Source organism: Schistocerca americana, chromosome 2, assembly GCF_021461395.2.
Source record: "Schistocerca americana isolate TAMUIC-IGC-003095 chromosome 2, iqSchAmer2.1, whole genome shotgun sequence".
Classification (NCBI taxonomy): domain Eukaryota; kingdom Metazoa; phylum Arthropoda; class Insecta; order Orthoptera; family Acrididae; genus Schistocerca; species Schistocerca americana.
Window position 1 is genome coordinate 916,277,823 of NC_060120.1, and position 144,179 is coordinate 916,422,001.

Here is a 144,179-nt window from a genome sequence, read left to right on the forward strand (position 1 = left end):
ACCTGCTTACCGCCAGCTCACTATGTAGCGAAGCTTCCGAAGATACAACGCCGAAGATCGAGAGGCTTAAGAAACAACACGTACCCTTATAGTAAATTATTAGAAGCTGAAAATAGTAAGATCCCCGAAACTTCATCTCGTTGTAACAAGGTGTTGGTAAAATTACTGCATTGTTGTAATGAGGGATCATTAACACGGTACGTACAGAAAATAGCCGGTACCGTATTAAAAAATTATCTCTGTAGCCTGGTTTATCATTATATCAGTAATCATTGTATATGGATTTGACCATGCTACATATTCACTATTCGCAGCTTACAAAAGCAAATCTGATTTGGATATTAACAGTTCTACAACCCAGGAATGCCTAGGAAACCGTTGTGTGTAGGGTCACGTACGGAAAAAATCGTAAATTCCACCGTCCCGCTCAGCCACATTGAATTACGGAAAATGCTAGGCTGTTCGAGCATACCAGTGGCCTATGCTTAAACAGTATCCGTCTGACACTAAACTTTCGTTTAGTAATCGCGAAAGGGTTACGAAGATGATAGATAAACTCCAGTGGAAGACTCTGCAGGAGAGACGCTCAGTAGCTCGGTACGGGCTTTTGTTGAAGTTTCGAGAACATACCTTCACCGAAGAGTCAAGCAGTATATTGCTTCCTCCTACGAATATCTGGCGAAGAGACCATGAGGATAAAATCAGAGAAATTAGAGCCCACACAGAGGCATACCGACAATCGTTCTTTCCACGAACAATACGAGACTGAAATAGAATGGAGAACCGATAGAGGTACTCAAGGTACCCTCCGCCACACACCGTCAGGTGGCTTGCGGAGCATGGATGTAGATGTAGATGTAAACAACCAACAACCCCGGTTCATCACTCTCATATTACGATTTAAACAATTTAACACCCCACAGATCAGCTATCGTAAGTTACAAAATCAAGATCTCAGATCTCCTAAGATTAAAATGACGGAGAAATTCACAAAATTCTCTTCTCCTAAGGTTAAAAAGGAGAGAAATTCAAAGTCTTCGTCCCGTAAGTTCAAACAGATAGGAAGCCCACTGATTGTTACACAGCAGCACTTGAGGAGAACCCTACTGGATGTCAGAACTGTGTATAACTCACTTATACAGCCCGTATGGTTGTCAGCCACATGCCACCGTCCTGTGTAGTAGAGGGGAGGTATTAACTTGCGTCTTTATTCAAATCCGGCAGCCCCCACACCGTGCAGCATCGTGCTGCATGATCGCGGACGCTGGTCGCTACAACACTGCTGCCACAGCCACATTGCCATTGCCGCGTCACGCCTCTTTCCGTAAGCCTTTTACAGTTACACTACACACCCCGTACTCGCAACTGACCTACTAGGCGCTCCAGCGGGCCGTTTGGTCTGGTGCAACCAGCTGCTTTCGCCTGCCTTGTATGAGTCTGTACTGGCCGGTGCCACAATATTTCGGAGTGCGCCCCGCTATTTGCCCGACTCCTACTGTTCGATACGGGCTGCATACATCAACACAGTGTTCATCATTATTTCTTACTTAAGAGCTGTTCGACGCTCTTTTGTGCTTCACGGCCATTAAGAGCCACACGCTACGATTGTGACTGCCTTTAGTTCTTTGTGCTCTCGTCTCTTTCCGTATTCACAAGTAACAGTACCGTCTCGTCGCATTTATTTCTTACATGTTGGGCCCTGCAGTACATTCCAACAAAGTGCGTCACTGAGGAGAAATCAAACAGAGGATTTCGTAATGTCTTAAAAATGCATCGATTTTGAAGTTTCACACTATGTTGAAGAACTTCCAGAGCACTGAGACAGGAGCCAACAGAAGAATAAGCACCTCTCCAGATGTAGTCTTTTCCTTTTCACAGCGAACAATATATGATACCGAAGTCTATTGAACTGATACCCTCTGTTAAGGACGAAGTGCTGCTTGCTAGGAATTCTTCAATCCAGTCATAAATACGACATAATATTTCTTATTTTGCTCCTGTGGTTACATCTCGGAGCTGAACTGATCACCAGAAGCCGGGAAGACGAACTTCATGTTCCAACACACACTTGACGTCATCATCGAAGAATGTTTCTAGAGGGTATCTGCATTATACAGGATGGTCCAATGATCGTGACCGGGCCAAACATCTCACGAAATAAGCGTCAGCGAGAAAACTGAAAATGAACGAAACTTCTCCAGCTTGAAGGGGGAAAGCAGACAGCGCTATGGTTGGCCCGCTAGATGGCGCTGCCATAGGTCAAGCGGGTATCAACTGCGTTTTTTAAAATAAGAACCCCCATTTTTATTACATATTCGTGTATTACGTAAAGAAATATGAATGTTTTAGTTGCACCACTTTTTTCGATTTGTGACAGATGGCGCTGTAATAGTCACAAACATCTGGCTCACAATTTTAGACGAACAGTTGTGTAACAGGTAGCTTATTAAATTAAAATACAGAACGTAGGTACGTTTGAACGTTTTATTTCGGTTGTTCGAATATGATACACATACCTTTGAAAACCTATCATTTCTGAGAACGCATGCTGTTACAGCGTGATTACCTGTAAATACCACATTAATGGAATAAATGCTCAAAATGATGTCCGTCAACCTCAATGCATTTGGCAATAGGTGTAACGACATTCCTCTCAACAGCGAGTAGTTCGCCTTCCGTAATGTTCGCACATGCATTTACAATGCGCTGACGCATGTTGTAGGGCGTTGTCGGTGGATCACGATAGCAAATTTCCTTCAAATTTCCTCACAGAAAGAAATCCGGGGACGTCAGATCCGGTGAACGTGCGGGCCATGGTATTATGCTTCGACTACCAATCCACCTGTCATGAAATATGCTATTCAGTACCACTTCAACCGCACTCGACCTATGTGCCGGACATCCATCATTTTGGAAGTACATCGCCTTTCTGTCATGCAGTGAAACAGCTTGTAATAACATCGGTAGAACATTACGTAGGAAATCAGCATACATTGCACCATTTAGATTGCCACCGATTAAATGGGGGCCAATTATACTTCCTCCCATAATTCCCCACCATACATTAACCCGTCAAGGTCGCTGATGTTCCACTTCTCGCAGCCATCGTGGATTTTCCGTTGTCCGACAGTGCATATTATGCCGGTTTACGTTACCGCTGTTGGTGAAAGACGCTTCGTCGCTAAATACAAGGCGTGCAAAGAATATGTCATCGTCGCGTAATTTCTCTTGTGCCCAGTGGCAGAACTGTACACGACGTTCAAAGTCGTCGCCATGCAACTTTTGGTGCACAGAAATATGGTACGGGTGCAATTGATGTTGATGTAGCATTCTCAAGACCAACGTTTTTGAGATTCCCGATTCTCGCGCAATTTGTCTGCTACTGATGTGCGGATTAGCCGCGACAGCAGCTAAAACACCTACTATGGCATCTTTGACGCAGGTCGTGGTTGACGTTTCACATGTGCCTGAACACTTCCTGTTGCCTTAAATAACTTAACTACACGGCGAACGGTGCGGACACTTGGATGATGCCGTCTAGGATACCGAGCAACGTACATAGCACACTCCCGTTGGGCATTTTGATCACAATAGCCATACATCAACACGATATCGACCTTTTCCGCAGTTGGTAAGCGGTCCATTTTAACGTGGGTAGTGCATCACGAAGCAAATACCGTCCCCACTGGCGGAATGTTACGTGATACCACGTACTCATACGTTTGTGACTATTACAGCGCCATATATCACAAATCGAAAAAGTGGTCCAACTAAAACATTCATATTTCTTTACGTACTACACGAATATGCAATAAAAATGGGGGTTCCTATTTGAAAAACCGTGGTTGATATCCGATTGACCTATTGCAGAGCCATCTAGCAGGGCAACAATAGCGCCATCAGGTTTCCCCCTCAAGCTAGACGAGTTTCGAACTTTGTAGTTTTTTTCGTTTGAAGTTTATTTCGTGAGGTACTTTGCCCGGTCACTATCTATAGTGATCAATATTCCAGCGCTAGTTCAACGCGCTAGTATACTTTAAAGTAACTTGCCAGAGAACACCAACATTTAATATACAAGGACACTTGATCTTTCTCCAGTTGCTACATATGTGAGTGGAATAGGAAGGGAAATAACTGACTGTGATGTAAGATGTACTCCACAATGTGTTGTATGATGGCTTGCAGAGCCTGCATTATCGCTTTTTTAAGTTTTGTATCCTGGCAGACACACTAATTAGGCCGTGTCCTGTCGGAAGCGACCGACAATTAGCGACGTCTGGATACGCGACACTCTATCAACAAGCAGCAGCAGCATCGGGCGAAAAGTTCGGGTGCTCTGCGTGGGAGCGACCATGTCGCGCTACAAAATGGCAAAAGAACCTCCCAGCTGCTTCTATAATTCTATAAAACGGCGCCCCTAAACTGTAAAATGCTGTAGCTGGAGAGTAAAGCTACAAAATTAGCTTGCCTCAGAAAATGAAACGAAAAGGAATGCTTTGCACGAAACTTAAAAACGGTGAGGGGGGGGAAGGGGAACTTCATGGAGAAATTCATAATTTAGATCATCAGCTACGAAGACTAGCAGACAAATTCTTCGAATACACATGAATGAGCAGAAGAGCATTCGACTATCTCATCAATAAATTAAAGACGAATGTTTTTTACATGATCAAACACTTTTGACAGCCGATAAATGCGGAAGATGGCTATCTCAAATACAAAAGAATGAGCGTATCCTCCGAGAACTAGTTTTGTGCAATGATAGCACTCCCTCTTTAAAATTGGAGATCATGCAAGGGACTGAGTTCGGTCCTGGCTGCTTCTTATATTTTAACTGACTCATCTACAATTCTGTATACTAAGTTTATGTACGCCGTTCACACTTCATCGCTAAGAATGCTTTTAAGGTCTTGGCAACGTATTTGATCTTTAAATGTATACACACGCATCCCAGTATATCACACACATTAAATTTCTAATAAAATGCTATGAACAACCATGAAATTTTACTGATATTTCGTGTTGGGAACGTATTCATCAGCAGTCAGTGTTAATCCCTGTTAATATAACTAATCTGTAAAATTACTGCATAAAATTTTTTGAAAAGTTCGTCAATCTTTTTGTGAAATGGTTTGTCTAAACGTATGAAATAAAAAATGTTACAGAAACATTTGATGCACCTCATTTTCTGTTCATGATTTCCAGCATCAGTCAAAGGCACGTAGAATGTTTCTCTGATCTATTTCTTTCTTTTACACAAACCGTTTCACAAAATATTTGATCGATTTCTTTAATTTTTTATTTTCAAATTTCATTCAGAAAGCATCATCTCACTGACACCTCTTTTTCCTTCGTAAAGTCTTCTAGTCTCTAAAATCGTAACTTTGTTACTTGATTCTAAGGAAGCCTTTTTGACATTTGAATACCGCACCCATGTATCTTTTTATGTGTAAAATAGCTAGGTCTAGAACAGCTGAATTTTTTGACACTTCATTTACATAGCTTTGCAGAAGATTTTAGTGAAATATTTCAATTTTTCCTTAACTCTGTAATTAAGTTTTCTTTTATTACCCTGATTACTTTCAAGCATAAAAATATTTTCATGCCAAACTACACCTCACTCTGGTCACTTTGATGCCCCATGTTTCTGTCTCATTGTTTGGCTATGAAACCTCAGACAAACCTCATGGTGTAATTTATAGGGAGTCTTGTTTCCGCTCTGCTCACACGTTTGACAAAAACGTATCAAGAGTTAATTATACGATAAGATAGTCCATTTTACGTGCCACCATTTCCAAAAAAACGTCGTTTCAATATCTTGAATCGTTTGACAGATACGACGATTTTTACGACCACTTGATTGCCGAAACGCAGGATAGGATTCGGACCCGCCGCCAGCGACCAGTCCGCGCATATTACAACCAACATCTCAAGAATGAAAAGATATATCATTCCGTTCTCAACTTAAACGCGATTTAGATACATTTGTTACGTTTCATACACAATTATGTATGGTCGAAAATGAACTATACGGAAAGTCTAGGCAATGTGATTTTACCTCAGCAATCTGTTAAACATTTCGTGTAGATATGTCCTCAGTATCGTACAGCACAGAATCTATGACGAATAGCGAAAGTAAATTTAGATCTTTATCGAGCAGAGATATCAGGCTATAAGATGCGGAAGAATCTAATTTTTTCACTGAAGGCCGGCCGGAGTGGCCGAGCGGTTAAAGGCGCTACAGTCTGGAACCGCACGACCGCTACGGTCGCAGGTTCGAATCCTGCCTCGGGCATGGATGTGTGTGATGTCCTTAGGTTAGTTAGGTTTAAGTAGTTCTAAGTTCTAGGGGACTTATGACCACAACAGTTGAGTCCCATAGTGCTCAGAGCCATTTTTTTTTTCACTGAATAGTTTTCTTCAAAATGGACAATAAGTATGTCATAACTGCCGGCGCTCTCGCTCCCTTCCTTTGCCGAGAAGACGCGTGCTTTCACTGTTGCGCATGCTGCAGCGACAACATTCAAACAGGTTTGAATTCAAACGCCGGTAGTAGTAGCAGAGGACAGGCAGCGCCATGGACGTCGCCCACGTAAGACACTTCCGTAACCATACGTGCAGTGGTATTTCGTCTTCTGAAGCTGTCGCGTGCTGTCGGTCGCTTACGTACGACGTGGCGTAACACAGCATCTGTGATTACGTTCGATATCTGTCAGGCACTCTACAACTAATTGTTCTACGTTCCTATGTACCATTTCTCCTTCACACGACATGTCATTTCCAGCACATCTAAGTCCTCCATCCATTTGTCTTATACTTTACGAAGTCAAACAACGATTCAAGTTTGTCACTATAAACCAAATGAACTATCGTTAAATGTTGTTATTCCACCAGGTATAAAAGCAACGCAATGAAAGCGAGTGCTTTCACAGAAATAGACGTGTGCAGCACAGCAACGCCTGACAACTGAACTTAAACAGACGCCCGCACCAATGTCTTGACAAGAACAGAACATAACACTAGATCATTACAGTTTCTTTCTCAGACGTTAACTCTTAAGCAATTTGTTAGAGTTGCGTAGTTCTATCTTGTGGCGGTACTATCCACTGAATTATCACGATAAAAATTTCTGCTTCAGACTCAAAACCACAAACGCAAGATAACTGAGAGTTCCACACATATTTTCGAATATACTGGTGCTAGTGATACAATAGCTTGTTAATGTTTACAAGAAATCTGAGTCGCAAATCACCTTCTCCTACACTTTATGATCCAAAGGATAACTCAACTCTAACTGTTACAGGTTTTCATGATATATTTCACATAATTTCGCACATTTAGCGCTACTAAATCTCTCGAGCACACTATGTTTACGTATTGCTGGTACACCTTCTCTGGCAGCCCCAAGAATGACACTATACTCAGTGTTCACGGATTTCATACTTAGTACATTACAGTACATTTTTCCTATAACTTCGACTCGCGGAACATGTGGAAATTTGTAAGTGTAGTCCTGGCATGTGGTAGTACTATCCATTAAATTATCACGTTAAGTACACTCTCTTATCACAGGCTCAAAACCGCTATAACTCTGAAACTGAATGTTTCATATATATTTTTGACGAGCATTGGCGTTAACTGTACACCCATTTGTGAGTGCTGTACAGATATCTGACGTTTTCCTCGCAACGTAGACGGAGCTACTTGACAGTAGACTTGGAATGTAATTCAATATACGAATACTTGCACTCGACGTTATAAATGTTCTAGACGTTGTGGGTGCAATAATTTGCCACCACTGCACAGTTTGTTACATTAAAAAAAAAAAAAAACACACACACACACACACACACACACACACACACACACACACACACACACACTGTTCGTTCTCAGTACCTATAACCAATGAAAAATTTGAAAGGACGACAGTAATTTAATGACTTGTCACTATATTTTTACAATGACAGTTTTCGGAAAATGTGACGTCAAGTATGATAGTTTCACCATCACCTATGATATAAATACAGCGTTAGTTTCTAACGATACAGTAGGACGAACGGAAGGCAGCGAAACAATTCAGAGACGTGTGAACTTCCTTTTCACAAAACATTAATGTGAAAGTGGTACGCTATCATCTTATGCTTGTGTTACAGTCCATTGCCAGTTGCTCTTATAAAAACTGCTGTTATGAATAAGCATCTGCCGGCCGGTGTAGCCGAGCGGTTCTAGGCGCTTCAGTCTGGAACCACGCGAACACTACTGTCGCAGGTTCGAATCCTGCCTCGGGCATGGATGTTGTGATGTCCTTAGGTTAGTTAGGTTTAAGTAGTTCTAAGTTTTAAGGGACTAATAATCTTAGATGTTAAGTCCAATAGTGCTCAGAGCCATTTGAACCATTTGAATAAGCATCTCACTGACCACTGAAATGAAGAGAAATCCCTGACAGATGTAGACATACACGGGAGAAAAACGTTTGTGGTTTGACCTTAACAGTATGCTACCGATGTCCTAGTAACATCACGAACGGAAGAAGATGCTAGCTGACCTCAATTTCTTTCTCATAATAACTGTCAAGCACATGGGTAGAGAAATGTGTTCATTCTGCCGTCAGAGTCTCACCAGTTCCTGACACTCACTTAGAATCGCTGTTTAAAAGTTTGATATGGTCTTTCACAGTACGGCACCCCATTCAGTTCATCTCCATGTAACTGAAACTTCACCAAATATCACACAGTTAACGTAGCAGGTGATAGAAATGTCACGGCTGTACGCATTATACTACCATCGCAGTGAAGTACACTATGTGGTCAAAAGTATCCGAACACCTGGCTACAAATGACTCACAATTTACTGGCGCCCTCCATCAGTAATGATGGAATTTAATGTGATGTTAGCCAATCCTTAGCCTTAATGAAAGCTTACACTCTCGCAGGCATACGTTCAATCAGGTGCTGGAAGGTTTCTGAGCGAGTGCTGCACTGAGGAGAGGTATCGATGTCAGTTGGTGAGGCCTGGCACGAAGTCGGCGTTCCAAAACACCACAGAGGTGTTCTATAGGATTCTGGTCAGGACTCTGTGGAGGCCATTCCATTACAGGGATGTTACTGTCGTGTGACCAAAAAAAATAGTTCAAATGGCTCTGAGCACTATGGGACTTAACAGCTGTGGTCATCAGTCCCCTATGTCCGCCCCAGTAGCTGAGTGGTCAGCGTGACGGATTGCCGTCCTCTGGGCCCGGGTTCGATTCCCGGCTGGGTCGGAGATTTTCTCCACTCAGGGACTGGGTGTTGTGTTGTGTTCATCATCATTTCATCCCCATCCGGCGTGCAGGTCGCCCAATGAGGCGCCGAATGTAATAAGACCTGCGATATGGCGGCCGGACCTGCCCCGCGAGGGGCCTCCCGGCCAATGACGCCAAACGCTCATTTCCATTTCCATCAGTCCCCTATAACTTAGAACTACTTAAACCTAACCAACCTAAGGACATCACACACATCCATGCCCGAGGCAGGATTCGAACCTGCGACCGTAGCAGTCGCGCGGGTCCGGACTGCGCGCCTAGAACCGCGAGACCACCGCGGCCGGCGTCGTGTGACCACTCCTCCACATTATGAACAGGTGCTCGATCGTGTTGAAAGAAGCAATCTTCATTGCCGAATTGCTCTTCAACAGTGGGAAGCAAGAAGGTCACTGTTCTGAATTCCTGTGTGATGGTCTGGATAGATGTCTGCCTATTACACATTGCGACTCTCTTCAACTATCGGCGGTCTCTGTAAGTCAACAGACGAGGTCAGCGTGTACGCGTTTGTACTGTACGTGTCCCTTCACGTTTCCACTTCAGTATCATATAGGAAACAGCGGACCTAGGGATGTTTAGGAGTGTGGAAATCTCGCGTACACGAGTGACACCCAGTCACCTGACCACGTTCGAAGTCCGTGAGTTCCGCGGAGCGCCCCATTCTGCTCTCTCACGATGTCTAATAACTGCTGAGGTCGCCGATATGGACTACCTAGTAGTAGGAGGCAGCACAATGCACCTAATATGAAAAACCTATGTTTTTGGGGGTGCCCGGACACTTTTGATCACATAGTGTATATACAGCCTCAATCCAACGCGGCATGATTCCTGCTCTTGTACAACAGATACATGCCCTGCTGAAAGATGTAACAAAGTACATTACAACGCACTGCGAATGTAACGTAGTACAATAAGCTGTAGATTGCATGACAGATATCGAACGAAATCGCAGACGCCGTGTTAGGAGCATATCTCTCAAGCTACGAACCTTAAAAAAAGCGCTTATGTAGGTTCTGCAAACCATCATACAACCCATTGTGGAGTATATCTTACATCACTGTTAGTCGTTTCCTTTCCTTTTCCACTGACAAATGGAACAATGGGAGGACGATTAGGAGCCCTTGTGCATTAGGTGTTGGTGTTCTCTGTCAAGAGCGTCGAACCTGCGCTGCAATATGAATTGCTATGGAGAGACGCAGTCTATGGCAGATATCTCTTAAAACACTCTTCGATGATTAAGTCAAGAACAACAGCCCGACTTCTGGCTGTTGTTCAACATAGCTCCGAGATCTCACCACATGAGCAACATAAGGAATATAATGTCGGGTTTATGACTGGATTGAGGAGTTTCTAGCAAGCAGTACATTGTTCTTAACAGTAACTATTAATTCAATTGACTTCGGTACCATATTCGTTGTTTTCAACCGAAATACAGTGTTGTTATTACATTATACGTTGTAAAAAGCATAAGACTACACCTGGAGAGGAGCTTATTCTTCTTTTGGCTCTTGTCTCAGCATTTTGGATGTTCTTCGACGTCGTAAGCTACTGTGAACTTTCTAAATTGAGGCGTGTTTATGACCTTACAGAAGCCTCTGTTTAAGTTCCTGCTTCGTGGTCTACTGTATTGGAATGTACTGAATCCTCTACCACATAAAAGATAAATAGATTGTGAATGTACTGTTCGTTTCTGAATAGCGGAAGAGGCGGGTGCACAAAGCACTCACCTCAGTCATCGTCGTAGCCTGTGGCTCTTAATGGTCGTGAAGCACAGTAGGACTCCATACAGTTCTTAAGTGCGAAATAATGAAGATAACATGTTGAGGTATCCAGACTGTATTGAAAAATAGTGGACGGGCAAATATCTTCCTCCATTCCGAAATGACCTGGCGCCGGCCACTTCAGACTCATACTGGGTAGGTGAAAGCAGCTGGTTACAGGAGACAAAACGGGCGCTGGAGCGTCTAACGGATCGGTTACGAGTACGGCGTGTGCGGTGGAACTATCCAAGGCCTACGGCGTGACGCGGCACTGCCAGTGTGGCTGGGTTGGTGCTGCCTGTGTCCGCGATCATCGGTCACAGTGCTGCACGGCGTGGGGCTGCGGTGTTTGAATAAAGACCCAAGTGAATACTGTGGTGTCACCTCCAGACATCACACTTGCTAGGTGGTAGCCTTTAAATCGGCCGCGGTCCGTTAGTATACGTCGGACCCGCTTCTCGCCACTATCAGTGATTGCAGACCGAGCGCCGCCACACGGCAGGTCTAGTCTAGAGAGACTCCCTAGCACTCGCCCCAGTTGTACAGCTGACTAGCGATGGTTCACTGTCTACATACGCTCTCATTTGCAGAGACGACAGTTTAGCATAGCCTTCAGCTAAGTCATTTGCTACGACCTAGCGAGGCGCCATATTCAGTTACTATTCTGAACAGATAATGTTGTGAATCATGTACCGTCAAGAGCGACGATCATCATCAATGGATTAAAGGTAAGTATCAAACTAATTTTGTCCGCTTTCTGAATTCTAATTCCTTGTCATGTTCCAGACCTCACGTCAGTATAGTTCTTCCCTACTCACGCCAGCCTGCGTGAGCTAAAACGCGTGCATTCCGGCCTCCATTAGTAACACGGCGTTGGCTCTTCTGCCAACACAATAACTACCTCCCCTGTTCCTTTTCCTCCACTACACACGATAATCACTTGTGTTTGACAACCATACAGGCTGCATGAATGAGATACATACTTCTGACATCCAGTAAGGTTTCCCTCAAATGCTGCTATGTAATAATCAGTGGGCTTCCCATCTCTCTGACATTACAGGGCAAAGATTTTGAATTTGTCTCCCTTTTAACCATACAAGACGTCGATGTTGTGAATTTTTCCGTCATTTTTAAATTAGGAGATGTGAGATCTTTATTTTGTAACTTAAGGTAGCTGGCGTGTGGGGGATTCAATTCTTTAAACTGTAATATCAGAGTGATGAACTGAGTTTGTGGGTTGTTTAAAGTTTAATATCAGACGGGTACCGTTTAGCAGAAGGACACTGTTATGCTCTAACAGCCGCTGCACTTCACGAATTCGAATGAGGGTGAGCGTGTCGGTGGAGTTTACAATTTTTTCTGCACGTGGCGCTACACACAGACGGTTTACTAGGCGTTCCACTGTTGTGGAATTGTTAATGTCAAAATCAGATTCGCTTTTGTAGGATGCGAATGGTAGTGTATGGTCAAAACCATATACAACTGATTCCGATGCAGTGATAAACCAGACTACAGAGATAATTTCATACGGTCTCGGCTATTTCCTGCTTTGCCGTGTTAATTACCTCTCATTTTAAAAATGAAGTATTTTTACCAACACCTCGTTATAACGAGTCGAAGTTTCTGGGATCTTACTATTTCCGGCTTCTAAGAATTTTCTCTAAGGTCAGGTATTTTTTCTTAAACGTCTCGACCTTCGGCGCTGTATTTTCGGAAGCTTCGCTAACGGTAAGCAGGTAGTGAACAGCGTATAGCCGCTGGCGAGCTGTGCTGAGCTTCAAATACAAAGAGTCATACAGCTGCTGTATCTGATGCACTGGTAAAGGTTTAGATCTGTACATTCCTGAGCTTGAGTTACAGTCGTGAATGTTGTGTGGAGCTCACATGCAGTTTATTTCGGTGACTTTTGCAATGTGTGAATGTTTTTAAGTTGTTGCAGATACGCTTTTGGTTTGGCTAATAAGGCTTGGACACTGGCTGGGACTCGGACACACATAAGATTAGAGACTGAAATACAGGTTTTCAAAGCCATCGCCAAACTAACAAAATACCTAGACGTGTCGAGGAAGGTGTGGAATAGCACATTCAACGTTAGCTTCATTCCTTAAAAAGAAAAGAAATTGAAGAAAATTTTCTAGGTGGCAATTGTAACGTTTCAAGAAAATTAAGCGGATGATGTTGACGATGTGTACACTGCTTTACTGGTAAAGGTTTAATGAGTTGTATGCAGAGAACTACGAATTAATGGCCAGTTGATAAGTCAAAGAGCCTTAGATTTCGGTAAGTTACTTGCCGATTCTAATTTTAAGGCAAGTGACGCAACGTTGCAGAGATCTGACCAGAGATATGCTGTCGTTTTTAAAGTGACCTCAGGTAAAGAAAAATCGGCACCTTTAGGTGACGCAGAGTGCTGGCGCAATAACAACGTGAGTAAACAGGTGGAACAATATAATCTTGAATACATGTACAACGCAGAAGAGATTTGTTTTTAACCAGCTGGTGCCAGATTAGACGATGGCCTTTTGAGGTGCAGCAACTCGTCAGCGACACGTAAGTTGATACCACTAGGTACCAGACGATCGACAAATTGCTTGTGCTTAAAATTCGTAGGAAGCTTATCAGGCAAGAGTACATACATTTTAATTTACCTTTCTTTAATTTATAAGTAGATTCAATACCTTCACTTCTAATACCGTGCGTATGCATGCAGATTATAAACAGTACACTATTTTAGCGTAGTAATTTTATATTTTTTCGTTGTTATAAATATCATTTATTTTATTGCAGTCAATTAAAAGGCACATCGAAAAGCATGGATGATGTTTGCTTCCTTTAGTGAGTAGCTGGTTTCGCTTGATAACGAGATGTAAAGAAAAATAAGAAAATTTAATTACTTGTGGATAACTGTACTTTCATCCTTCAGCCGCTGGGCATGGGGACACTTAAGAACTTCAAGACGTAATACCGTTCACGTCTAGTTCAAATGGTTCAAATGGCTCTGAGCACTATGGGACTTAACATCTGTGGTCATCAGTCCCCTAGAACTACTTAAACCTAACTAACCTAAGGACATCACACACATACATGACCGAGGCAGGATTCGAACCTGCGACCGTAGCAGCCGCGCGGTTCCGGACTGCGCGCCTAGAACCGCTAGACCACCGCGGCCGGCACGTCTAGTTCAAGACGTGATGGCAGAAAGTGAAAGAAAAGTGGACAATCGCTACAGTTTAATGTGAAGCAGGTCTGTGATGTGATTGCTAGTTCCTGGAACAGGCAGTAACTGATAAAACCATGATGGCTGTATCAGTAGTTGAGTAACGTTGGACGATGAGGCTTTGGTGTTTGTAGCATACACCGACGAATCTAACATCGAAGAATTAAAGGGTAATTTTTCTGTTAAAGGTTCTGATGATATACAGTGATGTGATAAGTGTGAATCCATCTCCCCTGACGCGGCTGATTGGTCAATTGGAAAATATTCAGCAAGTAGCATCTTCAATCCCGTGTTGCAGTGGAACATTGCTTGCCTTAGAGGAGATAAACCCAATATTTTCAAGAGAATTGATAATGAAAGGAAACCCATGGAATAAGTGAATTTTTCTGTTTGCAGAAGTAAGGTATTGCACTGATAAATGGAGTGAACTGAATATATTCCATTATTTTTATTTTCACATCATTTCTCATCAGATAGGTGCTTCTTTACTGAATATAGCGATTTTTAAGCTACAGTGCTGTAGTAGTCACTATTAACAAAACCATTATTATAACAATAACCCTGTTATAACAATATCGTTTTCATGGTCCCATAAATATTTGTCTGTCGAATTTTTACTGTATACGATTTGCTGGATTTGTTATGTTTCAAGACTTTCCTCAATCTGCAGTCATCTTTTAACCAAGGTAAGCAATAGAGACACCATATCAAGGTGAAAATATTGTTGTAGTCCTTGAATTCGTACTGCGGTTGTGTGTTGCAGATAATGCTGAATATTTGCACTTAAATTACGTTGATACTACGTTTCTGCGGTACATAGCGCCGGTCCCTTACTGCTGTGTGACGATCTGTAAGAATGAAAATGAAAAAGCTAGTTGACATACGTCACCACGGATTTCTGGTTGATAATGACCTTAGACGAACATCGCTACGAGTAATTTCTCGACAAAACTTCACACCAAATACGTTATCAAACTCATCAGTAATTTTTTCTCAAGATTTTAGCTAGGCAGGCTGTACATGTCGTTCGAAAAGAAAGAATCAAGACAGATAGCATTCCCAGATAAATTATCCTCTCCATAAAAACGTGCAGTAACAATACCCAGACAAAAAAATTGAAAATAATCTGGTGTGTTTTAAACACAAAACAAGTGCAAGCCCTGTGCAAGAAAGCCACATAAATGAATAGAAATACAAAAACTACCAATAGAGACAATATTGGTGGAGACACGGAAAAAAAGGCAGTTTTAACACAGAAGATTTCATATACAGATACATCGCCACCTCACAGTGATGCGGAAAGCAGTGAGAAACTATTACCCAACCAAGATACTATCGCACTTAAACGTTATCGAAACATCATGGGATTGTTACAGTATACAAGTACCGTGCTGACTGAAAAAACTATGTCACACTGTCTGTGCTTTCGTGACTTCCGTCACATTTTATCTAAAAAAAAAAACAGTGAAATCGGCGAACTAAAAAGAACTGTAGTCGTATTGGAGAAATACCTGCAACGTCTTGGTTGTAAAACCCAACAAACGGAGCATCGACTCAGCCTGAAAGAAACATCGGCTTCCAGTAATATAAACAAAGGAAGAACGACAGTGTAAAAATGCTTCAAATGGCTCTGAGCACTATGGGACCCAACATCTTAGGTCATAAGTCCCCTAGAACTTAGAACTACTTTAACCTAACTAACCTAAGGACATAACACACACCCATGCCCGAGGCAGGATTCGAACCTGCGACCGCAGCAGTACCGCGGTTCCGGACTGCAGCGCCAGAACCGCACGGCCACCGTGGTCGGCTACGACAGTGTAATCCAGCGCAAAACTTGGAAATATAAAAGTAAGTGCATCAAGTAGCTATAATGACAAACGTTCATCCACAGACGACGTCAGTCAGAAAAGTTACAAGCAACAGCTGCCGTGCACTGTAAATTTTTTGCGCGTGTCGCATCGTAAACAACATAATGTGATTAAAAAATCAGTCGACTGGCCTCAAGTGTGCAAGAAATTACGAAAAATCTTAATTTTTGCCGATAACCGTGGACGTCACATAGTAGAAAAAGTGGCAAATACACAAACCAAAACAATCGTCAACGCCTTTGTCAAACCAGGAGCAGGCATTGCAGAAGTGACAAAAACAGAGCTGAAATCGTGTGAAAAGCTTCACTCAAAAATAGTGTCGTAATTTGTGCAGGTGCAAATGATATTGCCAGAGACAAAGGTTGTGAACTCATAAATGTTCTTGAAAGTGTGCTAGGCAAACTAGCCAACACAAATGTAGTTGTAAACCAACCACACTGATAAGACCTACCTCCTTGGTCATGTGTAAATAAATTAATAGGAAGAGTAAACAAAGAGATATATGAAGTATGTAAAAAATTTCTATTTGTGACATTAATAAATGTAAGCATGTCAGACAGATCCATATATACCAGCCATGGCCTTCATTTAAATCGCAGTGGGAAACAATTTTTAGTTGAAGAAATCTGTCGTTAAGCAAATTTGAGTGACAACAGGCATAGTATAAAAGCAGTCCAAAGTACTTTGGACAAATGGACCACAAAGAAAAATGCGATAGCTTACAAAAAGAGCGAAACACATATTATAGGGAAACAAACTGTATCAGAAAAAAATGTGATGCAGAGTTAAATTGCAAATGCACACTGAAGATTGTACATCAGAATGTACAGTCATTAACAAACAAAGTTGATAAAATAAATATAATCCTCAATAGTGAATAGAAAGATGTTTCAGTTTTACGTTTTTCCGAGCATTGGTTCCAAATTAGTTTTTTCAATCCTTAAAAATATTGCATTTTAACCTTGGAAACTGCTATTGTAGAATGGAATCAAACCATGGGGGAACTTGTATTTATGTAAAATAAAATGTAGGGTATAAGAGCATAGCCTCTGTTTGCATACTAGGGTGTGAAAGAGACTTTGAAACCTAAGCTGTTGAGTTAATGTCTGAAAAAATTATTAATTTATGTGTGCATAGATCTCCTGTTAGCAACATAAGTGTTTTCTTTTTAAAAAAACTGGACCTTGCTTTAGGCAAACTCAAGACAACTGGGAAAACAGTGGTACTGTGTGGAGATTTTAATATTGACTTTCTGAGCCATAACCTACACAGGGAAAACGTCTTAAATGTTATAAAAGCCTACAATCTTTGTTTGACTGTTAGATCTTCAACACATGTAACAAAAACTAGTGTCACTGTCCTTGATCAGGTATGTATCAGAAAACTTTGATACCGGCTATAGTGACCACTTTTCGCAATTACTAACCATACCTGTAAATCACCACACCTGTAAATCACATTTCGACCAGTGCACAAAATATTATCCATAAAAGGACTTAGAGTCAGAAAAATATTGAGTACTTCCAGCGTCTAATCAGCGGACAATCCTGGAGAGAAGTATATGATACCACTAGTACCAATGAATAGACGGAAAATTTGTTCAAGATTTTCAACCATAACTTTGATGTAGCTTTTCCATAAAGGAAAGTGATTTCCAGAAGCACAAAGAGATTAAAAACCTGGATTACATCAGGCATTAGACTATCTTGTAAAATGATGCAAGAACTTTCTCTGCAGTCAAAAGCTGCCAGAAGTCCAGAATTTCTTGGTTATATCAAAAAATGCAAGCTAGTTTCGAAATGTGTCATAAAAGAGGCAAAAATTCAAGGAAAACGACAAATATATCATGAAGTCATCCAATAAAACTAAGTCCCTGTGGAAAGCTGTGCAGGCTCTTACAGGGAAAAGACACCTCACAAAAAGATTGTGATATTGCATTACGGCAAGAATGTCACTGGCCCTAGAGCAGTTGCAAATGGCTTCAATTCTTATTATGCCACGGTTGCTGGAAAACTAGTGAAGGAAAAATTTGGAAATCCACATAATATGACATCTAAAGAACTTTCATCTATTTAAATATATAATATATCCATGTTTCCGAGTCCAATATGCCCAACGGAGCTCCTAAAGACCATTAATTCGCTGAAAAGTAATTATTCAACTAGTGTTGGTGATATTCCAGATTATATTATAAAAATAACAGCAAGACAAATACTTTCCCCTTTACTAAACATATGCAATTTCTTCTTCATCAGGTGGTGTCTCTCCACAGCACCTGAAAATGACAGAAGTAGTACCACTATACAAAAAAGGTGATCAGAAATGTATGGGTAACTGCAGGCCTGTGTGTCTACTGTCTTCGAAAATTATCGTTAAAAGCATTCCATTCGCAACTAACTACATTCTTCGACAAGAACAATATAATTTCTGGATGTCAACATGGCGTCAGACCACCAAGCGAGGTGGCACAGTGGTTATCACACTGGACATTCAGGAGGACGACACTTCAATCCTATGTTTGGCCATCCTGATTTCGGTTTTCCGTGATTTCCCTAAATCTCTCCAGATAAATGTCAGGACGGTTCCTCTGAAACGGCACGGCTGACTTCCTTCCTCATCCTTCCCTAATCCGATGAGACTGATGACCTCGCTGTTTTATCTTTTCTCCCAAAAAACCCAACCCTACACTCCAGATTGCAGCGATCAACAGAAACAGCCACTTTCAACCTGATAAACCATGTCTTAAATGCAGTGGACTACCACAAAAATATCTCAGGTTTATTCTTGGATCTAACAAAAGCTTTTCATGTGATTGATCGTTCTGTACTCCTGAGGAAGATTGAATGGTATGGTGTAACAGGTGCGCCAAATCAGCGGATTAAATCATATTTGGAATATCGTTCTTAGGTAACTGAAATTAAGCACATGGGGGGAAATGAACTCCAGGGACACCTTTCAGAACCATATGTACTAAGACGTGGTGTTCCACGTGGCTCTATTTTAGGTCCCTTTTTTTTGGTATACATTAATGATTTCCCATCACATGTTAAGGATTCTTAACCTGTACTGTTTGCATATGACACCAGTATATTGATTGAAGGAAGTAAAGAAAAAAAAATACCACTGCGTCTGCAACAGATATTACAAAAGAAGTGTCTGAATGGTTTACCAGTAACAGGCTAATAGTTAATCTCTAAGAAACGGTACTCATGCATTTCCACACAGGTGAAAATAAAAATGAGGCACAACCCATAATATGTATAGATAACCAGATCTTTAGTGCTGTCAATGAAACTAAATTTCTTTAGATTTATATCCAGGAAAACCTTAAATGTAGCACACGTTTCACATCCCTAAATTCAAAACTAGCAAAAGTGAACTATGTAGTTACAATTCTTTAGAACAATACTAGTGCAGAAACGTTTAGGGCTCAGGTACATTCAGTACTGAAGTACGGTATTACTTTCTGAGGAAATGTACACCAGACCATAACAATTTTCAGGAAACAAAAGGCAATTACAAGAAAAATGAAACAAGTGAGCAGCAGAAAACCATGCAAACCTTTCATTAAAGATCAAAAGTTCTTACCCCTTCCCTGAATTTATATACTGGAAGTTGTGACACATGTCAAAAAAGTATACTGAGAAAAGAAAACCTTCTTCCTCAAAACAAAATTGTCCATGATTACAATTCCAGATCTGACAGTGACATACATGTTAACCATTGTAACACCACACTATGCTAGAAAGCTGTATATCACGCAGTAACAAAACTAGACAGGAGATTACCAAGAGGTATAAAATCTCTTCGTGAATTACAGAGCTTTAAAAATTCTGCGACAGCACACCTTCTAAAAAACAGCTATTATTCAGTCTCACAGTATCTCACGAAAGAAAAAATTTAATTTCTTAAAAGTATACAGTACTTAAAGAAGTTGTAATTATTATCTGCATAGATCCAATTTGTCATAAAAATTTGAATAATGTATGTTTGATGTTAGAAAAACCATTAGATAAGAAGGTTTTTGTCCAATATCCTGTGTTCGATACATGTACTGAAAAACAGATTTATATGGACAAATAAATAAATCAGTTGTGCATATTCTGTCAACCCTAATGAAGCGCTCACTCAAGATAAGCCGACCGAAGCGTCCTGACCACAATGTGCATTGATATTGGGGTCGATTAATACAGCTATGTGTTCTTATCGTCAATGTACGACATGCTACAGGCGAAGTACAGCATAAGTCTTTGTGCTTATAGTAATTGTTGACAAACTTCTGCTGGTATTAAACTAATCTAAGATTACATTCTTATCAAAGGGAATATTGTATTTTCTCCAAATAACCACTTTTTAAATAACAACTGAGATAACAATCAACTGCCAAAATTGAAATCTAGGAGCGCTCATGAACAATTTTGGTAGTTTGTTCGGGGTACACGTCCTGTGCTCATTAAAGAAGTAAAAGAAATTTCTCGTTCACCCTATCAAAATATGATTTCAACAACTCGCTTTAATAGATTTGGTACATTTCCATGACATCACAGGAACTAGCAAGTGTTATCCACCATTGCCATTCGTAAATTTGCTAAATGCGGTGGCGGGTTTTGTGGGAAGCGCTCCTTGTACTTGAAAGCTTTTGGTGTCCGAAAACATTGTAAATATGTATAGTGTAGAAAAATAAAATAAAGTGGAATGGTTTAGTTGCAACAGAGTCGAAAACTATCCTCCATCTTTAGTGGTTTTATGTGTAAATATTTATTACCAGTTGTGCTTAACCAGATACCTGCCTATGCTACAGAAGCTTAAGAAAAACCAAAGTTTTTCATGTCCAAACTACTGAATCGAATGGTGCTGCGTGTTCAACACCGTAGAATCTCCACTCAGTAATAGTTTGAAACAGTCCGCAGTCAGCAGTTTTCGGCAATAGGCTGTACTACAGACCCTGAGAAGCACCAGTAAGAATTGTCCAGGCTGTATGGAAACCCACCCTTAGAAAAAAGTGACCAGCCTTGCAGTTTCAATTTTTCCTATCATCTTAGATTCTGACATCATAAATATTGCACCAGTATCCCAGAGGGTTCTATACTTAGGACAAAAGACCTTAATCCACAGTGACATCAGAGGAAAACCCAGTGCCCATCTCGAAGTCTACATTTAGTACTAGAGACCTACTTCCACTAGTATGACAATGTACCATATCTTATTTTTGAAAATCCTGCCAATTTAAGGTGGACAATAACCCTGCTTTCACCATGACATCATAGGAGTGAGGGGAACATCTATTTCTTTTTAAATTTCCTGCTAATTTTATAAGCGTCCTATGAAATGTAGCTGTAAATGAAAATGTTGAACATTGTTTTTTCAAAAACTTTCTCCTGGTGTAAAGTGTGAATCACATTTTGTTTTTCTGCTGCTGGGAAATACTTGCTGTTGGTTGGCTCTCTGTTGTGCATTTGAACAGTGTTTGAAAAAAACTTTGAACTTAGTGAAATACTGAATTTGAAATAATAAAAAGTAATCTAATTAAATGCCAAAAGCAACTAAGAGTGTATTCAGTGCAATGTTTTTAGCTAAAACTCAATATTACTGTATTCAGAAGAAAAATAACTGTTTTAATTTACCTGCACAGTGCACTGTAAATTAATCTGTGTGCTTAGCTCAAAACCTGATAATTCTGACTATGAACACTTTCCTCATGTTGTTGTTGTGGTCTTCAGCCCTGAGACTGGTTTGATGCAGCTCTCCATGCTACTCTTCCTGTGCAAGCTTCTTCATCTCCCAGTACCTACTGCAACCGACATTCTTTTGAATCTGCTTAGTGTATTCATCTCTTGGTCTCTCTCTACGATTTTTACCCTTCACGCTGCCCTCCAATACGAAATTGGTGACCCCGTGATGCCTCAGAACATGTCCTACCAACCGATCCCTTCTTCTAGTCAAGTTGTGCCACAAACTTCTCTTCTCCCCAATTCTGTTCAATACCTCCTCATTAATTATGTGATCTACCCATCTAATCTTGAGCATTCTTCTGTAGCACCACATTTCGAATGCTTCTATTCTCTTCTTGTCCAAACTACTTATCGTCCATGTTTCACTTCCACACATGGCTACACATTTTATAAGCGTCCTATGAAATGTAGCTGTAAATGAAAATGTTGAAGCAACTAAGAGTGTATTCAGTGCAACGTTTTTAGCTAAAACTCAATATTACTTGGCTCTCCCAAGGCTGTCAGTAGTTGTAATGGAATTTTGTCTGCAACCGGGGCCTTGTTTCGACTCAGGTCTTTCAGTGCTCTGTCAGACTCTTCACCCAGTATCATATCTCCCATTTCAGAAATGACTTCCTAACAGTTAAATCAAGACTCGATGTTAACAAGTTTCTCTTCTTCAGAAACACTTTCCTTGCCTTTGCCAGTCTACATTTTATATCCTCTCTTCTTCGACCATCATCAGTTATTTTGCTTCCCAAATAGCAGAACTCCTTTACTACTTTAAGTGTCTCATTTCCTAATCTAATTCCCTCAGCATCACCCGAATTAATTCGACTACATTCCATTATCCTCGATTTGCTTTTGTTGATGTTCATCTTATATCCTTCTTTCAAGACATATCCATTCCGTTCAACTGCTCTTCTAAGTCATTTGCTGTCTCTGACAGAATTACAATGTCATCGGCGAACCTCAAAGTTTCTATTTCTCTCCATAAATTTTAATACCTACTCCGAGTTTTTCTTTTGTTTCCTTCACTGCTTGCTCAATATACACATTTAATAAGATCGGGGAGAGGCTACAAACATGTCTCACTCCCTTCCCAACCAGTGCTTCCCTTTCATGTCCCTCGACTCCTATAACTGCCATCTGGTTCCTGTACGAATTGTAAATAGCCTTTCGCTCTCTGTACTTACCCCTGCCACCTTCAGAATTTGAAGGAGAATATTCCAGTCAACCTTGTCAAAAGGTTTTTCTAAGTCTACAAATGGTAGAAACGTAGGTTTGCCTTTCCTTAATCTAGCTTCTAAGATAAGTCGTAGGGTCAGTATTGCCTCACGTGTTCCAATATTTCTGAGGAATCCAAACTGATCTACCCCGAGGTTAACTTCTACTAGTTTTTCCACTCGTCTGTAAGGAATTCGCGTTAGTATTTTGCAGCCGCGCTAATTAAACTGATAGTTCGGTAATTTTCACATCTGTCAACACTTGTATTCTTTGGGGTTGGAGCTATTATATTCTTCTTGAAGTCTGAGGGTATTTCGCCTGTCTCATACATCTTGCTCACAAAATGGTGAAGTTTTGTCAGGACTGGCTCTCCCAAGGCTGTCAGTAGTTGTAATGGAATTTTGTCTGCAACCGGGGCCTTGTTTCGACTCAGGTCTTTCAGTGCTCTGTCAGACTCTTCACCCAGTATCATATCTCCCATTTCATCTTCATGTACATCCTCTTCCATTTTCATAATGTTGTCCTCAAGTACATTGCCCTTGTATAGACCCTGTATATACTGCTTCCACCTTTCTGCTTTCCCTTCTTTGCTTAGAGCTGGGTTTCAATCTGAGCTCTTGATATTCATACAAGTGGTTCTGTTTTCTCCAAAGGTCTCTTTAATTTTCCTGTAGGCAGTATCTATCTGACCCCTAGTGAGATAAGCCTCTACATCCCGACATTTGTCCTCTAGCCATCGTTGCTTAGCCATTTTGCACTTCCTGTCGATCTCATTTTTGAGACGTTTGGGCCGGCCGGAGTGGCCATGCGGTTAAAGGCGCTGCAGTCTGGAACCGCAAGCTCGCTACGGTCGCAGGTTCGAATCCTGCCTCGGGCATGGATGTTTGTGATGTCCTTAGGTTAGTTAGGTTTAACTAGTTCTAAGTTCTAGGGGACTAATGACCTCAGCAGTTGAGTCCCATAGCGCTCAGAGCCATTTGAACCATTTGAGACGTTTGAATTCCTTTTTGCCTGCTTCATTTACTGCATTTTTATATTTTCTCCTATCATTAATTAAATTCAATATTTCTTCTGTTACCCAAGGATTTCTACTAGTCCTCGTCTTTTTACCTACTTGATCCTCTGCTTCCTTCACTTCTTCATCCCTCAAAGCTACCCATTCTTCGTCTACTGTATTTCTTTGCCCCATTCTTGTCAATTGTTCCCTTATGCTCTCCTTAAAACTCTGTACAACATCTGGTTGAATCAGATTATCCAGGTCCCATCTCCTTTAATTCCCACCTTTTTGCAGTTTCTTCAGTTTTAATCTACAGTTCATAACCAATAGATTGTGGTCAGAGTCCACATCTGCCCCTGGAAATGTCTTACAGCTTAAAACCTGGTTCCTAAATCTCTGTCTTACCATTATATAATCTATCTGAAACCTGTCTGTATCTCCAGGCTTCTTCCATGTATACAACCTTCTTTTATGATTGTTGAACCAAGTGTTAGCTATGATTAAGTTGTGCTCTGTGGAAAATTCTACCAGGCAGCTTCCTCTTTCATTTCTTATCCCCAATCGATATGCACCTACAACGTTTCCTTCTCTCCCTTTTCCTACTACCGAAATCCAGTCACCCATGAGTATTAAATTTTCGTCTCCATTTACTATCTATAGTTTCTTTTGTTTCATCATACATTTCTTCAATTTCGTCGTCATCTGCAGAGCTAGTTGGCATATAAACTTGTACTACTGTAGTGGGGGTGGGCTTCGTGTCTATCTTGGTCACAATAATGCGTTCAATAAGCTGTTTGTAGTAGCTTACCCACGCTCCTATTTTTTTATTCATTATTAAACCTACTCCCGCATTACCACTATTTGATTTTGTATTTATAACCCTGTATTCACCTGACCAAAAGTCTTGGTCCTCCTGCCACCGAACTACACTAATTCTCACTACATCTAACTTTAACCTATCTATTTCCTGTTTTAAATTTTCTAACCTACCTGCCCGATGAATGGGTCTGACATTCCTCGCTCCGACCCGTAGAACGCCAGTTTTCTTTCTCCTGATAACGACGTCCTCTTGAGTAGTCCCCGCCCGGAGATGCAAATGGGGGACTATTTTACCTCAGGAATATTTCACCCAAGAAGACACCGTCATCATTTAACCATACAGTAAAGCTGCATAAGAATGTGAAATGAGATGTGGCCTGAAAGGAAAGTAAATTCCCTCTTGCTTAGCATGCTATTTTATGTCTGATATGGTGACGTTCTGGAAATTAAACTCAAATCAGCAGATGTAGCAGCTAAAGAACAAAGAAACTACTCACTATAAAATTTAGTTTTTGCTTTTCAGAAACCATCTTTGGCTTCATGTGATGTAAGGTGCAATGCGCACACAACACAACATTCAACAACTCTACCGAGAAAGATGGAGGTGGGTGTTGCATTAAAGAAAATCGTTCATGGAAAAATTAAACTCGATTATTGACAAAAATAGACTGTATAAAATAAGGAGACTCTAATACCTACGTAATTCTCTCCTTGCAAAAATTATAACATTTAAACCAATTGCGTTATTTATGACATAATGAAAACAAAGAGATCAAATTACATTAATCACGAATGTTATTAATTACCTAAGGGACAAAAATTTCCTTGAATCAATAGTTCTGACAAACAAGATTTTCATTCCTGTGCATCCATTGGTTACCTTGAAAAATTTGTCCCAAAATCTTTTCTTTGAGTACAGTCAATAACAAGTTTTCATCTTCATAACAGAGTATCCCAGATCATTTCTCTCAGATTCTCAAATATCAAGCCACCTTCTCTACAAAACTCAATTGCTCGCTACTATGCTTCAAATAAGAAAGCCTCGGCGCTACACAATTGACAGATCATCAAGCGGACAACAGATGAACGTAAACACAAAGTCAAGAATGTTATTCACTGCTCGTGCGGTGCGATCGAACATCTTTGTCAATGTACAGCATAGGTGAATTATTTACAAATGCAGAAAACATATGGCAAAAGTACAATTTTTTAATATCTTGCCATTTTATACATAGGACAATCAACTTGGTCAGGTAGGTGGAGGGAGAGGGTTCGGGAAATCCGATAACGCTATCAGTGACATCAGGAAATTACTTTGTCCAAGAACCAGCACTGCCTGCAGGTTCATGTTTCTAGTTTCAGGCGGAAATGAAGTCATTTGGAAGAGGTTCTAAGACAATTATCTGTCGCGTATGGTTGTGGTAACCTGTATCTCCATGCTTTTCTAAGTGAACGAAAGCTTAATGACGAAACACTGTGACAAGGTAGGTGTACCACTCTGATATACACTATACACCGACGCAAGTGTCGCTGTCGACGTCTATGGCCAAAGCCTGCATCCAGTGCAGTTAACAAAACGTGTATCTCTCTTGTTTAATGTAACCCCTACCTCATTTTCCTTCACACAACAGATTTCGTTCAACGCAACATGTTTCCAGACAAAAACTAGCTGCCCTTTATTGTAAGGAGATATATTTGATGACTGGATTGCATCTGAAATACCTTCATGTAAGAGTATACTAATCTTATATGCACAATTAGCGATAACTTCATACGAAATAAGTTTTGAGTTTTTATATGTATGTAAATGTTTAATTTTTGTGTTCGTTCTACAGTGCATAAAAATCGTTCTTCGACTGTTGTGGATACATAGGCAAACAGCGTAGATAAGCATCCAGCTCTTAACTGGACTGAGAGTTATAGCAGCAGCCCTGGGTAAGAAACGATCCTGATAATATTTCTGTATTTATCAGGAAATAATATGTCAATATCTCCAACTTTATTGCTTGTAATAGCTCCGATAGCATTTTTATAAATCTTGCGACATTGTTGTAAGTGGGACAGTAGATGTGTGTTATGGGATTTGTAGCTAGGTTCTGGCGAAGAAGAGTCGCATTGTGGCAACTCGCTGCAGATGTTGCTTTTTAGAACGGCACTGACCTGTTTGTGGAGTGGGACAAAAAGAAGCGAAGACATTACCCTCGATAGTGGAGGGATTGCTTTTAAATGACTCTGATATTTTAGTCAGTTTTGATGTGGTTTCTCTTTTCACTCACGTTCCTCTCTCTGATTCGTGCAGCTAATTGAGGTTAAGTTTGGTGGCGAGTTAACAAATCTGTTTCGACATGTGCCGACTTCCACTTACTTTTTATTCAATGGTCAGCACTATGAACAGACTGATGGAGTTGCAATGGGAAGCCCGTTGTCACCTATTGTGGCCAATTTGTTATGGAGGACTTTGAGGAACGAGCATTGGAGTCAGCGACCTTGAAACCTGCGTGTATTTTTCAGATATGTAGACAATACTTTTGTTGTTTGGCCTCATGGTAGTGAGAATTCAAACCAGTTTTTGGAACACCTGAATTCAATCCACCCGAATATTTAGTTTACTAGGGAGGTGGAAGAGAATGGATGCCTTCACTTCCTAGATGTGTTGGTCAAAAGGAAGACTGATGGTAGGTTGAGACACTCTGTTTATAGGAAGCCTACTCAGCCTGAATTGTATCTGCGAGCTGATAGCTGTCACCATCCAGCTCCGCGTGAAGGAGAACTTCGTATCTTGGCGCACGGGGCCCACGTTATCTCAGACCCTGAGAGTTTGGCAGCTGAGCTGTCACATCTCGAAGTCACCTTTCGTCAGAATGGTTACAGTGAGAGGCAGATCAAACGTGCTTTGCGCTATCAGCCTTCTGTGCAACGGGTGAGTGACGATAGCAACGAAGTGGCACCTAAGTCTACCGCCTTTTTGCCTTACGCAGGAAGCATTTCCAACAGGATTGGCCGTATTTTGCGGAAATATGATGTGAAATGTGTTTCTCGGCCACCTTCTAAGATTAAGGCCCTGTTGGCGTCCGTAAAAGATGATCTTGGCTTGCGTAAGGCGGGGGTCTATCGTATTCCTTGCAGTTGTGGCAGGTCATATATCGGTCAGACAATCAGGTCTGTGGAAGACCGGTTTATTGAACATAAGCGTCACACACGCTTACAACAGCCGAGCAAATCCGCTATTGCAGAACATTGCCTTGACACCGGTCATCTTATGGAAAACAAAAACACGGAGATTCTGGCTTGCACGTCCAGCTATTGGGATAATGTTATTAAGGAAGCTGTTGAAATAAAACTATCAAGCAACCTTATTAACAGAGATGGTGGGTTTTGTTTAAATGCTGCTTGGAATCCGGCTCTGTCTCTCAACAAAAAACAGAGGGACAGTATTAGTGCTACCTCACCTGTTGATTAATAGTCACTATCGATATTTCTGATGTTGGTTATCTTTGTTTGTGTTAACACTTTTCCTGTGTGTGGTATCTTCCTTGTTTCTCCTCTGTGAACCGAGGTAATAAATTTTCCTGCACATTTCTTCCTTCTTGCATTTTTGCCTTGAGAATGGGAGTGCGTGCTCCTGCCGAAATATCGGCGGTGATCGACGACGTCACCCGGCAGCAAACCCGTAAGTTATTTGAGAAAGATACTACCCGTTTTATTTGTGACACCACCACTACCGAAATGAAACAATAATAGTGTAACTAGGCGATTTGTAGTCAACAAAAGCCACTTCTCTCTCTTCCTTTTTTTACAAGGGAATAAGAAAATTAAGTTAGTGAAAAAGTCCCTCGGTACTGACTTCTGTTGCTTCAGTCACTGCGAACTTTTACAACCAAACTCCCTATGTTTTTGAGGAATAAATGGCAACATAGTCAGCAGGTATTTTTATTGTGCAACTGATAAACTTGGCTGGTCTTTCAGAGAAAGTATGGCATAGCATTGATCTGTTATTTTCCTTCTTCGTTTGAAATCAGTGACACTTTTCCATTCTTCGTTTGAAATCAGTGACACTTTTCCATTCTTCGTTTGAAATCAGTGACACTTTTCCATCCTTCTGTGTCAGAGTACGAAATTTTAATAGAGCTTCATATACGAGAGTGTGAGTCACCTCGATGAGACTGTATTTGGTATCTTACTGCCTCCAATGACAACAACGCTTCAACAGCGTCTTCAAATTCAGAGAATGGAGTTGTGTTAATATGAATCGTATGAAACGGGTTCGAGAGCTTTAGCTGATGGAACCGCTGACGTAAGTACTGCTACGCACAAAGACCATGTACCTTCTAGCAATGAATGTTTCAAAGATTTTCTCTATGATGTGACACTTGTAATAGTCTACGGTCATGCGACAGAGTACTAAGATCACAAGAACACTGAAAACACGTTTTTGAAAAACAGAATGGGCTTAGAACGTAGACCATTTCCACTCTGTGTATATATTTCTTTGTCTGGTATTGAATACAACTGAAATTGTTAACCCCATTCACTCACATCTTAATTTTTAATCTCTCACTGTGACACGGGAACCTTACGACCATCCACTCCATAACAGAATACTTGTGTTAATAAAGTTTGTTGACACACAACTGAGTACTTAGCCCATGAACCTCAGAAAATTCACTGGATTGCTTCACACGAATAGACTGACTCTGTTTCTCTGTGATACGTTGTTTGCCAAATTTATTTCTCATTGTTTATTCTTTTACTGTGGTAATGGTAATACAACAGATGCAGTTTTCCGCTCTTAGGCTAGCTGAGCTTTTTCCAACTTGACCATACCTACTGATGGAGGATTAACGTTTAAAAACAAGCTACAATCTATAGAATTCCATTACCAAAGACTACACCGATAAATTATTTTCATGGTTGTTTACACTTGTATTTGGATTTTCTATTACGTTTAGCGTCGCATATGCAAGTACGCCTACTTTAAGAGAATCGTAGTTTCCTTCGCAAACTTTATGAAGCACTTTAATTTTTCATCAGTTCAACAAATCTCCGGTTGGACGAAGGATAATATCGCAGACCTGCAACAGAAAATGGTTAATTATTCGCAACAATACAAGCAGGCAGACGAGAATAAACACACCTAAATCACTGAGATATCAAGGGCGTCAAAGTAAAGATGTAAATCGACATTTTATTAAAATCATTTTGGTGTGTTATGCTCACCAAGTGTACCAGCAGTGTGTACATTAAAGTCATTGCGTCCATTTGCAAATAAATACTGTCTAATCTCACTACAGGTATTTTACTAACTCGCAATGTATTTCGGATACTGTGAGTCCGTAATCAGTAGCCTCCTGTTTCTTCAACTTAAGCGCCTGGTTCTGTATTTGATCATTCTACCCTGTTGTCTGCCAGTTATATTGAGTGTGTGGAAAGTTAAAATCTTAGTATAAGATTACTTCTAATTAGGTAATGACCTGGTCTGTTATAGCATGGCAGGTTATGTTATGTCATACCGCATGTTAATAAGTTAATATCGTTGCAGCAGTACAGTATGTAGTAATTTCTTTAATGTGTGACAGTAATAAAATGCATTCATTGCGCTGGTTGGTACAACTGTACACTGCACGAAAAATCTGTTGACAGTATGGGAATGTTTATTGTCATTTACAGATTTTAATTTTGTTTATATTTGTGGAGTATACATCAGCAAGCTAATAAATACGTAGATATAGCAAATACTGTAACTATAAAATACATGTTACAGACAGTAAACAATCAACAAACAATGATTTAAAATGCTGTGTTGGTAGTAAGTACAGGGTGTTACAAAAAGGTACGGCCAAACTTTCAGGAAACATTCCTCACACACAAAGAAAGAAAATATGTTATGTGGACATGTGTCCGGAAACGCTTACTTTCCATGTTAGAGCTCATTTTATTACTGCTCTTCAAATCACATTGCTCATGGAATGGAAACACACAGCAACAGAACGTACCACCGTGACTTCAAACACTTTGTTACAGGAAATGTTCAACATGTCCTCCGTTAGCGAGGATACATGCATCCACCCTCCGTCGCATGGAATCCCTGATCCAGCCCCGGAGAATGGCGTATTGCATCACAGCCGTCCACAATACGAGCACGAAGAGTCTCTACATTTGGTACCGGGATTGCGTAGACAAGAGCTTTAAAATGCCCCCATAAATGAAAGTCAAGGGGGTTGAGGTCAGGGGAGCGTGGAGGCCATGGAATTGGTCCGCCTCTACCAATCCATCGGTCACCGAATCTGTTGTTGAGAAGCGTACGAACACTTCGACTGAAATGTGCAGGAGCTCCATCGTGCATGAAACACATGTTGTGTCGTACTTGTAAAGTCACATATTCTAGCAGCACAGGGAGAGTATCCCGTTTGAAATCATGGCGGTGAATCGAGGAAGTACATTACATACTGACGAAACTAAAATGAACTCTAACATGGAAATTAAGCGTTTCCGGACACATGTCCACATAACATCTTTTCTTTATTTGTGTGTGAGGAATGTTTCCTCATAGTTTGGCCGTACCTTTTTGTAACACCCTATATATGTTATAGTACGAACACAGGTACCTAAATACATTTTAAATTTTGTGAACACATCTGCTTTAAGACCGTATCTGTTGTCAGTTGACGTATATATTTTCAAGGTATAAAGGCGCTTATTGTTGTAAACTGTCACTAGATGACTAAACCCGATGTTTCCCCCACTGCTGCAGTATACCCAGGGGAAGGTTGCTTCAGCCTCGGCCAAAACATCGGTTTTATTCTCCAGCAATCCCTCCCGCAGAAGACATGATGAGTCTCGCCCATATCGGGTAACGCTTCCTACGACCTTAATAACAGCCTCACTTCCCCTGTCATGGATGCGTTCACAGTTTCGCATAGGAAGTGCATCATAAAAATGTATCCTCCCCTGATGCAAGCAAGCCAACACCTGTTGCAACGCGTCCGCGATACCATAGAAACTCGCATTGAGACAGAGTTTACGACTGAGCTGGTCCAACACATGTTCTGTCCGGGAGAGATCTAGCGATCTTGCAGGCCACAAGACTAACTCTGTATATCCAGACACTTCACGGACACGTGTCATGTGTGGAAGTGCAGTGTCACATTGAAAAATGGCATAACGATCCTGTTGCATGAGAGGAAACCCTTCCAGGCATGCGTCATCTCTTACGTGTCGCTCTGCAGTCATAGGATCCTCAATGATTTGACCTGAACTCAAATCTGATGGCTTGTCACACCAAGAGGTCAGATGTAAAAGAACTATTCCTCTCTGAATCGCTGAAAGAACAGGACCTCTCCCCAGGTCGCCGCCAAATTCGCTGACGATTGTCATCCGGGGTCGTGCACAGATACGTTTCGCCGCGCAGCGCAGTGTAACACCATTCATCAACAATCCGCGCTCTCTAGTCACGGCGCCAGTCGAAACGCACGTATCTCCGTCGTGCTGGTGACGTCATGCTACGCAGGGGACGGTAATTCCTTAGTCTACCTGCTGGAGGTCTCTGACCAATGGCGCGGTGTTAGACAGATTGTTGAATAAATTTTCTCGGATGAGAGGCGCAGGTATGAAGAGGTAATATGCACTTTGGTGCACAATTGAGTGATTCTCCCTCTTGCGGTCAGATGTAGAGAACCGGAATCTTGAATACAAGTATGCTTGCCCACAGATTCCCATGCAGTCTAGAATAAGGCCACGTCGCAAATCTGGATATTGCACGATTCGACCTAGCGGGCAGATGAAGAACTCACGTATTTTTGGCAAGTGAAGGTAATGCTGTTTCACTCGAGGACTTGGTATCTACGTGTCCTTCATAGTTGTCAGTCAACACCTGACACAGTTCATGCCCCTCGTATACCCTGTGAGGACTGGTTATGACACTGGACATGACCGACACTAATGCACTCCGATACCCATTCTACCACTTAAAGGAAATTACAAGTCTGAGCATACACATACCCAACGATGAAGTGTACATTTACGAAATTAAGTTGAAATCCGACAGTATATTCTGGATGTTTCACATATTATGTCAAGCAATGTAACTGACTATGGAAGAAGGAGGAAAGTAATAATGCTTACGAAGAAGTGACTGATAGACATGTATGGTTTGGCCGTGAAAGTGGTTCCTGTTTATGTAACCCAATAGATTGTGAACAGTGTGTGCCTTTGAAGAAACAGCTTTCAGAATAGGACAGATATTACAACTAAACTTAAACTGAAATAGTAATAGTAACCATTACCTGGCAGTCCACAAGTGGGAATACGATTTAACATTGTTACATTGTTATTATCACGTTGCTGAGGATTATATGGGTAGATCACGTAACTAATGAGGAGGTGCTGAATAGAGTTGGGGAGAAGAGGAATTTGTGGCACAACTTGACTAGAAGGAGGGATCGGTTGTTAGGACATGTTCTGAGGCATCAAGGGATCACCAATTTAGTACTGGAGGTCAGCGTGGAGGGTAAAAATAGTAGAGCGAGACCAAGAGATGAATACACTAAGCAGATTCAGAAGGATGTAGGGTGCAGTAGTTACTTGTAGATGGAGAAGGTTGCACAGGACACGGTAGCATGGAGAGCTGCGTCAAGCCAGCCTCAGGACTGAAGACCACAACAACAACAATAAGAACACTATCATATTCCTTCATGATTATTTAATTAAGAACAAGAGATCACCAGCACGTGTATCAAAAGATTTGTTATACAGCCATCCTCTTACGCAGTGTACTTTTGATATTATCTTTCAGTATATGCTACTGTTAAATTCCTCTTTTATTTTTCCAGTGAACCTCTATCTCAAGCTATCATTTCTTGCCATCTTTAAAATGCTGCTGTATGACTAAGTACCTGTGTCTATTTGCTGGGCCAGTATTTGGCGCACACTCGGGGCTAGTCATCCATAGAGCACCGTTGTGTGTTCCTGCGGTTCGCGAACTACCATCCTCGCCCACCTTCTGGCCTCCAGCCAGGCAGCTGCTGAGAATATGTGATGTGGTTCTGATGTGACAGAAGTACTGCACGCTTTCAACTACACCCCTGCCCTGCTCAGACTCACTTCAATGCACAGAATCCAAATCTCAAGAACTTTATTTTAATACCTACTAACAAAGAAGTACAACGACTGCAGTAAATCTGCAGCTAGTGGTGCACCTATATGACGCAGCCCTTTTCTTTTTTAATACTGAGAATGAAATGCATCTCCATCTGTTCTCTTCACGCAGCACTTTCTAAGACTTGAAGGCTTGTGGAAGAGAGAACGAGAATAATCAAGAATGGACTGAGAGGAACCCAAAGATTTATGTAATTACCGTAAAACCCCAACAGCGTACACAGAAATACCTACACTGAAGAGACATAACACCAGAACCAGCTGCTTAACTGCGTATTGGTCTACCTTTGAAGCAAAATACAGCAGCCATTTTGCGTGGTATGGAATGGTGAAGTTCTTGGTAGGTTTCCTGAGGTATGTGGCGTCAGACTAGAACGAGAAGATACCACAAATCACGAACTTGCGGTTTCTGGGAACGGAGCTGGCACCCGGTAGCATTCCAGATATGTTCTATCTGGTTCACACCAGACGATACTGGTGATCAAGACAGTTAGGTGAATTCATTGTAACGCCCGCCAGATAACTTCCCAACTTGTGACACGGACCGTTATCCTACTGGAAGGTGTCAGAGCTGCAAGAAGAGATGTAGGAGGTCCACGGTGACATAATAATGTTCACGTACTTCACAGCAGTGAAGGTGACTTCGATTACTTCCACAGTTCCTGTGTAAGCCTAGATAAATGTCCGTCATAGCACAACACTCAGCCAACCGGCCTCAATCCATGGCGAACAATTCGTCACAATCAATAACCTGGTAACGCAAAAAATGCGATTCGTCCGACCAGGTCACACTTTTCCACTGATCCGCCGTCCAATCTCGATTATCCAGTACCCACAGCAATCGTAATTATTCGGTCGGCGTGGGACCACGTTGGAGTCGTCTGCTTTTGAGGCTCGTGCTTTGCATTCTGCAACATTTGTGCGTGCACCAGCACTGTACTCTGTCGTCACATCTACCACAAATCACCGCCTAGCCCGCTTCACAGTGTGGGCAAGCCTCTCTGATTTCACGTTCTATGAGGAGGGGTGGAGGTCCACAAGGTTGTGACCCACGTGAACCCGCCGTCCTTCAACCACTTTCTACATCCACGTCCGAACTCCGGAAGCCCCCGTACCGTGCATGGCGAAGGGTACGAAGTATCGCAACCAATCATTTCCTTTCCTGTTCTAGTCGCATACAGAGCGTGGGATCAACGACAGCCTATAAGCCTCTTTGTGACCCCTAACTCCTCTCATTTTATCTTCGTGGTCCTGACGCAAAATGTAGTTTGGCGGCAGTAGAATCCATCTGCAGACGGCGGAAAGGGCGTCGTCTTCCCTCCAGGGATTCCAGTTTTAGTTCCGTAACAATTGCGTGCTGATCGAAGCTACGGGTAACAAATCTAGCGGCACGCTTTGAACTTTACTGACCTACAGAATTCTTTTTGTATAAGCGCCACACCCTACTGTAACAGGGGAAGGAAGGGAACCAGCTTAGAAATGCTCCTGTCACAGCACAATAAAAGACGATTACGTTACTCTGTAAAAATCCAGAGAAAAGTGGGTAAGCAGCTCCCTGAATACCCATTCAACATCCCTCACTATAAATTTTTGGTATGCGAACATACTATAGCCTTTTCGTGCTGTAATAGAGTAGCTGAGAGACAGTGACGGTAGAAGAGAGACACAGAGGGAATGAGGGAAGGAGAGAGAGAGAGAGAGAGAGAGAGAGAGAGAGAGGGAGGGATGGAGACAGACATTGGAAGAGAGAGGGAGAGAGGGAAGAAGTGGCAGTGAAAGAGAAAGTGATGGATGAAGGCAATAACAGTTGGAACCAAAGAGACAAGAGACAGTGCCAAGGAAAGAGAGAGATGAGTGGAACTGTACATAAGCTCGGGGTCTGGAAGCCACTCTCCTTCTCTCCGCCCCTACCCCCCCCCCCCCCCTCAGCCTAAGACATGAAAAAGTTTGGCTGCTTCCCCCCAACCCACGCACGTGCTAAAGCTTCCTAGCCTAGGCGTCAAAGCCCCAAGGCAACCATCCCAAAGGACAAGTGTGGAGAGGAGAAAATGATGGCTGAAGAAAAGAATAGCATATTCTAAGCTAGAAAGAAAGAGATATTGACGTGGGAGAGAAAAAGAGTGGGAAGACGTCAGTGGATGTGGGGCAAAGAGAGACAGTAAAAGTGACAGGAGGAGACAGAAATAAGGAAGAGCAAGAGAAAGGCATGAGGACAATGACAGTGGGAGAGACAGACAGGAGAAAGTCCAGTGAGATACGAAGTAGATATTGGGAAAGAGATATACATATACAGAGAGTAACAGTGAGAATGGGATAAAGGGTATAATCACCTCGGTACAATGAGAGATTGAGAAAAAGGGAAATAGAATGTTCAGTATTAAAAGAGTACGAATAGTTCACAAGGTGTCAAAATTTTAGAGGTAGTTGGTTCCTCACTTTTCTGTTAAAGTCTCTTAAAGAAGAGCATATTCGCCTTTTGTGCTCGAACAGCGATATATATTGATCGTGGTAATGTCAAAATAATGCCTAAATTATATTTTTCACAGTTACACAGAAGAGAATTCTCATATCTTTCTGTTCTCACACTTGCTATAACCTCCGTTGTTTCTTTTGAATTAACTGAACTAAATTTGCTAGTTTTATTTCTTATCCAATCACTTCTTTCCGATAACCTCAGCTTCGTCTGTGTCGCATAAATTCTACATGACCACTGCTAAACTGCCAATATTGTAAATCTTACTATCGTACCTCAAAGTTGTAATTCAGTTATCACTATTATTATTATTATTATTAGTCCTTAATATAGATTTAATGGTTCTCTAAGATGGACTGTGTACGTTTGTAACCACCAATGTTTTATTTATTAACATTAATAATAGTGAAAAAATTTAGACTTTTAATACCTATCGTTTTAATGTAGACTGTGCAAGATACAGAATTACCTGTCATAGAATACACGTCCGTAATTTTTCTAGGAAGAAGAATTGTCTAGTTAAATGACCATTATGAGTACGTACTTGAACACGTGGAGGTTGCGATAACATATAGATAACTGCATCCGCTATGTCCTCAGATTCCATGATAGGCATACGCATATTTTCGAGTACTTCAAGCGTATTCTTTTTTAAAGCATGGAATAATTCTGTTTTCACAAGTCCTGGTGATATTTCCTAAAACAAAGATGAAACGTGAGAAAACAGAAGATTGTGTTAGATTTTCCAATTTTTTTTTTTTTTTGCCCATTCATATTAACTATTTATCTACGGATATTTGTGTGATTCTTGAACTTATTACACTAGTTCAAGTATATTACATATAAGAAGGTTATTTGGCAAGTGAGGAACAATCGATCACTAAACGGAAACAACTGTGAAAACAAAAAGTGTTACATTTGTAACAGTTAGCTACCTATTCCAGCTACTTTTCTACATAGCACAGCTCCGAGTTACTAATCTGTCGTAATGTTGTAGCAACTCTACAATACCCTCTTCAAGGAAGGCCGCCTCCTAAGATTTCCGTATTTTTCCATGCTGGACTGCAGCTCGTTGTCTGTGCTAAAATCTTGTCTTCATAACCGGCGGTTCATTTGCGCATAGATGATAAACAGAGGAAGCAAAGACCAAGCTATATGGTGGGTGATCAAACACTTCCCATCGAAAACCCTGCAGGAGCGCCTTCGCCACCCCTGCAATGTGTGACCGAGAGTTGTCATGAAGAGGGAAATGCGTGGCAGTTACTTTATGTGGAATTGCATTAAATCAGGCGAAAGCTCCAGACAGGCACTCACATAATGCGAAAGACACTATTTTCTAGGCATTTTGCACCCTCTGTGCACGCTCAGAACTGAAAGGAGCGACGTGACACTATCTACGGGCGGACAAGATAAACTGCGCAACACATCTGAGCCAAGTTTCATCGGATTCTCACTGCGGTTTCCATTTTACGACCAATTGTTCCTTTCTTTCTTAATAGTCCTCATACAATGAGCAGTATGGGTTTTACAGCTAAGTTACATGACTTGTACAGTCTAGAAGATATAGCGTAAAGTTCTTAATAATTTTCACTGTTCAAATAATATTAAACTCGTAAATCAAGTACAATTTCTGTGATGTAATTCATTTAGAGTTCCTTAAACGTCTTACGTTAGACGCCGTCGAATGTATGCTGTTGACTTCACTAAATGTCTTCATGTGGGTGATGGTTTCAGTCTAGAGAATTCCTTGGATGAATTTGATTGGCATATCGTGTGAATACTTCTTTGACCGTCCTAAGAGTCACGTATGTTTGTCACATGAACTCTACAGTTGAAGCCTAGTCTCACTCAGCCATATTAACGAGTCTACTATTTGTCTAATCGTACGTCAGTGTTATGAGACAGATGCTTCCCGGTAACTGTGTAATGTATCCATAGAATGGCGTGTTGTCCTAGTTAGTGGAACAACTTATACATATATTTCTCAGTCAAAAGTCTTCAGAAATCCGTATCCAGTAGTTGTGTTACGTAAGTAAAACTACATAAAGCCTTATTTTGCTACTTTTTGGCAGTTAAACTTTCACGGTCAGTTTTCCATTAAGTTCTGTTAAATTGAAGGTAACGATTTGATTTATCTCCCCCTGAAACATAAAGAAAATTTGTACGTGCGTCTTATGGGATAGTTGATCTGGCAAAAACGTGAGATGGACACGAAGGACCAGAGCTTCATATACCCGTGTACCACACACACACACACACACACACACACACACACACACACACACACACACACAAGCAAAACACAGTGTCCCACGAATAATGCGACCAACTTCAGAGGGTTGCAGAATGTGTGTTGAGGAACAGCTCTAGCATAGGAACCTGTGCCCTGAAACATCAACAGTGGTAGAATGGAGTTGAATAGAAAGTAAGTCAGTACTTTTCAAAATATTAATGAGGAATACAAGAGGCTTGAAAAAATCAGAAGTTTTCATATATTATGAAATTACAAGCTTCATCTCTCTCTGTTTCCTTTACTGTTCAAAATTATACGGGATAGGCACTGCAAAATTTGTATGAAATTCTGCTTGCTGACAATGAATCAAATCTGGCAGACCACCTAGTTGGGCACAGTTTCTTTAGCGTCTAACACGTCTTTCAGTTCAATATTTTCTTTTATTTGTTGCCACTGAACCACAGCATCACTGATGAACGCTTAAATGCATGGTTTTTGTGTAAAACTGTTGCAGTTCCAATATATTCACTATGGAATCATTTAGTAGCAAATTTTTTTGTGTAATAATCAATGTATAATTTCATATTTGGGATCCATGGTTTATTTGTTGACTGCAAACCTTAGTGTTTGCCTCTTACAGATACAGCATGGTCGTATCTTTGACCACTGCATCTATCCAGCTGTATTTTCATCTTCTCTAACTAATTTTATCATTTACTTTTTAAAACTCTCACAATCATAGCCCCTTACCTCACGAAATCCTAAGAAACCATTTCTTCATTTCAAATTAATTTCTATTTGGGTTCTTAAATCCAAGTTCAAAAATCTTACAACACTAAATTGGTCTTTCCTGGAAGTAGTAGGGCAAGGAGAGAAGAGAGACCTATGATTCCAACGTAGAGATCATTCAGGAAAATCTCATGCGATTGTGCATGTCTTATTTTGCTGATGTCATCATCAGCATTTCCTTATCTCCACTCATTTGAGGATTTATGTCATGCGACTGCAGTTCGCACGCATGCCATATTTCGCAGACAACAGAACATCCACCCACCCCTCAACAGCTCTGCAAATTTTTAATTAAGAACACGCCACCCCAGCCACAGCCCCTTGCTACCGCGCACCTCGTGCTTCCACTCTGCAGCTATTTTTGCGTGACTTCCTTCCAAAATTTCTTTTAAGGACTGATTCACCAGTCCTCAGAGAGGTAACTTTGATTTGAACGTCTAAATTATCCGCCGTTGAATATGGAAACGGGTAAATTGCATATTTCTCTATAAACGATTAAAGACCAACATTTGCCATAAAGTATAAGTAACAAAATTGGAATTATTATTCACTGAATAGCCGTTTTTTATCATAAACACTTTCCCAGAAACTCTAAAAATGTAAATATAAGCAAGTCCACTTTGGCATCCTACTTGCTCGTGTCACTCGCAGATGGCTGCACTGTAAAATCAAGCCCATTGTTCGATCATTGTACTACACAACAGATGGCTCAAATAGCAATCTGAACCTCCAACTGATTGCAAATCAATTATTTTTGCATTTAAGGTTTGGCATACATTCTGAAGTGTCTGTAAGCAGCTAAGCAGGCAGACTGAGTGTAACTATCCACAACATACAGTCTAACGAAATATTTCTGGGAAAGTGCAAGAAGCACAATGTTAATATTACTATCTGAGGTTAATACATAATAAACGCTGTCACAATATTGCTAAAAAAAGAAAAGATCTGTAGGGTAGAAGAAAGCATAGGTTAATTTCCAAAGGTACAGACAGTCCTTAAATTAGTGGCCAAATTTCTGAAGTATGTGGGCCAGTGGTAGAGTTCACCAATTAACGGTCTTAGAAATTGGGACTTAAATCCGATGCCGTAAAACTATCCTGACCAGGCTTGGGCCAAAAAATTCAGCATCGTAAACTTACCCTGACTAGGTTTATAACTGCAGAAAAATTTGTGTTAGCTAAGCATTCAAATAGACAGACTTAATCTAACTACTCACAACACAGCCTCAACGTATATATTTCATCATTTGTAAACAGTTTTCAAGCATAGATTTAATAGGGGACAGCGATAATGCATCGTGTTATTCAATAGAAAAAATATAAACCATGCTTTCCACTGGCCGTTATTGCTGTTATTACAATTAGCCCTGACCTGCTAAATTATATGTAAGTAACTGCAGTTTGCAGTTATAAGGATCTATAAAAGCTTTGTTAAAAACTACATCAGCAGTGTTGTTCACTTTGTTGAATACTTACTGTAAGTATTCTATCCGTGCAGTTGCATTCTGCAAAACATGTCTTGGGAAAATAGGAACCAGTAGCCAACTACAACACCACAAACACGTGCATAACACAACTGTCTTACTAAAAAAGGAAGGAAAGAATAAGGTATTTTTTTATTACCAAAGATATTTCTTAGAGAATAGAAGAAAATGTACAGCTTGTACACATACAATGATAGAACGTAGCACTGGCATATGCGACATCTCCAAGGACAACATCAGAGTTGATATCTCGAGAAACAGCTGTGGACCATAATTTACTGCGAGACGTCTCACACTTTGCAAGCACAAATTAAATATCGCGCACCTAAATTTTCTTTAATGTGCATGGATATCGTAATACAAACAAAAGCGCCACGAAAATTTCTCATTGTCTTAGCGTTGTTGCATATAATCGAGGCACTCTGTGTAGCACTTTTAAATAGACGTATGTAAATACGTCTTTTAATTCGTGGATATGGTTATGATAGCATACGTCAACTTCTTTAAAAAAAATTAAAAAAAAGACGTTTATTGTGCTTCACAACAGTTACATATTAATTTGGTGAAAAAAACACTTTCTGCTTGTGCTGTCTTGTTTACGTTGAATGAATTGAATACTAAATGAATAACTATAGATAGTATAGGCACGTAACGTGCAACACATGAGAAAATGGAGATTGCACATTTAACACAGGTTGTCATGTGTTCACGTGAGTGGAACAACGCGCCCACCTCGTCTTGGAAGAAGATATTACACAGACGAGTATCCTTGCTTTGTTCAGGATACCTCCTTGAAGTTTAATACTTAACACTTCGTTTGCAGTAGTTGTCTCATTTTTCGTTCGACAGTTAGCAGCCACGGAGTCAGTGTCCTTCACACGAATTAGAAACATACATTTGGAGAACCACACAGTGTCTGTTGTCCAAGGAGGATCCTTTTCATGCCAATGATTCCAAACACCGCCACTATGAAAACACACAATTTCATCGCCACAACCAGTGTAAATTTGTTCCTCTTCACTTAGCTCATCCAGCTGCTATTTAGCAACAAGAGGCAACTCGTCGTATGTTGCTAATTTAGCGTCCTATGTCCTGTATTTAAGCAACAATGTTACCTGCATTATTTCAGCAGAACTGTATTGAGGCGTTGGTTCTGGAAAGGAATTTGGGCGTACTTCCATTCTGCACATATTACCTCCTACACGCATATAAATTCCCTTATGGTTTAATGACCATTATCGATCTGCAGCTACCGTGAACTGTAATCACAATCCCAACTGCTACACCACGTGCGGCTGTAGAGGAACTGGAGAACTGATGACTGAACACAGCAATGCCATACACGCTGCGACCTGCTGATGCAACCTGAGAGACAGGTCAGGTCCAAAAGACTTTTCTCGGTATCAACAAAGGCTGAGAAACAAAGAACCGATGGCTAGGCACCATGGCTGCTGCGACCTGCTGGTGTAACAAGACAACAGGCAGATATCCCACTTGACAGCAACAGCTGTGCCGTTCTTAATGGAGACATGAATGCCAGGAAGCGAGTTCATTTACCGGACCCTGGACCCTGCGTACACATTAATTTACGCACTGGACGAATGGGATTTTACCATATACACAGAGGCTCTGAAGGAACAGTGGATGCAGGTGCCCATCGACCACTTGTGCTTTGATCGTCGTACTGACGAAGTCTCCAGAATTATTTATCCAATTCTTCAAGAGAAGGACACATGATGTGACATGTGTTCAATACTTAACTGAATTCTGTGAATGAGAAGGTGGAAGATAGGAAGCGACCAAATAAATAATTGTCGTGTACACAAAAAAATATTTATTCATGAATGTGATTTTATACTGCCGATATCAGTAATAAGATTGTCCATGTTTTCCAGTAATAACCACAAACCAAAACGTTCATCAGTTGGTCTCTTCCCCTCACTAATAGGTGAGGGATGTGTAGAACATTAGAAGAAGACTTTCCACTACCACACAATCCTCGTTTTACACTCTAAAGATCAAAGAGAGCTGTACTCCTTATCACATTATTTTCCACTCATTCATTCTAAATTTGCTTGTACTTGCAGTCCAATTGCAAACTCATAGCTGAACTGTACTATCGTGTGTATACGTGTGTCAGTTTCTTGTAGGGCTGTCTGGCGTTAGGCATTGGTCGTGATGCATCAGGAATCAGGTGAGAGGTGTCACTCATCAGGCGTTAGGTTCGAATCTACATTCTGTTAATGGTAGACAGCAAGGAAACTCCTCATTCCGGCTTGCAGGTACAATACGTTATAACCAATCGTAGAGCAACATAGATGTAAAACAAGTAGAGAGGCAAGGCATCCTTGTCACTCCAGGGAGGCAGAGCCACCTCAGTAATGTCGATTTAATGATGATATGGTCTGTAGTTTGTAAGACTCTATCTGTGACATATTTTATTACCACGATACCCATGCGGTTTGGGGTTTGATTGACGAGTAAAGAGGTGGGGCTGCTTTAGATAAAGCACATCATTTTTCAATATTTATCCAGTTCATATGCTAATATGCAATAATAAATATGCTCATATTGCTTACATAACCAGTTGTAGTTTGCTATTTCTTTCTGTACCATCCAACACTAATACAGAGTCTCTATCCAAGTAGGGTATCCATTTATTCATCCAAGTGGCAATGCTAATGGCCAAAATCAAGAATGAAACGCGCACACACACACACACACACACACACACACACACACATGTACACACACACACACGTACACATAGATCCCTATTTCAGGCATTTTGTTGACGTTATCCTGCTGTAAATACATGAGTATCATCCTACCCCGCGCTGCACAGCCAAACCATCACGCTCGGATGCAGCATTACACTGTTCTGTCCATTCGCTAGAGGTAGTCTCCCTCCCCTCTACGGACACCTTTCCACAAAATAGAGCAGTTTCACTAGCCGTTTACAATTGGATTGCCAAGTACAACCTAACTAAGAATGAATGACCGACAGATTACGTGACCAAAAATGCGTCATTTTTGATTATAACAAGTGTAAGAGGAGCCTTGACAGCCATAACCAATCATTCTTCTGTGGTAGTCGAAGTGTCAACATGGATTCCTCAAAGCACTCAACATGCCTCAGCTATTGGGGAAGAGGACTAGACCAACGGACGAACGCTTCGGCCTATGGTTATTAATCGTGAACCTCGACAGTCATGTTTCTGACACTGGAAAGAAAAACTGCACCGAAATGGTATGCTCGTTAGCAAGAAGAATTTAAATGTCCTTACTACCTTCAGAGCCAACGGCCTTCAGGCAGTGGTAGCACCGGTTCCCGTCATATCAACGAAGTTAAGCGCTGTCGGGCTGGGCTGACCATCCGGTCTGCCGAGCACTGTTGGCAAGTGGGGTGCGATCAGCCCTTGTGGAGCAAACTGAGGAGCTACTTTATTGAGAAGCAGCGGCTCCGGTATCGTAAACTAACATACGGCCGGGAGAGCGGCGTGCTGACCATCTGAACCTCCCTATCCGTATCCAGTGGGCTGAGGTGGACACAGCGGTCAGTCGGTACCGTTGGGCGTCCATGGCCCGTTCGGGTGGAGTTTAGTTTTTTTTTTTTTTTTAGATACCATGTTAAAGAAAGATAACATGTCAAAGAAAGGGGCGTGTGTCTAATTTAACTATTATCTACGTAGTAAATTCTCCACTTTCGTCATTCCAAGACGGTTCAAGGGGAAGCCACCATTGCTCCTGGTCGACAATGACAGTACAAACGCAAGAGGAATATTGGATAAAACCTGTAGGAAAACAATGTAAAACCTTTCGAAGAACTATAAAACTCCTGTAGCTATATTATATAAATTGGAATTAGCTGCCATAAAAATGGCTGTTCGAATGTGGGGGCTGTCTGGAATATTGCAGCAGCTACGTGTTGAATACTATTACCTTTTGGTTTACGACATAACGTAAGATTTCGCCGGAAGTTTTAATAAAATGGAGATGAGTCACTCCTTAATGTAAATCCACGACTATGTCATGGGCGAATACTATAGGGAAACATCGGTGTGATTGTGGACAGCTCTAAGGCAGTTGTAATAGACTGTTTAACGTGGATGACTTCCAGTGGTAGGGTATATTTAAATGTCAAATCACAAACCCTATTGTGAACAAATTTATCAGTGACCACCACTTTAATTTTCTGAGTCACCAGTCTTCTGACAGGTTTGATGTGGACCGCCTTTGCCAACCTCTTCATCACACAGAAGCACTTGCAACGTACGTCCGCAATTAATTGCTGGGTAAACTCCTCTGTCTTCCTCTACAGTTTTTGCCCTCTACAGCTGCCTGTAGTACCATGGAAGTCATTCCCTGAACTCTCAACAGATGTTCTATCATACTGTCGCTTCCCCTTGTCAATGTTTTCCACGTACTCCTTTCCTCTCCAATTCTGTCCAGAACGTCCTCATTCCTTACCTTATCACTCCACCTAATTTTAAACGTTTGTCTGTAGTACCATATCCGAAAAGCTTCGAATCTCTTCTGTTTTGGTTTTCCCACACTCCATTTTTCACTACCATAGAATGCTGTGCTCCAAACGTACACTCTGACATTTATTCCTTAAATTAAGGGCTACTACCTCCTTAGTCTTGCTTCCAATATCAACCACAATGTTAGAACTGCCTCTCCGGTTCCTTTACCTTTCCTAATATGAAACTGATCGCCCTCTGACTCATCCTCAATTTTCGTTTCCATTCTTTCATATATTATTTTTGTCAATAACTTGGACGCATGAGCTGTTAAGCTGATTTAGCGATAGTTATCGCTCCTGTCAGCTCTTGCAATCTTCGGAATTGTGTGGACGATATTTTTCCAAAATTCAGATGGTACGTCGCCAGACCCATGCATTTTTACACACCAATGTGAATAGTCGTTTTCTTTGCACTTCGCCCAGTGATTTTAGAAATTCTGATCGAATTTTATCTATCTGTTCTCTCTTATTTGATCTTGCGTTCTCCAGTCTTTGATATTCTAATACTGGATTCGCTGTCTCTTCTGAATCGACCCCTGTTTCTTCTTCTATTACATCAGACAACTCATCCCCCCTCTGAGAGGCCTTCGAAGTACTCTCTCCACCTATCCCCTCTCTCCTCTGCCCTTGGCACTGGAATTGGCGTTGCTCTCTTAACGTTATCACCATTGCTTTTAATTCCACCGATGGTTGTTTCAACTTTCCTATATGCTGAGCCTGTACGTCCGACAATCATTTCTTTTCGATTTCTTAACATTTTTCACATCTTAGCTTCGCTACACTTCCTGTTTATTTCATTCCTAAGTGACTCGTATTTGTGTATTTCTGAATTTCCCTGAACATTTTTGCAATTCCTTCTTTCATCGATTAACTGCAGTACTTCATCTATTACCCATGTTTTCTTTGCAGTTACCATCTTAGTTCCTATGTTTTTTCTTTCCATCTTCTGCAATTACCCTTTTAGAGATGTCCATTCCTCTTCAACTATACAGCCTACTGAGCTATTTCTAAAGCCCTAGAAAACTTCAAGCATATCTCGTCCTTCCTTAGTAATTCTATATCACAATTCCTTGCGTATTGATCCTTCCTAACTAATCTCTTAAACATGAGCCTACTCTTCATCACTACTACATTGTGATCTGAGTCTATATCTGCTCCAGGTATGTCTTACAATCCAGAATCTGATTTTGGAATCATTGTCTAACAATTATGAAATCTAACTGAAATCTTCCCGTACCACCCGTCCTTTTCCAAGTATACCTCTTTCTCTTGTGATTCTTGAACAGAGTATCCGCTATTACTAGCTGAAATTTACTGCAGAACTCAATTAGACATTCTCCTCTCTCGTTCCTTGTCCCAAGCCCATATTCCCCTGTAAATATTTATTCTACTTCTTCTCCTACAGCAGCATTCGTCCCCCATAATGATTAGATTTTCATCTCCCTTTACATACAGTATTACCTTTGAATACCCTCATATGCTTTCTTTCTCTCTTCATCTTCAGCTTGCGACGTCGGCACGTACGTATATGTGAACTGTCGTTGTCGGTGTTGGTTTGCTGTCGATTCTGATATGAACAACCCTACCACTAACCTGTTCACAGTAACGCACTCTCTGTCCTACCTTCCTATTCATAAAGAATTCTTCTCCTGTTACAACATTTTCTGTTGCTGTTGCTATTACCCTATACTCGTCTGACCAGAAATCCTCTTCTTATTTCTATTTCACTTCACTGACCCCTATTATATCTAGACTGAACTTTTGCATTTCACTTCCCAGTTCTTCCAGCTTCCATACCATGTTCGAGTTTCTGGCATTTCACGCCTCAACCCATAGAATGTTATCCTTTCGTTTGTTATTCAACCTTTTCTCATGGTCACATTCTCATTAGCAGTCACCTCTCCAGATCGGAATGGGAACTATTCCGGAATGTTTTGCAAGTGGAGAGATCATCATGACACTTTTCCCATTACAGGCCACATATCCTGTGGTTACACGTCACGTGTCTTTAATGTAATGGCTTACGTTGCCTTCTGCATCTTCATGCCGTTGACCACTACTGATTCCTCTGCTTTATGGGCAGTTTCCCACCCCTACGACAAGAGAGTGCCCTGAACCTCTGTCCGGTCGTCATCCCTCTTTGCCAAGACCGCTGGCAGAATGAGGGTGACTTCGTACGCTGGACTTGTTCGCCGCCAATGCCGATCATTAATCAAAACATAAGCGGTAGCCGGTTTCTAAGCCAGGACTGAGGACGTTTTGTTCAGTAATCAGAGACACTACCTTACATATTTTGTGAAGCGTTGAGACATGTGACTACAGGAAAGTTTTACGTCTTCAAAAATGGTTCAAATGGCTGAGCACTATGGGACTCAACTGCTGTGGTCATCAGTCCCCTAGAACTTAAAACTACTTAAACCTAACTAACCTAAGGACATCACACACTTCCATGCCCGAGGCAGGATTCGAACCTGCGACCGTAGCAGTCGCACGGTTCCGGACTGCGCGCCTAGAACCGCGAGACCACCGCGGCCGGCTTACGTCTTCCTTGGCTAAGGAACAAGGTATTGCCAGACTGGAAGGAACAATTTATTAGTACAGAATGGATAGTGTATTTGACTCTGTGTAAAACCGTTAAATACACTCCTGGAAATAGAAATAAGAACACCGTGAATTCATTGTCCCAGGAAGGGGAAACTTTATTGACACATTCCTGGGGTCAGATACATCACATGATCACACTGACAGAACCACAGGCACATAGACACAGCCAACAGAGCATGCACAATGTCGGCACTAGTACAGTGTATATCCACCTTTCGCAGCAATGCAGGCTGCTATTCTCCCATGGAGACGATCGTAGAGATGCTGGATGTAGTCCTGTGGAACGGCTTGCCATGCCATTTCCACCTGGCGCCTCAGTTGGACCAGCGTTCGTGCTGGACGTGCAGACCGCGTGAGACGACGCTTCATCCAGTCCCAAACACGCTCAATGGGGGACAGATCCGGAGATCTTGCTGGCCAGGGTAGTTGACTTACACCTTCTAGAGCACGTTGGGTGGCACTGGATACATGCGGACGTGCATTGTCCTGTTGGAACAGCAAGTTCCCTTGCCGGTCTAGGAATGGTAGAACGATGGGTTCGATGACGGTTTGGAGGTGCCGTGCACTATTCAGTGTCCCCTCGACGATCACCAGTGGTGTACGGCCAGTGTAGGAGATCGCTCCCCACACCATGATGCCGGGTGTTGGCCCTGTGTGCCTCGGTCGTTTGCAGCCCTGATTGTGGCGCTCACCTGCACGGCGCCAAACACGCATACGACCATCATTGGCACCAAGGCAGAAGCGACTCTCATCGCTGAAGACGACACGTCTCCATTCGTCCCTCCATTCACGCCTGTCGCGACACCACTGGAGGCGGACTGCACGATGTTGGGGCGTGAGCGGAAGACGGCCTAACGGTGTGCGGGACCGTAGCCCAGCTTCATGGAGACGGTTGCGAATGGTCCTCGCCGATACCCCAGGAGCAACAGTGTCCCTAATTTGCTGGGAAGTGGCGGTGCGGTCCCCTACGGCACTGCGTAGGATCCTACGTTCTTGGCGTGCATCCGTGCGTCGCTGCGGTCCGGTCCCAGGTCGACGGGCACGTGCACCTTCCGCCGACCACTGGCGACAACATCGATGTACTGTGGAGACCTCGCGCCCCACGTGTTGAGCAATTTGGCGGTACGTCCACCCGGCCTCCCGCATGCCCACTATACGCCCTCGCTCAAAGTCCGTCAACTGCACATACGGTTCACGTCCACGCTGTCGCGGCATGCTACCAGTGTTAAAGACTGCGATGGAGCTCCGTATGCCACGGCAAACTGGCTGACACTGACGGCGGCGGTGCACAAATGCTGCGCAGCTAGCGCCATTCGACGGCCAACACCGTGGTTCCTTGTGTGTCCGCTGTGCCGTGCGTGTGATCATTGCTTGTACAGCCCTCTCGCAGTGTCCGGAGCAAGTATGGTGGGTCTGACACACCGGTGTCAATGTGTTCTTTTTTCCATTACCAGGAGTGTACAACAAACACTATTTACAATGTGGTCCACTGTCTTCTGTGCCCACCGAGCGAAGTGGCGCGGTGGTTAGCCACTGGACTTGCATTCGGGAGGACGACGGTTCAATCCCGCGTCCGGCCATCCTGATTTAGGTTTTCCGTGATTTCCCTAAATCACTCCAGGCAAATGCCGGGATGGTTCCTCTGAAAGGGCACGGCCGACTTCCTTCCCTAATCTGATGAGACCGATGACCTCGCTGTCTGGTCTCCTTCCCCAAACCAACCAACCAACCAACCAATCTTCTGTGCCAATTACACCCATGTCTTGTCAGGTAACTAATAATTTACATATTATCTTCTGTGTGGTATATAACAACATTCTTTAGTTTGTCCACTGTGGTAATAAAAATAACCGAAAACTGACTGGTGTTCAGGTAAGTTTATTTTCTCAAGACCGAGAAAAGCTTATACTTATGCTCTGTCTGCATATGGCCTTAATTATGTATGTATAAACCGTGCGGATATTCTGAACATTGACCCCAACACAGACAACATTAGTACAACGCAGAAATGCTACATTAAAGGAAGAGAAACGTAATTCCCTCAATCTAGGACACTGTCCTCCACCACATCGTTGGGTATAGAGATCACCGAATTAGGACTGGTACCCAGAAATAATGTTATTCGACAAGTCGTAAGAAAAAGAGTAAAAGTCTTACACACTCTCAAACCACCCCAATTAACGAAATTTCCAGTTTTATTGCACTTACTATGTTGTGTGTACGAAAACAAAACTGGAAATGGGAGACATTTAAAACAAAAATCGAAAACTGGAGTGTATGTCGAATGCAACTGCCGTAAAGCAACAATAAGAACTGCAATTGCAAAAAGTAGAAGCTACTGTAAATGTGCAGGAAGGCTGACACATAGCTTTAAACACAATGTGTGGCGAGATCTGGCTACCACTGGGTAAAGTAAAACATCTTCATTTACTGTTAATAGCACTGTAAATGTAGCCATATGTTGGAGTCCTGGCCGAAAATGATGGTTTGGAGCACTTTACTACCTTAAAGTACACACGAAAAACATATTTATAACGCTCCATTCTATCTGGATCTGCTTAAAAATGATGGTTACATGGTATCTAAGGTTGTCCTGGACTGGTTGTTGTGCATCTAGCACCACAACAACCATTTATAGAGCTTAAGACCATAGACATAACAATTTTTAATGAACACTCATATGCCAAAGTCATAAACATGAATTGTTGAATGTGAAGTCCGCCAGTTATGCGAAACACCGTTTTTTCTCAGTACCTAAACATGTTACGGCACCACTGTGCCATCATCAGTGGGTTTTCGTTTTCATTTATTCTGCAATGTGAACATTTTTGTTAAATAATTATAAACTATGTGCATCTTTAGTTCAACCAACAGATCGTTTCTTTTTGTAAATACCTTTACATTTGGTGTGCATGAATTTTCTGGATCCCTTGTGTGTTAATTACTACAGGTAGCTTGTCATCTGCAACCAAATCATGTTGAAGAGAAAGTTTTTTGCTAGGAGTTTACCTATCTTCTACAATGTAATTTAGTTTGTCGCGATCTTTTGGCGCCCATATTCGTTTTTACTTAGGTTTTCGTGTGGTAAGAACTTCCATTCTCCGCGTCATGCTGAAGTGTTATGCACACGTTACTATAACAAGTATTATCGACAAATAACGTAGTAAAACACTTTGCACTTCACCAAAATACAGTGTGATTGTGGTTTGTTGTGTGTTCCAGCCCAGTCAGTGTTCATTTGTTCAGCAGAGAGCTCGGCGCCAAATTTGAATTTTGTTTAGATTTTATCTTTGTGTGTGTGTGTGTGTGTGTGTGTGTGTGTGTGTGTGAGTGAGTGCGTGTGTGTGGCGGAGTGTGTGTGTGTGTGTGTGTGTGTGTGTATGTGTGTAGACTTTATCTGTTTGTGCTGTTTTTATTTGTAAAATTCCTTTAATGTGTTAAATAGTGTTCCCTTGCAAAGTGTATTGTATTCGTTGAAGACCTGTCTTCCTTCTGCTATTGCCTCCTGTATATGGAAGTTTTCCTCAAAGGTCAGTTTTCTGTATGGGCTATGGCTGGGTTTTAGTATTCTTAAGTCTGTTTCTATTGTGGTTGGGTGGTGATTGTTGGCTACAAGGTGATCAGCAAATGTGCTATGGGAGCTGTTGCTTTTTAAAGCTCTGAGAGGTTCTGAATGTCTGGTTTTGAAGTTTTTGCATGTTTGTCTTATGTACACTGGTTCAAATGGCTCTGAGCACTTGAGACTTAACAGCTGAGGTCATCAGTCCCCTAGAACTTGGAACTACTTAAACCTAACTAACCTAAGGACGTCACACACATCCATGCCCGAGGCAGGATTGGAACCTGCGACCGTAGCGGTCGCGTGGTTCCAGACTGTAGCTCCTAGAACCGCTCGGCCACACCGGCCGGCTATGTACACTGACTGGCAAGTGTTGCATGTGAGTTCATATATTCCTGATCTGTCAGATTTATCAATGGGTGTTTCTTGAGTTCTGATCTTTTTCTGTGTTATGTTCTCTGTCCTGTATCCTATTTGGAGTCCCTGTTTCTTCAATATGTTGCCTATTCTATGAACAACCTTTTAATTATAGGTGAGTATGTGGCATTTCGTTTTGTGTGTGTGTTGTTGCTCTTCTGTGTCTTGTGTGTGTCGTCATTGTTTGTGTTTTGTGTCGTTCTGAGCTGGGTGAGGATTTGTGTGTGTGTGATATGTTCGTTTTTGTATTGTTTTCATATTTTTTATTTAACTTGTGTACCATATGGGTAGTATAACCATTTTCTACTGCTACTTGTTTTATTGTGTTTAGTTATTGTGTGTAGGTCTGTTTGTTCTTGGGTGTTCTGTTTAATCTGTATAGTATGAATCTGAAGTTTGGATGCTTATGTGTCAGTGGGTGGTTTGATAGGTTCTGAATGATGGTGCTTGTGGTTGTCGGTTTCCTGAATATTGTGACGTACTGTGTGTTGTTTGTATGTACTGTGAGATCTAGAAAGTGTAGTGTGTTGTTAGTTTCTGTTTGTAATGTGTAGTTCATTTTTGGGCGTAATTTTTTTTATTTCATTGTGTAGCTGTTCTATGCGTGTATGTGATTCATCAATCAGGCATATTATGTCATCAACATAGCGGTACCAGTATATAACTTTGTAATTTTTTGGCTTCATTATGTGTCTGAAGATCATGTTTTCCCGGTTGTTCATGAATATGCTAGCTAGGAGGCCACTGATTTCGTGATCCCATTGGCAGTCCTTCGTGTTGAGAATAAAATTCTTTGTTGAATACAAAATAATTTTGTGATGCTATTGTCATGAGTATGGTAGTTACTTCATTGATGTGTGTGTCTGGTGTGTTCCCTTGTTGTTTCAATCTTTGTGTGATGATGTTGGTTGTTTCATTTATTGGAATAAATGTGTACGTTGATGTGACGTCGAATGATATGAGGGTTGCTGTGTCCGGTATGTGTATGTTCTTGATTCTGTCGATTAACTCTTTTGCGTTTTCCAGATTCCTGTTGTTATCAATTGTGTACAGTTTTTTCAGTAGTGTGTATGTTTGTTGGGCTAGGTGGTAGGATGGATCATTTCGGAAGTTAATGATGGGTCTTAATGGGATATTATCCTTGCAAACTTTTGGTAGGGAAATTATGGTGGGTGCAGACAGTGAGAGGTGCCTTGTGTGAGACTGCCTCGGGAGCACAGTTTGCATTCTTATAGCCACACTGGTCGCTGCAGGGGGATTCTCCAAAAGGGGTGGAAGCCTGCAACCTCGATTGACACAGTGGGGATACGTAATTTCGACTGTTCGTTGTGGTACATTGGAAACTGAGCACACCAATGACAAGATGATACTATGGGAAAGTCAACACCATTTAGAACAGGATTGGGGGGAAGGATATGGAAACTCCTGAACACCGGCCTTCCAGAGGTTGGGTTTGGTTGATATGAGGGCATTGTCAGTGATGAGGTGATTCTGTTTTGGGGTGGGAATCCTGATTTGGCATTCTTCAGGCATTTCAGTCTGTCTTCTGTTCAGTTGAGCCCTGTATTCATCCCAAGGTCTACTGTCATTTTCTGACAGTGTCAGATTCCATTCCATGTCCGATGGTTTCTCTTTCAGGCCAATGTTCCGATTTTGTTCCTGCTACCTGACCTACACTTGAAAATATAACATAGATTCCACCTTTGCAGTTAAGTTACTGCGGGTAAAAGACACCATATGAGCCATGGGTGACAGCAGATGGCCAATGTGGATGAAACAACAGATCTGGGGTAGCTGTCAAGTTACGGTTTTACCTGCAGGAAGATTATGGAGGGAACAGCGTCAGAACGCAGGTTAAGCTGTTCTGAGTGATTTCATCATGGGAGATAAAATGGTCAGTTCCTCGCTACAAGTGTAATTGCTGAACAATGTATACGTCATACCAGTCTTGAGAATTTCTATTGTGTGTGGAATACTACCGAGAATAAAGAATTACTGTTACACATGTTTACTGTTTGATAATTTTATTTACTAAATATTGTCTCCCGACTGGAGGTTATTTCATTACATTTCTTGGGAATATTCATTCTTTCAGGGAGGTCAATGAAGCAAGGTACCTCTAGGGACCTGTTAAGAATTTTGGAATGCAAGAGGGAGTTGGAACACAGGAGGGAGTTAATGGTAGGATGGAAATAAGAAGACGGACTTTGTGTGGGTAACTCAGCCAGTATGAGTTCTGTTGCCGAAGTCAGGGTTTCAGGTTCGAGACGAAACTCTGAGCATTGCATCAGACAGACAGAAAGTCTTAGTTGGCCATACAGTCTGCTACAAAGTAGAATTGTCTTCTGTGAGATTGTGTTAGTAATGATTCTATTAATTATCCTCTTACATTTGTCTTGAAGCCTGAATTCCTATAATATCTTTTTTAACGCTGTGTTATCTACAGAGTAATATGCCGTCTGGATATAAATCAGATTTTTGGAGTTTCCATGACTATTTCCATTATTTAACAGCACTAATATTCCTTTTCTGCAGTTTCCATACACATTTACTTGCTTAGAAAAATCTGCATAATTGAGAAGTATATTTACGTAACCACAGAATCAACAGCTCAGTTTCTGCTCAGAGTCTTTCAAATGTAATAACATAATGCATCTGAAACTTACCCCACATCGTATCTTGCTCTTCCTGGCAACCAGGTCTTTCCTCAGCCCTTCAAGCAGGGTCTTGACAGCGTGCTTACTGGCATGGTACATAGAGTACAATGGATCAAGTGGCATAATGTGACCAAATATACTGTAAACAAGAGAAAGAAGCAAATTTCTACTGTCTGCACTATATAGATACAGATTTTATACTGTGTAAGTCGACAAAATTTAGCCATCATACGAGAATAATTTTGACAATTCATACTTCACTTACTTAGTAAGGGATAGCACTTTTTAGCTGAGGTTTTCGAATTATTAAGCATTTATTGGTTGATACTGAGTATCCTTGTACTAAGATTTCTGTAGAGGTGCATGCTTTGAGTGTAATTTCGCGCTGGCTCTGACAGCGGGGCGAACGTGGGGCATAGAACACATGCTGCACGTAGGTAAGTTTTGCAGCTCTGAAAAGAGGATGCCGAGCGTTTACGGCCTAATAATGCCGCCCCGTCGTGAGGCTGGTAGAAAGGGGCTTCTCGTTATGGACTTGTGATCGCTATGGAGCTGAGGGTGAGATGATGGTGAAACCGTAAGTCCGTAGTGATAGGGTGTTACAAGTACTGCGACTTGCCTTTCTTAACACGAGGATTGCACGTGGAATGCCTGCCTCAAATGCGGGTTAATGATCGCAGAAAGTTCTGAAGCCGGGTATCTGGGTGTATTCTTGACAAAAGACAAAAGAAGGAGAAACGCATCTGGTTGGCTGAATTATAAATGGAGGAGGTATCACAGTTTGTTTTAGAAGTTTCTACTGAACTGAGTATGAGCTGCACGAGGTTCTCTGATAGCTTCTTGATCTCTGGAATGGTAGGTGTTCCATTTGTAATTGGGCTGGTGATTGGCTGTATGGAGAGTGCGAGCTACTACGGACGAGAAATACTCATTTGCGAGTTTCGCTGGGTCGAGAAAACAATCTGCGACGGGTTGCACCGGGTGATCACAATAATTTTAGTTCAAAGCCTAGTAAAACTAGATGGCTCGAGCCCTCACGTGCTTCTGCATGAAAAACAAAAGACAGATATCACCGAAGCACCTACATACCATCCCCTTGGGGTTCCGTAAAATGTGGTTGGACTTACTAACTGAATTGGCTACGTTAGGTCTTAGGGGTGCCAACCACATCCGCTGCACTTTCCCCAGTAATTTTAAATTAATATCAAGTTTATAAAAACCGATTTTAGCAGACAGGAATAATTTTTGGTGAACACAACACAATTTTAAATAATTGGAGTTTATTGTAACTTGTTCAGGACAGATTTGACTGAAATATTGCTTAGTGTTCTCGATTTGACCTCACATATTTACCGAGTTAGTTCAACAGCGCCACTCAAATATTAATCACAATTTTTCAGCAATTATTCACTTAATGTATCTTTTAAAATATCTGAAATCCCAAGATGAACAATGTTCCGAGCGGAGAATACTTCTCCGGCCGGTGTGGCCGAGCGGTTCTGGGCGCTTCAGTCTGGAACCGCGCGACCGCTAGGATCGCACGCTCGGATCCTGCCTCGGGCATTGACGTGTGTGATGTCCTTAGGTTAATTAGGTTTAAGTAGTTCTAAGTTCTAGGGGACTGATGATCTCAGATAGTCAAGTCCCATGGTGCTCAGAGCCATTTGAACCATTTGAGAATACTTCTCGAAAAATAATAATAAACCAAACACAATTCGAAGTCCAACTGCAAGCTGAAATCACTATGTCCCACAGCGGTTTTTCGGAGTTGAAGTTCGACACGACTTCGCGGTACGAAGTTCAACTCTTGCGCGAAATTTTCACAAGTCTCACAAACGCACCACAGAAGTCCAGCAGCACCCAACTGCTGAAAATCACAAGTTCAGGCGACGCCGCGGTCCGAAAATATTGTAAGTCCAATTCGTGCACGGATTTTTGCGAGTCACATGTGCTACCCCTTTCAACTCAACTGCACGTTACCACAGAAACTGGTTGTCCTTAAAAGCCCTCTGTTTGAACACTCTGAAGTCAAGTCAGGTTTGTTTGCACATAAAATTTACTCTTACACTTAATATAGATACAATAGATTGCATGTAACACTTCTATTCAGACGGAAATTTTCAGCTGCATTCAGATTCTTCATCAGAATTTGTGTACGAGATCTTATTTTCATATTATTAAAATTCAGGTCATCTTCATATAGAACTTTTCATTGTTTAAAATACTTTAAATGCATAAATAACTGATCTTATTATTGTATTACCTATTTCCTTATGTCTACTTTTCCGTACTGCCGCTATCATTATAGTTCCTATTTTTATTTATCAAAACTCTGCATTTATAATAACGAAAACAGCATTCCAGCGCCTCATCTGAATTTGTAAAACATGTAAAAAAAGTTACATAGATATCTTAATACAACTCATTCGGACCTTTTATTTGACACCTCGTTCGTAAAATTTTGCCAAAGGGTCTCCAAGATGTCCAATTTACAATCTTACTTAATTATTAAAATATTTAATTTATTATAATTCAAAAACTACCAGGGCAAGTGGAGGCGTGTTTATATGAGCACATCCGGCTACTTTTCTGCTTTAAAATGAGGCTACAAGCTCCTTTGTACCACATTGGGATCAGTTTTTATTTATTTCTATATCATACATTCACTTTAGCTCTATGTTAAAAGCGGCTCGGAGAAGGCCCGCCATGAGCCAACGTGCCGGCCGTTGAGTTTCCCCATCACGTGGCTGGACGCCAAACTGACCGTACTCATTTTAAATTAGTGCCATCTGTCGGTCAGTGCCGAAACTAGGAAGATTCTGCTCCTGTCAAGACGGCTGACACACGCCCATCTTCGATGTAAACACGCCAGAATCTCGACTGCCACTTTGCCGCGAGTTTTACTACAGAAACTGCAGTCTTCACATCCGCCCCGCCACAGCCTTTCACCTCACAAGTGTTCATGCTAATGACGCGAAGCTTGCTCTAAACTGGTCTCCTCGTGGAGAGGGGACAGTCTGGCGGATGTCGATAGGACATGGCTGGCTGTATAGCGACTTTGAGAGATCTCTGGCGGGTGTCTGTAGGACGCACTTCACTAGATAGCATTTAGAGACATTGCTGGCAAGGTGTCAGTAGGATATAACTTCACTGGACAGCGTTTCGAGACACTGCTGGCAAGGTGACGAAGTACAGTCTCAGCATTCGAAAGTGGCATCGTTCGCCTCTCTGTGAGCAGAGATTCGACCCTGTGCTTCTTTTTGGAGATGGAGGCAGTACGAAGTACTCCTTACTATCGCACACTTAAGGCTCTGCTCCTGGCGTATGAGCAAGCACGGATCTTCACTCGTGTCAGGCACTGTACGGATGTGGCTTCTACCTAAAGAGTATGCAGACGCCATTTGACGCCCCCTTGCAGTCAGAATCTTTAGCTGCGCAAAGCACTTCGTCTGTACCACCACTGGTAGCAGCGCCCATATCACCACTGCGGAGCTGCTCTTCTTTAACAGCAAATATGTTAAGTACCATTTGTTTCATCGCAGAGCCCTTGCTGCTAGTCCAAGCAAGGGTAGAGGCTTTCTTAAATTCGATGTTAATTAATATCAACCACATAACTCTTTGCGTCTTATAAACGGTGGCGTGATTTCGAATCACATCATACGCGTCTTGCCAATATCAAATTTAGATTAATGAGTAGTAGTTACCGTTTTATGTCTACACGCGTTCACTTTGCATTGTTTGTTTGTAAGTTGTTTTCATAACAGACTTGTCAGAAATAGTTCAAATGGCTCTGAGCACTATGGGACTAAACTGCTGTGGTCATCAGTCCCCTAGAACTAAGAACTACTTAAACCTAACTAACCTAAGGACATCATACACATCCATGCTCGAGGCAGGATTCGAATCTGCGACCGTAGCGGTCGCGCGATTCCAGATTGTAGCGCCTAGAACCGCTCGGCCACTTCGGCCGGCAAACTTGTCATCAGCATCCAGTAAATTAGAATTAGATATCAAATACAGACCTTCATTAAGTTACAGTGGAGTATTGTCACAATCTTGGGAGATAACCTACACGTCACCCGCTGTTGCAGATTGTCAATGGCAGGGCTAATTTAATTCACCTTTTATGTGTGAACAGACCGTTGCGATCACGATATTGACGGTCATCACAAATAAACGAGCACAGTTAGAGGGGGTAGTGCTAGAAACGAAATGACAGCACCTTTATGAGTACAGGTCTGTAATAATCATTACTTTCTATTCCTGAAACACAAAAACTTCAGTGTGATACTCAACATGTCGCAGAATTCTTCCGTAGCAATCACGGGAATGAAGTAGAGTATTAAGTGTGAGGAGTGTGTTTCATACAGGGTAAAGCGAAATTCGCGCAATCGGGCTTAGCACCGCAACTCCTTGCATGCCGGAGATAAAAAAAATCGCGACTCCTTGCATGCCGGAGATAAAAAAATGTCTGTCACCAAATTTCGTCCGACGATTACTCCGGCAGAAAACGGACGTTAAAGAGCGGCTATCTGGCAACACTGTAACCACATGTATGGTAACAACCTCTAACAGCATATATTAATCGTGCTGTACAGTTGGTGCAATGGATAGAGCTTTGGGTTAGCATGGAGGTCGAGGGTTCGAACCTGGGTTGGCGGGAATTTTTTTAATTTCCTAATTTCATTCTGACATTTCATACTGTAACAACACCGTTTCCTAGGCCACATGTATCCTTAATTTACAACATTTTGTAACGTTGAAAGTAACAAATACGGGGTTAGACAAATAAGAAATAGACAGTTGAAACAACTGACCTGTCGTAAGACAGAATAACTACAAAATGCTAAAGATGATAGCACAATACAATAACACAACATAAGCTTATCATTTACACAACATGTAATATGGGCGCTCAGATGTCGCACATTAGCAACCAGTGACAATAATAATGTCCAAATTAATGACCGCATGACCTTCACAACAAAATACTTTGTCCTCAGAACAATAGATGCTCAAAGCGACCTCCCTGAACGTCCAAACGCTGCGCAACCTGCCGTATCATGCAGCTCTGGACCCTTCGAAGAAAATCTGCATCCACAGTAAAAAGAGCAGCATCAACGCGCACTACCAATTCTTCCATATTCGTCGGGGGAGTAAAGTACATGTGCTCCTTCAGGTGACCCCACAGGAAGAAAACCAGGCGATTTAGGTCAGGTGACGCTGTTTCTGTTCTGTCCAAATACTGTCTCACATTAATTCCAGAATGTGGAAGTGTATGATCATGTTAGAACCGTGTCATCTGCCAAACGTGTAGTGAAACATCTTCCAGCGCATCGGGCAAATAGTTTGAGGAATGCATGATACCTCCGTGCAGTCAACTGGTCAGGCAATGTCTATGGACCTAAACACCTGTCGCCCAAAATTCCAGCCCAATCGCTGATAGGCCGGCCGGAATGGCCGAGCGGTTCTATGCGCTTCAGTCTGCAACCGCGCGACCGCTACGGTCGCAGGTTCGAATCCTGCCTCGGGCATAGTGTGTGTGATGTCCTTAGGTCACTTAGGTTTAACTAGTTCTAAGTTCTAGGGGACTGATGACCTCAGAAATTAACTCCCATAGTGCTCAGACCCCAGTCGCTGATAGCAAATTGAACTTGATATCCACAATCGAAGGTGACGTACAGGTTAACTTCACACCAATGGTAGGCATTGTGCATGTTGAAGACACCCTCAAGAGTGAATGCTGCTTCATCCGGCCATATTACGGTATTCACGAAGTCGTCGTTGGCTTCCCGTTCTTGTTGGAACCACTCACAGTATTCACAAAGCACGTTGCTAGTCCTACTGGTAACGTAAGGCCCTAACCAAATGTAATTTACCTGAACGGGGCAAGAATAATACTTGATAATAATTTATGGTGCCATTGGAGAAGGATACAAAGAAAACAAGTTTTAGAATCTAGTAAACGAAGTGGTGCAAATAAATTCACTCCCACGAAGTGGCAAGGGCCGCACCCACTGTACAGCAGAAGTAACATGTGCTGACAGACGTAATTACCATTCATGTGGTTACAGTGTTACCAGATTGATACTCTTTAACGTCCTTTTTCTGCTGGATGTACTCACCGGACAAAATTTTGCGAGAGACGTTTTTCTATAGCTAGCATGTAAGGAGTCGCACTGCGAAGCCCGAGTGCGCGAATTTCGCTTCACCCTGTAGATTCTCACGCAGGAAATGTCACACCAGATGTGCTGTAGATTGAGTTCCTCAGTTAAGTATTTTGTTGTTGAATCATACGAAAGTTAGTTTCAGCTCTTCTGCATGTTGTTAGTCATAACAGTGAGGAAGTCATAGTTTTTAGCACTACTGGGTGATGGTTTTGGTGAACATCATGTTAGTATACAGATATGACAAAGTGCTTGGCGCTATACAGAGAGAAGGTAATGAAGATCTGTAGGTTACAATAATTTGGCGCCTTCGTTTCTATAGTTCGAGTGAACATAAGAAAATTGAATTCCTTAATTTTTAAGGTAAATTTTCCCACATAGAACAGTGAAGGTGTCTGGGATGAGAGTTTTCTCTATGTAATGGACATGAAACCATCTGTCATGCGTCAGATGACATCTTTGTAAGAGAAAGAAGTTTTAATGTGCCATCGACATCGCTGTTACAAGGGACAGAACACTAGTTCAATTTAACAAGGACTGTGTTATGAAATCAGCGGTGAGCTTGAAGGAATCATTCTGGCTTGGGACTTAAAGTAAACCAACAAACCACAGGAAATTTTCATGGAGATCGCTGGTCGGCGGTCTGAAATCCACACCTCCGGTATCTTTATCTACAACGCCGTCTCGGGCAATACGGATTTTCCTGCTTCTGTAGATGTATGAGAATTGTATGTGGTGACACAAAGTTACTTTCACAGACGCTGTCTTTTAAAAGGAAGCGGAAGTGATTCCGTTGTAACGATTCCCTCATTCGGGAAAACCGGATATAATGCACCAAATTTTTTTTATTGCTGTAAATTGTCTTATGTAGACTGTCGAACCAAGAGTCAATTTTCACGTTCGTTAGTAAAACTAACCGAAAGCTAACTTTTGGTTAAATAAAACAGTCTTCCGTAATACACGCACAAATACAAGAACTTCTAGGAGTTTTCCAAACATGAAACGTTGAATGGAAATCGAGTAACGAAAACGCCCAGTAATAACAAAATATTATCGCAACGGCTCTTTTATTTACTGCGCAGTTGCTACACTTTCCATTAAATACAAATAAAGCTACGGTTCACACATACACACACACACACACACACACATACACACACTCGTACCACCGCCGCCGCAACCGCCGCCGCCGCCACCACCTCCAACAACGACAATAACAGCAGCAAATTACAACTGGTGTCAACCATTAAGTGAAAATTACGGAAGTAAATTCAACAAAGAAAAATTAATTGCAAATTTTCAAGTGTAATTTTAACCCAGTGCACATTATGTTAGAGTCAAATTAGGCTTTGTGCAATAATAGATTTTAAGCTGTTTTATATATGAGGATGTTTCAATAACTTACGTAAAAAAAAGGAAAAAGTGTGCTTCTTAAACAACTCACCTTATTTGTCGACATTTTGTACTTTGGAGGATACACGCTTGCTCCAGCGATCTTCCAGCCTTTCCATCCCATCAGAGAAATAAGTTCTGTCAAACTCTGTGAAACACTCATTCCTCCAGTGAGCCAAAGTTTCAAGTTAGGGAACAAGAAGAAGTAACTTGGGGGTTAAGTCTGGTGAATAAGGTGAATGATGAACTAATTCAGTTATAAATTCACTCTCTGTTTCCATAGTTACCGCTGATGTGTGGGATGGCACATTATTCTGATGAAACAGCACTTTTTGTGTCCAGAATGAGGTTTCCATTCAGCAACCGAGTGTGCGCTGTCGTGAAACTTCCTGGCAGATTGAAACTGTGTGCCGGACCGAGACTCGAACTCGAGTCCTTGGCCTTTCGCGGGCAAGTTTTCTACCAACTGAGCAACGCTAGCATGATTCACGCCTCGTCTTCACAGCTTTACATCGGGCAGTACCTTGTCTCCTACCTTACAAATCACAGAAGCTCTCCTGCGAAACTTGCAGAACTAGCACTTCCGTTTGCACTATTGTGTGCGAACCTAGGTCTTTTTGCAGCCATCAGAAGTTTCAAACGATCCAATAATGAAGCATAACAGGGTCCGGTTACGTTTCTACCTTTTTCCAAGTAATCTATGAAGATTATTCCTTGAGAATCCCAAAAATGTTACCAACAGTATACAAAATAAGGTTCGTTATTGATTTTGAAAAGATATCATCAAAATAAAACGTTGGTTCACACCGAGAACATCATTGTCTTAAAGATAGACTTCAACAATCCTGGAGATTTATTTCACAACAAATGCCCTATACTTATTTTGCATCAGTTCTGGCATGCAGTGTGTAAACACAGAATGTATTTGTTTACATGCCGCAGTAACAAGACATATTTCAGAAATAAATAAATCATTCAGAAATCAGAGAAATCTGGTCAGTTTAGAAAATCAGGAAGTAATGAGTCATATTTCTCTTAATGACGTGAAAGGAGGTCACTGCGCTTAACGGATGACGAAACTACATAACGTGACATCATGAAGAAACATAAAGCAAAACAAGAATGTTTCAACTTATTATTATATGTAACATCGTCATTGGGATCAAGTGATCTAAATGCAGGAGCCACCGATACGAATACCTGTTAAATCGTAACAGCGCTTGCCTGAAGACATTCAGTGTCTTCTATAATGCCAACTTGTTGATCCCAACCACTGAAGAAGCGCTCAAGAATAATTAGTCGGACTAGCATTTCGACTTCGCCATACAGTCATCCACCATTACGCCTTCGTCCCTTGGTATATACACTGATGAGTCAAAACGTTATGACCTCCTGCTTAGTAGCTTGTCTACGCACAGGACCTGTAATTCGGGTAAATAACGCGTCGGTGATTTGCGTACGCGGTGATAGCGCCCAATAGTGACCCAGATGGGCTCCACATGATTTACATCAGGCAAATTTGGTCGCCGAGTCATTATCGTGAACTGTGTACAGTGCTCCTCAAACCAACACGGTTCCGACCCCCAGACACGGGTTATTTTACTGATAGGACTGAGGAAGACAGCAAGCATGAAGGGATGCAAATGGTTCGTTGCTGTCAGCGTGTCTTCGATTACTTGCACATGTACCAAGCAAGCGCAGGAGAATGTTTCCCATAGCACAATGTTGTTCCCCCCAGCCTGCGTCCGTGTCGCGCTGCACGTTTCGATCCACCGTTCACGTCGAAGGTGGCGTTTGTGCAGATGAACAGCGAGCTAGTGTAGCAAAAATGTGATTCATCTGAAGAACCGTCCGCTGCTCGTGATTTGCAGTAGCGTTCTCGCTTCCCGCGCACGGGGTCCCGGGTTCTATTCCCGGCGGGGTCAGGGATTTTCTCTGCCTCGAGATGACTGGGTGTTGTGTGTCTTTCATCATCATTTCATCCTCATTCACTCGCAAGTCACCGTAGTAGCGTTAAAGAACTTGAGGAGCGGCGACCGAACCGCCCCGCGAGGGGTCTCCCGGCCACCAATGCTATACGCTCATTATTATTACCTGAAGAATCGACACGTTTCCATTGATCCACGCTCAAATCCCTATAGTTCCGTGCCCACTGCAATCGCAATTGACGATGTCGTAGCGTCAACATGTGAACATGTATGGGTGGTTTGCTGCGAAGCTCCATGTTCGACAATATACGGTGAACATGTGCGTGCACCCGAATCGTGCTCTTTCTGCAGAGATGCTACTGGTCAGCATCTATTCTATTTTACAGAGCAGACGAGCCTCCGAACCCTAAGTTCTGTGAAGAATCGTCGGCGCCCAACCATTTAGTGCCTAGTGGTAGACTCACTGTCCTTCCGCCTCTTTCTGTAGATGCTGACGACAGCATTTCAGCGGTTTCACCGTTCTCGAGATACTCGTTTACAAGCTCTGCGTAATAATAATCTGCCCTTTTCCAAAGTCGCTTATCTCAATGGATTTCCCCATTTGCAGCCCATATCTTCGCTAGGTTGATCCCCAATACATTTGTTACCGTGTCATGCGCCCGCAAAGCCACCTGGAGGCATAGAACGTCACGGTGGACAACTGTCATAATGGTTTGGCTGATCAGTGTATGACTGTGTGTCCCAAGCGATCTATGGTGAAATTATCACATGACGCTAGTTGCGGAAGAGATAAATTTTGGTATGTAATTCGCTGGAGGAATCCTAATTCAATGGACCAGCCACGAAAACCTTAACTTACAAAAAGCTCCACCAGTCCCTGAGCATTGCCTGTGTATCTAGTACGACCTTTACCTTCTTCGATAAATAAAGAACATAAAATAAATTGAAAATAGTGTCTCTTTTAGCCATCAGTGTCTTTAGTGGGCACGGCGCAGGAGAACTCCGAACCAAACTCATTGTTGTACATTGAAACATATATTTGGTACACGATGAAGAAGAGTACTGTAACCCAAGAAGGATCAAGAACCTTATTACTTTCTCCGTAAAGTATCTGACGAAATGATCTCCATGTCAGAGCTTCCGCAGGTTTGAATGCGGAATTCAAGCGTGGGGTAGTCTTCAGGTCACCAGACACAATCATTCTAATGAAGTAACGGATGTCAATGTTTATCGGATTCCCAGAAGCCTAATACAACATCTTCGCTGACTGTCACATGCTGAATGGCTGTATTCTGAAGAACACTTTTATACAGTCTCAAGAAAAGTATCGCTATAAACGCTTTGATGTGTACCTGCTTATATGGATGATGAAGCCGTCGTCGACACCCCTGTCCAGCATGCTCTGGACGGCCTCCCTGGTGCAGATAGACAGCCCCAGCACGTTGACGTCCAGTATGCGCTTCCACTCGGCTGTCTGTCCAGCTGGGAACAGAGGATGCCACCACGATCAGTCAGCAACAAACCGAAGGACGTGGACTGTATTAAAACCGTGTTAACTGACTCATCTTTCGAAGTGCTTATGCATTAAAGGCCCTGTATATAATGAAGCTACGCAGCACAGCCATAAATTAAATTGTAGTGACTGAGCATCATTGTTGAAGCTTATTCCGTAATCCTCGTTGAAAGAATTCGGATAAACTGTTGTATCTACTTCTTCAACTGAAAATGTTATCAAATCGCGGACGCTGGGAACTGTCTTTCATGGGTTATAACGTGTAAAAGATGAAGGATGTCACATGTGGACTGTGCAGTGGGTAAGGGATCTTGATCCTTTCCAAGAAGGTGGCAGATTCGCTGCCAAAGATTCTTGCAGTTGGGCATTACCACTGTGAAATTGGATCGTTTCGTGTTCTTGTGTAATCTCCCCCTTCGTTGATGTCTTTATGATTGTTAAAGGTGAATGTAATTCTAGCTATTTATAAACAGCGGCGTTACAGAAAATCAAGAACTACATCATTTTCGTTCCAGAAGTAGTCACAATGAATTTTTTGAGCTGGCTGCCGTTTGCACTTAATTAGTATTCTGCAGGAGCTAAGTCACTAGTACCTGGATTTATTTCATTCTGCATCATGAATACGGGATACAGAGTAGTCAGAAACAGTCTGAAAACCTTTTAAGGGTGTTATGAAACGGATACAATGCTTTGCGCTGTCTCCAAAATAATAAGCTTTGAAGTTAGCCGAGCAGGCCGTTGGCCCCGCATATTGAAGCGGGCCGCCAGTTACATTCATTGTCAGTTGTTATAGCATAGATGACCTCTTATGGGACGGCCCTGTCTTCGGCTTTAGTTCGATCTTTACCACTGTCCCATGTCCAATTATTACGTCGCTTGTGTGTGTGTGTGTGTGTGTGTGTGTGTGTGTGTGTGCCAACTGCGGAATTCCTCGTGCTTATTTTTCGTTCAAATTCCGCGAGCTCTGAACAATAGCTACGTGTCCTATCGCTTGTCTCAGCAGCTTGTTTCTGTATCAAAATGCCACTGCCTCAACTGCCAGCCTGTGTACACCCAAGGCTATTGATTTGCTTTGGTTATGTGATGTGCAACTGGCCTCACGATCTGGCTTATCACTATGCACTGTCTGTGTTATTTCGTCATTGCACTGCCTCATCCGCCACCTGTGAACATGTTAGACTAGTTGCTTGCTTTCGCAATTTTCTCAAGGCACCTTACGATCCCTTTAACTGTTGCACCTGCTGCCTCTTTTCCTCTTTCGACATTAACTGAGCATTTTACAGTCTGTGAACTGAACAATTCTTTATCAAAAAGTGTGTCAATATTTTGTGGGAGCTTTGCTTCTTATGCTACATGCAGTTTGTATTACACGAGATGAATAAGACATTCAGTAGTGGCAAGAGAGAAACAGAAAGCATATAAGAAGTCTTTTCAGCACAATATCTGTCCGTGCTTTACTACCTGTCCACATAAACCTCAAACCTCTTTCCATGTTCTTTGTCGTAACATGACGTGTCGTGGTTCTTGCTTGAATGGAAGCGAACTGTGGCTCACTTACTTGACGGAAGACTCTCTCTGCAAATGCCGGCGTTGTTGATGAGGACATCGACTCCTCCTAAATTCTCTTTAATCCATTTGAAGGCGCATAGAATACCCTCCTCGCTGCTAACGTCACCCTGCAATGGATACAGCGTACCCGGAGCATCCTTCAGTTCTAGAGCCTGCAAGAAATAAATGACAGGTTAGTAGAATCTGCACAGGATAGCAGGAGGAAGATCAACTTTGCCATCAGGAGAAAGATCACGATTGTCATTTAACTAACTTCCAGTCTACTCAAGTGAGTGTCATCAGTACAGGAACAAAGAAGCCGTTGCCACGAAGGGTGAAAATACATCTGTATCTTTTCCGAGAATGGCGAAGTACATGAACACATATAGAATCATTTAATTTTATCACGTATATAAAGAAACTGAACGTAGCCATTCACTGTTAAGCTTTTACCACTAACTAATCAGGTTAAAGCACCAATCAGGTAAGATTCAAAAATTTACATTTTCAGAATTCTTCAAACAACTTAGAGCTAATCAAAATGAAAAAGTCAACAATTTTGAGAACATCACTTAGTGTTCTGCTAGCTGTTATACCTTACCTAGTGCACCAGAAACTACAGTCACGGAAAAAATTGCAACACCAAAAAAATTATAAAAGTAGAGTACTGAAACTTCCGAAATACGTTTGTCTAGGTAACATATTTAACTGAAAATAAAATTAGAAGGAAGGTCAGATTTGGCCGTAATTTTGATGATCTTTTAACAGCAAAATCGATTTTTGATCACCTAATGATCATCTTCAGTGCTGGAAGCTAAACATTTCACATAGCGATCAGTGAATAAGAAAAGACGACAAATACACCTGAGTATAAACCAGCTGTTGGTAAGAACATAACTTTAGCGTAGAAATTAAAGCTCGTGGGCACTGGTGTAACTAGACATAGTAATAGAAGCTATCTTTCATTATTCGTGTCAGAGGTACACTAAAATGAACACATATACAATACATACAAAGAAAACTATACAGTATTCGCCCAGAATTGGGCAACTTTGATAGCATTGGGTGCTGCAGACGTTAAGTCCTTCATGCTACCGCTCGTTGGGCATGAGTTACATTTTAAGAGATGCCGGGTTGTCTGCAGTTCAATTCGCACAGTGTTGTGTTGGCAGTTGGCAGATGGACGTTCCATTTAAGGAGATGGTCCCTCGATCTTGCTACTTCGGTCCGTAGTCTGTTCAAGGACTGCCAGATGACCCACTTCTCCATATGTCCCGGTGGCAGGGATTCTTGTGGTGTCATCCAGTTTGACAGGTCTTGGGATCTTTCTCTCCAATTGGTGAGTCGGGTAGCCGCAGCTGATCCTTCTAAGGGCTGTGAAGTTGTTAGGAATCTCTTCCCAGACTTCAGTCTTGGCTTGGCAGGTTGATGTGGGTGTGAGGTCACTGTATGTGATTTATGCCTCTCGATGTTAGCGGCGACCTCTCTTCTGATGTCACATGGAGCAATCCCAACGAGTCATTGAATTTTGTCTATGAGGGTTGGCTTTAGGCAGCCTGTAACAATCCTACAGCTGTCCTTTAAGGCTACATCAACCTGCTTTGCATGTACTGAGTTGTACCACTCTGGGTTGGCATACTCTCCTGCTGAAGCCGCTGTTTACTGTGATTGTTTCATAGCTTCTGTTACTGCTAATAACTAGACACAAGTGCCTACGAGCTTTAATTTGTACGCTAAACGTATGTTCTTACCAACAGCTGGTTTATCCTCAGGTGTGCTTGTGGTCTCTTGTTTCTTATTCACTGATCGCTATGTGAAATGTTAAACTTCCAGCACTGAAAATGATCGTTATGTGATCGAAAATCGATTTTGCTGTTAATAAATCAACAAAATTACAGCCGATGCTGATCTTCCTTGTAATTTTATTTATCATGTAGTCGTTGTGCACACAGCACTCTATGGAGTCGCCAATCAATAATATTTAACTGAGTAACACTGTGGGATCACAGGTTAATGTAAGCTCGAGATAAGCCATTCTAAATGTGAAATTCTGGTACATTAGTAAACCGTCTAACCGCTAGACTGTTGAATGTAAGCATTCAAAAGTGCATGTATTGTATCTTGTAGGTGCTGTAGGACACCTTGCAGGCTTTAGTTCCATGGCTGTTACACTTGGTCGGTCATTGGAGGGACGGTTAATGCCGTTTGTGCATGACGCTGGAATTGTCGGCCGATGATGTCCCGTATGTACGTAATTGCAGGAAGATCTACTGATCGAACAGGCGAAGGTAACATGACGACACTTTGTAGAGCATACAGGATTACAAAAATATTTGGACGAGCGTTGTCCTGTTGGAAAACATGCCTTGTAATGCTATTCATGAATGGGAGCAACGGTTAGATTCACCAGACTGACAAACAAATTTGTAATCAGGGTGCGTGAGATAACCACGAGAGGGCTCCTGCTCTAATACGAAGTCGCACCTTACAGCGCAACTCCAGTTGTAAGTCTTTGTGTCCAGCATGCAGACAGGATGGTTGCTGGCCCTAAACAGGCCTCCTTCTAACCAACACCCCGAAGCAGCACCAGCTTTCATCAGAAAACACAACAGATCTGCACCCAGCCCTACAACGAACTCTTGCTTGACACCACTAAAGTCCCAAGCGGTAGTATTTTGGAGTCAGTGCAAATCATGCTACAGGGTGTCTGGTTCGGAGCTGTCCTTGATGTAACAGGTTTGTAACTTCATTGTGTGACTGTGGTGCCAACTGTTGCATGCAGGACGACGTGCAGGAGCCATACGCTGAAAAAGCTGGTCTACCCTCTCGGTTGTGCCACGTGGCCGTCCGGAGGCCCATCTTCTTGCGACAGTACATTTCTAGGACCACCGCTGCCAGCCATCATATACAGTGGCTATGTTCCTGCTAGTCTTTCTGCAGTATTGCAGAAGTAATATCCAGCATCTCATAGCCCTATTACACGACCTCGTTCAAACTCAGTGAGATATTGATAACGGCGTCTTTGTTGCTTTAAAGGCATTCTTGACTAACATCTACTCAACACGTCGAACCGCAAAGTTAACTAACGATTACGACTGTTAAGCGTGTATCTGAAGAAAACCTGTTTGCATCCTCGTAGTGCTGTTAGCGCCACTCTTAAGCGAAATTTGAGTCGACATCATCTTTCATATGTCGACACACGCCTACCAACTATCGTGTCACGAAACTTGTTCTCAGTGTTGTGATTTATTTGCGTCAGTCTGTAACACCACCTTTTCATCTGACCAATAACCGCAATTTGCGTAGGGTATTAACTACACTACCGTACGTGGAAATTGCAACACCAAGAAGGAAACGCATGAATTCAATTAAATTAATACCACAGATTAGGTACATGGCAAGTAACAAATGATTACCTTTTCAAATCTGTACATGTCCTTTGAGCCCTACTATTCAGTATGTCGTGTGGCCACCATGCACTGCAATGAGAGCCGCTGTACGCCGTGGCATTGAATCAATAAGGATCTGAATACGTTCCTGAGGGATTTCCCTCCATGCAGTTCGTGTCCGAGCCCACAGATCCGTGACACCAGTTACTGGAGGACCGTGACGCACCAGGTGCCGACCAACCATATCCCAGACATGTTCCATGGGCGACATGTCTGGCGAACGTGCAGGTCATGGAAGCAATGATACCTGTCGCTCTTCGAAGAAGACCTGTACCTTCCTCGCAATATATGGCCGGGCATTGTCCTGTTAAAATGTGGCTTGTGAAGCTGCCTGAAGCAGAGGGAGTACCTCAGGCTCCACAACCCCCGTTAGGTACTTGTTGCTGTTCAAAGTGTCCACAACACGTATGAGGCGAAAACGGTTGTTGTAACCAATGGCACCCCAAATCATCACAAATGGTGTTTGTCCGCTGTGCCTCTCCATAATGTAGCCCTCCAGGTTGGGCTCACCACGGTACTGCCGGTCACGTATGCGGCCATCACTGTAGGACACGTTGAAGCGGCACTCATCCGAAAAGATTACATGTTGCCACTCAGCACCTCGGTGACGGTGTTCATGTGCCCAGTGCAGTCGGAGGAGCTTGTGCTTCCTGCACAATAGAAGCCGACGTAATGGTATGCGTGCAACCAGTCCAGCCTGCAGCAGACGGCGATGAACCATCGATGCAGACAAGTTCACACCTGTTGCATTGCTCCAGTGACGAACCAACAATGTGGATGACGCTGTACGATCCGTAATAGTCATGCGGACAAATTGACGGCCATCTCGTGCTGTGGTCATGTTCCGTGGTCCAGTTCCCGCTCGTCACTGCGTACGACCTTCCTCTTCCCACTGCTTCCACACACGCATCATTGTTGTAATATCATGTCCTGTGTGAGCCGAACTGTCACGGCATGACAACCCCGTTTCCCGGAGACCGACCACTCTACCTCGTTCAAACTCGCTCACATGCCGATGTGGCTCACTTTTATCGTCGACGAGGCATAGTGGCACTTACTGTATTGTTTCCACCTTGTGTGACAGCTCTGCACCGACTACACTTGGCGCAACACCGACCCTGGCGGACCGACACGAGAGGGCTCTGCTCGGCCTACGTGTACCCCGTCTCGCTGCAAAGCGTATCGAGTATTGCTTTCACACCCGTCGCCACATCCACGAAGGGTGGCGCTATTCGGGTAATTCCTTCTCGGTGTTGCACTTTCCACAAACGACAGTGTATATCCATTGTGGCATTTTATTGCAATGGAAATGAGTGCTCTCAACCTATTAATGGTGAAAATCTTCCGCTTCAGACTAGAAGCTGTTAGTTTTCTCAGTTCCCAATTTCCCTGGAGTTAATGTCGCAACATAACGTTGACAACTCCGCCACTGTCTCGGCTCAAGCAGCTGGTAGTTGTCATGTTGAAGAAGGGATACTGAAGTGTGTGTCAGTTGTTGCTCCTATTTGGCAAACTGATGCGACCATTGCCTCTTACTTTACTGTCACCAGTAACATCGATTTATGGAGTTCTTGCCATGTAGCAAGATATCTTAGGACGTCCAGCGCTAGATAGTACCGAGCGAGGTGGCGCAGTGGTTAGACACCGGACTCGCATTCGGGAGGACGACGGTTCAATCCCGGTTCCGGCCATCCTGATTTAGGTTTTCCGAGATTTCCCTAAATCGCTCCAGGAAAATGCCGGGGTGGTTCCTTTCAAAGGGCACGACCAACTTCCTTCCCTGTCCTTCCCTAATCCGATGAGACCGATGACCTCGCTGTCTGGTCTCCTTCCCCAAACAACCAAACCCCAACCCAGTGCTAGATAGTTTGCTGTTTATCTCGAAGCAGCTCTCGCAGCAGGCAACTGTGTGCTCATGGGATCGGTACACAAGAAGAGTCCGTCGACTTGTTTCGTACTGTGTGACCTGTCAGAAAGTAGTTTAGCTATTAGCACGCTGTTTTATATGGACAGCGAACAGAAGCGGCCATGTAAAGATAATCGAGTTTACTAATATCTGTCTTATAGCTTCTGCAAGGATGCCTGGTGTGTTCGAGCCACCTGTAAATAACTTTTTGCTGTGAGCCGTATCATTTATTTTATGTTGGGTTCCCAAGTGACTCCATGATATTGCCGCTTTGTAATTTCATTATCTTGTACTGAATAGTGAAAGTGAATTACTTGATACCACATTTCCACAGTTCAGAGTGATGTGTTGGCAGAAGAGCCAACACCGTGTTGCTAGAGGAGGCCGAAATGCACGCGTTTAACCTCACGCAGACTGGCGTGAGGTCTGGAACAGTTAAAGTAGTTATACTATGAAGAAAAGAACGTAGCGGCTGGAATACTTAACTTTAATCCATAATTGGAGAACATCGCTCTTCATGATACATTAATTATAATCTCAATATAAACTGGTAATGGCGCCTTGCTAGATCGTAGCAAATGACGTAGCTGAAGGCTATGCTAACTATCGTCTCGGCAAATGAGAGCGTATTTCTCAGTGTAGCATCGCTAGCAAAGTCTGCTGTACAACTGGGGCGAGTGTTAGGACGTCTCTCTAGACCTGCCGTGTGGCGGTGCTCGGTCTGCAATCACTGACAGTGGCGACACGCGGGTCCGACGTATACTACCGGACCGCGGCCGATTTAAAGGCTACCACCTAGCAAGTGTGGTGTCTGGCGGTGACACCACACAGAGAGTATTGATATTGGACCAAAATTCGCAGATGGAAAAACAAATCGTATCACGAAGGAGACGTACCACACAAACGATAGTTGCTAAGCGTGTTTCTACATGTGAAAGGTGACGTCTATTAAAATTTCGCTCCAATCGCGTAAGACTGGTGCTGCTATCGTCACTCTGAGGATACAAGTCAGGTTTGGTTCAAATACACGCTGTAATAGTCGCAAGCGTTAGTTACATTTGAGACTGGACGTGCTGATTTCATATTAGTCAAGAACGCCTTTAAGACAACAAAGACGCCATTGCCAACACTGAGGGTTACGGAAAGCTGGGTGTTCCTTCCGCGATAATGCAGAAAGACTTATCAGGAACCTAGAAACTGCACGTAATTGCTGGCTGCGGTGGTCACGTGAATGTACAGTCGCGAGAAGGCCGGGTTCCAGACAGCCAAGTGGCACTAACAGGAGAGAAGACCTTCGGCTTATGGCTCTGACGCATCGTACTGCATCTGCGGCAGCTATATGACCAGCAGTTGACACCACAGTGACACAACGAAATGTTACAAATCGGTTACTTCAAGGACAGCTCCGAGCCACTCGTAATGTAGCGTGCACTTCATTGGTCCCAAACCACTGTCATTTGCAATTTCAGCGGTGTCAAACAAAAGCTCATTGGATGGCAGGGTGAAGGTCTGTTGTGTTTTCTGTTGAAAACTGGTTCTGACGCGATGTCACTGATGGCCGTATGTTGGTTAGAAGGAAGCTGGACGTTGGAACTTCACCTGGAGTTTTAGTCTGATGTGCGATTTCGTATGACAGCAGGAGCACTCTCTTGATTAGCCCACACACCCTGACTGCAAATTTGTAAGTCCATCTGCTGATTCGACCTGTGGCACTGTTCTTCTGTTCTTGTAACGGAACGTGCTCTACAAAGTGTCTACATCTACATCTACATGGATACTTGGCAAATCACATTTAACTGCCTGGCAGAGGGTTCATCGAACCACCTACACAGCTCTCTGTTATTCCAATCTTGTATAGCACGGGGAAAGAATCAACACGTATATCTTTCCGTGAAAGCTCTGATTTCCATCATTTTATCGTGGTGATCGTTCCTCCCTATGTAGATAGGTATCAACAAAATATTTTCGCATTCGGAGGAGAAAGTTGGTGACTGGTATTTCGTGAGAAGATTCCGTCGCAACGAAAAACGCCTTTCTTTGAATGATGTCCAGCCCAAAACCTGTATCATTTCTGTTACACTCTCTCGCATATTTCGTGATAATACAAAACGTGCTGCCTTTCTTTGAACTTTTACGATGTACTCCGTTAGTCCCATCTGGTAAGGATCCCACAAGGCGCAGTAGTACTCTAAAAGAGGATGGACAAGTGTAGTGTAGGCAGTCTCCTTAGTAGGTCTGTTACATTTTCTAAGTGTCCTGCCAATAAAACGCAGTCTCTGTGTGTGTTCCTTCCAATTTAAGTTGTTCATAATCGTAATACCTAGGTATTTAGATGAATTTATGGCTTTTAGATTAGACTGATTTATCGTGTAACTGAAGTTTAACGAGTTCCTTTTAGCACTCATATGGATGACCTCACACTTTTCGTTATTTAGGGTCAACTGCCACTTTTCTTACCATTCAGATTTTTTTTGTAGTTTGTTTTGATCTTCTGATGACTTTATTAGTCAATAAACGACAGCGTCATCTGCAAACAACCTAAGACGGCTGCTCAGATTGTCTCCCAAATCGCTTATATAGATAAGGAACAGCAAAGGGCGTATAACACTACATTGGGGAACGTTAGAAATCACTTCTGTTTTACTCAATGACGTTCCGCCAATTACTACCAACTGTGTCGACATGTTGCCTTAGAATACTCGATCACATATGAGACGTCAACGGACAACTCCAGCGTCATCCACAAACAGCATTAACCGCCCCTGTATTGACAGACCAAGTGCAACAGGCTTGGAATTCCATCCCACAAGCTAATGCCCGGCACTCGTACAACACAATGCATGCATATTTGCATGCTTGTATTCAGCATTCTGGCGGTAAAACCAGTTAGTAATGTACTAGCATTTCACATTTGTAATGGCTTATCGAAAGCTTATACTAACCTGCGATATTGCACTTAAAGATGTTACCCAGAGAAATATTCCTAAAATTTCATCACTGTACATTAATTGTATGTTGGTGTTGTTGTTTTCGTCCTTCAGTGTATATTCCACGAACGTGCACTGGAATACTATATTGATAACCCGTGTATAGCCACAATAGCTAATTTCCAACATTTTCCTACGGAATGGAACCAAGTCGACTGTCTAAAGCAGAGGCCTCGCCTGTACGGCGCAGAGCGCACCTCAAGTCTGCACCATCTGTGAGGACGAGTAAGGCTGCCCATGTGTTCACTATAGGCCAGAAGCAGCTACAGGGATAGCAGAGTACATGTGGAACACACTTTCGTGAGTGTTAAGCTAAATTCCCCAAGATCTCCGGACAAAAATTCGTAATGTGAGAATCCAGTTGTTCAAAACGATGTAATATCAAGTTCGGGACGTGAGACTCTTGAACTGTTAGCTGTCAACTGCCGTAGCTCGAGTATCAAATAACTCTCACATAATACTAAACACATAGTTCACCAGTAAGGAGATAGAAACTCTCCTCGCGGTTGACCAAGAAAAAATATCAGCTCACGCGAAGTGCAAATTAAACGCAACTACGAATACACGCAAACGAAAGTAACTAACGATGGTGGGGGTAGTTTGATAACTGATTGCTTGCAAAAGATGCCAGAATTAGACTCGCCTGACGTACAGTCATTCAACATAGCCTAAATTTAATTACACGGGTGTAGCTCAAGCATACCCCAGCAGAAAGGGACTACTTTCATTCGGCTACTACAAACTGGGAAATGTTCGCTTACATTAACGACAGTAAGAAGAGACAATCTTGTAAAGTAGAATTAAATCCATCATCAGGTAACTGCTCCGAAAAATTAGTTCGACAGCCAATACGTGACAGAGAAACTTTAGGAGTGCTGACAACAAGAACGGAATATGATTTTGAGACCGTCGACAGACAGTGACTGGTGACCATGGTTAGCAATGCTGGTCACCAAGAAGAAAATATTTGTAAAAAACGCAAGAGGATCATTCGCAAAAGATGGAACCGATAGACAGTCCTACGTAGAAAGACTCAATTGAACACTTACTCATAATTCAAGAACAGTAGACGAGTTGTTACTAACGTTCAGACCCAATATAAAATCGCTATGTGGGTAATAAAAAGACGACGATGACTGTCTTGCCTAAATAGTAATCCTAAATTCTGAAAACTACTGCAAACTGAATGTTGTTACACTCTCGCTAAGCTACAAATATCTCTTAACACTGTCGCAGACTTATTGGCAGCGCATTGTTTTACACGCAATTACGGCAGGTCTTTTTGTTATATGTTAGCTCTCGAAGAAAGTTGCTGTACAATATTGACATAGACCCTACGTGTAATAATTTTTGGTCTGGGGGAAGTGATAGATTCAGTAATTCAAGTTGCGGTAGCTGCACAGAACAGTCTTGATTTCACGTCATGCAGAGGGCCTTGACATAGCTGATCAGCATCTTCCAGAACTTTGAAGATTGCTGCTCTGATAAATCCATCCACAATTCATCAGAAAAATGTGAGCATTTCAAGCCTCTCCATCACACACAGACTGCAGTAAGCAGTTGCAGTACCGCCGTCTAGTGGTCAGCTGTTTTTCTACTCATTTTAATAATAACTGTTTGGCTACTCTCCTGAGTAATTTACTTAACGATCGGTTTTGTAGCTTTGAAGCCAAATCATCAGAGTAGATGACTAAAACCGATACGCCATATGCTGGAATCTAAAAGTACGAGTCGGAGCGAGTATGCTGACTGAGAACATCCAACTATATGCTTAAATTATGTCTACGCACGCACTCCACAAGCCACCATACGGTGCACAGTGGAAGGTACTCTACACCACTGAAAGTCATTCCCTTTCCAGTTCCACTTGCATATGTAACGAGGGAAATACGACTGTCTGCATACTGTGAATTACTTCGATGTCTTCCATTAATCCGACCCGGTGGGAATCCCAAATACTCAGACAGTATTCAATAATGGCTCACACAAGTGTTCTGTACGTGTCCACCTTTATAGACGTACTAAGATAAGAGATTTCCCCCCAATAACCCGAAGTCGATCAGTCGCCTTCTCTACAACGGCCATTATGAGTTAATTCCATTTCATATCGCTATTCATTTAGCAAATAATTAGTATTCTCATCATGAAGATGCCGACAGTTGTGATTACGGTTATTCCCTTATATTATTTCATTTGCCTAGGAGTCTAATTGAGAACTCACAAAACAATTTAACAATACTTACTCAAGGTTGCCTGGGAAGGTACACAAAAAACGGATAGTTTGTCATTTCATGCACACTGATGATGCCCAGCGAATATATGCGATGTACCTTTTATTGGCTCATGTAGACAAGACTGATGGTGGTGAAAGGAATATAAATGGAATGGGAAAACGATAGGAAAGAAATAATGACTTCCAGCTGCACAGGACATTGCGGCGATACAAGTGCGAGAGTTGAACATTTTTGGCGATAGTGACTTGTACCCAGATTTTCAGATTCTCTAGGTCGTTGCCTTAACCTCCTTGACCTTCCGGAGGCACTTTCCAATAAACCCAAATTCACATCAGAGCGACCACCCCGTCCCTCATTAACCCTCTACTCGCAGATTTGTGATTCCCATGGGGGCGAAGGTTCTTTGTGCACATAAACTGAAAATTATTCATCAACCAGAAGTCGTGCCCATAGAATTGTAGGTATGAGTAGTGCCGGTTCTGTCAAGCATGTCTGACATAAGATACCATTCATATCTGTAAATCATGTGACGAGAGTATAAAAATTATCTGTTTCCACAAAAAAGCACTCCGTCTTCAGGCCACAAGTGGCCCATCGGGACCATCCGACCGCCGTATCATCCTCAGTTGAGGATGCGGTTAGGAGGGGCGTATGGTCACACACCGCTCTCCCGGTCGTTATGATGGTTTTCTTTGACCAGAGGCGCTTCTATTCGGTCGAGCAGCTCCTCAATTGGCATCACGAGGCTGAGCGCACCCCGAAAAATGGCAACAGCGCATGGCGGCTGGATGGTCACGCATCCAAGTGCCGACCACGCCCGACAGCGTTAAACTTCGGTGATATCACGGGAATCGGTGTATCCACTGCGGCAAGGCCGTTGCCTTCTGTTACAACACACCTCAAATTTCAATGTGTACTGATAACTAGTCACGAAACGCTGAAGGTCACCATATATCAGCAATCGAAATTTTGTAAATCTTTGATCATACACATCTATTACGGCCATCAGACATGAAGAATGCATAACCAACACAACAGAACAGTGAATTTGATCTAACGGGAAAAGGAAACACGGAAATGAAGGAATATTTGTATGTAGTGCTGTGAGCGTAGTAACTGAATGCTACAATTAAATTAGCCCAAACAACTGTGGTAGGAGAAAAAATGTTTCCTTGCTATAATTCCTTAATGTTAGTCACTGCATACTTGCTAATTATCACTTGTTTGATGGAGTGGCACTATAATAGGAATGTAGCAACACAATAAGTAGCAAAAAATAATATTTATTAAGAGCCTATTACAAGCAGTACTTAATTTTGGTACAGTTTGGTGTGTGACACCTGAACCCAACATAATGATGTCTCATTAGTTTCGCTGTTTCTTATTCTTGTGACTGAATGATACTGTTACTGGTCCTAGTGCTCCGTAAGTGGCGACTGCTGAGTCTGAAGGTAGCTTTCAGTGTGTTGTACTGAGCTGACTGCAGGCCCTGCACTGATCTGTCTATCTGCTGGTGCGGAGCGGTATGGATGTCTGTGGGGCCAATTGGGGAAGAATTTCCATGTCCGCCAGCATGAGACAGAAACAATATAGTCTGCGGTTGACAGAGCCTCGTATGACGGCTATCCACACTACGGAGAACGTATATGGCAAACTGGAGGAGGTGATGCAGAAGCATGAAGAGGTTCAGGTTGTGGACACCGAGTGGAGGCTGCTGCAGGTAACTGAGTGGCATCAGGTGAGCCAATGGAGGACCTCTAGCGATTTGTTTTGTATCCAATACTTGGTACACAATATCCTTATTCCCTACACTAGTGGAAATGCTCTTATCGCTAACTGAGGTACCCAGTCGCAGATGGTGGCCTAATCTCCCAGCTCTGTTTCTTCCAGAAGTACTAGTCCCAGAAGGTGAGAAGGTGTCTAGGATGACTTTTGTGATGTTTGGAACACGGGAAGGAGGTACTGGCCGAAGTAAAGCTGTGAGACAGGGTATTTATCCATGCCTGGATAACTCAATACACTGTCTGCAAAAGAAAAGGTTCTGGGACCGAGTCCTCTTCCAACACAGTTTTAATCTGCTAGGAAGTTTCAATACTTGTCCTGCTTAATTTCTTCATACATTTTCTCTTAATACACAGGAAACAGAACTGGTAGCGAATGTATAACGCAAGATAATACTTATGCAATACTCATAATTAAACTTTGAGGATGTACCGAGAAGAACTTGCAATATTAATTGTGCATTTATCTGACAATATAAACAGGTGGCTATATGGTTTTTAAATTCCCTCATAATTTTTGTCAGCAGCTCAGATTGAATCAAAACGCAGTTAGACGTGACTGTAAGAGTTTTGTTCTATTTTCACTTTGGTAACAGGGTGACAGGGTGGGGTATATGTGGCTCTGTCCTTTGTAGAATTAACTTGTGTGTAGCCATTATGAATAAATGTCTACTACTGACAGCGTCCTATGGTGCTTCGCCTTGGCGAGGAGATTTCAGTAGTCTCCTTCTGTGACTGTTTGCCTCTTAAGAGCGTAAAATCTGTGAGCACATTTCACGACAGTCACGGAATAAGAATGGTGACGAACCTACATGATGCCATGGCGTGATTTGTTGTGTCTAAGCCATTAATCTGCAGCAGCCCTTCTAGCTAGACGATGCTACAGCTACGATGGAATATTCCCATATTTTCGACTACCTCCACGCCTGCAGAGCCTACAGTAGATGGTGCTACTCCTCAGTATATCATTACTACAGTGATTCAGGAAAACGAATTAGTGACTACAGCACTCCTCGAATCTTCTGCAGCAAAACACCTAGCTGCCACAGACACTCGTGGCAAAGAGAAGAAGAGTGGCAGCTGCAAGCTGCAAACTCTAATGTCAACTGTTCACCCATACTATACTTGCTTATGGCGCCTCATGCGGGAGGAATCTCTTCAAACAAGACTCCAAATATGCACCATGCTGACACATTTGTTTGTTCCCTGATTAGAAGTCCATTCCAAGGTGCGGTACGCATTTTAGTATGGTGTAATGTTTCAAATCGTCACACACTCTACCGTAGCGTTATATTCATTCCGAGTCCAGTTATTATGTCTGTGGCTAAGCCATTTCTCCACAGTATGCTTTCTTCCAGGTGTGCTGGTTATACAGGGTGGTCCATTGATAGTCACAGGGCCAAATATCTCACGAAATAAGCATCAAACGAAAAAAACTACAAAGAACGAAACTCGTCTAGTTTGAAGGGGGAAACCAGATGGCGCTATGGTTGGCCCGCTAGATGGCGCAACCATAGGTCAAACGGATATCAACTGCGTTTTTTTTAAAATAGGGAACCACATTTTCATTACATATGCTTGTAGTACGTAAAGAATTATAAATGCTTTAGTTGGACCACTTTTTCCACTTTGTGATAGATGGCGCTGTAATAGTCACAAACGTATAAGGAAATGTTATCACGTAACAGTCCGCCGGTGCGGACGGTACTTGCTTCGTGATAAAATGGTTAATGTTAAAATGGACCGTTTACCAATTGCGGAAAAGGTCGATATCTTGTTGCTGTATGGCTATTGTGATCAAAATGCCCAACGAGCGTGTGCTATGTATACTGCTTGGTATCTTGGACGACATCATCCAAGTGTCCGGACCGTTCGCCGGATAGTTGCGTTATTTAAGGAAACAGGAAGTGTTCAGCCACATGTGAAACGTCAACCACGACCTGTAACAAATGATGACGCCCAAGTAGGTGTTTTAGCTCCTGTCGCGGCTAATCCGCACATCAGTAGCAGACAAATTGCGCTAGAATTGGGAATCTCAAAAACGTTGGTGTTGAGAATGCTACATCAACATCGATTGCACCCGTACCATATTTCTATGCACCAGGAATTGCATGGCGACGACTATGAACGTCGTGTACAGTTCTGCCACTGGGCACAAGAGAAATTACCGGACGATGACAGATTTTTTGCACGCGTTCTATTTAGCGACAAAGCGTCATTCACCAACAGTGGTAACGTAAACCGGCATAATATACATTATTGGGCAACGGAAAATCCACGATGGCGGCGACAAGTGGAACATCAGCGTCCTTGGCGGGTTAATGTATGGTGCGGCATTGTGGGAGGAAGGATGATTGGCACCCATTTTATCGATGGCAATCTGAATAGTGCAATGTATGCTGAATTCCTATGTAATGTTCTACCGATGTTACTACAAGATGTTTCACTGCATGAGAGAATGACGACGTACTTCCAACATGTTGGATGTCTGGCACAAAGCTCGCGTGCGATTGAAGCGGTATTGAATAGCATCATCATGACAGTTGGATTGGTCGTCCAAGCACCATACCATGACCCGCGGCCGGCAGCGGTGGTCTAGCGGTTCTAGGCGCTCAGTCCGGAACCGCGCGACTGCTACAGTCGCAGGTTCGAATCCTGCCTCGGGCATGGATGTGTGTGATGTCCTTTGGTTGGTTAGGTTTAATTAGTTCTAAGTTCTAGGGGACTGATGACCACAGATGTTAAGTCCCATAGTGCTCAGAGCCATTTGAACCATGGCCCGCACGTTCACCGGATCTGACGTCCCCGGATTTCTTTCTGTGGGGAAAGTTGAAGGATATTTGCTATCGTGATCCACCGACAACGCCTGACAACATGCGTCAGCGCATTGTCAATGCCCGTGTGAACATTACTGAAGACAAACTATTCGCTGTTGAGGGGAGTGTCGTTACACGTATTGCCAAATGCTTTGAGGTTGACGGACATAATTGTGAGCATTTATTGCATTAACGTGGTATTTACAGGTAATCACGCTGTAACAGCATGCGTTCTCAGAAACGAGAAGTTCACAAAGGTACATATGTCGTATTGGAATAACCGAAATAAAATGTTCAAACCTACCTGCGTTCTGTATTGTAATTTAAAAAATCCTCCAACTGTTCGTCAAAAATTGTGAGCCATATGTTTGTGACTATTACAGAGCCATCTATCACAAAGCGAAAAAAGTGGTCCAACTAAAACATTCATATTTCTTTACGTACTACACGAGTATGTAATGAAAAATGAGCGTTCCTATTTAAAAAAACGCAGTTGATATCCGTTTGACCTATGGCAGCGCGATCTAGCTGGCCAACCATAGCGCCATCTCGTTTCCCCCTTCAAGCTAGACAAGTTTCGTTCTTCGTAGTTCTTTCGTTTGACGTTTATTGCGTGAGATATTTGGCCCGGTCACGATCAATTCACCACCCTGTATAAGATATGCAGGAGCTCTATGAGTTGTGGAAAGTAGGAAAGAAGTACTAGCTGAAGTATAGATTTGAGGGTGGGTCGTGAGTCGCGACCTGTGCCTGGAAGCTCAGTTAGTAGAGTACTTACCAGTAAAGGGAAAGATTCTGGGTTCGAGTCACAGTCTGGCACACGGTATTAATAGGGAGGGAGTTTCAGATCAGTGCATATTCGGCTGCAGACTAAAATTCAGTCAGGTCATCGGGAGACATTGCAAAATAGATCCCCAGTCCTCAACTTGACAACTGTAGCTGCTTGGGAAGGCAGAAGGAGCGGCTGTCGTTCCCTAACCAGGAGCTCCAGTGTCTCTCTCATGTGAGGAATCACATGCCGACTGTGAAGCGACAGACACGTCGCCCTCCCACACAACTAAGGAAACATGTTGAATGAGGAGAACGATGCGACGATCCTTTAGACACACTTGCGACCGCTCGCGTAAAACTCGAAATCCGGGTTCGAGTCCCAATCCCGCACAAATTTTCCCTATCATTGTTCCCTTAAACATCTGATGGTTGTCATATTCCAACTGCTAGTACATTTTATGTATTCCAGAACGGTTGCAGTCGCCACAGTACCTGCTTCTTTGGACACGTATGCAGACAAAGGCCAAACAGTCAATCCCTTGGAAGCTCTGGAAACAAACAAACATCTAGCCAACAGTCCTGATTTCAAATGAATGATCAAACAGAACTCAGTACTGACCATCTCGTAAACTTCACTTAATCCTCTCAGTTTTTTCATTGAATTTCATGACATCTGTCCTTTCTATTCCTCCCGTTTCCTGTTTTCATTTTTAATTTATTCTGATTGTTTATGTACCTCATATATTCTGTTGTTACGGTTGTGAAATCTTTCTTTTACTCTGCTTCTGCATCACTTTCATCTCATGAACTACTTCCTCTTACTCTTCTCAAGTACTAATTTTATTGGAAATGTTAAGTTTATGTAAATTGTTACAGATGCACTGTTTACAATTTAAGTGTTAAAGTTATTCCTGGTTTGCTCCCCTTACGTTTATATACTCGTACTATTCAAATTTTTATCTTCTTAATTATATTACCTCCCCGTTATCAGTGATGCCATTTGCTTGGTTTTTTTCCTCAGTCTATATGAGTAAAATGGTTCAAATGGCTCTGAGCACTATGGGACTTAACAGCTGAGGTCATCAGTCCCCTAGAACTTAGAACTACTTAAACCTAAGTAGCCTAATGACATCACACACATCCATGCCCGAGGCAGGATTCGAAACTGCGACCGTACCAGTCGCGCGGTTCCGGGCTCCACGCCTAGAACCGCTCGGCCACCGCGGTTGGCCTATACGAGAAAAATCTTTTCCTATGTTATTTACAATTGTTGTAACTTCTTTGACGATGATAGTCGTTTAAAGTCTGAACTTCTACCCGAAAACCACTTAAATAAATGAATCAATCCTGTGAAATGGGGGTGGGCAATCGTTTTTTCTTAGGAGCCACATCGTGGAAGCGGAGGTTAGCGAAGAGTAGCGCCTCCTGAAATGATTGCATTCATTAGTTTACGTTGAATTTCAGAATTTTACCATATATATATATATATATATATATTCTGAAGCGAAAAGAAACTGGTGTAGGATTGCCTATTCAAATACAAAGATATGTAAATAGGCCGAATACGACGCTGCAGTCGGCAACACCTACATCAAATCACCGACATCGCTGCAGCCGGAAAAAGACCCTGCAAGAATGGGACCAACGACGACTGAAGAGAATCGTTCAGCGTTACAGAAGTGCAACTCGACCGCATATTGCTGCTGATTTCAATGATGGGCCATCAAAAAGTTTAGCGAGCAAACCATACAACGAAACATCATTAGCATGAGCTTTTGAACGCAAAGGCCCACTCGTGCACCTTTTAGGACTGAACGACACAAAGCTTTATGCCTTGCCTGGACCCGTCAGAATTGACAATGGACTGTTGATGAGTGGAAACATGTTGCCTGGTCGGATGAGTCTCGTTTGAAATTGTATCAAGCGAATGAAGGTGTCTATGTATGGTGACAACCTCATGAATCTATGGACCCTTCATGTCGCAGGTGACTGTTCAAGCTGGTGGAGGCTCTGTCATATTGTGAGAGTCTGCAGTTGGATTGATGAGGGACTTTTGATATGTCTAGATACCACTCTGACAGGTGACACGTACGTAAGCATCCTGTCTGATCACCTCCATCAATTCATGTCCATTGCGCATTCCGATCGACTTGGCCAATTCCAGCAGGACAATGAGACATCCCATACGTTCAGAATTGCTACAGAGTGGCTCCAGGAACAGTTCTCTGAGTTTTAACACTTCTGCTGGCCATCAAACTCGCCAAACATGAACATTATTGCGCATATCTGTGATGCCGTGCAAGGTGATGTTCATAAGAGATCTCCACTCCCTTGTACTCCTACTGATTTGTGGTCAGTCCTACAGGATTCATGTTGTCAGTTCCCCCCAGCATTACTTCAGACATTAGTCGTGTCCATGCTACGTCGTGTTGCCGCACTTCTGCGTGCTCGCGGGGACGCTACATGATATTAGGCAGGTATATCAGTTTCTTAAGCTCTTCAGTGCGTATGTATATTAGTCGCAGTCTCAGTCAGTTTATTTATTGTGCTGATTTGACATCATCTATAGCTGCAAGCAAATTTAATTTTAGGATTAGTTTAATGAGTCAAATGTATCACATTACCATTTTCTACGTTTTTTTTTATCATCAGTGAAATTGCTTGTTGAGATCCTCATCATAGCCTACAAGTTAATGTCTGTCAAAGAGCATCTACTGACCTACGTTTACTATCGTTCTTCGAGACAGGAAAACTTTGCTCACATACATTTATAGACCCAATTAAAGAGAACATCTTAGCGGTAAATTTCTTCAAACGCAGAAATTTTTCACCAGGCAAAGATTTCAAAAGCCATTTAATGTCGTAGCGTTAAACATACCTTTCACGTGTGATTTGACGGCATGCCAATAAGTAAATGGAAAATGCCTCTGTGATTGCTCTCATAAGCCACCGCGCCAAGTGTCAACTTTGTTTGTGAAATTAGTATCTACACTGAGTAGCGCATGCGCATTGATGTGGCCATCCTACTGGAAATCCTCTGTCGCGTCCAGGAAAGAAGGCTGGGTTCAAGGCTGACTTTTCAGACTGTCTTGGTGGGCCACACAAAAATTAGCCGGCAGCATGTGGCTCCGTGGATCACTATTTCCCTATGTTGTAGAACATACACAATACTGTGTTTTTCATGTGTTATGTTGCTGTACCAAGAAGCAACAAGGATTACCTAATGTAACGGGCTGTTTATTAATGTGATGGTTCCGTTTCTAAGTTTTTGTTTTTTAAATGTTTTTCGTATTAGTGACGACGTTCCGACTTTCATTGCCTATTTCGCGAGACTGCAAACTATGCCATGTGAATGGCATCGTCGGTGTAGCAACACAATCGAAACCTCATCCGCAAGCACGAAGGACACATTATTAACGAACCACACGAACGACAACTACAGTTGAGTCTTGCAAATAAAAACATCGGAGAAAGAGATCATTTATGCAACGCGTAACGTCACACGTCAAAGTTTTGGACCGTCGGCTCCCTCTGTTCACTAGGCAGCAAATATTTCACCTTAAAATTCTGACGTCCGCAGCTCGTGGTCGAGCGGTAGCGTTCTCGCTTCCCACAGCCGGGGTCCCGGGTTCGATTCCCGGCGGGGTCAGGGATTTTCTCTGCCTCGTTATGATGTCGTTAGGTTAGTTAGGTTTAAGTAGTTCAAGTTCTAGGGGACTGATGACCATAGATGTTAAGTCCCATAGTGCTCAGAGCCATTTGAACCATTTTTGAAAATTCTAACGAAGGCCTCGGGGGAACGCTACAGATCAGTCTGTCAGCGCAACCCGCCGAGTAAGTGGATTAAGGACCGAAAAGACCCATCGAGGTTTAATAACCAAATTCTGAAAATGCTGAGGAAGCAGAAATTTTTTGTTAGGTTCAAAAAAGGAAACGCAAGAGTCGTCAGGCAAAAATTATTAGAAATTCGTCCGTGTACAAAAAGACACGAGAAGCATAGAGTTTCGACCGCCATATGTTGGCAGAGGACAAGACCTGGGGAAAATTCGGGTCGAAGGCTTTGATCGACCCACTCATCGCTAAGACGTCTTGTCACGGTTCGCGCCGTTCCCCCCGTCGGAATTTCGAGTCTTCCCTCGGTCACGGTGTCTGTGTTGTCCTTAGCGTAAGTCAGTATAAGTTCGATTAAGTAATCTGTAAGCTTCGGGACCGATGACCTCAGCAGCTGGGTCCCATAAGACCTTACCAATTTCAAAAAATTTTCAGCCACTCATCAAGCAGTCTGATGTAGCAACAAATGGCAATATTACGAGCAGTAGTTTAAAATTTCGCATTTAAGAAATTATCCACGAACGAAGATGGTACAAATATCGTCGTTTGGCCGTCGCACAGACTCCTGTATGGAAGACATAGTAACGAGTATATCTGGCATGAGAAGCAACTGAAAAAGTTGAAAACAATTAAGTCGTCATGTCCGGATGAAATTCCAATTCGATTTTATAGGTGGCTCTCTTCAACACTGGCTGCTTACTCAACTTGCATAATCTATCACCCACAGTGAAGTCCCAAGTGACTAGAGAAAATGGCAGGTGACTCTTGCGTATATGAAGGGTGAAACATCGGATTCGCAGCATTACTGATCAGTAATATTAACATTGGTTCACTGCACAAATGTTCGAAATAACAAACTTCCTTTGGACAAAAGCTTCAGTCAGCAAATCAGCACAGATTTAAAAACCATCGCTCGTACGAAAGTCAGCTTGTTCTTTTCTCAAATGCTTCAAATGCTCTGAGCACTATGGGACTTAACATCTGAGGCCATCAGTCCCCTAGAACTACTAAAACGTAACTAACCTAAGGACATCACACACATCCATGCCGAGGCAGGGTTCGAACCTGCCACCGTATCAGTCACGCGGTTCCGGACTGAAGCGCCTAGAACCGCTCGGCCACAGCGGTCGGCGTTCTTTTCTCGCACGATATCGTACTAACCATGGATGAAAGGCCACAGGAAGATTTAGTTTTCCTAGATTTCCAGTATGGGCTCCGCACAGGGTACTACTGTAGACTAAGTGACGCTCCCATAATACCGAATAGGTTTTCAGATATGTGAGTGGCTATAAGGCTTTTGAAGTCACAGGACCCAGTACGTTTTCCAGGGTCGAGTGATAGGACCAATCTTATTCTCTTTATGTGAACGAACCATGTGACGGATAGGGTGACTATTCGCTGACAGCCGGCCGCTGTGGCCGAGCAGTTCTAGGCGCTTCAGTCCAGAACCACGCACGACCGCTACGGTCGCAGGTTCGATCCTGTCTCGGGCATGGATGTGTGTGATGCCCTTGGGTTAGTTAGGTTTAAGTAGTTCTAAGTCTAGGGGATTGATGACCTCAGATGTTAAGTCCCATAGTGCTTAGAGCCATTTGAACCATTCGCTGACACGGGAAAGTGTTTGAGTGTGTTGCAGGATAGAGGATGAATTGGAGATACTTTCAATCTGGTGTGATGAATGACAGCTTGCTCTAAAGTGTGAACTATTCTGCTGCTGGGAATATACTGTATATTGCACCTAAGGGCGACCAAGATCAGGGAAGAGAAATTAGGGCTCTTTTTGAGGTGTGTAGGCAATCGTTCTTGCCTCGTTCCATCTGCTAGTGGAATATGAAAGGGAAAGACCGGTAATAGTACAAGATACCATCTGCAGTGCACCGTATGATGACGTGCGGAATATGTGTATAGTTGCAGAAGATTACATTAAATAACAGCTTTGTTTCGACACGGATTGTTGATTTCGCAAACTAAGAACCCAGCTACCTCATACCAATCAAAACTAGACCTCGAGCTACGTACAGTCTGCACTACAGTGTGTTCACACAGCCCAATGTTTCGTCTCGAATACAATGGTAGGGTCTTCAGAGTAGCTGTGTAAGCCACATAGAACATTAAGGAATCTGCTCGTTTCTTTGCTTGCCGACGTGAGATTGCGTGTTTTGAATCTCTGTGGGTAGTACCCGTGGTCTAAGGGCGCAGCTCTCGCGGCCGACCGAAGCAGACGTGCGGTGTGTGCTCTCCGCTGTCAGAGAGGGCCCTCGCGCCTTGTTTACTTTCTTCGGCCGACACTAACGTGACGCCGTAGCGCTACAAGACCACGCCAAACCAATACAGAAGATCAACCTCGAAATTCACATTTCGGAACGACTTTCCCGACCAAAGGCGCTCGAAGTCGAACGCTTTTTAAAAGAGGAAGCCAAGATCCCGGCTGCCGCCACTGTCGGCATTCACTTTCCGATCGTCAGTAGCACGGTCTATGTAAAGCTCATAAACGAAACTACATGCGACAAGGTGCTTCGTGAGATGAAACAAGAACTCCGCTTCTGCTACGCAGATGGCAATGTTGGCAACGTCGAGGTCGGCCATGCCGCAATGGGACTGCGGACTATACGCATATTCGAACTTCCATTTGAACTTCCGGCGGCAGAAGTTGTAGCGGCGCTCTGCCCCTACGGCACGGTACACGAACACGTGGCTGAAAAATGGACCCAGTTTAAGACGTATCCAGTACTCAATGGAGTACGCCAAGTGCACATAGATCTCCAATGACTCGTGCCATCCTATCTACAGATAGGAGGATGCCGGGCCATAGTTATTTATGACGGCCAGCCGAAGACGTGTTCCGGATGCGGCAAGGAAGGTCACCTTCGTTCCGAGTGCCTCCAGCGTCGGATCACACAACTCCCACCGAAGGAAGTTGCACCACCAGCGGCGAAGACTATTCTACCCGTTACTTACGCGGCGGCGCTCACGACGTTCTCCACACAACAGACACGGCCGACCGCTTCAGCGCTACAAGAATCGCTTTCCACGGACAAAAACCTGGATGATCCGCCGACCTGGCCAGTGGTGGAAAATAGTACTACGACTCTGGAGCTACCGAACGCGACAGACATTGACGCCAGCAAGATGGCAATTGATTCCCTTATGCTACCGACCGAAGCGTTTGTTCCGTCGGAGCGTGAGTCAGTGCCGTCTTCTGACAATGAAGGCCACGCACGGAAACAGCGATCACCGAAACGCCGAAAGCGCCGTCGTCGGACCGTGTCGGAACACAGCGGTTCGCATTCAGCCGGGGAAGAACAACTGACCACTCAAGAAGCCAGCCGCGAAGCTGAGGCTGTTTCCACTGACTCCAACCTTGCAGAATAGACAGAAAAACATGCAGCTTTCGACCATCAGCCCATTGACAGAAACAGTGAGCAGCGGGAAGGTACCAGTGCAGGCAACGAAGTCGCCCGGTCCCTTACTATCAAACATTCCGAGGCTATGGAACATGAACAGACATCCGCGCCCGCTTCGTGGGCCGAGGACGTCGTGACACGAGATCCCGATCCGCGGCCAGCTGAGGCGCCGCCGGATCATGCAGCATAAGCAGCACATGGAGGACCGCGTTCGGCGGGGGGTGACATCACTTCCGATGTTCGCTTCTCTCCAACTTCAACATGGATAACCTCGCCCAAACAACGCGTTGCCAGGCTTACCGCCTGGCGACAGTGAATATCAACATGATCAGTTCTCCTGTCAACATCCAACTTTTGAAAGAAACCATACGAGCCATGGGAGTTGACTTTGCTTTCCTACAAGAAGTGAAAACGACTGCACTCCCGCACTTTTACGGTTACGCCACACATGTGACGCCCGGTAGCCCTGCAGACACCGGAGTGGCAATATTAGTGCGTGACGGTATTGAAGTTACCGACGTCGCGTTTCTTCCCTCCGCGCGAGGAATAGCATTTACGGCACTCAACACCCGATTTATTAATGTTTACGCGCCGTCGGGTACCACAAGACGTCACGACCGCGCCAGATTCTACTCCACAGACGTCGCTCCCCTTTTCCTTGGACGATACGATCACAGCGTCTTCGCCGGCGATTTTAATTGCGTACTTCACCCCAAGGATCAAATCCCACATTACATGCCTTGTCCTAAACTAGGTGCGATGATCCAAGAACTTCATTTGTGCGACACGTGGGAAAAAGTCCACGGTAATCGCTCTGGCCACACTCATCTTAACAGTCATTCGGCCAGCCGACATGACCGCATATATGTGTCACAAGATCTCACACAAGGTGTGGTGGACGCCGAACTATGGCCTCAGGCCTATTCCGATCACAGTGCCTATATCTGCACTATACACCTACGGCCCCAACAAGTCTGGCGCAGCAATGGCTTTTGGAAGCTCAACATAACTCATCTCCAGGACCTGGATTGCCGTCGGCAAGTTGCAGCAACGTGGACTGACTGTGAACGCCGCCACCCACCATACACCTCGACCCTGGAGTGGTGGCTCCTCTGTGCCAAACCAGCAATCCGTAGGACACTTATGCAATATGGCAAGGACGTGACTGCGTGGCATCGACAGATCCTCGATTTTTACTACGCGGCACTCAGGGACCTCGACGCCTTACCCCCTTCCCCAGAAAGACAACATGACCAAAGCAAAATCAAGGCTCACATACTATCATTGACGAAGCGCCGACTAGAAGGTGCAGTAGTCCGCTCGCGACGGCACGACCGAACGGTTGCAGAGGAACCCACTACGCACCACGTTGTGGCGGATAAGCGCCGACAACGCCAACATTTAATAACACAACTCAGGACACACGACGGTCGCTTATGTACGACCCAAGCAACCATAGTAAAGGCGGTGGAGGATCATTTTCGTCATCTTTACAAGGAAAGAACCGTCGATGACGAGGCCACTACTGAAGTGTTACAGCAGGTAACACGTACTATCGACGAGGCTACCGTGAATGCACTAACAGAGGAAATCTCACTTGAAAAAGTCGAAGACGCCGTGGACAAAGGTGCGGCCAATAAGTCTCCTGGACCTGATGGATTGCCCATCGAATTCTACCGGACTTTCCGTGACATCATGATGCCTCGCTGGGTTATAATGTTCCGAGAACTTATGTTTCCAGACTGTGTTGTGCCGCCAGCGTTTGTAGAACGTCTTCTCATACTGGTACACAAGCCAGGTGGAGGGCTATCGATTAACGACTATCGGCCGCTTACAATGCTGAACGCCGATTACAAGATTTTCACCAGGATTATGGCGAGCCGTATTAAGACGACTTTGCCGATGATCCTCGCTCCAGAACAGACGTCGCAGGGGGGAGAAGCCAACATACAGATGGCCACCGGTGACTGCAGGGACTTAATAGCGATCGCTTCTGCGTGCCGTCTGAGAGCGGCGATCGTCTCCATCGATTTCAACCGCGCCTTTGATAGAGTGCACCACAACTTCCTCCTACGAGTGATGGACTGTATGGGATTCCCCCCGGGCCTCATCGACACCCTACGACGTCTTTGGACCGCAGCCAGCTCACACGTCCAGGTCAATGGAAGGACGGTAGGACCGGTACCCATTAAGAGGTCTCTACGACAGGGTTGTCCCCTTTCTACCTACCTTTATGCAATCGCACTCGAGCCACTCCTAGGGGGCCTCAACCACCGCCTACCTGGCATCATACTGCGGGACGTCACCTTTCGCTATAGGACACACTCTGACGACCTGCTACTGCTGGTTCGCTCCAATGACGAAGTTCAAAGCGTCCTAACCTGGATTGAGCGATACGGACAGGCCGCAGGCAGTTTTCTGAACATCAACAAGTCGGCGGCGTTGGATGTTGGGCGTGGTCTCGGACCGGAAGCCCTCGCTCCCCTCCCACCAGTTTCTGATCTGCGATATTTGGGAATCACGTTCAAGAAAGATGTACGTAAAACAGCTGCAGCAAACTACCGATGGCTATTACAGGTCATACGCGCAATGGTGCGACAGAACCTGCTCCGGGACTTGAATCAGCTACAACGTGTTGAATACTTGAACCTCTACGTAGCATCAAAACTCAACCACGTGGCACAGGTCCTCCCACTACCGCTGCAGATAGGTCGCCGGCTTCAGGCGGCCTTCAGTTACTACGTTTCCGCAGGTCATATCTTTAAAGTACGATACGACACTCTTACCCTCCCAGTGCACAAAGGAGGGCTGGGATTGGTCAACGTCAGGGCGAGAGCAGCTGCCCTTTACATGAGCAACATGAGGAAACGATGGAAAAGTCAATATACCTCTCTCACGGGTCGTTTACTACAGGTTCTGATGCCAGTCTCTCACGTCCCGCCGGTGTCGGTTGCGCACGTCGCACCACAGCTCTCCCATGTGTCGACTTTCATTCTTGATTACAGCTATGTCAGCTCGAACGTCTCCGCCACACGTCCACCAAAGGTGAAAGATTTTTATACCAACCTTCTGCGGGCTGTTCCCCATAACGTGGTGGAAAACAAGTACCCTACGGTTCACTGGCCAAGAGTGTGGAAAACGATACACCACAACTTTCTGTCATCCACGGTGCGTTCGAAGTGGTATCAGATCGCCAACAAAAAATATGCCACACGACAGCGACTTCACACTATTGGACTGGCAGACTCCCCTTATTGTCCAGATTGTCACCTTTTGGGTACCGATGAACATCGTTTTACTTGCGCATCATCGTCCGGAGTTTGGCGACTAACACAGAAGATATTAGCTTGTTACCTCCGGGTCACACCTGATATGATTGACCCTCAGACCCTACTCTGTCCCGATGAAACTTACTTTCCGGCTGCAAAATATCATGCGCTTACATGGTTCAAAGGACTTACCGTCACCTACATCTTTAGCGACGGAGAGGAAGAGCAGGTTGATTACTGGTGGTTCCTACAAAATGCTCACAATGCCCTCGAACGCACACCGAAATACCGTACGCTCTTCGCAAATTATTTACGCAGCGTTTTCGTTAACCCCCCACTCAGCTGGGGAGTGCCAGGCTGTGGTTAATGTGCTGTGCCGCATCACACTAACGGTTCAACGTTCTGCCTTGTCAGCCATGAGCGAAGGAAGAGACAAGCTGCTGCAAGGATGCTGTTTTCCTTGAGGCACTAGCGAAGCAGAATGCTTCCGTTGCAGATGCCCTTCAAAGGCGCTATTGGAGATATCAGAAAACGATGGCGAGGCTCCAAGTGGAACCAGTTACGTTATTGAAGAACATTTTAGTTGGAATTACATCAGTGATTTACATTTTTATTTTTTGATTACTCTTTTATGCCACCTTCGTTGTTGTAACACTTACTTGTAACACTGAGTTACTAGAATTCTCATTTGTACACGTTCCCTAAATGTAATCATGTAAAAAAAAAAAGAACGTGGCAAAGGAAAGCCCTAACCTTGATTTCCCATTTCCGCTGATATATAGGCAGCTCTCTGGGGTGGGTTTACTCAGGAGCCAACGCCTGAAGTGGATCAGATTTTTTGTTATAGGATGAAAAGTGGCGGTGGCACTTATGTTTTTTTTTTTAGTTCCATTTTCCTAAGGGGCTTTTTAACGGAAAAAATGTGGTCAAATTAAAAAAAAAGCGGGTAGCGTATTTGATTCATAATCAAAACGTCTTCGGTGCCGGGTTCGATCCCCGCCACTGCCTAAATTTTTATAAATAATCAGCATTGGCGGCCGAAGACTTCCGGCATAATGACCGGCCGGTGTGGCCGTGCGGTTGAAGGCGCTTCAGTCTGGAAACGCGTGACCGCTACGGTCGCAGGTTCAAATCCTGCCTCGGGCATGGATGTGTGTGATGTCGTTCGGTTTAAGTAGTTCTAAGTTCTAAGGGACTTATGACCACAGATGTTGAGTCCCATAGTGCTCAGAGCCATTTGAACCATTTGAACTTCCGGCATAAGTAGTCAGCCTCATTCTGCCAACGGCGTTGTCAAGGAGGGCGGAGGAGCGGATAGAGGTTCAGGGCACTCTCTTGTCCTAGGGGTGGAAAATTGCCCCTAAAGGCGGAAGAATCAGCAATGATCAACGACATGAGGATGCAGAAGGCAATGGAAACCACTGCATTAAAGATACGTAACGTGTATCCACAGGACATGTGGCCTGTAATTGAGAAAGTGTCATGATGATCTCTCCATTGGCAAAGATTCCGGAATAGTCCCACATTCGGATCTCCGGGAGGTTACCATGAGAAAAAGATTGAATATTCAACGAAAGGATGACGTTCTACGAGTCGGGGCATGGAATGTCAGAAGCCTGGACGTGGTAGGGAAACTAGAAAATCTGAAAAGGGAAATGCAAAGGCTCAATCTAGATATAGTAGGGGTCAGTGAAGTGAAGTGGAAGGAAGACAAGGATTTCTGGTCAGATGAGTATCGGGTAATATCAACAGCAGCAGAAAATGGCGTAACAGGTGTAGGATTCGTTATGAATAGGAAGGTAGGGCAGATGGTGTGTTACAGTGAACAGTTCAGTGACCGGGTTGTTATAATCAGAATCGACAGCAGACCAACACCGACAACGATAGTTCAGGTATACATGCCGACGTCGCAAGCTGAAGATGAACAGATAGAGAAGGTGAATGAGGATATTGAAAGGGTAATGCAGTATGTAAAGGGGGACGAAAATCTAATAGTCATGGGCGACTGGGATGCAGTTGTAGTGGAAGGAGTAGAAGAAAAGGTTACAGGAGACTATGGGCTTGGGACAAGGAATGAAAGAGGAGAAAGACTAATTGAGTTCTTCTTCAATAAAATTCTTCAGGGTATCAGACCGCATCGTCATAATTTAAAATGCGCCAACGCTGGCCGAAACGTTGGCGCATTTTAAATTATGACGATGCGGTCTGATACCCTGAAGAATTTTATTGAAGAAGACAACGGCCGCGGAAGCCTACGCTTACATTTAATTGAGTTCTGTAACAAGTTTCAGCTAGTAACAGCGAATACCCTGTTCAAGAATCACAAGAGGAGGAGGTATACTTGGAAAAGGCCGGGAGATACGGGAAGATTTCAATTAGATTACATCATGGTCAGACAGAGATTCCGAAATCAGATACTGGATTGTAAGGCGTACCCAGGAGCAGATATAGACTCAGATCACAATATAGAAGTGATGAAGAGTAGGCTGAAGTTCAAGACATTAGTCAGGAAGAATCAATACGCAAAGAAGTGGTATACGGAAGTACTAAGGAATGACGAGATACGTTTGAAGTTCTCTAACGCTATAGATACAGCAATAAGGAATAGCGCAGTAGGCAGTACAGTTGAAGAGGAATGGACATCTGTAAAAACGGCCATTACAGAAGTTGGGAAGGAAAACATAGGTACAAAGAAGGTATCTGCGAAGAAACCATGGGTAACAGAAGAAATACTTCAGTTGATTGATGAAAGGAGGAAGTACAAATATGTTCCGGGAAAATCAGGAATACAGAAATACAAGTCGCTGAGGAATGAAATAAATAGGAAGTGCAGGGAAGCTAAGACGAAATGGCTACAGGAAAAATGTGAAGACATCGAAAAAGATATGATTGTCGGAAGGACAGACTCAGCATACAGGAAAGTCAAAACAACCTTTCGTGACATTAAAAGCAACGGTGGTAACATTAAGAGTGCAACGGGAATTCCACTGTTAAATGCAGAGGAGAGAGCAGATAGGTGGAAAGAATACATTGAAAGCCTCTATGAGGGTGAAGATTTGTCTGATGTGATACAAGAAGAAACAGGAGTCGATTTAGAATAGATAGGGGATCCAGTATTAGAATCGGAATTTAAAAGAGCTTTGGAGGACTTACGGTCAAATAAGGCAGAAGGGATAGATAACATTCCATCAGAATTTCTAAAATCATTGTGGGAAGTGGCAACAGAACGACTATTCGCGTTGGTGTGTAGAATATATGAGTCTGGCGACATACCATCTGACTTTCGGAAAAGCATCATCCACACAATTCCGAAGACGGCAAGAGCTGACAAGTGCGAGAATACCGCACAATCAGATAACAGCTCATGCATCGAAGCTGCTTACAAGAATAATATACAGAAGAATGGAAAAGAAAATTGAGAATGCGCTAGGTGACGATCAGTTTGGCTTTAGGAAAAGTAAAGGGACGAGAGAGGCAATTCTGACGTTACGGCTATTAATGGAAGCATGGCTTTGTCGACCTGGAAAAAGCGTTCGACAATATAAAATGGTGCAAGCTGTTCGATATTCTGAAAAAAGTAGGGGTAAGCTATAGGGAGAGACGGGTCATATACAATATGTACAACAACCAAGAGGGAATAATAACAGTGGACGATCAAGAACGAAGTGCTCGTATTAAGAAGGGTGTAAGACAAGGCTGTAGACTTTCGCCCCTACTCTTTAATCTGTACATCGAGAAAGCAATGATGGAAATAAAAGAAAGGTTCAGGAGTGGAATTAAAATACAAGGTGAAAAGATATAAATGATACGATTCGCTGATGACATTGCTATCCTGATGAAAGTGAAGAAGAATTAAATGATCTGCTGAATGGAATGAATAGTCTAGTACACAGTATGGTTTGAGAGTACATCGGAGAAAGACGAAGGTAATGAGAAGTAGCAGAAATGAGAACAGCGAGAAACTTAACATCAGGATTGATGGTCACGAAGTCAATGAAGTTAAGGAATTCTGCTACCTAGGCAGTAAAATAACCAATGACGGACGGAGCAAGGAGGACATCAAAAGCAGACTCGCTGTGGCAAAAAAGGCATTTCTGGCCAAGAGAAGTCTACTAATATCAAATACCGGCCTTAATTTGAGGAAGAAATTTCTGAGGATGTACGTCTGGAGTACAGCATTGTATGGTAGTGAAACATGGACTGTGGGAATACCGGAACAGAAGAGAATCGAAGCATTTGAGATGTGGTGCTATAGACGAATGTTGAAAATTAGGTGGACTGATAAGATAAGGAATGAGGAGGTTCTACGCAGAATCGGAGAGGAAAGCAATATGTGGAAAACACATAAGGAGAAGGGACAGGATGATAGGACATATGCTAAGACATGAGGGAATGACTTCCATGGTACTAGAGGGAGCTGTAGAGGGCAAAAACTGTAGAGGAAGACAGAGATTGGAATACGTCAAGTAAATAATTGAGGACGTAGGTTGCAAATGCTACTCTGAGATGAAGAGGTTAGCACAGGAAAGGAATTCGTGCCGAAAAAAAAAAAAAAATATATGGACAAGTTAAGACAATACTTTTTCTAGGGTTTAGTCTTACAGTTGGGCTCACTTTTTATCAGCAAGAAGTGTTAATACACTCTGGAAGAAAAAACGACATTCCATTTGCAGAGACGTTGATGAACACTTGGCCGAGCGGTTCTAGGCGCTACAGTCTGGAACCGGGCGACCGCTACGGTCGCCCGTTCGAATCCTGCCTCGGTCATGGATGTGTGTGATGTCCTTAGGTTAGTTAGGTTTAAGTAGTTCTAAGTTCTAGGGGACTGATGACCTCAGAAGTTAAGTCCCATAGTCCTCAGAGCCACTTTTATTTGATGAACACTTGCTTATGAAATACCGCCCATATATATGAGCCATATGAATTGTAATAGCACTTTACTAAATTCACAGGTAGATCTAGTGAAAGTAATTGCACTTGTTTCAGGTCTTGATTTTAAGCTTTTCTGTTTTCTGATGTAGCACCTGAAGATGGTCTTTGAAGGCCGAAACCGGTTAGCACTGTATCATAAAAAACTGATTGGTTCAAAAACGAAAGAATAATACCTTACTCTTAATATAGCATATACATTTCCTTCTGGCACTGAAAACAGTGCTACTTCTGTTACAAACAGCTAAACAACGCTACAAACAGAAGCAACGCCACAGTTATTGTGACTGTACGGTCCTCAGATAATATGACGAGGCTGCTGGTTAATTAATTACCTTGACCATGTCGACCCTCCTGGCGAGACCGACGACCTTGAGCCCGCGCCTGAGCAGCGCCTGTGCGATGGCGGCACCGATCCCGGAGCTGGCTCCGGTCACCAGGGCGACGCGACCTGCGTACCGCTCCATCCCGACAACAAGTGGCGCGGCGCGCCCACTAGCGCGGCGGATGTTTGCCTGCAGAGGGCTGGCTGCCCGCGTAGGGCCGCCTGGGCAGCTCGTTATCGCCCAGTCGCAGCCCACATTCCCCCCTGTCGGCGCGTAAACAGGACCTATTATCCGATGGGCGTCTTCAGTGAAACGCTGCGGAGGGACACATTAGTTCTCTGGTAGGTCTCATCTTTAACGAGGAGCTTCTAGAACCTGGACCAAGTAGAGGGGAAGTTTTTGTTTTATTCATAAGGATCTTACACTTGACTGCAACTGTATGTAAATAAATAAATACGTGTCCTCATTTATTCCAAAGAATTTGAGAAGCGTTTCGTATTAACTACTGTCGTAAAGCTACATAACGTCGTCGGAGTAAACTCCATCCGAACTCAAGGTGAAACGTCCCATTAGAAAAATTGAACTGACACACACAATATTTTTAGCGCAACGCAATCTGACTTTCAATAATCCCTGCAAAAGAATGGCCCTGACTAACAATAACCTATACCTTTCATGAATCACTTACCTCACAAAAATCTTCATTACTCGAACTACTGCAATACAGCGAGCGCCACTACTGCCAGCTAAATAAAAGATTCTAACTACTGAAGGCACTAACTACTGATAGGCATAGTCAGCAAATGAAAGATTTTGATAGAGAACAAACAATGTATTTAACTTAATAGTGTTCAAAAGTCGTTATATATATATATATATATATATATATATATATATATATATATATCAGTTCATGACATCCAGTCTTACAAATTTACTGTCTCTGATGGACACACATCCAGATCATCCGCTCTCAAAACTCCGCCATCTCTCTCCCCACATCCACCACTGCTGGCGGCTCACCTCCAACTGCTCAACACTACGCGCTGTTGAACAGCCAACTGCCCAACACTTCAGTAGCAAACAACAATGAAAACTAGCCACAGTCTGCACGCAGCACAGCCAGTGATTTCCGTACAGAGCGCTACGTGGCGTTACCAACATAAGAACCTAAACAGCCTACTTACAAAGGCATCGTTCTACGCAGGACGTTCAATAAGTAACACAACACATTGTTTCCTCGTTCAGTATAGATTGAAGAAATGAGAAATTTGTTGTGGGACAGCTTGGAATATTCTCGCTTCAGCCTATAAATTTTCATGAAGTTCCGATATGTGGCGGCGTTATACGTATCATTCAAACGTCGTGTCTCCCAAGCTGAGAGTAGTCACTGAGTTTCCTTTGGCGGAAAACCAGAGCATCGCAGATATTCATAGATGTTTGCAGAATATCTATGGAGACCTGGCAGTGAAAAAATGCACGGTGAGTTCTAGAGCGAGGCGTGCGTCATCATCACAACAAGAAGGAGGAAACCGTCGCGATCTCCGGCGTGCCGGCTCCCCGCACACACCTTCAGGATATTGAAGGAACGACTTAAGCGTCTTCGTCGCCAAAAAATTGCAAACTACATTCTCGTTCTCTAGGAGGAAGCAAGGCCTTACACAAGTCTGCACACCCAAGAGACAAAAGTTCATGGGACTGCTCTTCCTCCTCTACCCTACAGCTCAGATTTCGCACTTTACGACTTGAATCTTTTTGGTCCAATGAATAATGCACTCCGAAGGAAGCTGTACGTGGATGATCGGGGGGAGGGGGGGGGGGGAGTGAGGAGGGAGGTTATTGATGCAGAAAGATGATGGCTCCGACGTCGACTAGTATGTGGTACGATGTAGGCGTATAGGCTCTTCCAGTAACGGGCGGCAAGGCCCTAGCATTTTACGGAGATTATGATGAAAAATGGAGTTTTGTAGCCAAAAGAGAAGGGACTCTTATGATGTACTGGAATCCTGCATAAATCAACCTGGTATCAGAAAAAAATGTGTTGCATTTACATATTGAACGTCCCTTGTATTATGGTTTCATCTGAAAAAAGTTTAGGCATTGGTACACATAACCAAGTACCAAATGTATAAACACGAAACAAATTAAAAAAAAAAAATGGCTCTGAGCACTATGGGACTCAACTGCTGATGTCATTAGTCCCCTAGAACTTAGAACTAGTTAAACCTAACTAACCTAAGGACATCACAAACATCTATGCTCGAGGCAGGATTCGAACCTGCGACCGTAGCGGTCTTGCGGTTCCAGACTGCAGCGCCTGTAACCGCACGGCCACTTCGGCCGGCAAACAAATTAAACTGCAGTCCCTTTATACAGGGTGGTCCATTGATAGTGACCGGGACAAATATCTCACGAAATAAGCATCAAACGATAAAACTACAAAGAACGAAACTCGTCTAGCTTGAAGGGGGAAACCAGATGGCGCTATGGTTGGCCCGCTAGATGGCGCTGCCATAGGTTAAACGGATATCAACTGCGTTTTTTTAAACAAGAACCCCCATTTCTTATAACATATTCGTGTAGTACGTAAAGAAATATCAATGTTTTTGTTGGACCACTTTTTTCGCTTTGAGATACAGGACTCTGTAAATGTCACAAGCGTATAAGTGCGTGGTATCACGTAACATTCCGCCAGTGCGGACGGTATTTGCTTCGTGATACATTATCCGTGTTAGAATGGACCGTTTACAAACTACGGAAAGGCCGATATCGTATTGATGTATGGCTATTGTGATCAAAATGCCCAACGGGCGTGTGCTATGTATGCTGCTCGGTATCCTGGACGACATCATCCAAGGGTCCGGTCCGTTCGTCGGATAATTACGTTATTTAAGGAAACAGGAAGTGTTCAGCCACATCAGAAACGTCAGCCACGACCTGCAACGAATGGTGATGCCCGAGTAGGTGTTTTAGCTGCTGTCGCGGCTAATCCGCACATCAATAGAAGACAAATTGCCCTAGAATCGGGAATCTCAAAAACGTCGGTATTGAGAATGCTACATCAACATCGATTGCACCCGTACCATATTTCTATGCGCCAGAAATTGCATGGTGACGAGTTTGAACGTCGTGTACAGTTCTGCCACTGGGTACAAAAGATATTACGTGACGATGACAGATTTTTTACTTGCGTTTTAGCGACGAAGCGTCATTCACCAACATCGGTAAAGTAAATCGGTATAATATGCACTACTGGGCAACGGAAAGTCCACGATGGCGGCGACAAGTGGAACATCAGCGACCTTGGTGCGGTAACGTAAACCGGTATAATATGCACTACTGCGCAATGGAAAATCCACGATGGCGGCGACAAGTGGAACATCAGCGACCTTGGCGCGTTAATATATGGCGCGGCATTACGGGAGGAAGGTTAATTGGACCCTATTTTATCGATGATAATCTAAATGGTGCTATGTATGCTGATTTCCTATGTAATGTTCTACCGCTGCTACTACAAGATGTTTCATTGGATGACAGAATGGCGATGTACTTCCAACATGATGGATGTCCGACACATCGCGTGCGGTTGAAGTGGTATTGAATAGCATATTTCATGACATGTGGATTGGTCGTCGAAGCACCATACCATGGCCCGCACGTTCACCGGATCAGACGTCCCGATTTCTTTCTGTGGGGAAAGTTGAAGGATATTTGCTATCGTGAGCCACCGACAGCGCCTGACAACATGCGTCAGCGCATTGTCAATGCATGTGCGAAGATTACGGAAGGCGATCTACTTGCTGTTGGCTATTGAGAGGAATGTCGTTACGCGTATTGCCAAAGGCATTGAGGTTGACGGGCGTCATTTTGAGCATTTATTGCATTAATGTGGTATTTACAGGTAAACACGCTCTAACGGTATGCGTTCTCAGAAATGATAAGTTCACAAAGGTACATGTATCACATTGGAACAACCGAAATAAAGTGTTCAAACGTACCTACGTTCTGTATTTTAATTTAAAAAACCTACCTGTTACCGACTGTTCGTCTAAAATCGTGATCCATATGTTTGTGACTATTACAGTTCCATCTGTTACGAAGTGAAAAAGTGGTCCAACTAAAACATTCATATTTCTTTACGTACTACACGAATATGTAATAAAAATGGGGGTTCCTATTTTTAAAAAACGCATTTTATTTCCGTGTGACCTATGGCAGCGCCCCCAGGGGCTAAGCATTCATTTGCTGAGTACGGGCTTGGCGACCCCGGGGTCCTGAGCTGGGGACTGGTCGGCGCCGCCAGTCTCCTGTCACCGTAACCCCCGGACATGCTTCAGCGACCACCGTATGGCGCGGCGGTGGAATGTTGTGTGCTGCGGGGAATGGTAATCTTGGCTTGACCGCCTGGGTTGCGAGGAAGGCCAACCTCTATAAAACCCCTCAATCTTCCGGTGTGCTCCGCGCCTATGAGATGCATGGCTGTTGGGGTGGAACAGTCGCAAGCGGGCAACCTCTGGGGCACCTGCCGCACCCCAGTTGTATTAGGCTTACTCAGGCATGCGGGGCCCTGTCTGAGCGGACCTTTAGTTCCCTAGCTGCTCGTGGGACCGCAATGGACCCTTCGTCCTCTACATTTCCCCCTGCCAGTGGCTTGGGTGGGCCACTGGTAGGAAAACACACCCCATCGAAGAAGCGACTTCGTGCTGCGAGTCCTCCAGCGCCTAGTGTTGCTCGAGATTTGTCAGACTGTCGTAACAGAGCACATGCTGATAATCAGAATGTGTTTTTGATTATTAAACGGAAGGAGGGTAGTTTTGAGAGGGTTTCTCCCTTTTACATCCACAAGGGTCTTGAGGGAATTGCAGGAACACTTAAATCTGTGAAGCGACTTCGCAATGGGACTCTGTTAGTTGAGACATCTAATTCCCGTCAAGTCGCTTCTCTTCGGAAAGCAACCTGTCTCGGTGAGTACGCTATCGAGACCGAGCTTCACTCCACTCTGAACTACAGTAAGGGTGTTGCGACATGTCGGGACCTGGTGGATATCCCCACAGACAAAATCTGAATGGGCTGATGAAGGTATTGTTGACGTGCAGCATATTATGAAACGAGTCGATGGGGACCTAGTCAAATCCGACTCGTTTATTCTCACGTTCAGTTGCCCACGACTCCCAGAGCATGTTAAAGCGGGGTTCTTACGTTTGCCAGTAAGGCCATATTTCCCTAACCCAATGCGCTGCTTTAAATGTCAGCGCTTTGGGCATACTACGTTGGGGTGCAATGGGATAGCCACTTGTGGTAAATGGGGTCAGCCTGCCCATGAAGGAGCTGATTGTTCGTCGCCTGTGAAGTGCGTGAATTGCTCTGGGAGTCACCCTGTCTGGAGCCGGGTCTGCCCCATCTATCTCGACGAACGGAAGATACAGGAGATTAAAACATCTAAGCGCATCCCCTATGGTGAGGCCAAGAAGCTCTTTAAGGCCATGCAACCTCCTGTGTTTACTACATCTTTCGCTTCCGTTCTGAAAAAACCGGTACAAATGGCCACTGTTGCTACGCAAACGGAGGTTGCTAGTGTTAGCACTAATACCTGCATTTGCCAGTGCACTTGTGCTGCTGCGGTTGTTTTGCAACCTGCGGCTCTCCCCGCAACGTCGGACAAGGCTGTGGTTGCTGACATTGGGGTACTTCCTCCCTCTCCCCATATGGGGCCTTCTGCCCAGGCGAGTAATGCTCCACCTGTTGACACGGCTCTGCCTTCTAAGCCCCCCAAGACGAAGACGCCGAAGCTGAAGGTTTTGCCACCTGCGGAGACTAGTCAGGGTCGGTCCGATGACGAGGCCATCGTACTGTCTGACGTCTCCCGTGGGTCGTCATCGGAGCTGATGGACATTGACGTCGACCGGGGGCGATCTTCTCGCCCCAGGAATAAATCTCTGGCCAGTACGGGCTCTCCTCCAAAGCACAGAGGCAGGGTGAGAGTTCAGCCCCCCTGATCACTGGCTCCCACATTACAGTGGAACCTGAATGGGTTCAGGACACATGTGGCCGAATTACAGCTCCTTGTACGAGAGTGCCCTTTGTGCTTATGTCTCCAAGAGACACATTTTCGGGCCACTGATGCTCCTTCTTTACGGGGCTATACCGTCTATCGGAACGATGATCTGACGGGGGAAAGGGCGAAGGGTGGTGTTGCGGTTTTTGTCCGTGACATGCACCCCTCCTCTGAGCTCCCTCTCGTTGCAGACTTGCAAGCAGTTGCAGTTGACCTTCTTGTGGGTCGGAGGCTCACAATCTGTTCACTTTATTTACCACCTCAGGATGCGATAGACTCTGAGGCTCTCGCAGACCTTATTAGCCAACTCCCCCGCCCATTTCTTCTTCTGGGGGACTTCAATGCTCATAATGTCTTACGGGGCTCTTCGACTACTTGCCCCAGGGGTCACATTCTGGAAAGCCTCATGATGTCTGAAGAACTGTGCATCCTCAACTCTGGTGCTCCCACTCATTTCTGTACTGCTTCTGGGTCGTCATCAGCTATTGACCTTTCCTTTTGCTCTCCAGCACTCGCGGATTCTGCTCTGTGGGAGGTTGCTGCTGACCTCCATTCTAGTGACCACTTTCCCCTCTGGATTCGCCTCCTGGATGAGGCTATGGCATTTCCGGTACCGCCCCGGTGGCACCTCTGCAGGGCTGACTGGACACTTTTCAGCCAACTGGCTGTTTTGGAACACCGTGCCAGCGTCCACGAATGGGTAGACCATGTTACAGCCGTGATCTCCCATGCTGCTGAATTGTCAATCCCACGGTCATCCGGTCATCCCAAGAGGCGTCCTGTCCCTTGGTGGACCACTGAGTGCCGCTCAGCTATCCGAGCCCGCCGTGCAGCTCTGCGCCGCTTCAGGTGCCGTCCCTCAGCTGACAATCTTGCGGCCTTTCGGGTGGCAAGGGCCAAGGCGCGGCGAGTGGTTAAAGAGAGCAAACGACGGTCCTGGCAATCATTCTTGAACTCCATCTCCCGCTCCACTGGTTCTACGAAAGTATGGGAAGCCATCAGGAGAATTTCCGGGAAACTCGGCCAGCTACCTGTCACGGCATTGCTGCATCAGGGAAGTCTCCTCACGGCGCCGAGAGACATTGCCCAGACACTGGCCATGCATTTTGCGGAATCTACCGCTACTATTAACTGTGATCCGGAGGTCTGCCGGTACCGCACTGCCATAGAGAGGGGTCACTTGGACTTCCGGTCTCCAAATTCTGAACCCTACAACTGCCCCTTCACAATGTGGGAACTGGATTCGGCCCTGTCTGAGGCTCATGATACTGCGCCTGGCCATGATCAAATCCGGTACAGCATGCTGCAGCACTTGTTACTGCCTTCCAAGGAAGTTCTCCTGACGTTTTTTAATATGATATGGTTATCTGGCACGTACCCTGACTCGTGGAAGGAGGCGATTTTGATCCCCCTCCTCAAACCGGGGAAGGACCGAACGCATCCCAGCAGTTACCGAAGTATCGCTTTGACGAGCTGTGTCGGGAAGACGTTCGAACGCATGGTCAACCGTCGCCTGGTTTGGCTGCTCGAAACCAGGCAGCTCCTTAGCCCCTCGCAGTGTGGCTTTCGGAGATGTCGTTCAACTATAGACAACTTGACCCTGCTTGAGGCGGCCATCCAGCAGGCCTTCCTCCGTAACCAGCATTGTCTCGGTGTCTTCTTTGACATTCATAAGGCGTATGACACTACTTGGCGCCGCCATATCCTCAATCAACTCCATGAGTGGGGTTTTCGTGGCCGTCTCCCCATCTTCCTTCGGTCCTTTCTTTCCCACCGCCTCTTTCGATATAGGGTTGGTAATGTGCTATCTGATTTGTATGTGCAGGAGAATGGTGTTCCTCAGGGAAGCGTTTTAAGTGTCACCCTCTTTGCCGTCGCCATTAACAGTATCACGTCCACTATCCGGAGTCCTGCCCAATGCTCCTTGTTTGTGGACGATTTTGCTGTTTTCTGTTCTTCCTCCAGTCTTGTCACTGCTAGTCGGCAGTTGCAGCTTACGATACAGCGATTAGAGGCATGGACTGTGAAGACGGGTTTTACCTTTTCTGCCGACAAATGTGTGTGTGTTCATTTTAATCGTTCTCGACGTCTTTTTACCTCCCCGAATTGCGTCTGAGGGACACCATTCTTCCTTTTAGCGACACTGTGCGGTTCCTGGGCCTCACTTTTGATTCCAAACTGTCGTGGTTGCCTCACCTTAAAGACCTCAAGGTGCGGGCCCTGAAGGCACTGAATATTTTGAAGTGTCTGAGCCATCGGTCCTGGGGAGCAGATCGGGCACGTCTGCTGCAGTTTTATAGGGCTTTCGTCCGATCGCGTCTGGACTATGGTTGCACCGTGTATGGGTCAGCAAGGCCTTCGTATCTGAAGATACTTGACGCAGTACACCATGAGGGTATCAGGCTGGCCACTGGTGCCTTCCGTACCAGTCCCATCCCCAGCCTGTGTGTTGAGGCAGGGGAACCGCCGCTCGCCATCCGGCGGCAACTCCTCATGGTGCGACGTTTGTGTCAATTTCTTGCCTGTCCTACATCCCCTGCGTACCCTACCGTTGCCCGACCGCCTATGGAACGTCTCTTTTCCAGTCGTCCCAGGGCAACGAGACCATTTGGGATTCGTGCCAAGCATTTGCTTGAGTCCCTTGGTGTGGAGCGTGTGGCCCCCCAACGACAAGGTTTTACTCGCCTGCCTCCCTGGTTGATCCAGAGGCCCAGCGTCCTTTTAGACTTGTCGGAGTACCGGAGGAGCTGCACTCCTGCGTTTGTTTTTACCGCCTTATTTTATGATATTTTAAACCAGCATCCCGACCATGTACCAGTATTTACGGATGGCTCTAAACAGGGGGACTCTGTTGGTTGTGCTGGTGTTTTCCCTGATCGAGTCGTCAAGTTACGGCTTCCTGCGGCGTTTACCATCTTTGATGCCGAATTGTTTGCGATCTTGCGGGCATTGGAGCAGATGAGATGTGTTCCCAGTCGGAAGTTCCTCATCTGTTCTGACTCCCTGAGTGCCCTTCAGACCATGCAACACTTGTACCCGGCGGATACGGTCGTCCAGAACATCCATGATGCCCTCCTCCACCTGCAGCGGCAGGGGAAGGAGGTTTCCTTCTGCTGGGTGCCGGGGCACGTAGGTATTAGGGGAAACGAGCTGGCGGATGTGGCTGCCAAAGATGCATGTTCCCTCCCTCACGTTGTTGAATGTGCCGTCCCCCTCCGTGCTGTTACCTCCCTCCTGCGTTTTCGCGTTATGCGTCAGTGGGAAGAGGAGTGGCTGGCAGTCAGTGAAAATAAGCTACGTCTGGTCAAGGCCACCACGCGGCCATGGCGTACGTCCTACCAGTCATGCAGGCGGGATGAGGTTCTCCTCACTCGCCTCCGCATCGGGCACAGTCCCTTCACACATGGTTTTTTACTCCCCCAATCTGCGGTGCTTGTGGCGCCCAGATTACTGTCCGCCACATTTTACTTGACTGTTGGGTTGTTTTGGGGAAGGAGACCAGACAGCGAGGTCATCGGTCTCATCGGATTAGGGAAGGACGGGGAAGGAAGTCGGCCGTGCCCTTTGAAAGGAACCATCCTGGCATTTGCCTGGAGCGATTTAGGGAAATCACGGAAAACCTAAATCAGGATGGCCGGACGCGGGATTGAACCGTCGTCCTCCCGAATGCGAGTCCAGTGTTTAACCACTGCGCCACCTCTCTCGGTTTACTTGACTCTCTTTTATTCTCTGACCAGAGGGCGGTGGTTTCTTTGCCACCGGATTTGCCCTCTATTTTGAAAGACGACGTAACGTCTGTGTTTAAGGTTTTACGGTTTTGTGTCCTGTCCAATTTGTTGCCACGGCTTTTAGGGAGAGGTTTTTAATGTGCTGCTAGATGACTGGCTCACCCAGATTTTAGGTAAGAGGTCAACCAGTCACGTCTACCTCCTTGTTTCCCTTCGGTTTCTGTCCTCCTTTCCTTGTGTTTCCTTTCCTTTTTTAGTGCACTCCTTCTCCTCTTGTTTTGCCTCTGTATGTGAGGATTTGGAACTGCGTCAGGTCTGTGTCTTTTAGCTGTTCCCCTTGTTCGTTGTTCGTCTTAGTCCCTTCACTGCATGTGTTCCTGTTTTTATGCGTTTGGGCGCTGATGACCCCGCTGTTTAGGGCCCGTAAACCTCAAACACACACACACACACACACACACACACACACACACACACACCTATGGCAGCGCCATCTAGCGGGCCAACAATAGCGCCATCTAGATTCCCCCTTCAAGCTAGACAAGTTTCGTTCTTTGTAGTTTTTGCGTTTGATGCTTATTTCGTAAGATATTTGGCCCGGTCACGATCAATGGACCACCCTGTATACAGGATACCCAGGAATAATGATCACTTTTCAGGGATACGGCAGGAACTATCATTTGAGTCCAAAAAATTCATATGGACATAAGCGCTATTCCGAGATATAAAAATTTCATGTAGAGTGTTATTCAGCTTCTGTATTATTCAATACATTGTCAGGTCTACACGTGTACAGATATACAACAGTTAGTAAACATTACAACATGAATTTTACAGAGTATCAATCGAAAAATACGTATTTTTAAGAGATTTATATTAAGGTATTGTGAAGTTGGCAGTAAATTTTTTTATACCCCACGGTCAGCTACATTGCATATGAGCACTCTTGGGAGGACATTGTTCAAAAATGGTTCAAATGGCTCTGAGCACTATGGGACTCAACTGCCGAGGTCATTAGTCCCCTAGAACTTAGAACTAGTTAAACCTAACTAACCTAAGGACATCACAAACATCCATGCCCGAGGCAGGATTCGAACCTGCGACCGTAGCGGTCTTGCGGTTCCAGACTGCAGCGCCTTTAACCGCACGGCCACAGGACATGTTGTGTTGGTTGTCCGAATGCCTCTGCACGTTCTCTGATGAGAGCAACAGCGTCCACGATGCGACTAACCACTTCATCTCATGTATTCACTTTTCGTTTGTGCACCTCACAAACCTCATATACAAAGATAATTCCCAATATCCCTGAATCTTAACCATTCCTCACGGGACACTAGAAGCAGATGCTTTTAAAAATTAATCTCTGTGTACTCTTTTTCTTCTTAATCTTTCTTGTCATTTCCCGTTTTTAAATACGTCGGCATTATAATGTAGGTTTAGGCAACGTTGTTTTTTGTTCGTAGTTTCTGTCGCTTACAGTTGTTTTAAATAATAATTATTACAATGCTTATGCTGCCAACATCTTGTCAGGGAGCTATTTTCAAACATTTTTCTGGTATGAAATACATACTGTATTTACCGTCGTAAATATAGTTTTGTCTTTGTTTCTACATTTGAGACAGCAAAGATGAGAAGCCCATGATATGAGAAGAATGCTTTCGTAATTCATTATATCGTCTTTTACCGTACTGGCAACGATGGCTGATGAAGGCAGAGCACTGAAAACAATGCTTCTTCTCTTGCCGGTACTGTTTCTTACGCTTTATATTTCCAACTTTCAAATCACATGCACACCGTTTCTAATGTTCACATTTGCAGGAAACTTACTATCGTGTTTTTTGTGGCTGGGCATGGGCCTCTGCAGCAGGCGCCTGACTCATGCAGCCATGCTGACTGCTGTTCATCAGGGACAGGGGCCTTGAATTTGCACGACGAAACCGCAACTAAACGTCCACTGAGTGGCGGTAGGTAGCCTTTTCAGATGAAGCCCGTTTTGTGCTTCATCGCACAGGTGGTCGTTGGCACGTACTGCCCTGGAACTAGTGTAGGAAGTGTTGAGCTTGGAGGAGCCAACATTCTGGTCTGGGGAATATTTTTGTGGCATTCCCTTGAGTGACACTATTTTCGAACGCGGAATGGACCAACATCCTTGGGGCCATGTCCACATCTATAAGCAGTTTGCTTGTTCCTCGGAGTGATTGCGTCTACAGCAGGAAAGTGGAATGTGTCGCACACCACTCAGTGTACACGTGAGGATAGAAGAGCACCAGGATGAGTTTACCGTACCCCCCTAGTCACTAAACTCTCGGTATTTAAGCCCAATCACAAACCGTGGGACCAACTCGAACGGGCTGTACCTTGCAGAGCTTCATTGACTCTCTACCTCTACGTCCGCGCTACAAAAGGTGAATGTTCAGACTTTTGGCAGGTGGTGACATAAATGTGAGGGGATCGTCTGCAGTCATGAATATAAAGACTATGAAAACTGCGTCATTCAGGGTTAGGTTTTAGTATAAAATAATAAATTGAAAGAACATTGCAATAAGTGTTGTTGTTGTGGTGTTCAGTCCTGAGACTGGTTTGATGTAGCTGTCCATGCTACTCTATCCTGTGCAAGCTTCTTCATCTCCCAGTGCCTGCTGCAACCTACATCCTTCTGAATCTGCTTAGTGTATTCATCTCTAGCTCTCCCTCTACGATTTTTACTCTCCATGCTGCCCTCCAATACTAAATTGGTGATCCACTGATGCCTCAAAACATGTCCGACCAACCGATCCCTTCTTGTACTCAAGTTGTGCCACTAAATCCTCCTCTCCCCAATCCCATTCAATACCTCCGCATTTGTTATGTGATCTACCCATCTAATCTTCAGCATTCTTCTGTAGCACAATATTTCGAAAGTTTGTATTCTCTTCTTGTCCAAAATATTTATCGTCCATGCTTCACTTCCATACATTCCTACGCTCCATACAAATACTTTCAGAAACGACTTCCTGACGCTTAAATCTATACTCGATGTTAACAAATTTCTCTTCATCAGAAACGCATTCCTTGCTATTGCCAGTCTACATTTTATGTCCTCTCTACTTCGACCATCATCAGTTATTTTGCTCCCCAAATAGCAAAACTCCTTTACTACTTTAAGTGTCTCATTTACTAATCTAATTCTCTCAGCATCACCTGACTTAATTCGACTACATTCCATTATCCTCGTTTTGCTTTTGTTGATGTTCATCTTATATCCTCCTTTCAACACACTGTCCATTCCGTTCAACTGCTCATCCAAGTCCTTTGCTGTCTGTGACAGAATTACAATGTCATCGGTGAACATCAAAGTTTTTACTTCTTCTCCATGGATTTTAATTCCAGCTCCAAATTTTTCTTTTGTTTCCTTTACTGCTTGCTCAATATACAGATGGAATAAAATCGGGGAGAGGCTACAACCCTGTCTCACTCCCTTCCCAACCAATGCTTCCCTTTCATGTTCCTCGACTCTTGTAACTGCCATCTGGTTTCTGTATAAATTGCAAATAGGCTTTCGCTCCCAATATTTTATCCCTGCCACGTTCAGAACTTGAAAGAGAGTCTTTCAGTCAACATTGTCAAAAGCTTTCTATAAGTCTACAAATGCTAGAAATGTAAGTTAGCCTTTCCTTAATCTATCTTCTAACATAAGTCGTGGGTCAGTATTGCCTCACGTGTTCCAATATTTCTACGGAATCTAAGCTAATGCTCCCCGAGGTCGGCTTCTACCAATTTTTCCATTCGTCTGCAAAAAATTCGCTTTAGTATTTTGCAGCCATGACTTATTAAACTGATAGTTCGGTAATTTTCACATCTGTCAACACCTGCTTTCTTTGGGATTGGAAATATTATTGCTTTTTTTTAGAGTGGAATTATTATATTCTTCTTAAAGTCTGGGGGTATTTCGCCTGTCTCATACATCTTGCACACCAGATGGTAGAGTTTTGTCAGGACTGGCTCTCCCTTGGCTGTCAGTAGCTCTAATGAAATGTTGTCTACTCCCGGGGCCTTGTTTCGACTCAGGTCTTTCAGTGCTCTGTCAAACTCCTCACTCAGTATCATATCTTTCATTTCATCTTCATCTATATCCTCTTCAATTTCCATAATCTTGTCCTCAAGTACACCTCCCTGTTATAGACCCTGTATATACGCCTTCCACCTTTCTCCTTTCCCTTATTTGCTCAGAACTGGGTTTCCATCTGAGCTCTTGATATTCGTACAAGTGGTTCTCTTTTCTTGAAATGTCTCTCTAATTTTCCTGTAGGCAGTATATATCTTACCCCTACTGAGATAAGCCTCTACATCCTTACATTTGTCCTCTAGCCATCCCCGCTTAGCCATTTTGCACTTCCTGTCGATCGCCGTGCGGTTCTAGGCGCTTCAGTTTGGAACTGCGTGACCGCTACGGTCGCAGGTTCGAATCCTGCCTCGGGCATGGAAGTGTGTGATGTCCTTAGGTTAGTTAGGTTTCAGTAGTTCTAAGTTCTAGGGGACTGATGACCTCAGATGTTGAGTCCCATAGCGCTCAGAGCCATTTTTGAACCACTTCCTGTCGATCTCATTTTTTAGACGTTTGTGTTCCTTTTTGCGTGCTTCATTTACTGCATTTTTATATTTTCTCCTTTCATCAATTAAATTCAATATTTCTTCTGTTATCATTCACAAACAGCATAACATTGCACACAAATTTTCAGTCCACGTAGCTATTATTTTTCAAAGGTATGACATATTTCGGTGTAGTATGCTTCAGTTGAAATAACAGTCATGCTTCTCTTTCTGAAGATGTGTTTGCGTAGAACAATTCATCACTTTCATTAACATAGAAATAGTTCGCAGCACAGTTCTATACCTTTTCAGTCCAACATTCCATTATACGTTAGTGCATATCGGCCGTCATGCTACATAACGTGGTTACACTGACACACATAATGGGCGTATTCAAGTCAAGGTATAGTGATGGACTGTCTTAAATGAAGAATACATGATATTTTTTTGTTAAATAAAAAGAACATCAATTTGTATTTGTATAATAGTTGGTGGAGACGGACACAATGCCGATCGTAGCAAACCTTTTGTCAATTCTAACGTCACTTAGCACGTATCTTAGTGTACATGAGTCAAAGCTTGCTTATTCACCTGAGTAAACATCAGCTCAATTCGAAAGGGGGCAAGTTGTTGGTGCTTCTGTGACCGATGTAGTCGAAACGTTTAAGGATTCAAGCGGTACCGTATCGTAAATTTGTAATGGGATAATGGATAAACGTCGTCTGTTAAGTCACAACATGAAAGAAATTGTATTAGGAATGATCACGACGGGCAGTAATTGAAGAGGATTCTGAGGAAAAATAAGAGGTCGAAAACTGAAAAACTCGCTGCAAAACTCATTGTCGTACTCGCAAACCCTGTCAGAACGTACACAACGTGAAGGGAGCTCCGCAATGAGGGTATTGGAAGGCGAGTTAGAATTCCAGAACCAGCCATCAGTGATGCGAATGACCATAACAGCAATAATACCTAGGATACGAAGCAATCGAGGACAGTAAGTTGGTCAGATGAGGATTGTTTCACACTAGTTCTAGCTTCTGGCAAAGTTTACGTCCCAAGGGTGAAACATGGCGGACGTTCTGTGATGATTTGTGCAGCCATATCGTAGCTTTTCTTCAACTTAATGATTAACCGGCAACATAGCATTACTGTCAAGGACTATATGAGCATTATGGATGATCCTGTCCATCCCATGGTGCAGTGTTTGTTTCCCAGTGCTGACGTCGTATTCTAAAAGACAGCACCCCTGGTCGTACATCTCGCAACGTCCCGGATTGGTTTTCATAGCACTAGTATGAACTGCCACATCTCCACTAGGCACCGCAGGCACCAGATCCCAATATTGTTGAGCTATTTCCGTCTAATTTTGGAGAGAATGTTGCGTGATCACTATTCACTTCCATCATTGTTACTTGAATTTGCCATTATTTTAGGGAAGAATGGCACAACATCCACTTTAAAATTATACACGACCTGTATTTACACACTCCTGAACGAGAAAAGCTGTTTTGAATGCCAACGGATTTCTTACACCGTTTTAGGCATGGTTTATCCATATATACACTACTGGCCATTAAAATTGCTACACCAAGAACAAATGCAGATGATAAAAGGGTATTCATTGGACAAATATATTATACTAGAAGTAACATGTGATTACATTTTCACGCAATTTCGGTGCATAGATCCTGAGTCATCAGTACCCAGAGCCGGCCGATGTGGAAGAGCGGTTCTAGGCGCTTCATTCTGGAACCGCGCGACCGCTACGGTCGCAGGTTCGAATCCTGCCTCGGGCATGAATGTGTGTGATGTCCTTAGGTTTAAGTAGTTCTACGTTCTAGGGGACTGATGAACTCAGATGTTAAGTCCCATAGTTTTCAGAGCCAGTACCCAGAACAACCACCTCTGGCAGTAATAACGGCCTTGATACTCCTGGGCATTGAATCAAACGGAGCTTGGATGGAGTGTACAGGTATAGCTACCCATGCAGCTTCAACACGATACCACAGTTCATCAAGGGTAGTGACTGGCGTATTGTGACGAGTCAGTTGCTCGGCCATCATTGACCAGACGTTTTCAATTGGTGAGAGATCTGGAGAATGTGCTGGCCAGGGCAGCAATCGAACATTTTCTGTATCCAGAAAGGCCCGTACAGGACCTGCAACATGCGGTCGTGCATTATCTTGCTGAAATGTAGGGTTTAACAGGGATCGAATGAAGGGTAGAGCCACGGGTCGTAACACATCTTAAATGTAACGTCCACAGTTCAAAGTGCCGTCAATGCGAACAAGAGGTGACCGAGACGTGTAACCAATGGCACTCCATACCATCACGCTGGGTGATACGCCAGTATGGCGATGACGAATACACGCTTCCAATGTGCGTTCACCGCGATGTCGCCAAACACGGATGCGACCTTCATGATGTTGTAATCAGAACCTGGATTCATCCGAAAAAATGACGCTTTGTCATTCGTGCACCCAGGTTCGTCGTTGAGTAAACCTTCGCAGGCGCTCATGTCTGTTATTCAGCGTCAAGGGTAACCGCAGCCATGGTCTCCGAGCTGATTGTCCTTACTGCTGCAAACGTCGTCGAACTGTTCGTGCAGATGGTCGTTGTCTTGCAAGCGTCCCCATCTGTTGACTCAGGGATCGAGACGTGGATGCACGATCCGTTACAGCCATGCTGTTATGATGCCTGTCATCTCGACTGCTAGTGATACGAGGCCGTTGAGATCCAGCACGGCGTCCCGTATTACCCTCCTGAACCTACTGATTCCATATTCTGCTAACAGTCTTTGGATCTCGACCAACGCGAGCAGCAATATCGCGATAGGCTACAATCCGACCTTTATCAAAGTCGGAAACGTGATTGGTGCGCATTTCTCCTCCTTACACGAGGCATCACAACAATACTTCACGCGGCAACGCCGGTCAACTCCTGTTTGTGTATGAGAAATCGGTTGGAAACTTTCCTCATGTCAGCACGTTCTAGGTGTCGCCACCGGCGCCAACCTTGTGTGAATGCTCTGACAAGCTAATTATTTGTGTATCACAGCATCTTCTTCCTGTCGGTTAAATTTCGCGTCTGTAGCACGTGGTGCAGCAATTTTAATGGATCGTAGTGTATGTTGAACCCCTCTATATCCTTTCGCTAAGTTGGTTAAGAGCTGCGAAGTATTTTGTCCCTTCCAACGAATCTCTCTAATTCTCATGGCTAGATAATAACAGCCATTCTGTTGCTTTGTGGCGTCCCCCTGAATGCTTTTGATATTTGAATTGTTTTCTTTGTTTTCTATTCAAGCATAGTAGTTACTTCGTCTGATGCCAACTTATTATTCCATATTAACGTGCTATCTCCTGGAGTGAGCTAATTTCTCTATCTCTTTAATGCTAATTAAACGCACATCTTTGCCTGTGTGTAGAAAGACCATTTAAACTGACAAACTGGTACAGTAGGTCAGTGACTCCTGCAGTGGACAGTTTGCCTCGAATTTTATAGGTGCTGAAGTACAGAACTAAATGACTTTAAAATTCTCCCAACTCTTCGTCATTTTTAACCATCCAACATGTACCACTATATTCATACAGTATGTTTCGGCAGAAACATCTACAGTACGACAAAACGCCAAAAGCTGCAAAGGTCATGGAAGGTCATGGTGCCTGCAGAACCTCCCTGGCGTTAACTAGGAGAGGAGGCGACAGCTCGGGATAGAATAGTCCCAGGAGTTAATGACTTGGCGACTTGTAACGAGGCAGTGTAACACTAAAATGTTATTTGTTCATCAATTTCTGTCAGTTGTAAAAAATGGTTTGGCTATTATGATAGTATACAGTATCATTATTTTTGTTTGTTTGAGATTTTGTAATATACAGGGGTCAAAATAAATGTTGCATATTACTTTGTTGTCAACACTGGACTTAAGAGGAAGCAAGAAAACTGGAATAAAGAAGAGAAACTGATATCCACTTGCTAAACACAAGAAAACCTTACAAAAGATTCCACTGCTGACAATACACTTACTTCTCACTGTCATCTTGCATAACACATTGTTAACTAACCAGTTGGTCCTCCTTGTAACTAGAGACACTTCTGAATGTGGTTAGGCGTTCTCCTTACCAGATTGTCCAGATGATGCTCCATTCTTCCAAAGCTGCCTCTATGTAGTCTCTGGTGGGACAGGACGACTGCGAACCGTTTTAGCACGTACCATTTTCAATGCAGAAGAGCTCTAGAAAATGTGTGGATCATTCCATTCAACTGTTTGTATGATCAAAATGGCTCTGAACACTATGTGACTTAACTTCTGAGGTCATCAGTCGCCTAGAACTTAGAACTAATTAAACCTAACTAACCTAAGGACATCACACACAACCATGCCCGAGGCAGGATTCGAACCTGCGACCGTAGCGGTCGCTCGGCTCCAGACTGTAGCGCCTAGAACCGCACGGCACTCCGGCCGGCGTTTGTATGATCCCCAAGGAAGGTGTTCACAAGATTGTGACTATGTGGGCGTACATTGTCGTCCACCAGCGCGGATCCCGCTCCGATATGTTCACCTAATGGAGCCACAATGGGTCCAAGGATGTGGTCCCGGTACTTCACACTAGTTTTCCTCCCGTGTACTGGTGCTGGTTCAAATGGTTCAAATGGCTCTGAGCACTATGGGACTTAACTACTGAGGTCATCAGTCCCCTAGAACTTAGAACTACTTAAACCTAACTAACCTAAGGACATCACACACATTCATGCCCGAGGCAGGATTCGAACCTGCGACCGTAGCGGTCACGCGGTTCCAAACTGAAGCGCTTAGAACCGCACGGCCACACCGGCCGCCTTGTACTGGTGCAAGGGATGTCCTGCGGACATAGATGATTCCACCCCAAAACATGACTGAGCTGCCAATTGGGGAGTAAACGCTGCATGTAAACGTTGTCCTCGTTGCTTCCACACATGAATATCAGTATCGTCATTTGGACACTGATACGGGTCTCATCAGAAAACAGTGTCCTGTCCCACTGCTGCCCAGCCCACCATGAGTGGATTCGTGATCAGGCGACACGTCACTCTCCGGACACTGTTTACAGCAGGAGCCTTGGAAGGTCCTCTGGCACGTAAAAAAAAAACACCCTGCTCGTGGGGTCTATTTCGTGTCATTTATCTAAACATCTGCACTCCCGTAGCAGTTTGGAACTTTATATTGTCTAAACCATCATGAAGCAACACAACTCTCATGGTGATACACAACACAAATACTGCAGTGTTTACAGGTGACACGGTTGGCATTAAGTGCACGTACAGCTCCTCTTGGTGGAGACATGGACTGCTTCCGCAATAATTATATTACAAACAAACCTGTGCACTTATAACGTGTTACTGCATCACAGCTTTAAATTTTACAGTTTCGGCAATATGCAACATTCATTTTTACCACTGTAAATGAGCCGCTTTTTTTTCATGTCAGGTAATCTGGGAAAATACTGTGTCGTTACCAGTCTATGTATACGGTCGACAGATTTGTAACGATAGGATATGAGAAGGAGGAGGGAAGCCCCTTTGTGCTAACGAGGCAAGAACGCGCCAGTGGAAAATGTGAAAGACGAATGGAGAACACGCCAGGTGAGTATGAAGAATCCGGCAGTAGTCAGACATCGTAGCAGACATATCTCGGATCGAATACGAGGTAGAGATACCCACAACTCCACGGAAATAATACCTCGGATATTCGTTGGCTCCAATAGTAAAGAAGTGGAAGGTGTGAACAGTGTTCAGTGGTAACGGTGAGAAGAGGAGACATCCATAGTACCTTTTAAGCGCTGAGACTGCTACTACAAAATATTCGTCCACGCATAAGTAGCGTTTTGCAACTTCGCCTCCAACCAGTGTAGTCTTTTCTTACGCACTGTATATCACATAGACTACAATTTACAATGTGTTGTTTGTCAATATAGTTTAATTTATGTGTGCATACAAACTACTACTGACCCAAGTCATCCTGCCATTGTAAGCTCCTGGTCCACATACTAAAAGTTGCTTTATAACCATAATTTTAAAGAGAAAAAGAAGCCAAGAGGTACTCAGAAAAGACATCCTTTTTCTTTCAAGAGCTCCATTCCCAAATAATTCTAGAAACTAGCAAATAAAAAAAAAATTAACTTACACTGAGGAAGAAACACAGTAGAACCACCATGAAAAAAACACAAATTAATTCAGAAACCTGAAGGTGAAAATAAGTCATCAGTTTCGGTTCACAGATCAATAGAATTTTATTTTTTTGAACCTGTGGTGATGAGTGTCATGGTAGGACTTGAAACCTTCAAGTTTTTATATGGCAATTAGTTCCCAACGTGCCCACTAAAATGTTTTATTATGTAAAATGCAGATTTCAATTGTTAGTCAAGTCAAATCACTAAAGCTGCAAGAGACCTGCAAGTAGTATTATTTATTGCCAATGATTAGACTTGTAATTTTTTCTATATCACCTTTTCTTGCAGTATGGTGAGGGAGTCTTGTTAGTTCGCTCGCAAAACGGAAGTTTACTGAGAGAACGAAATAGTCGTTATTTTCGGCTGGAAACTGTTCCCCGCTCAGGTAGAGAATCGAGGAGGATAGTCTGCCAGCCCAGCAAGAGTGTCGAGGAAGTTGTGCAGCATTAAATAAAACTGCAGTGTATAATATGTGCAAGAAATCCTTTCTGGCTAAGTTAAGATTCTGAAAGGCGGGAGAAAACCCGAGCCATGATGTGTGAAAGCAGCCGTTAAGCCCAAACGCGGACTGCTAGAATGTTTGTTTAGGATTTTGTAGCTAGGCTCTCTGGTTGGCTCATACAATTTTGGTAGTGGGGACGTGGTCCAATATGTGCGTTTATGCACGTCTTTACGTTGGCCATAACTGAATACCAGCCATGTACTGAGAAAGATTTTCAGCTTTCTTCTGTATGCCATGAGAGAAACATACATTATTGGGTAACCATGACAAGATCTGCAAGAGTAGGAAACCTTTAAACTTGTTTATTAAATTATCATTGGTCAGAACTTACAAGGTCTGGTGCAGTTGGCCGGCGAGATTTCGATGCTGGCAGAACCAGCTAAGTTTGCAGAGAAGAGTTAGAATACACTTGTTTCATGGACGCCATCTAGAACATTGTTTTTCTTAGGCAGCCGCAGAAGATATTTCCTCCAGATCGTTGCAGAGAGAGATGTCTCCAACTCAGAGCAGAGTACAGAGGGTGCTGAACTTAGAATTTTCAGCGAGTATTGCAACCGTCTTCCATCCTTCCACAGTCTAAGAATGGTACGCATGCACCACCGTTAGAAACACCAAGAAGAGACGAGTGTGAAGTAAGATCATTTGCATCATGGTTTCATTTTGTGGATCTAATTTTTGCAGCAAGCTAGTTGCACGCTTAATACACTTGGGCGAGAGTATTGCTGTTCATTCACGCTTTTCCAGGAACGTTTCTTTAAACCAATAATGTTTTTCGGATACGTTGCCCGTATTCGGGACACAGTTTTACATCATTCTTTTATGTATCCACCCACCTGCGCCAAGGCTATAATTCGTATTTGAAATCCCTTGTCCACTTGTTAAGTGTTTGTATTCTCTATCGAGTGGATAAAACATTTTTGATGACTCTTGGCAAGAAACCAGACAGTTCTAGTGACCATTAGTTTCCTTTCCTAGTTTCATAGATCCCTTCATTAATATGTATGTGTGAGATGTGCTGCCCCACACTTTCTTCCTCCATTCGGACACCCCCAGTAAGTCTCGTTCTATAAGCCATTATCCGTTGTGCGACATTGTTTGCTTTAAATTGTCATGATCTTACGGTAAGCTTCCAATATCTGTAGGACACTACGGACAGCGTCTGTAGCATCATTGAGACGGTTGAGCTGTCGGGAGTTTACCAGACAATTCAGCCGCCACCTCATAAAATGAAATCTCACTTTTGAAAAAGTAAATAATTCTTTCGTGTATCTACGTAACTTAAGGTAACTAAAACCGTTTCTGTTCTTGAAACACTAACTCGAATGACAGTGTGATATGTAATATGAGATGAAATAGTAGTAATTAATGTGACAAAGCTTCTGGCCAACATTCTGGTGTAGCTCCAAAATTTCGAAACGTGTAACCTTGACCTGCTAAATTGACGTTTCAAATGTCTTACATCTGTTAGTCTATGCACTGAATATTTTGGCAGCTGTTTCTTCTGCTTCAGTGCAGGCAAGTAAAACACAAACACTTGCTACATTTACAAATGTGCACAAATTGTCACCTCGTGATACACGAAATGTTACTGAATGTTTATCTGCCGAGTACAGATGACCGATCTAGAAGTCGTTTACGCAAGCATTGCCTTACATGTGGCAGCCGCCCGCAGTCAACAGCCAGCTTAAGTGGGATCTAATACACGACCTAAGCACAGGAAAGGCCCAAAAGTGAAGATCAGTATGGTGCCTGACTGCAATCTTAATTCAATATAACAAAGTATCATTGCCCGCATATTATTTCATTATTTGTTATTCCCTCCGCATAGAAGGGAAGGTGAGGATGAGTGGAGGCAGGTATTAATGTTTTTACTCTCCTGCCAAATGATAGGTTCCGGAGGTATGGGACACAAGATTTCTACGCACAGGTAGAATATCTCAACAATGTACGATGAACAGTGTGCTCCGAAACACTTGTGCGTGCACCATCAATGTGCTCTTTCGACAGAGATACCACAGATCACCCACTCATCCTACTTTCAGAGCACACAAGCCTACGAACCTATGGTTCTGCAAAGAGCCGTGGGTGTCCAACCATTTAGCACCTAGTGGTAGTTTCACTGTCCTCCTACCTCTTTCTATTGATGCTCACGACAGCATCGTGTTAACATTCGGCCACCTTCTCCGTTTTCGAGATACTCTTTCAAAGGTCATGCGTAGTAATAATGTGCCCTTTGTCAAAGGCGCTTATCTCACTGGATTTCCTCATCCGCAGCCCATATCTTCAAAAGGGTGATCACCCATCCGTGTCTACTCCGGTTACATACTTTTTTTACCGTGACACTTGCTCGCAATACCACCAGGCGGAATCCAACAACGTGCTCGGCTGTGGTCGAAATGTTTGGGCTCATCGGCGTAGTTTTATTCAGCTTTCAAAGCTAAGTGTGTGACTCTTCTCAATAAAATGTATCTAAATGTGTGAGTGTTAACATGACTGTGATATACACAACGTACGTTCCTAACCAACTACCTCCATAATTACCCCGTGTATCTCAATATAATGCTGCCCACGAATCGCGTAATTGATACCTGTTTTATTGATAGAATCTAAATTTCCAGAAGTTTTAAATTTACTGAGATATTCTACCGCATTTATTAAATTGTATACCGATGTGCATGAGGTTCCATTGGTACCAGCATGACGGATCTCCCATCCATTCTGCACTGATAATAACAGTCCTTCTTATTAACATAACTGAAGCTTGTATGTCCTGTTGCTCTGGATATACAACACAGCCAAAATTTTTATCCGACTTTACACCGCCGGCCAGAGTGGCCGAGCGGTTCTAGGAGCTACAATCTGGAACCACGATACTGCTACGGTCGCAGGTTCGAATCCTGCCTCGGGAATGGATGTGTGTGAAGTCCTTAGGTTAGTTAGGTTAAAGTAGATCTAAGTTGTAGGGGACTGATGACCTTAGAAGTTAAGTCCCATAGTGCTCAAAGCTATTTGAACCATTTGACTTTACACCCCTTAATATTTATCTGTGACGAAAAAAAAGTAAGGAAACAGGACGCCTCCTGAAGGCATAAAAAGCTGTGCTACACGCGCCCAGGGGTGGGAAATACACAGCGACATTTCGAAATGTCGACCTATCGGATCAGTTATAGGGGTTATTTAATCGATATTTGTCCAGCTAATAAATCGGTTACATCGATATTTCGTCGCGATAGAATCGGATAATATTATTATTATTATCTATCTCAGAAGAAACTCAACTTAGTTTCTTTTTACAGGAAATATTTATAACTTAGGGACGATATCAATAGCTTTTCACTTTGATGATCTTAGTGTATCTTCATTGTTAGTTTTATATTTTCGCAACTTCTTCTCAGTAGAATGTACAAATGAAGTGATAATTAAATCGACACCTTAGCTGCTAACAGGCGTTGATATACATCATTAGGGACATGCTGAAAATGTGTGCCCCGTCCAGGACTCGAACCCATGAGTGTTGTGGTGTGGACATGTAGGAATGTGGGTCTCACCGGGAACGTGCTAGGGATAAGTCCCTGCAGGTGTGGTATACTCTGTGCCCTCGGTGGCTCAGATGGATAGAGCATCTGCCATGTAAGCAGGAGATCCCGTGTTCGAGTCTAGGTTTGGGGCACACATTTTCAAAATGTCTCCAATGATGTATATCAACGCCTGTTTGCAGCTAGGGTGACAATTTAATTAGCATTTCATTCTAGACAAGCTGCACCGTCATTAATAGTATCTGTTCTTTCGGGAACAGATACTACCTTCATATATCGTTAAAATATGGCTACCCGGCCATTGACCTTCTTGTGCGAACGCACACGCTGTGCCCCAAGTCGTACGGGACTTGGTAGATTAATCTGCCACGAGTAATGAGTGTGATGGGCAAACAGCTATTAGGCGCACAACGAATGTAGTGGTGTGGACATGTTGGGGATGTGGGTCTGACGGGGAGCTTACTATCCTCTGTGCCCCCGGTGGCTCAGATGGATAGAGCGTCTGCCATGTAAGCTGGAGATCCCGGGTTCGAGTCTCAGTCGGGGCACACGTTTTCAACATGTCCCCATTGATGTAAATCAACGCCTGTTTGCAGCTAGGGTGTCGATTTAATTATCATTTCATTCTAGAGAAGCTGTATTGTCATCAATAGATCTGTTCATTCGGGAACAGATACTACCTTCATATATAGGAAGTAGAAATATTTGAAATGTAATTCATGCCAACATATTAAATTTCTGAAGTTATTTAGAAAGTAAGTTTTGGAGCTGATAATTTTTAATTCATGTTACCTGCATTTTGAACGATTTTGGCTGTATATTTTGTCTATATTTTTCATATGCAGTAGTACACCTCCTTTTAATTTCTTCTAAGATTTTTTTATTTAAATGTAACCCAATGTATATTTTAGTTTCGATTCCTTTATTTTTTTATTACTTCATAAATCCACCCCAAATAGTTTTAAGTAACTTGTATGACAAGCTAAGCTGTGACTTCTTAGATTTGCGCCATAGAGCTGAGATATGTAGTGTCCCATTAAATGGGTAAGAGTGTGTGCTACAAGTGGGATCAGTGATAGCTGGATCGTCATTTACAAGTGAAGGACCCAAAATAACAATAGGTACTGAATAATAGGTATAGTTACTGGTTAAAAGCCGCACTTCTTTACAATTAGATTTTTGAGGTGAATCAAAATCTATATCGAAACGGTAGGCTGATGGAGAATGAAGATCATGAACTTGTTGCAGCAGATGAGAAAATCAATCAATCGAGACAGAAATTAAACTGTATGTAAGATTATCTAGCAAGGATTCAGCATCAAAGACGGTCACACAACATTAATTTACGTCTTCTGTCGAGAAAAAGACTCATCCCTAGTTATCACCAGCAACATCAGAGATCATGAAAACAACCTATATCAGCTACATCAAATGTGTTCACAGTTTAGAGTATGTACCACCATCAGCTGTGTAATGGAATGACGGCAGTGAAAATTTGTTCTTACCAGGACCCGAACCCGGATTTCCAGCTTATCGCGGGTGGTCGCCTTCCCATTATGTTCTCCGAGCAAAACTGACAGACAAGCCCAAACTTCCATATGTCGTCAAGTATGTGTCTACAACATGCTCTTGTGCAACCATAATGCGTGTTTCCATACAGGCGGGGAGATCTTTTAACCAAAAGCCGTTTGCCCGGAGTCGGTGGACAAATGCGATTTGCAGTGCCTTCAATTTTCGTAAGTATGCTACAATTTGTGCTCGACATTCACGCATTTCATAAAGGCTGTAGTCGCCGCAATGTCCGAGGGAACATTGTCTCGAGCTTCTGAGGACCTAAAAGCAACAAATAGGTCTGCCATCTTTGAGGACATACACAGACTGATGTCAGTAACCTAGGGAGGTTACAGCAACAATGGACATCGATGTTCAAACTGACACTAAAATATGTAAAGAACATACTTTCAGTATATTAGATAGAACAGCAGAACTGTCATATCTCAATGGGAAATTTGAAACTTTCAGCTTTGGGCAGGAGCAGGTAGAAGAACTGTGACCTAAGTACTGGTTACATAGGCAGCTAGCTGAACAGTTTGTGACCTGAGGGTCTGTCCATGGTACAGTCTCTGTAAAAACACTTGTGAAATAACAGCGAGTATCGCACAGTTGGTGTAAAACAGAGCGTAGTGGCACGGATAAGGAAATGCTAAAAGAAAAGGATTTGGCTTCCACAGGGCAATACATGAAGCTTTCAAGCTGTACTTTAGCCAAATTTTATCGAAAAACCTCTCATAAGATTTATATAAATTCTGATCATCTGTAAAGCCTGTAAATAATGCCAAGGAAAGCGTCCTGAGACTCATGAATGACACCGGAATTAAAATTGAGGGTAACAAAGCAAATACAGGTATGCTGCAATCTGTCTTTAAATACCCAATTGCAAATGAAAATCCAAGTGTACTGTCCCAGTCTAGTTCTCACAACACTGCGAAGGTGAGTGGTAGAGATGTTATTGCTACTGGTGTTGAGAAATTACTGATATCGTTAAAACTGAACAAAACTTTCGGCACCTGACGGAATTCCTGTTGCATTCTGTACAGAATTTGCAGCAGTGTTTACCTCTGCTATCATCCCAGGTCTGTCTAAGAAAAAAATTGTGTTGTTTAGTTGGAGAAGAGCAGTAAAAGTTATCTGAAAAGCTACCGTGCAATGTCTTTGACGTAAGTCTGTTGTAGGATGTTGGGATTATTTTGAGCTCAAATGCAATGAGGTATCATAAATAGAAAAAAGGGAGATTAGCGTTTAATATCCCATCGACAGACAGAGCATAAGCTTCGAATTTAGGGAGGATGTGCAAAGAACCGGCCATGCCCTTTAAAGGAACCATTCCAACATTTGCCTGAGGCTATTTACGGGGATCATTTGAAAAGTAAATGTGGATCGTCGGACTAGGGTATGAACTGTTGCCCGCCAGAATGCGTATCATCAAATAAAAGAATTCATCCATACCATTGAGAAAACATCGATCATGCAAAACCAAGCGGCACCTATCTCACATGACATCCTGAAAGCAGTGCACCAAGACAGTAAGGAAGATGAAGTATTTCTTGACTTCCAGAAAGCATATTGTTCCATACCACACCCATGCTTATTAATGAGATCATGGTAATGAGGCGATATCGAACGAAATTTGTATTGAGGATTTCTTGACAGGGAGACGCAAGACTTTCCCTTGGACGAAGGTTGATAGACAGATGAACATGTGACATCTGGTGTGACCAGGAAAGGGTGTTGGGTCTCTTCCTGTTTATATTATATATTTATCAACTTCCACGCAATACTAACTGCAACGTATTAACTTAGATGGAGATTCATAGACAGGGTTACACGATACATTGAGGATGCCCATTTAAGACTGCTGAGGCCCTTGCTTTTTATGTTATATAGTAATTACTTGGCACATAATATTAATAGTAAACTCAGACTTTTCACGAATGATGGATTTATGTTTCGAATACAGCGTGATAAATTTTGCAGAATATTCATTCAGATCTTGATAATAAAACGGCCAAACATATTTACTGACCTGACACGGAATACCGTCTAACATTTCACGAGAAGCTTCCTTAAACAATAATTCAGAAAAACCTGGTTTACCCTTCATGTTTTCTTCACATGAAAAAATTAAACTTCCAATTTAAAAAATATGTTATCTGATTTAAAGGGAATACATTTCTCAAAAATTTTAATTCTAGCAGCACCAACTTCAATAAAAAAGCAATCCTGGAATCTTCTAATTATCATTCGACGACACCTTAACGTCACAACAGATTCCGCTACACAACTGTTGAAAAATCTTCTATGTACTGGTTCCCTTCATAGGGCCTAGCCTGCTGATAACAACTTCCAAAGACAAACGTGTTTTTAAGAAATACACATCTGCATCTTTGTATGTTGCCTTAACTGACATTGGTGTGAGCTTTAGATTACACTACAGAATACAAAGTTCCAGCATAAAGCGTAAAGTTAGATAACTCAGAATGTACCTTGAAAACATGGGTGGAGGTGAGTAACAGCTCTACTTTTGCTAACTAAGTTCCCTACTTCACACCTAACTGTCAGAAGTTAAGTGGTCACCAAGTTAAATAAATCCGCACTGCGTCCATCACATTTGTGGCGGGTTTCCAAAGAGCTGAAACGATTAATCCCAAGACGTGAGGCCCGAAGTCAAACCGTCCGCTTACTTCCTGAAGCAAACCCTCGCAGTTCCCTTTATGTCTTCTTTAGGGCTCTGTCAATTGCTTTCAAAGAGCCAGAAACCCCTGGACTCCTCGCTGATCCACAAACTACTTCGCTCTCTCTCTCTCCCTCTCTGTCTCTCTCTCGGTCTTTCCCTACCCTCGCTCTCCATCACCGCCCAACTGCAATACACAGGCAGCCATCCTACCACTCGCCGCAGCAGCTCACTTCCTTCATTGCACTTCCAGCCCGCATGCTCCCGATCTTCAACTTGGTCTCGCGAGTCTCCACTTTCGCGAGGACCACCGCGCAACCAACCTGCCATTCACCGATCAAAGATCATATTGACCCAACCGGATATGGATCACCCTACTGCTCAGACAGAATTTCAAATTAGTTAAAAGAATGATAACTCGCTTTAAACGTTCAACAATGTAAAATTGACTCTTCACAAACCGAAAAAATGTAATAGCTTTAACTACAATATCAGTGAGTCAGAACACGAATCTCACTACTCCCTGGGCGTAACAGTTAGAAGGGATATGAAGGGCAATGATCACATAGGTATAGATAAGGCAGGTGACGTATTTCGGTTAATTGGTTGATTAATGACAAAATGCACTCTTGAAAGGTATTTGATTACCAAAAACTCAAACTGACAGTCCTAGAACATTTATCAAATGTTTTGGACCCGTATTAAATAGAACTATCAAGGCATATTGGATACAAAGATCACAGCACAAACAGTCACGAGGTTGGTCGACTCAGAGTTTATCAGAAACGAAATGCTGAGAAACGTAAACTAGCATGTACTTAAAAACGACACAAAATATGCCATGAAAATCTAATTATAGAGTTTCCAGAAGCAGCTGTTAGTGAGGAATCTAAGAATACATAACAATTGTCTATGCAACGTACCCGTAAGTATAAAAAAGAGGAGATTATACTATTTACAGTTCAGACAAGTGTTTAAGTCATCACTCTTTGCACATCGCATTTTTCAATGGAAAGGGAAGAAGCCCTGATAAGAGGTATAAGGGGACGTAACCTGTGTCATGCACCTCACAATAACTTGCAGAGTATAGATGCAGATCTAGATGCGGATATAGTTGGTACAGTAGTGTGTACGTTTTGGGAGTTCTTTTTGTGACTGCAAGACAGTAGTTTGCGGTGTTATCTTGTGCTATTTGATTAAGTTTCACGCACGTTGTGTCGGCGTCGTAATTTGGCATCTACAAACGTAGCATATGTCAGAAAACGACCCACATTTGGCCTTATAACACAGCAATAATCATTCTGTATGAACTTCCCGTTACTTGGCTTGGCTGCCTCGCTCTGTATACATGGGTTAGATAAAAAGTAGTGGCATCATTGTTATGATTCATAGTAGATTTTCTTAATACTCTGTTGTATGTCCTCAATATAATCGCCCCACATGTAGGTCAGGTTCCCCTCCACAAGTGAAAGGTTTCATACGTCGTCAGCACAGCCTTTTGTTCGATGTCTTCCTAGGATCGTCATATGGCATAGATAATGACTTCCATGTCTTCCACTGGATATTCTAGTATCTACAACCATAATGGACGCAGGAGCTCCTGCATGGATCCACTGTGTGGCATTGTGCACTGTCATGGAGTAGGACGAGAGACAGTGCCAGAAGGTTCTGCTGATTTCTCCATTGTGCAGTCCGAAGGTCATGTCATAAGAAACTGCAGCGGTAGGCTGCAGTGACTGTCTGCCCCTGTGGTACAACATGATGCAGGATTAACCAACGTAGTCATAAGACACAATAACCATCACCTTGGTGCCATCTGGTTCATGGCGCACGTTCTGTGAACGAGGAGAACTAAAACATTTCCCTTCATTGGATTGCCGCTGTAATCATGTTGTGTTTCGCCAAGCGCAGATTTCGTCCATAGTGATGAGCCTCTCATTAGCCTTCACCCTCCATTTGGCAGTGATTAATCAATTCCCTACGAGTGCATGACGTTACCACTGTTGTACCTCGGTCATTGAATGTGGTACCAATGTGCTGCAGTTTTGCAGAACCGAAGAATGCCGTACGAAACGTCGCTCACTGTTTGTGGCACATGCCCAACTCTGTTGGTTACTTACACCCAGTCCACTGGTGATCCACTTCCAGCAAAGAAGCAAGGAACTCAAAATTGTCATACGGTCTGTGGGGCTCGTCCCAAATAGATCCTATCTGAATGATATCTCTGGTATCTCGAAACGCCTACACCCATCTCGCCACCATGCGAGATGGCCATACCGAATCACCATGCAGTCCCTAAAAACATTGTTGTGCTCTCTGAGAAAGTAGAACATCAGTCTAATCATACTGTTAGGGCGCCTGAACTGAAACCCTGCTCTTTCAGCCAGTACTCATTGCAACTGACTCAAACATAGCCTTGACTGCACTACTTCAACCGTCCTCCTATTGTCAGCTACAGAAAGCACGTGTGCCACTTGATGCATATCCTTCATGTCATGGCAGTGTTGCCAATATCTCATCAGCAGATGGCTGTCTAGCAAGCAAAGGGAGGTTGGGTTGAAGACAATGGCCTGGTGGCGCAGTTGCCATCTCTCTGGTCGACCGCCCACTGTGGACACAGAAACAAAGCACCAACGGCAAAGAAAGCTGAAAGCAGTGAGTAAGAAGAGAGCCCTTTTACTCGTTTCTTAACTAATCGGAACGAAATGTTAGTCCTAAGAGCATTATCAGTTATTCTGATTTCTGGGAGGGGACTGCCAGGGGGATGGTGACCATGAGAAAAAGACTGAATAACCAATGAAAGGATAATGTCCTAAGAGTCGTGATGTGGAATGTCAGAAGCTTCTATATGATAGGGAAGCTAGAAAAACTGAAAAGGGAGATCCAAAAGCTCCGTCCAGGTATAGTGGGGTCCAGTAAAGCGAAATGGAAAGAAGACGATTTCTGGTCGTGGTAATATCAACAGCACCAGGAAATGGTATAACGGGAGTAGGGCAACTTATGAATAGGAAGGTAGGGCAGAGCGTAAATTACTGTGAAGAGTTCGGTGCTAGGATTGTTCTCATCAGAATTGACAGCAAACCGGCACTGACAACGATAAATTAGGTATATATCCTGACGTCGCAAGCTGGACACGAAGAGACAGAGAAAGTATGTGAGGATACTGAACGGATAATGCAGCACACGAAGGGAGATGAGAATCTTGTAGTCATGGTGGAGCGGAATTCGGTTGTAGGGAAGGAGTAGACCAAACAGAAGAACATGCGATTGGTACTAGGAATGAGAGAGGAGAAAAACTAATTGAATTCTGCATCAAATTTCACGTAGTAATAGCGAATACACCGTTTAAGAATCATAAGAGCAGAGGGATACGTGAAAATTTCAGTTACATTACATTGTGGTCAAACAGAGATTCCGAAATCAGATAATGGATAGTAAGGCATACCCAGGAGTAGATGCAGACTCAGATCACAACGTAGTAGGGATTAAGTGTATAGTCCGTGAAACGAGTGATTGGTACTGACAGTTCCGGCGGGCAGACGGCGCTGTTGCCGAACGTGGCTCACAGCACGCGGCGCCCTGTCTGCTACACGCATTCTCTAGCAGCAGAAATAAAATCGAGACAAAATACAAGTCGTACTGGTACGCGTGAATTCATTTAAAGGTGATGCTTGAAATATATTAACTCGAAAACTGATAAGAGCTATTTAGTACAAGTATCTAAGATGCTGAAGCATAATAAAGTTAGCCCGCATCTCGTGGTCGTGCGGTAGCGTTCTCGCTTCCCACGCCCGGGTTCCCGGGTTCGATTCCCGGCGGGGTTAGGGATTTGCTCTGCCTCGAGATGGCTTGGTGTTGTGTGATGTCCTTAGGTTAGTTAGGTTTAAGTAGTTCTAAGTTCCAGGGAACTGATGACCATAGATGTTAAGTCCCATAGTGCTCAGAGCCATTTGAACCATAATAAAGTTATTTGTTAAACTTCACAACTGAAATGAAAACTATTTTCGCAAGTTGTTGAACATTAGAAGTTTTGGTTTCCATTGTTACGTATTAGCATTATTAATTTGACCTAGTACAAGCTACAGAATAATTGGTCAGTGTATTAAGAGTTATAATCTGAAGAAAGTACTCACAATATGATGATCTGGTTGTAGATCGATAGCAAACTCCCTCCTTACATTCCTGAATACGTTGTAGTTACTGTAATGGAAAAACACCACTCACATCACTGTCAGAATCTGATTTGACATTGTCTTCCTCAGCACTACTCGAACTATCACTGCTCTCTCCCAGATGTATAATTAAATTTTCGATGCATTCTTCCACAACCCCTTCGGTTTTGGCCGCCTCTCTGATGGCACTTGCAGTGCTGTTTACAATTTTAGCCCACGTCTCGCTTGTCACTTTATTGATAGCTGCTGGAAGGAGAGTTTCCACTTCAGAGATCGTGAAATTTTTATTGTTTGCAGCAATGTAATTTTTTATCTGCGCCCACACTCCTTCAATTGCATTGAAGTGACAGTGGTACGGAGGAAGCCGAACGATTTCATGCCCGTGCCTTTTAGCAATCTCGTCAATTACATATGTTGGAAATTGGGGTTTCTTTTGTGCCACAATTTCGAGCAGTTCCGCCTTCCTTAAATCTTCTCTGAAATCTACTTTTCGCCGTTTCAACCACTGAATGATATCGTCTTTTTTTGTTGCCAAGGTTGGTGCCTTATCGTGAACAACGGAATGATAAGGCGCGTTGTCCATAACAATCACTGATGGACTTGTCAGATTCGTCATAAGCGATGTCTCGAACCATTCTTGAAATACTATACTGTTCATTTCTTCATGGTAATCTCCCGTCTTTTTTGATCGAAACATTTTCAAGCAGTTTGGCACAAAACCTTTCGATGTTCCTGCACGTAAGACAATAATACGCCCTCCTTTGCCAACAGGCACTGCCATTGTCCCCTCGGGCGTTCCATCATTCCAGCCTCTACGTAAAGAATGGCTGGCATTGACCCAAGTTTCATCTAACCACACTATACTTTCGAATTCCACACCCATGATCCTGCGCAGAAATCTGCACCTCCATGCAACTACATCTGCCCTTTCCATTAATATTTTGCGTCCGTTAAAAAATGGTTCAAATGGCTCTGAGCACTATGCGACTTAACTTCTGAGGTCATCAGTCGCCTAGAACTTAGAACTAATTAAACCTAACTAACCTAAGGACATCACACACATCCACGCCCGAAGCAGGATTCGAACCTGCGACCGTAGCGGTCACGCGGTTCTAGACTGAAGCGCCCTTAACCGCACGGCCACACCGGCCGGCCGTCCGTTAAACAGTGAATAGCTGAAGCCTATGTCTTTCAACACTGTACGCAATGAAATTTTGCTCCCTTTAAAAAGATCGTCTTTCTGAAGCGACACCAGTAATTTAGATGGAGTGGGATGTTCCCTTCTCTTATAATATATGACGACGAATAGCGTCTTTCTGAAAATCGTCCAAAGCTGTCACCTGCTTATTTCTCGGTCGCTTCTTTCCTGGTGTGTGCAGCTTTGTTGTGCCACTCTCGTCACAATCTACACTATACTGTTCTTTCCCTATCTTTACAACAGTGTTCTTACTAATTTTCAATGCTGCTGCAGTTCTCTTCACAACCTGAACAACAGGAATTAAGGTCCCACCTTTGTCCTTTTCTTTCTCAAAGTAATCCCTCACAGAGCACACGAATTCACGAGCCTGGGTGTGTAGCACACTTTTCTTCCTCCGTTTCACTTCTTGTGTTGGGCTGGTACTACCCGCCGCACTAGACATTGTTTACAACGAAACATAAACAAAGAAACACTAAAAACAACAAAAACGAAATAAACTGCGAATTCAACATCAGACAAACGACGAACGACCGCACCGCCTGCACGCGAGACACGTAAGTTTCATAAGCGCGCGCGACCGGGTTTCAGAGCGGCAACGTGGCCCTTGCTACCCGCTCAAAGTCAGGCCGTCATTGGCTGCCTGCCTGCGGTCGCTAGGCAACGGAAAGACGCTACCGAGCTGTCAATACCAAAGACTCGTCTGCCAGACTATAGGATGCAGTTTAAGAGATTAATCAGGAAGAATCAAACTTAAAGAAGTGGATACTGAGGTACTAAAGAATAACGACGTACGCTTGAAGTTCTCTAAGGGTATAGATACTGGTTTAAGCAATGGCTCATCTGGCAGTAGAGTTGAAGAGGAAAGGACATCATAGGCAATCACAGAAGTTGGAAAGAAAAACATAGGCAGAAGAAGTTAACTACGAAGAAACCATGGTTAACAGCAGAAATACTTCAGCTGATCGATGAAAGAAGGAATTACAAAAATGTTCAGAGAAATTCAGGAATACAGAAATACAAGTCGCTGAGGAATAAAAGAAATAGGAAGTGCAGGGAAGCTAAGACAAAATAGCTGGGTAAAAAATCTAAGAATTCAAAAAAGTAATGACTGTCGGAAGGACTTTCTCAACATATAGAAAAGTCAAAGGAACTCTCGGCGAAATTAAAAAAAAAGAATGCTAACATTATAAGTGCAATGGGAACTTCGCTATTGGATGCAGAAGAGAGTGCAGAGAGGTGTAACCAGTACATTGAAGGCCTCTGTGAGGGGAAAGATTTGTCTACTGTGGTAGAAGAAGGACATGAGTAGATGTAAAACTTATAGGAAATCCAGTACTACGAGTAGATCAGATTTTAAAAGAATTGTGGAAGACTTAAGATCAAACAAGGAGGAAGTGATGGATAGCATACCATCACAATTTCTAAAATCATTCGGGAAGAGGCAACAAAAAGACTATCCCTGTTTGTGTGTAGAATGTATGCGTGTGGCGATATACCGTCTGACTTTCGTAAACATATCATCCACAAAATTCCGAAGACTGCAAGAGATGGTAAGTGCGAGAGTTCTCGCACAATCAGATTAACAGCCCATGCATCCAAGTTGCTAACGAGAGTAATATACGGAAAAATGGAAAAGAAAATTGAGGATGAGTTAGATGACCATCATTTTGGCATGAGGAAAGGTAAAAGTACCAGAGAGGCAATTCTGACGTTAGGGTTGATAATGAAAGCTGACTAGAGAAAAATCGAGACAGGTTCATAGGAGCCAGACAAAGTGTGCCCCACAATATAGGACAGGGAGAGCTCTAGAGGCATAGTGAAGCCAGCTTCCCTAGAGGAGTAAACCTCATAAAATCCTGGTCCTCCAGGTGGGAGGTTGGGCATATGGCTAATAACAACGTAATGTAAAAAGAAATTACGGTAATTCAACACAAGCCTCGGAAACTGGGTGGAAAGCATGTATCATGACCCCGGCTAAGGAAACAGATAAAGTATCTGACAGTAGCATCATGGAATGTGAGAACAATGCTTCAGCCTGGAAAAATGAAAGAAACAGTCAATGAAATTTTATAATTCAAATGTTACATCGTAGGGCTACAGGAAATAAGATGGCAAGGGAATAGGCAGATAGATAAACCTGAGTACTCATTGGTATATAGTGAACCAGAAGAAAGAACAGGTCAACTTGGATCAGAGTTTATAATAACTAGGGAAGTTAGGGAAAGCTTTCAAGAATTTGAACCCTTAAATGAAAGTATGTGCAGCCTCAGACTAAGAGGGAAATTTAGGGACGTATCAATAGTTAATGCACATGCGCCAACACAGGAAAAAAGAGGACATAATTAGAGAACAGTTCTACGAAGACTTGCAAAAAGTATGCTGTGCAGTACCTAAACATGATCTGATGGTAGTAATAGGAGATTTTAATGCAAAAAATATGGAGGAATGAAGACCCATATGGAGTTTCTGGAAAATATTCACTACATGAAGAAAACAATGAGAATGGATACTTACTATGCCAATTCGCAGCAAGGAATAATATGATTATTACAAGTACCTGCTTTCCACACAAAAGGATCCATCTGGGTACTTAGAAGTCTGCAGCCAATGGAGTAGTCAATCAGAGTGACCATATTTTAGTGACTGCACGCCACTTCACGTCAGTTACGTATATACGGAGCTGCAGAGGACCAAACTGTGATTCACACCACTTTGTGATAAAATCAGTCTTGAGAGAGAAACTGTCACAGACAAATGGCAACAGAATAGGAAAGATGATGAAATGGAATAAAGACAAACTGAACATCCCTGATGAAGTAAAAAAATACCAAATAACACTAAGTAGAAAGTCGAGCAATTAAGAGACCGCAGTAGGAGTAGACGAAAGGTGGAACAGGATTGAAAAAGCCATTAAGGATGCTGCAGAGGAAATAATAGGCATAAGAAGAAACAGAAGAACTCAGGAATGATTTGATGAAAATTGCAGGTCAGCAATAGAGGAAAAGAACAGTGCAAGAACAAAAGTACTACAGAGAGAAACCAGAAATAATGTGGAACAATGTAGAGAATTAGAAGAGCTAACAGACTGTGCAAGAGAAATAAAAGAGAGTGGAATAAGTAGAAATTTCAAGAATTAGAAGAATTAAAGGAACAGAGTAAAATACAGGCAAAATGAGGAATAGATTCCAACAGAAAACAATGGCCTGTTCCAGTAAAGATGGGAAAATGATAAGGGAGGAAGAACAGATAGTGGGAAGATGGGCGGATTATTTCGAAGATACACTAAGCACCAGCCTCGAAGATGAAGAGGCAGCCGCACAGGAGGAAAGAGTGGAGCTGGAAGTAGACAATGAAACCAATGAGGCAAGAAAGCCAACACTACAAGAGGTTTTCCAGGCTGTGCAAACGCCAAAAAACAATCGAGCCCCTGCGGAAGACAGCATAATTGCTGAATTAATAAAAACTGGTGGTGAGGCTGCAATAAAGGAACTGCACACATTAAGATCAGATATATGGGAAACAGAAACTGTGCCACATAATTGTAAAATTGAAATAATAATCCCCATCCATAAGAAAGGGGACAGAACAGCATGTGAAAATTATAGAGGTATAACACTCCTAAGCACAGCTTATAAGATCTTCACAAGTATATTAAACGAAAGGATACGGAAGTGTGAGGAAGGCATACTAGCGGCATATCAGTGTGGCTTTCGATCAGACAGAGGGACAACTGATCAAATATTTGTGATAAGACAAATGATGGAAAAGTTCTATGAATATGATATAGATCTGCATTTCCTATTCAAACAAGCCTTTGACAGCATAAATCGGCAAGAATTATGCAGAGTACTGAAAGAAGTTGGTACACGTGCTAAATTAATAAGACTGATCAGAATGACAATGACAGAGACAAGACCAAAAGTAAAGGTCCTTAGTAGAACAAGTGAAAGCTTTGACTTTAATAAAGGTGTGAAACAAGGTCATACTCTCTCCACTGTCCTATTCAATATAGCCCCGCATAGTGTAGTAAATAAAATCAACAAAAGAGGCACCATATTTATGAAAACTAGTCAGATATGTGCATACGCTGATGACACTGCTATAGAAGGAAGAAATACCAATACACTGCTAGAAACATGCCGGTCAATGGAAACAGAAGCCTTATAAATTGGCCTCATAGTAAATGAAAACAAAACATAATATATGGTAACGTCACGATCTGAGGCCAGAATCCCGGCGGAGGTTCGAGTCCTCCCTCGGGCATGGGCGTGTGTGTTTGTCCGTACGATAATTCAGGTTAAGTAGTGTGTAAGGTTAGGGACTGATGACCTTAGCAGTTAAGTCCCGTAAGATTTCACACACATTTGAACATTTTTTGAGGCCAGAAGAACCCCTAAAAACCTAAACATCAATGGGAAATGCTTCAAAGGAGTGTCCTCCTTTAACTACTTGGGAGCCCTAATAACAAATTATAACAGTATTAGAGAGGCTACTTTGCAAATATGCAACTTTTCAAAAATAGCTTTGTTACAAGAAAAACAAAATTGCTAATATATAATTCCCTAGTCCGTCAAGTTATCATACAGGGTCAGAGGTACGGACATTGACACAACACGATAAAAATGCCCTATGAACCATTGAGCGGAAAATACTACGCAAAATCTATGGGCCAATAAGGGAGGAAGAAGGCTGGAGAATACGCTACAGTGCCGAATTACAAGTGTTTATACAAGGCAGGGGCATAGTAAAATCTGTGAAATCACAGCTAGGACGCTTTGAGAGAATCTCAGAGGATACAATTCCAAAAAAATGATGGAAGATGTTATTCATTCATCTAGTCGAAAAGGGAGACCTAGAAGAAGATGGATCGACGAGGTAATAATGGATATTACTAGTAGGGGTGTCCAGGGGTGGAAAAGAGCAGTAAATAACCGAGAAGTGTGGAGGAAGTTTGCTGAAGAATCCAAGGCTCACCAAGGACTGTAGCGCTACTGAAGAAGAAGAAGAAGAAGAAGAAGAAGAAGAAGTTCATAGTATTTGTCGACCTGGGGAAAGGTATTCTGCATTGTAAAATGGTGCAACGTGTTCGAAATTCTGAGAAAAATTGAGGCGAGTTATATGGAGAGACGGGTAATACACAATATGTACAAGAATCAAGACGGAGTAATAAGAGTACACTACCAAGAACGAAGTGCTCGGATCAAAAGGGCGTAGTCTCTCACCCCTATTGTTCAATCTGCACATTTAAGAAGCAACGATGGAAAAAACGAAGGGTTGAGAAATGGAATTAAAATCAAGGTGAAAGGACATCAGTGATACGATTCGCTGATAACATTGCTGTCCTCAGTGAAAGTGAAGAATAATTATATGATCTACTGAATGGAACGGACACTTTACTGAGTACAGAATTTTGGTTGGGAGTGAACTGTAGAAAGACGAATGTAATGAGAGGTAGCAGAAGTGAGGACAGCGAGAAACTTAACATCACGATTGGTGTTCATGAAGTAGATGAAGTTCAGGAATTCTACTAACTAGGCAGCAAAATAACCCATGACGGACGGAGGAAGGGGCAAATAAAATTCATATTCGCACTTGGTAAAAATATTATTTCTAGCCAAGCGAAATCGACTAGCATCAAACATAAGCCTTAAACTGAGGAATAAATTTCTGAGAATGTATATTTTCAGCACAAGTACACTCCTGCCAGTGTAACTATTGAGAAAGCTTCTGTCCCTTCTCCGGAACCATGTGTTTATCTGGCTTCTCAGCAGATAGCACTCTGCTGTGGTTGCACCTGTAGTACTGCTAACTGCGTCGCTGAGGCACGCAGGACACCCTGTCAATGGCAAGGTCCATGTTTCATGCAACTGCGGTAAGGATAGCAAATAACGAATTTACTATGGGTACTTAGTATTTTAAGAACAATTCTTTACTACATCTGTAACTGGTTTGGTGCCACATAGGGAACGATATTTGATACAGAGATATGGCGTACCTGGCATCAACAGTTGCTCTAACCCATTTGGACATCGAGTCGAATTGATCTTGGATGACATATATATTTACATCTGCATCTACATCTATACTCGGGGATTCACTGTGATGTGCGTGGCAGGGGATACATCCCATTGTACTAGTGATTATTCCCATTCTATTCACCTAGGAACACGTGAAGTGTGCTTGTTTAAATGCCTCTGCGTGCTGTAATTAATGTAATCTTTTCCTCACGATCCCTATGTGAGCGATACCTAGAGGGCGGTAGCATATTCAAAGAGTCATAATTTAATGGGGGCTCTTGAAACTTTGTAAGTAGGCTTTCTCGGAATGGTTTATGTCTATCTTCAAGAGTCTGCCAGTTCAATTTCTTTAGGCTCTTTGTGACACTCTACCAGTGGTCAAACAAGCCAATGACCATTCGTGCTGCCTCGTCTGTATACATTCAATACACCCGATTAGCCCTGATTGCTATGGGTCCCTCGCACTTGAGCAATGTTCTAGAATGAGCCATATGAGTGATTTGTAAGCAATCGCCTCTGTAGACGGTGTGCATTTCCCTCGTATTCTACCAGTAAAAAGAAGACTACCACCAGCTTCATGCACGACTGAGTCTGTATGACCATTCTGTTTCATATTCCTATGCAGTCTTACACCCACGTATTTGTGCGGGTTGACTGATTCCAGATGTGACTCATTGACACTATAGTCCCAGGACACTACGTATTTTTGTTTGTGAACTGCATAGTTCTACATTTCTGAACATTCAAAGCCCTTTGCCAATCTTTGCACTATATTCAAATCTTATCAAGATCTGACTGAATATTAAGCAACTTCTTTCAGATAGAACATCATTATAGATAAGTGTATCATCTAAAACAGTTCTCTTACTATTAATTATGCTTGCAATGTCGTTAATGTACAACATGAAGAGCAAGGGTCCCAACACAGTTCCTCGGGGCACACTCGATGTTACTTCTTCATCTCATGATGACTCTCAATCCAAGTTGACATGCTGTATCCTCCATCCAAAAAAAAAAAAAAAAATCATCTGTCCAGTCACAAATATCGCTTGATAGCCCATATCATCACCCTTTTGACAGTAAGTGTAGATGTGGTACTGATTCACATGTTTTCCGTAGTCAGGAAATAGCTATGCGTCATTCCAGGCTGGTTATCCTCTACAACACCGTGGTTGGCAAGCAGAGACGTTCCCGCCATTATCAGATTTCATCAGTGGGTGAGATATCTGGAGAGTATGCTGGATAAGGCTACATCCAAAAACCCTCTGTAGCTAGGTAGACCATGACATTATAGGAAACAGGCATTCGTCTGTTGTCTTGTTGAAAGGTAACGTCACGGAGACTTCTAAGATAAAACTCACCAACTAGCCTTAAAACATCATGAATGGAACGGCTACTGTCATAATCACTAGCCATCCAAAGGTTGTTTACCCTTTTACCAACATGCCAGATACTGGGACTGTATGATGATGATGAATGTTGACTGGCTGTGATCATTCTCTTCGAACCCTTGACCCATCGATGCATCCATCGTCGTGCTGGTCGCAGAACTGGGACACATCAGAAGGAAAGATGCGATGCAACTCCGTGTCCACTGTGGTCGTTGCGTGCGCCAGTGTTTTCACCTCTCTGTGAGCAACCACATGAAAGAAAGCCCAAGAATGGCTGTCATTCTGCCAGTCTTTGGCGCTTTAGACGTCATTACACTGTCTGTGTCGATATTTATGATGCTCAAAACAAGCTACTTTCCTGGTGGTGGGATCCCGACCAACGTGACCACCAATATCTCAGAACTATAAACTGCAGTCTCAATAAACATTGACTATGCTGCTGTCGGATTCCTACCCCTGTTGGTAGACGTTTAGCCTACTTACTCTTATGCACAACCAGCTGACATCGGTATGTACTCTGCGAATGAGAAAAATACTAGACGGATCGGAGGTAATATTACCCCAGCCCACCCTGCGCACTTACGCTGAAATTATAGAGGATCCAGTCACATTAATGTCATCACCGGCTTTGTTCGATGTCTTTGTGGATTAAGCACTAACAGACGGCAATTGCCAACACTAGCCTCTGGTATCCAGGCCCAGGGCGGAAGTATTTTAGAAACGGCTAATTTTGTGAACTGCTCGCGTGCAACAGTAGTTAAAGTATACCATGGCTGATTTTGTGAACTGATCGCATGCAGCCGCCATTAAAGCATACCGTGCGTGCCAAATTGGTGCTATCCAAAAGCCCAACTGTGTCAACTGAGGTGAACCACGGTCCACAAGTGACAAGGGTGAACGATGACAGCAGATATGTATATGGGCAAACATACGTGCAACTGTGGAGCTGCTGACCGCCCAGATGAACCTAGGGGCTACCAACAGTGTCTCCCCAACGACCGTTCAGCGAACGTTGCTGCATACAGGTCACCGCAGAGGGTAACGGGTTCATGTACCCATACTGATTGCTGTTGATTGGCGTCAGATACAACTGGACGTCCAGTGAGTGGTGATAGGTGGCCTTATCAGATGAACCACGTTCTATGCTCGAGTGGACAGATGACCATTTTCATGTACAGCGTGAAACATCTGAAAGCAAACACACTGCAACAATCGCCCAGGCTGGAGTAGGGAGTATTACGGTCTGAGGAAAATTTTCTTGTCATTTCCTGGGTGAAATCATCAGGAAGACACAATGGATCAACACAAACAGTTTATTTTGCCTCAGCACGCTATCCTCTTCCAGCAAGACAATACAGTGTGTAGCAGTGTATGTGCGTAGTTCGAAGAGGACCAAGATAAGTTTACTGTGCTCGTCTGGCCACCAAACCCCCCGTATTTAAACTCAATCGAGAATCAGTGGGACCACATGGTGCGGGTTGTTTGCTTTATGACTCCTCAACTAAAAAACCAAGCGCATCTGGCCACAGAAATTGAGTCAGCATGGCTCCATATCCCTGTGGTGCCATCTTCCTTTAATTACTTTTATGTTCTCAATGAATAATCTGCAACACTATTTATATACTTTATATTTGAAAATGGTTCAATTGGCTCTGAGCACTATGGGAATTAACATCTACGGTCATCAGTTCCCTAGAACTTAGAACTACTTAAACCTAACTAACCTATGGACATCACACAACACCCAGTCATCACGAGGCAGAGAAAATCCCTACTGTACATATAAGTTGAGCATGAGAACTCCAACACTCCTGGAAATTGAAATAAGAACACAGTGAATTCATTGTCCCAGGAAGGGGACACATTCCTGGGGTCAGATACATCACATGATCACACTGACAGAACCACAGGCACATAGACACAGACAACAGAGCATGCACAATGTCGGCACTAGTACAGTGTATATCCACCTTTCGCAGCAATGCAGGCTGCTATTCTCCCATGGAGACGATCGTAGAGATGCTGGATGTAGTCCTGTGGAACGGCTTGCCATGCCATTTCCACCTGGCGCCTCAGTTGGACCAGCGTTCGTGCTGGACGTGCAGACCGCGTGAGACGACGCTTCATCCAGTCCCAAACATGCTCAATGGGGGACAGATCCGGAGATCTTGCTGGCCAGGGTAGTTGACTTCCACCTTCTAGAGCACGTTGGGTGGCACGGGATACATGCGGACGTGCATTGTCCTGTTGGAACAGCAAGTTCCCTTGCCGGTCTAGGAATGGTAGAACGATGGGTTCGATGACAGTTTGGATGTACCGTGCACTATTCAGTGTCCCCTCGACGATCACCAGTGGTGTACGGCCAGTGTAGGAGATCGCTCCCCACACCATGATGCCGGGTGTTGGCCCTGTGTGCCTCGGTCGTATGCAGTCCTGATTGTGGCGCTCACCTGCACGGCGCCAAACACGCATACGACCATCATTGGCACCAAGGCAGAAGCGACTCTCATCGCTGAAGACGACACGTCTCCATTCGTCCCTCCATTCACGCCTGTCGCGACACCACTGGAGGCGGGCTGCACGATGTTGGGGCGTGAGCGGAAGACGGCCTAACGGTGTGCGGGACCGTAGCCCAGCTTCATGGAGACGGTTGCGAATGGTCCTCGCCGATACCCCAGGAGCAACAGTGTCCCTAATTTGCTGGGAAGTGGCGGTGCGGTCCCCTACGGCACTGCGTAGGATCCTACGGTCTTGGCGTGCATCCGTGCGTCGCTGCGGTCCGGTCCCAGGTCGTCGGGCACGTGCACCTTCCACCGACCACTGGCGACAACATCGATGTACTGTGGAGACCTCACGCCCCACGTGTTGAGCAATTCGGCGGTACGTCCACCCGGCCTCCCGTATGCCCACTATACGCCCTCGCTCAAAGTCCGTCAACTACACATACGGTTCACGTCCACGCTGTCGCGGCATGCTACCAGTGTTAAAGACTGCGATGGAGCTCCGTATGCCACGGCAAACTGGCTGACACTGACGGCGGCGGTGCACAAATGCTGCGCAGCTAGCGCCATTCGACGGCCAACACCGCGGTTCCTGGTGTGTCCGCTGTGCCGTGCGTGTGATCATTGCTTGTACAGCCCTCTCGCAGTGTCCGGAGCAAGTATGGTGGGTCTGACACACCGGTGTCAATGTGTTCTTTTTTCCATTTCCTGGAGTGTATCTTTGGATAAGACGGTGTATCGCTAAGCTAAGCTCTACTTGTCGTGGTTGTTGAGCCCAAGCAGACCTCGGAGACTGCCAGTCTTGAGTTGTCAGTTAGCGGGCAAGTATAGAGAGGCACCGTCCACTCGTATTATGTGTAGGTGCAATTGTGCGTTCTGTTCTCAAGTTAACGTAAAAGTGTGTAGTTCCATGAAGTGAAATAATGAGTTAGAGAAGAGAAAAATGTTTATCATAAATTATTTCAAGCTGTGTTCCAAAAGAAACAGAAAAAACAATTCTGCGACTGGGAAACGAAGTCCACAGAACTG

At 43.4% G+C, this 144,179-nt stretch overlaps 1 protein-coding gene across 1 annotated transcript; it reads right to left on the reverse strand.

The window, feature by feature from the left end:
• Nucleotides 1–29,896: 29,896 nt before the first annotated feature.
• On the reverse strand, nucleotides 29,897–99,188 carry LOC124596150 (dehydrogenase/reductase SDR family member 11-like). Its single transcript, XM_047135169.1, has 6 exons — nucleotides 99,057–99,188; nucleotides 67,355–67,517; nucleotides 65,636–65,765; nucleotides 54,806–54,935; nucleotides 37,074–37,226; nucleotides 29,897–29,975 (listed from the first exon to the last, which is right to left on the reverse strand). Exons 1-6 carry the CDS (start codon nucleotides 99,186–99,188, stop codon nucleotides 29,931–29,933), a joined length of 753 nt encoding a protein of 250 aa, XP_046991125.1. The 3' UTR covers nucleotides 29,897–29,930.
• Nucleotides 99,189–144,179: the final 44,991 nt, after the last annotated feature.

Bases quoted from the DNA above. Each gene is read 5' to 3' on its own strand.
- LOC124596150 (XM_047135169.1), bottom strand. From the start codon at position 99,188: ATGGAGCGGTACGCAGGTCGCGTCGCCCTGGTGACCGGAGCCAGCTCC. The intron at 65,766-67,354 runs GTAAGTGAGCCA...CTCTGTTCCCAG, and splicing joins CAGAGAGAGTCTTCCGTCAA to CTGGACAGACAGCCGAGTGG. The intron at 37,227-54,805 runs GTAAGTTTCAGA...TCTTTGTTTTAG, and splicing joins AGAGCAAGATACGATGTGGG to GAAATATCACCAGGACTTGT.